Source organism: Tamandua tetradactyla, chromosome 16, assembly GCF_023851605.1.
Source record: "Tamandua tetradactyla isolate mTamTet1 chromosome 16, mTamTet1.pri, whole genome shotgun sequence".
Classification (NCBI taxonomy): Eukaryota; Metazoa; Chordata; class Mammalia; order Pilosa; family Myrmecophagidae; genus Tamandua; species Tamandua tetradactyla.
Window position 1 is genome coordinate 4,796,840 of NC_135342.1, and position 142,707 is coordinate 4,939,546.

At 43.4% G+C, this 142,707-nt stretch overlaps 5 protein-coding genes across 10 annotated transcripts; 1 reads left to right on the forward strand and 4 right to left on the reverse strand.

The window, feature by feature from the left end:
- Nucleotides 1-17,456: 17,456 nt before the first annotated feature.
- NLRP2 (NLR family pyrin domain containing 2) lies at nt 17,457-39,878 on the reverse strand. Its single transcript, XM_077130433.1, has 9 exons — nt 39,602-39,878; nt 32,927-34,520; nt 29,558-29,731; nt 28,127-28,291; nt 26,259-26,429; nt 25,748-25,918; nt 23,344-23,514; nt 21,270-21,440; nt 17,457-17,627 (listed from the first exon to the last, which is right to left on the reverse strand). The coding sequence occupies exons 1-9, from the start codon at nt 39,876-39,878 to the stop codon at nt 17,489-17,491; spliced, it is 3,033 nt and encodes a 1,010-aa protein (XP_076986548.1). The 3' UTR covers nt 17,457-17,488.
- On the forward strand, nt 20,343-82,739 carry LOC143658633 (NACHT, LRR and PYD domains-containing protein 7-like). 4 transcript variants are annotated; one of them, XM_077130771.1, is made up of 15 exons: nt 20,343-20,475; nt 30,836-31,002; nt 31,586-31,642; nt 41,522-41,687; nt 64,080-64,393; nt 67,419-67,493; nt 69,371-69,445; nt 69,616-71,215; nt 71,553-71,723; nt 73,704-73,868; nt 75,538-75,708; nt 76,050-76,220; nt 77,038-77,205; nt 80,715-80,885; nt 82,393-82,739. In XM_077130771.1, exons 5-15 carry the CDS (start codon nt 64,123-64,125, stop codon nt 82,523-82,525), a joined length of 3,171 nt encoding a protein of 1,056 aa, XP_076986886.1. In that variant the 5' UTR covers nt 20,343-20,475; nt 30,836-31,002; nt 31,586-31,642; nt 41,522-41,687; nt 64,080-64,122; the 3' UTR covers nt 82,526-82,739. The 4 variants fall into 4 exon arrangements, with proteins under 4 accessions (XP_076986886.1, XP_076986887.1, XP_076986888.1 ...); XM_077130772.1 differs by lacking the exon at nt 31,586-31,642; XM_077130773.1 differs by lacking the exons at nt 30,836-31,002; nt 31,586-31,642.
- A 12,120-nt stretch (nt 82,740-94,859) lies between these two features.
- Nucleotides 94,860-99,954, reverse strand: NCR1 (natural cytotoxicity triggering receptor 1). The gene is made up of 7 exons (XM_077130777.1): nt 99,870-99,954; nt 99,753-99,788; nt 99,296-99,580; nt 97,281-97,562; nt 96,972-97,022; nt 95,283-95,333; nt 94,860-95,156 (listed from the first exon to the last, which is right to left on the reverse strand). The coding sequence occupies exons 1-7, from the start codon at nt 99,901-99,903 to the stop codon at nt 94,963-94,965; spliced, it is 933 nt and encodes a 310-aa protein (XP_076986892.1). The 5' UTR covers nt 99,904-99,954; the 3' UTR covers nt 94,860-94,962.
- Nucleotides 99,955-119,323: 19,369 nt separating this feature from the next.
- LOC143658636 (leukocyte immunoglobulin-like receptor subfamily A member 5) lies at nt 119,324-120,659 on the reverse strand. 2 transcript variants are annotated; one of them, XM_077130778.1, is made up of 3 exons: nt 120,018-120,659; nt 119,545-119,749; nt 119,324-119,413 (listed from the first exon to the last, which is right to left on the reverse strand). In XM_077130778.1, exons 1-3 carry the CDS (start codon nt 120,159-120,161, stop codon nt 119,352-119,354), a joined length of 411 nt encoding a protein of 136 aa, XP_076986893.1. In that variant the 5' UTR covers nt 120,162-120,659; the 3' UTR covers nt 119,324-119,351. The 2 variants fall into 2 exon arrangements, with proteins under 2 accessions (XP_076986893.1, XP_076986895.1); XM_077130780.1 differs by having other exon boundaries at nt 119,545-119,829.
- A 4,993-nt stretch (nt 120,660-125,652) lies between these two features.
- On the reverse strand, nt 125,653-135,702 carry LOC143658634 (leukocyte immunoglobulin-like receptor subfamily A member 6). Of its 2 annotated transcripts, XM_077130776.1 has the most exons (12): nt 135,554-135,700; nt 135,364-135,399; nt 134,952-135,239; nt 134,518-134,811; nt 133,967-134,263; nt 133,406-133,708; nt 133,044-133,094; nt 131,371-131,481; nt 129,063-129,105; nt 128,941-128,978; nt 128,673-128,725; nt 125,653-127,069 (listed from the first exon to the last, which is right to left on the reverse strand). In XM_077130776.1, the coding sequence occupies exons 1-12, from the start codon at nt 135,585-135,587 to the stop codon at nt 126,923-126,925; spliced, it is 1,695 nt and encodes a 564-aa protein (XP_076986891.1). In that variant the 5' UTR covers nt 135,588-135,700; the 3' UTR covers nt 125,653-126,922. The 2 variants fall into 2 exon arrangements, with proteins under 2 accessions (XP_076986891.1, XP_076986890.1); XM_077130775.1 differs by lacking the exon at nt 125,653-127,069 and having other exon boundaries at nt 127,081-128,725; nt 135,554-135,702.
- Between the last annotated feature and the right edge of the window lie 7,005 nt (nt 135,703-142,707).

Below are 142,707 nucleotides of genomic sequence, written 5' to 3' on the forward strand. Positions count from 1 at the left end.
ATTTTCTTAGCAGTGATAGTGGTATATATATGTACACTATTTAGAAGAATGCTGAAGTATTTATTAGTCAGATGTCATAATTTCTGGAACATCGGATACTTAAGATTTCTGAAATGCAGTATGAAATGAATGAACTTACATTTGAGGAAACCTCTGAAAAATAGAATCAGTGAAGGAACTTGAGGGGAAAAATACCAGCTGCGAGTGGAAGAGGACGGTGTCACAGTGCAGTGGAATGGTGGCTATTCTGAAAGTATATTTATGGAAGTACATAAATGGAGGACCTTGGCTTGCAGTGCAACTCAGTGGCCTTCTCCTAACACAGGAGGAGCGCATTTCACTTAAGCATGATTTTTAGAAAGGATTAAGTTCAAATTCCATGGTAAAAATATGCTGGGGATTAGAATAATATATTATTAGAAGGAAAAAACCATACATACACTGCTATAAATAGAGACAGGCTGATAATGTTATAATATCAGGTATATGGAATTAGAACATAGAAGCTATGAAAAATACTATAACTGTGATTGGAGAAGCTCAGATCTGAGATAGGTGCAAAACAAACAGGATATGAAAAGTGAACAGAGAATTGTAGTAGACCAAGAACCAAATGACAAGTCCTGTTACAATTCATGCTCCAGGGCTCCTTGTGGATTCAGGCTGGTGCTCCGCTCCAGCTGAGCACACATTCTAGCTTGGTTTATATCCCCTGCCCTGCCCTGTTTCCCATACTTCCTTGTCCTCATAGAACTCCCTCAATACATCACTTGCAAAAGTCCTCTTCTAGTGAATTTATCTAAGACAGCTGTGCCAGGAATGGTCCTACGGAGCATTATCTAAAAATCAATGCTTAGATGAAGTGCTTCATGGTCGGACATCAACAGAGACCCATCCCTGGTGATAGGTGGAATCTTAACCGTCTCCATCCAGCTCAGTGAGGGAGAGTTTGAAGACATTCAAATGTGATGAGCTGATGTTGGACACAGGAACAAGAGTATGAACTAGCTGATACGATATCTCTCGTCTTTGGGAGATAAGTGGAAAGAGTATTTAAAGGGAATTTGGAACTAGGTGGTCTGCTGCTGAGGTCCACTGATAAACGACCTGTGCACCCTATATTAGGAAATGCACTAGTCAAAATATAAATTTTGAACCAATAAACATTTTTTGCTTTAGTCTCACACAGAAGTTGAAGTTTGAAAATATGAATGACCATCTATTTTCAACACCCTGCAATATTGACATTCCTTTGTTCTTCCTCATACAAAAAACATTTTTTAATTTGTACATTTAGTCACTATCGTTGTACACTCCAGGCATTCCTAGATTACACCATCTCAGTCTTTATCGTCTGTCTTTCCTTCTGGTTTCATATGTGTCCCCAGCCCTCCTCCCTCTATCCTTCTCACATTCAGCTTCATTCAGTGTACTAGCATTATTGTGCTACAATCAGGTAGTATTGTGCTATCCACTTCTGAATTTTTACAATCGGTCCTGCTACACAATCTGTATCTTTTCAACTCCAATAACCCAATATCTACCCTATTTCTTTATAAATAAATTAGCTTCTGGCTAATCCCACTTAGCATAATGTCCTCAAGGTCCATCCATGTTGTTACCTTCTTCATAACTTTATTCTGTCTTATAGCTGTGTAATACTCCATCACATGTATATACTATAGCTTGTCTAGCCACTTGTCTGTTGATGGACATTTGGGCTGTTTCCATCTCCTGGCAATTGTAAATAATGCTGCTATAAACATTGGTGTGCAAATGTCCATTTGTGTCCTTGCCCTCATGTCCTCTGAATGGATTCCTAACAATGTTATTGCCGGATCGTATGGCAATTCTATATTTACCTTCCTGAGGAACCGCCAAACTTCCTTCCACAGTTGTACCATCTTACATTCCCACCAACAGTAAATAAGTGTGCCTCTTTCTCCACATCCTCTCCAGCACTTGTTGTTTTCTGTTTTATTTATTTATTTTTTTATTAATTAAAAAAAATTAACTAACACAACATTTAGAAATCATTCCATTCTACATATGCAATCAGTAATTCTTAATATCATCACATAGATGTATGATCATCATTTCTTAGTACATATGCATCGATTTAGAAAAAGAAATAGCAAGACAACAGAAAAAGAAATAAAATGATAATATAGAGAAAAAATAAAAATAAAAATAAAAAATACAAAAATATATAAGAAAAAAAAAACAACTATAGCTCAGATGCAGCTTCATTCAGTGTTTTAACATAATTACATTACAATTAGGTAGTATTGTGCTGTCCATTTTTTTTTTTTTTTTTTAGAAATCATACATATGCAATCAGTAATTCTTGACATCATCACATAGATGCATGATCATCGTTTCTTAGTACATTTGCATCGGTTTAGAAGAACTAGCAATATAACCGAAAAAGATATAGAATGTTAATATAGAGAAAAAAAATAAAAGTAATAATAGTAAGAACAAAACAAAACAAAACAAAACAAAACAAAACAAAAACCTATAGCTCGGATGTAGCTTCATTCAGTGTTTTAACATGATTACTTTACAATTAGGTATTATTCTGCTGTCCATTTTTGAGTTTTTGTATCTAGTCCATTGCACAGTCTGTATCCCATCAGCTCCAATTACCCATTATCTTACCCTGTTTCTAACTCCTGCTGAACTCTGTTACCAATGACATATTCCAAGTTTATTCTCGAGTGTCGATTCACATCATTGGGACCATACAGTATTTGTCTTTTAGTTTTTGGCTAGACTCACTCAGCATAATGTTCTCTAGGTCCATCCATGTTATTACATGCTTCATAAGTTTATCCTGCCTTAAAGCTGCATAATATTCCATCGTATGTATATACCACAGTTTGTTTAGCCACTCGTCTGTTGATGGACATTTTGGCTGTTTCCATCTCTTTGCAATTGTAAATAACACTGCTATAAACACTGGTGTGCAAATGTCCGTTTGAGTTTTTGCCCTTAATTCCTTTGAGTAGATTCCCAGGAATGGTATTGCTGGGTCGTATGGCAATTCTATATTCAGCTTTTTGAGGAACCGCCAAACTGCCTTCCACAGTGGTTGCACCATTTGACATTCCCACCAACAGTGGATAAGTGTGCCTCTTTCTCCGCATCCTCTCCAGCACTTGTCATTTTCTGTTTTGTTGATAATGGCCATTCTGGTGGGTGTGAGATGATATCTCATTGTGGTTTTGATTTGCATTTCTCTAATGGCCAGGGACATTGAGCATCTCTTCATGTGCCTTTTGGCCATTTGTATTTCCTCCTCTGAGAGGTGTCTATTCAAGTCTTTTTCCCATTTTGTAATTGGGTTGGCTGTCTTTTTGTTGTTGAGTTGAACAATCTCATTATAAATTCTGGATACTAGACCTTTATCTGATATGTCGTTTCCAAATATTGATTCCCATTGTGTAGGCTGTCTTTCTACTTTCTTGATGAAGTTCTTTGATGCACAAAAGTGTTTAATTTTGAGGAGTTCCCATTTATTTATTTCCTTCTTCAGTGCTCTTGCTTTAGGTTTAAGGTCCATAAAACTGCCTCCAATTGTAAGATTCATAAGATATCTCCCTACATTTTCCTCTAACTGTTTTATGGTCTTAGACCTAATGTTTAGATCTTTGATCCATTTTGAGTTAACTTTTGTGTAGGGTGTGAGATATGGGTCTTCTTTCATTCTTTTGCATATGGATATCCAGTTCTCTAGGCACCATTTGTTGAAGAGACTGTTCTGTCCCAGGTGAGTTGGCTTGACTGCCTTATCAAAGATCAAATGTCCATAGATGAGAGGGTCTATATCTGAGCACTCTATTCAATTCCATTGGTCGATATATCTATCTTTATGCCAATACCATGCTGTTTTGACCACTGTGGCTTCATAATATGCCTTAAAGTCAGGCAGTGCAAGACCTCCAGCTTCGTTTTTTTTCCTCAAGATGTTTTTAGCAATTCGGGGCACCCTGCCCTTCCAGATAAATTTGCTTATTGGTTTTTCTATTTCTGAAAAATAAGTTGTTGGGATTTTGATTGGTATTGCATTGAATCTGTAAATCAATTTAGGTAGGATTGACATCTTAATTATATTTAGTCTTCCAATCCATGAACACGGTATGCCCTTCCATCTATTTAGGTCTTCTGTGATTTCTTTTAGCAGTTTTTTGTAGTTTTCTTTATATAGGTTTTTTGTCTCTTTAGTTAAATTTATTCCTAGGTATTTTATTCTTTTAGCTGCAATTGTAAATGGGATTCGTTTCTTGATTTCCCCCTCTACTTGTTCATTGCTAGTGTATAGAAATGCTACAGATTTTTGAATGTTGATCTTGTAACCTGCTACTTTGCTGTACTCATTTATTAGATCTAGTAGTTTTGTTGTGGATTTTTCCGAGTTTTCGACGTATAGTATCATATCGTCTGCAAACAGTGATAGTTTTACTTCTTCCTTTCCTATTTTGATGCCTTGTATTTCTTTTTCTTGTCTAATTGCTCTGGCTAGAACCTCCAACACAATGTTGAATAATAGTGGTGATAGTGGACATCCTTGTCTTGTTCCTGATCTTAGGGGGAAAGTTTTCAATTTTTCCCCATTGAGGATGATATTAGCTGTGGGTTTTTCATATATTCCCTCTATCATTTTAAGGAAGTTCCCTTGTATTCCTATCCTTTGAAGTGTTTTCAACAGGAAAGGATGTTGAATCTTGTCAAATGCCTTCTCTGCATCAATTGAGATGATCATGTGATTTTTCTGCTTTGATTTGTTGATATGGTGTATTACATTAATTGATTTTCTTATGTTGAACCATCCTTGCATACCTGGGATGAATCCTACTTGGTCATGATGTATAATTCTTTTAATGTGTTGTTGGATACGATTTGCTAGAATTTTATTGAGGATTTTTGCATCTATATTCATTAGAGAGATTGGCCTGTAGTTTTCTTTTTTTGTAATATCTTTGCCTGGTTTTGGTAGGAGGGTGATGTTGGCTTCATAGAATGAATTAGGTAGTTTTCCCTCCGCTTCGATTTTTTTGAAGAGTTTGAGGAGAGTTGGTACTAATTCTTTCTGGAATGTTGGATAGAATTCAGATGTGAAGCCATCTGGTCCTGGACTTTTCTTTTTAGGAAGCTTTTGAATGACTGATTCAATTTCTTTACTTGTGATTGGTTTGTTGAGGTCATCTATGTCTTCTTGAGTCAAAGTTGGTTGTTCATGTCTTTCCAGGAACCCGTCCATTTCCTCTAAATTGTTGTATTTATTAGCATAAAGTTGTTCATAGTATCCTGTTATTACCTCCTTTATTTCTGTGAGGTCAGTAGTTATGTCTCCTCTTCCATTTCTGATCTTATTTATTTGCATCCTCTCTCTTCTTCTTTTTGTCAATCTTGCTAAGGGCCCATCAATCTTATTGATTTTCTCATAGAACCAACTTCTGGTCTTATTGATTTTCTCTATTGTTTTCATGTTTTCAATTTCATTTATTTCTGCTCTAATCTTTGTTATTTCTTTCCTTTTGCTTGCTTTGGGATTAGTTTGCTGTTCTTTCTCCAGTTCTTCCAAATGGATAGTTAATTCCTGAATTTTTGCCTTTTCTTCTTTTCTGATATAGGCATTTAGGGCAATAAATTTCCCTCTTAGCACTGCCTTTGCTGCGTCCCATAAGTTTTGATATGTTGTGTTCTCATTTTCATTCACCTCGAGGTATTTGCTAATTTCTCTAGCAATTTCGTCTTTGACCCACTCGTTGTTTAGGAGTGTGTTGTTGAGCCTCCACGTATTTGTGAATTTTCTGGCACTCCGCCTATTATTGATTTCCAACTTCATTCCTTTATGATCCGAGAAAGTGTTGTGTATGATTTCAATCTTTTTAAATTTGTTAAGACTTGCTTTGTGACCCAGCATATGGTCTATCTTTGAGAATGATCCATGAGCACTTGAGAAAAAGGTGTATCCTGCTGTTGTGGGATGTAATGTCCTATAAATGTCTGTTAAGTCTAGCTCATTTATAGTAATATTCAGATTCTCTATTTCTTTGTTGATCCTCTGTCTAGATGTTCTGTCCATTGATGAGAGTGGTGAATTGAAGTCTCCAACTATTATGGTATATGAGTCTATTTCCCTTTTCAGTGTTCGCAGTGTATTCCTCACGTATTTTGGGGCATTCTGGTTCGGTGCGTAAATATTTATGATTGTTATGTCTTCTTGTTTAATTGTTCCTTTTATTAGTATATAGTGTCCTTCTTTGTCTCTTTTAACTGCTTTATATTTGAAGTCTAATTTGTTGGATATTAGTGTAGCCACTCCTGCTCTTTTCTGGTTGTTATTTGCATGAAATATCTTTTCCCAACCTTTCACTTTCAACCTTTGTTTATCTTTGGGTCTAAGATGTGTTTCCTGTAGACAGCATATAGAAGGATCCTGTTTTTTAATCCATTCTGCCAATCTGTGTCTTTTGATTGGGGAATTCAGTCCATTGACATTTAGTGTTATTACTGTTTGGATAATATTTTCCTCTACCATTTTGCCTTTTGTATTATATATATCATATCTGATTTTCCTTCTTTCTACACTCTTCTCCATATCTCTCTCTTCTGTCTTTTTGTATCTGACTCTAGTGCTCCCTTTAGTATTTCTTGCAGAGCTGGTCTCTTGGTCACAAATTCTCTCAGTGACTTTTTGTCTGAGAATGTTTTAATTTCTCCCTCATTTTTGAAGGATAATTTTGCTGGATATAGGAGTCTCGGTTGGCAGTTTTTCTCTTTTAGTAATTTAAATATATCATCCCACTGTCTTCTAGCTTCCATGGTTTCTGCTGAGAAATCTACACATAGTCTTATTGGGTTTCCCTTGTATGTGATGGATTGTTTTTCTCTTGCTGCTTTCAAGATCCTCTCTTTCTCTTTGACCTCTGACATTCTAACTAGTAAGTGTCTTGGAGAACGCCTATTTGGGTCTAATCTCTTTGGGGTGCACTGCACTTCTTGGATCTGTAATTTTAGGTCTTTCATAAGAGTTGGGAAATTTTCAGTGATAATTTCTTCCATTAGTTTTTCTCCTCCTTTTCCCTTCTCTTCTTCTGGGACACCCACAACATGTATATTTGTGCGGTTCGTATTGTCCTTGAGTTCCCTGATACCCTGTTCAAATTTTTCCATTCTTTTCCTGATATTTTCTGTTTCTTTTTGGAATTCAGATGTTCCATCCTCCAAATCACTAATTCTATCTTCTGTCTCTTTAAATCTATCATTGTAGGTATCCATTGTTTTTTCCATCTTTTCTACTTTGTCCTTCACTTCCATAAGTTCTGTGATTTGTTTTTTCAGTTTTTCTATTTCTTCTTTATGTTCAGCCCATGTCCTCTTCATGTCCTCCCTCAATTTATCGATTTCATTTTTGAAGAGGTTTTCCATTTCTGTACGTATATTCAGCATTAGTTGTCTCAGCTCTTGTATCTCATTTGAACTATTGGTTTGTTCCTTTGACTGGGCCATATTTTCAATTATTTGAGCGTGATCCGTTATCTTCTGTTGGCGTCTGCGCATTTAGACAGATTTCCCTGGGTGTTGGATCCAAAAGTTTGGAAGATTTTTCTGTGAAATCTCTGGGTTCTGTTTTTCTTATCCTGCCCACTAGGTGATGCTCGTGGCACACGTTTGTCTGCGGGTCCCACCAGTAAAAGGTGCTGTGAGTCCTTTAACTTTGGAAAACTCTCGCCGTCCGGGAGGTTCGCTAGCCGAAGCGGCTTGGAAGAGTGCCAGCCGGCCCGGGGTCCGAACGCGGGGAGGGTCGCTGGCCGCTGCAGCCCGGGAAAGTGCCCGTCCGAATTTCCTAGTCGGCCCGGGGCGCCAAGCGTGACGGGAGGGCGCCAGCCACAGCAGCCTGCCCAGGAGAGTGCACCATTCCTGGGGAGTCACGGGTTTGGACGGGCCCCCCCCGTCACCGTTCTCCGCGGCCTGGGGATTTCTGATCCAATTCTCTCAGTTGGTCCGGGGGGCTGTGCATGGTGTGGGCACCAGCCGCCGCGGTTTGAGGGGACCACCTGTCCAATTCTCCCAGCCGGCCCGGGAAGGGGGAAGGGAGTGACTCCGGCCGCTTGCCGCCCCGCCCGGTGAAGCCTGCGCCCCTCGGCCATCTCACCAGAGCAGGTTCTCACAGCCAGCCAGCCATTCCAGGATGGGGTACGCTGTCTTTTTTTTATCTCTGTCATGGCTTTGGGAGCTGTTCTGTATCGTTTCTACTCCCCTAGTAGCTGTCCTGGAGGAGAAACTAAGATCCGCGCATCTTACTAAGCCGCCATCTTCCCTGGTTTCCTCTGTTTTCTGTTTTATTGATAATGGCCATTCTGGTAGGTGTGAGATGATATCTCATTGTGGTTTTGATTTGCATTTCCCTAACAGCCAGTGAAGTTGAGCATCTTTTCATGTGCCTTTTAGCCATTTGTATTTCCTCTTCTGAGAAGTGTCTGTTCATGTCTTTTGCCCATTTTGTAATTGGGTTGTTTGTCTTTTTGTTGTTGAGGTGAACCATCTCTCTGTATATTCTGGATACTAGATCCTTGTCTGAGATGTTATTTCCAATTATTATCTTCCATTGTGTAGGCTGTCTTTTTACTTTCTTGACAAAGTTCTTTGATGTACAAAAGTGTTTTAATTTTGAAGAGTTCCCATTTATCTATTTCTTTCTTCAGTGCTCATGCTTTGGGTATAAGACCTGGAAAACTGCCTCTTTTTACAAGTTTTATAAGATATTTCCCTACATTCTCTTCTAAAACTTTTATGGTCTTAGATCTAATGTTTAGGTCTTTGATCCATTTTGAGTTAATTTTTGTATAGATGTGAGATATGGATCCCCTTTCATTCTTTTGCATGTGGATATCCAGTTCTCCAAGCACCATTTATATAGATGGTAACTTTTGATTAGACGGTTTCCGTGCAGATGTGTCTCCAAGCATTCAAGGTGGGGTTTGCTTACTGGAGCCTTTTAAAAGGGAACCATTTTGGAAAAAGCTTTAGAGCCAGAGACCTCTGGAGATGCAGGAAAATGCCCCCAGGGCAGCTTCATGAAACAAGAAGCCTGGAGAGAAAGCTAGCAGATAGCACCATGTTCACCATGTGCTTTTCCAGTTAAGAGAGAAAACTTGAAATTCTTTGGTCTTTCTTGAGTGAAGGTAACCTCTTGTTGGTGCCTTAATTTGGACATTTTCACAGCCTTTCCATAATTTGGGCATTTTCGTGAACTTAGAACTGTAAATTTGCAACTTAACAAATTCCCCTTTTAAAAAGCCATTCTGTTTCTGGTATATCACGTTCTGGCAGCTAGAAACTAGAACATATGTCTTGCCTCTTGAACTGGGAAACAATTAATTTCTATTGTTTTAATCACTTGGTTGGTTTGTGGCATTTTATTACAGCTTCCCTAGGAATCTCAGACAGGTTCTATCTCCCATTAGGGACAACCTTAAACCCTGAGGTGATACCTAACCCTGGAAGGTAACTACCCCCTGTGGCCACTATAGGCTTGGCCATGGAATCTGCTAGAAGAAAAGAAACACTAGCGGTTAAAATGGCATCTTCACTTCTCACCACCAAACTCTTTGTTTGCGCCTGATGCTGGGGGAGAGGTCTAGGGGCAATGGGAAGGTAGCTTCAAGAACCTCTGAAATGTGGAAATGGATATAGTTCAAATTGCCTTAACATAGTGGACAGTTGTTCTAAGAATCTGTCAGATGATGGAGGAAAAACAATTATAGAGAAAAAGCAAATTTAATAGGTGGAAAAAAGGCAAATATTAATTTCTAGGGGAAGAAAACTGAATATAGGAAAAAGTTATATTATCCAAGAAGTTTCAGCTATGAATAATATCTGTGTGGGGGTAATGCTGGAAATATCGAATATCACCATGGAGATGCGGATGTAGATGTTAGAGGAAAAGTATTAAGTACAGCAGCATGAAAGAACCAAATCCTCATCTTTCATGATAAGATGCCAGTAGTTAACATCTAAGCTCATTATTCTCATGGTGACACTTTTTAAAAGAAATCCACTAATGTGGGAAGGTCCTAAAAACCAGCTAAAAGTGCCCATCACATAGGCAGAGGACAAAGAAAGAGGCAATGGTGGGGGTGGTTAACAATTGCATTTTATAAACATCCTTTTGGTGCTATTGGAAAATTTAAAAATAGCAACATGTATATTTTTGTAATAAAATGATGAAATAAATAAAATAAAGGCAGTATATATTTTTTGGGGGTGAAGATTTATATTGACAGAATTAAGGACAGAAAGTCTCAAAATCGTTTCCCTCAGGGGAGAGAGCTTATTCAGGGAGCGAGAGTTCTGAAATATGTATTTGCTTTACATTATGCACCATCCTGTAGTAAAAAAATTAAAAAAAAGCATTTTCTCTCTAAATATCCCAATAATAGCACAAGGAAAAATGTATGTAGTCCAGAAGGGAATTGCAAAGCAATGCTTGTAGCATGGCTAACGCTCAATTAGTCACAATAGCAAAGAACAATTTAAAGACAAGGTAGCTGAGACCTTCCAGGGTAATTCAGCCATTTAAGCTGGAATTCCGACTCTGAAAATGAAGGAAAAGAACCAAAGAGGAAAGTTGAGATGTTTCAAGAGGAGGAGGTAGAGGGAGAGGTGGGTGCTGAGCTGCGCCCCATGGCTCGAGTGACCCACCTGACGTTCCAAGTCCCATTAGGGGAAGGGAGGGGAGGGGAGGAACGGAGGGAAGTGGCTCCCACCACCAAGGCCTGACAGCGCTTGCGCAATAGCGGCCCCGAGCTCAGCGTCGGCTCGCGGCGTGCGCTGACCTTCACGCTGTCCACTCTGCTCTGCCTTGGCGGGTCCTGGGAGTGGGTGGGGAGGGGCTGGGGGCTCTGGACAAGACAGGGAGGGGTGAATTTAGCACAGAAGCTTGTTCTGGGGCCCTGAGTCTTGTCTGGGTTTGGGATTCAGACACACTCACCTAGGTCTCTCTTCCAGGGCCGTGGCTAGACCAGAGGATTCTGGTGGGAGAGGGTGAGCCCTTCTGGAAGCTTTGTCCTGGGGGCAGCAGGGCAGTGGGGAAAGCGTGCCTTAGCCTTTGGGAGGCACAAAGGAGGGGCTTGCAGGTGAGTTCGGAGGGACAGGGAGGGTGTTGGCATCATGCTCTCAGGACCTCTGGTTTTTACTTCCGTCTTTGAAGACTTCCCATGCCCACTATCTGGGCTAATCCAGGCCCGTGATCCCCTGGGGAGCTAAAGTGGCTCTCTATTGAAGTATCAGGGAGTGGGCAAACTGAATTGAAAGTGTACCTATGCTAAGGTTCAGTGGACAGCTACTAGCCACGCCATCCCTAGTTTTCCACTTCTTCTGTGCAGAGCTTTCTGTAGAACCACGAATATAACTTCTAACAGAGCCAGGGGAAAGAGTGGTTGTGGATGGGTTTGGCGGTATAGATAGGACCAAATCCTACAAATTCTGGAGTGTTTATTTCTTAGAGCTGCCGTAACAAATTACTACACCCTGGGTGGTTGAAAACAACAGACATTTAGTATGTCACAGTACTGGAAACTAGGAATCCAAAATCAAGATGTTGGCAGGGTTGGTTCCTTCTGGAGGCTTAGAGTGAGAATCTGTTCCATGCCTCTCTCCTAGCTTCTGGGGATTGCTGGCAATCCTTGGCATTCCTTGGCTTGTAGATACAATGCTCCAACAGCTGCCTCCATTGTCACAAGGCCTTTTTCTCTGTGTGTCTTCACATGGCCACTGTATAAGGACACTGGTCATTGAATTTAAGGCCCACCTCAATCCAGGATTATGTCATCTTAACTAGTCACATAATGCAAAGGTCCTATTGCCAAATAAAGTCACATTTTGAGGGCCTGGGTAGACATAAACTTTGGGGGTGGGGCACTATTCACCCCTATGCACCTAGGATTGCAGTTGAGTAACTCAAGTGTTTGGGACTGGGGTTAGACTTCTCCCCCTATGAACCCAGATCCAGCCACATAGATGGAGGGGTGCAAAGAGGACATTCTCATCCTAAGGTTTACTTTTCCCCACCCAGATTTCATGTTCAAGCCCACCCTCTCAGTCTTGTCCAGCTGGGTGATGGCTCCAGGTGGGAATGTGACCTTGGCGTGCAGGGAGCATCTCAGAGCTCCAGGTCTTCTCTGATGAAGGTGGGCGGGCCTGTGGCTGAAAGGAGGAGAACCTACCAAGGAACAAGGCTTCTTCCTGGGCAATGTAAATGCCAGTGATGGTGGGAACTACAGCTCTGTTTATGAGGTGAGCCCAGGGCTGCTCCTGGCTACAGATAAGGACTTGACCCTTATATTTTCACAGATAAGGAGTTGACCCTTATATTTTCAGAGTAACCTCACATGGCTTCTAGGATGAGGGCCCCACCCAGAGATGGGGATGCATCCACTAAACAGGTTTTGATCTCAGAAGACAGAGAAATAGTCAATTCTGTGTTCTGGAAATTCTCTGAATCTTTGCCTTCCATGAAGCCAGTTGCTGAATACTCTTCCTACTGCCCTGCCTGCTCCTTCTCAATCTCTTTTCCATACCATATTTGGCCTTTAAGTCCTATACTGTGCCTATCTTAGTTGTATGTCCATCCGAGGTTCAGCAATGTCAAATGCCAGCCTGGCATTAGTCCATGGTGTGCCTTTGTGAGGGTTAAAAATAAAGCCACCCATCCCTCAAAAACCCTTACTGCCATGTGATAGAAAAATTAGTAAACACATAAATGTTCCATGATTGCGATTATGACTGTGAATGACTGTAGTTGTTCGTCATGTCACCTGTATAATGTGACATTTAATAAATGTTTGATGAACAAATAAATGATAAATGAGTTAATCTAAAAAATACGTGTCTCAGCAGGTCCAGGGGCTGGAAGTGCTTTTCTGGGTTTGCCTCCCCGGTCCTACAACCCTTGACTCTAGACACTATTTGTGTTGTCTTTTGGGGGCCTCCTTCCATCTGGCCATCTGGTTATATTATTCATATTGTCCTCAGTGCTGTTCTAGAAAGTTCTCTATTCTGTATTGCATAAGAGGCTGGCTTCCCTTCTAGTTTTGGGTAACACAGTGGCCATAGAACTGCCCTCCATTGAGAGTACCTGTGAATATTCTGACGTTAGGGATGGAAACAGCTTTGTTGGATTCTCTTATTCTGCCCATGAGGCTAAGAGAGCGACTCTGAGTATGAGGAGGGGATAAGTCAATGCCCTGTGATATCAAGTGTCCCTACTTCTTGCCCATGACCTGAGCTAGAGCAAAGGAAATGAAATGAGGCAGGTATAGTTTGACCTTAAGGCCATTAAAGGAAATGAAGAGCAGAAATGTTAAATCACCCACCCATGGTTTGTTGGAGTCTTTACCGACAAACCTACAGCATTCAAAATGCAGAAGAGAGAACAGTCCTCTCCTGCTGGGACCTCTGAGTGTGGATGGGAGTTTAACTGAAGACCTTTGCTGGGGAAGACCCAATAGGCAGGCTCTGGGATGACCTCAGGTGGGAATGTGACACTTCTCTGTCAGACACACACTCTGGGGTGGGGTTTGCTCTGCACAAGGACAGAGAGCTGGCACCTGTGAAGATCAGGGCATCTCCTCTAGATGTGGCTGAATTCCACCTCAACGTGAGAATCAGATACCCTGGAAGTAGGGCTGTCGTGACTACCCTGGGACAGACAGCTGTCCAAACACAGCCCAGAAACTCCCTGAGGCTGGTGGTAATGGTAAGAGGGAAACCCTCAAGGGAGAAAGTCTCTATTTTCTTTTTGGTGAACCAATCCTCAGGAGAGCCTTAGATACAACCATCATCGGGGACATTGATAAGGACAACAACATCTCTCAGCTCACTGGTCTAAAAGGGGAACACTGCAATTTGGGGTGGGCGGAGACAGTGGAAGCCCCTTTGACAACAACGCCCTTCCTAAAAACACATGTTTATTTCCCATTGTGGTTATTTGTAAATCCTAGATGGGTAATGGTCAGTGCTGGTTTGAATCTATTCTGTATTCCAGAAAAGCCATGTTTTAATCCTGATCCAATCTTGTAGGAACAGGTGTTTCTTTTAATCCTGATCAATACTGTAGGTTGGAATTTTGTATTAGATTTTCTCCAGGGAGATGTGACACACCCAACTGTGGGTATTAACTTTGATGAGATGTGACTCCACCCATTCCAGGTGGGTCTTGATAAATTTACTGGAATTTTTTAAAAGAGGAAACATTTTGAAGGGGAGCCAGAAACAACAGAACCTTGAGAAATGACAGAAGCCTTAGAGCTGACAGAAACATCACAGCAGAGCTGACATGGATGTGGACACGTGGAGAACAGAGACAGTGACGTTTGGAGATGCTTGGAGCCCAGCGGACATCACCATGAAATGTTAAGCAAGCCAGAAGAACCAGGAGAGAGCCAAGGGAGGCCAAGAAATGAAAGCCAGCCCTGGAGAAGCAAAGTGAGGAATCCCACAGGAACAGAGGCTGAAAGCAACGGAGCCGAGGAGCCAGGGACCAGCAGATGCCAGCCATGTGACTATCCAGCTGACAGAGGTGTTTCAGACCAATTGGCCCTCCTTGAGTGAAGATAATCTCTTGTTGGTGCCTGAATTTGGATACTTTCACTTCCTTAGAACTGCAAACTTGTAACTTATTAAATTCCCCCTTTTAAAAGCCATTCTAGTTCTGGCGCATTGCACTCTGGCAGCTTACAAACTAACACATGGTCCATGTCATCTAAATCCTTATAGTTTTCCCCATTCCCACAACCCTTTCAGACATGAATCAGACTTGGTATCTCAGTTTGATGCAACTCCAAAGTACGTAACTCAATACTGCAGACTTGGAAGGCACTAAATTCAGAGATACTTCTGGGTGAGGTTAATGCTAGGAAAAAGAAGAAGAGAGAAGGAGGAATAAGAAGAGGGAATCATGGGGACAGTGATTGTGTTCATTTCCCCCAGCTCAAAATACAGGGACAGCCTGACCATCATCTCCCTCTTTGTTCTCTTGGTCTTGCTACCAACACGTCCAAGACAGTGAGTTTAGGAGGGCATAGGAACTGGTGGGAAAAAGCATACAGGATGAGGACTCACTTTGGGGCCGATTCACTCTCATATGTCTATCTTTGCCGAAGCACCACCTGGACGGGCTGCTAAAAGTCATGGAGATTCAGTTCATGGTCCCAGCTTCTGCCTTTCTCTCTTGGCTGTACATGCTATGTCTCAATCATGCATGTGGTGGTCAACAGACCCCAAAGCTAATCTGATCAATTCATACTGACACACCAGAGGACCTTCAAGCCTCATCCACTCTCTATTTCACTTAGAGTTTGCTATGCTTCTGTGTCCACATTGCAGAACCAGCAGCTCTGGAGAGAGCCCTGAAGATAATATGTGTGAGTAATTTGGGCATCCAGGATGTGCTGGGGAGATGGACATTCAGCCCATAGGGTGGGGGATGCTGACAGAGTTCATCTTTTCTTCCTCTCCATCCTCCAAACGCAGTCATGGGTAACCAGAAACCTTTGGTACATACAAGAGTTCTTATGGCCTTCCCCACCACAAGGATTTCCCACTCCTGATTCTTTAATGTAAACATCTTTCCTCCAAGATCCGGAGTCTGATTTCATTAGTTCATGCTCGTATTTTTCTTCTAACTTGTTCCCTCATTTTAAAACATACTCACAGAGCCTCTAACTTGTTGATGTGGTTGGGTGATAATCCCCTAAATTGATGTGCACAAGTCATTTGATCTTTTTGAAGCCAACATATCCTACCTCTTAAAGAGGTATCACTATAGTGATACTCAACTTGGAGATAATTTTTCTCTCCTAGGAAACATCTAGAAATATCTGGAGGCATTTTTGTTGTTACAACTGGGCAGGGGCCTGCTCCGAGCTTCTAGAAGGTAAAGGCCAGTGATGCTGCTAAAGGCCTCACAGTATGCAGGACAAACACCCTCCCCCACCAACCACAGAGAATTATCCAGCTCCAAATGTCAACAGTGCCAAGGCTGAGAAACCCTGGGCTAGGATACATCTAATTTTGTGTCTATATTTCTTCTGCTACCAACCCCACCCACTTCCCAAAGGCACCTGCCTCCCAGGAAACTGAGAATGAAAAACACGCAGCTCAACAAGGAAGCTTGAGCCAGGAACAGAAGGAAACTTCCTGGAAACCCCAGGAGCCCACACCATATGCAGTGATGTCACCAAAACAATGGCATACGCGGGAAGGTAGTATAAAGGTAACAACGTCTGGAAACTTGGTCCAGGGGGTAGGAAAGAAAAACGTACAGACCCTGTATTAGGTTTCCCTGGAGAAACAGAACAGAGAACATATATTTATATATGTCTATCTCAAGAGATCTATTCTAGGGATTGGTTCACACAGCATCTTCAGACTCTCCTTACCTCTTGCCATAAAGCCTTCTCACCAGCCAGTTGTCAAATCCTCTTCTCCCTCCATCTCATCAGGACCCATGTGGTTAAGCTCATAGGGTCCAGTCAGAGAGTGCAGGATGATCTCCTTCTCCTAAGGTGGAGAATGAGCTTGATCACATTTGCAAAGACTCCTTCTCCACATAAGGTGAGGTTCACAGGTTCCAGGGAACAGGACCTGGGTATTTGGGGGACGTTTTCTCAGCCTACCATATATCTGTCACACTAGACATTCGTCAGCTTCTAAGCAGTGTTTTCACACTTCACATCTACCCCACTGGGCTGTTGGAAGAGGGGAGTGTGTGTGTGTGTGAAAGAATAAGCATATGCATATTCACAGGTATGCCATGCATTTTGGTCATTGACTTAGTGCTAGAGGCACAATACTGTGAAAATAATATCACTGAAGTTTATAGACAAACAAGGTTAAAATGGGTTTTTAAGTTAGAGTCATTCTTGCTGATGCTGTTTTAAGGAGTTTTAGGATGCTGTATGTCACATGGAAAGACTGCAGACTACATGGAGAAGGGCTATGCATACCATGAAGTTACACTTTTCAGTCAAGTTGGAATCATTAAAAACTTAATCAGATGTTGACCTACAGATGGGTGCTTCATTGAAGTCTAAAATATTTCAGGGTTAGGAGGTGAAAAACTGATGAGCTATACTCCTCAGGCAGGTCAAGAAATAACAGAACGGGGAAGAGATTGGAAAGGCAAAGATCAATCAATGTGATCAGACTCTTAACTGAAGCATTCCAAAAATAAGCTTTATGAGTTGTCCCCATCCACTGAGATACACAGAGCTTCATTCATGAATGCTTTCACCTTTATTTTTCTTTATATGCACATGATACAGAAGGTTCCCATATAACACGGTTGAGTGACTTGTGTTTTGTATACAGAGGCAGAGTCAAGGTAGCTCAGTAACTAACTTCTGTTGTGGGAACTCATGAAATTCATCATCGCCTTGAAGACCCATACTTTGTGGGAGAGTGACTCCAGGGAGATTCAGAAAAGGAAGTCCAGAGAAGAACGGCGGTATTTCCTGGGATCCGGACTTCCACTTTCAATAGTCAGTTGCGGATTGCTTTCTCTGATCTCCTTCAGCAGCTTTTGGGTTTCAGTATCAGATTCGTCTATATTCAACCTGGGGTGCAAATAAATAAAAATAAAGTTTCTCATGTCTCTGTTGTTTTCAGGGACTTCATTTCAAACTTCAAGTATATGTAATTCTCACGTTTTCATGTTTTAGGGCTTCACAGAGCAGGGCCACTTTTGATTATGCTGTAAAGTAGAGTTCCACATTGATTTGATAGAGGAGCTAAGATAACAGTGGTTAACCCCAAGACAGTTTAGGTGTATTATGTGGCTTTGACTGCTCGGATGATTACTATATTATATGTGGAATGAAAGTTGAAATTGCTGAATCCATCAATACCAGGTAGTTCTAATGTGTACCTAGCTCATAGCTGTTTTAGTCAGCACGGCTGCCTAAAATCCAGAACGCCATTGGCTTTTTTTTTTGGTGTGTGTGCATGGTCTGGAAATGGAACTGGGGTCTCCTGCATGGAAAGCAGGCATTCTAACCACTGAAATACCCGTGCACCCTTTGCAATCGGTTGGCTTTTACAATGGGGATCTATTAACTTAAGCTTACAGTTTTGAGGCCATGAAAATGTCCAAATCAAGGATCAATAGGCAATGCTTTTTTCCTGAAGACTGGCTACTGGTCATCTGGTCTCCTCTGTCACATGGCAAGGCACATGAAGGCATCTGCAGGGTTCTTTGCTTTCAGCTTCTGGTGCTCTGTGGTTCTCTCTGAATTTCATCCTCTTATGAGGACTCTGATAGGATTAGGACCATGTGGGATATGCCTCAACGGAAATAATCTAATCAAAAGGGCCCACCCACAGTAAGTCTACACCCACAGGAGTGGATTAGCTTTAACAACAATCTTCTGAGGTCCATAAAGCCTCCAAACCATCACGTTAATACGATGATGGTTTAAGTTTACTATGTGGCTTTGACTGCTTGAATGATTATTGTACTATATTTGGAAGGAAAGATAAAATTGCTGAATTTATTGATACCAGGTACTTCTAATGCATACCTATGTCATAATTCATGTTGACAATTTCTACTCAGGTGGACCAGGGATACCAACTAAATAGACGAGACATATACACTTGAATCAAGTCAGTCAGGTCAGCTTTTCCTCCCTTGGGCAAGAGATATTGTCCACCTACCACCATTTATCTGGCCTGGGCCAACAGCAACCTCAGTTGTAGGGATCCCTTTGTGGTAGCTATATTCAACTGTGAATATGGGAAGATAGGGTTGGGGGAGAGGGAAAGAGTAATTATAGCAAAATATTCATTAAAAACAAGAGCAAGGAAATTAGTGGCCACATATTTTGGCAATATTGAAGACCTCGTCATTAGCACATTAACTGTAGTTTTTTTTATTTATTTTTTTTGAGATTTACAATACACCCATGCAACCTTAAGGTAGCTTGAGTAGGTACCTTGTTGGCAACCAAAATAACTTTGTCTAAAATAAGGGCCAGATAACTTCAAGACATCTTAAACATGATCCTTAAGAGACAAATGCAATTGTTCCTATTCATGGTCGTTAGAGGTTTGCCGTGGTTGGTGGTAAGGGAGAAAAAAGAAACAGCTCACCCAGGGTGATCTATGTTCCATCAGAAGTCTTGAAGGAATTATAAATGAAGCCCAAAGGGCCACATCAGAAGACTTAAGCATGTGGTTCTAAGAATGGAGGTAAAATCTTTCAGTTGCAAGTAAGAGAAAACAGAGTTGATTTAAAGGGTATGCTAGAAGGATATGGGAGAGACAGAATCAAAGTGTTCAATACTGAGTTCAGGAAGGCAAGGCCAGGGCATCTCTGCATTTCTAGGATCCATGAGGTCCAAAGACCCAGAAAGAGTATCTGATGGCTGGTCTGAGGAAACAGTCCCATTGTTATCTTTGTGAGGAGAGTATACCACGATCAAAACTCACACACACAAAAAATGGGAGAACTAGCTTACAAAGATGATAGGAAAGAAAAAGTATCAAAACCTCTAGTGTTGGGCTGGCCACAGTGGCTCAGCAGGCAGAGTCCTTGCCTGTCGCGCCAGAGACCCAGGCTTGATCCCTGGTGCCTGCCCAAGCAAAAAATAAAATAAAATAAAAACCAAATAAACAAAGAACAAAACCTCTAGTGCTAGTGTCTACATGTGTCTTGACTAGCAAGGTAACAGCATCTGACATTCATGTTAGATATATATATGAGCTATGTTTCTTCTGCATGATGGTGATTATTTTAAGCCATTGATAGTATGTCCCATCTGAGGATTTTAAAAGGTGTAAACAGAAATGGATAAACAAAATGTGATATATCCATAGAATGGATTATTCAGCTGTAAAAGGCATAGAAGTTCTGAAATATGCCACATCATGGACGAATCTTGAAGACATCATGATGAATGAAATGAACCAGTCACAAAAGGACAAACTTTATGATTTAACTTATGAAATACCTAAAATAAGCAAATTCAGAGATAGAAAGCAGATTAGAGTTTACCAGGGGATGTGATGAATGAAGGGGGAAAGGGAGTTTTTGATTATTAGGTATAGACTTTGTTTGGGGTCCTGAAAGTTTAGGTAATGGAAGGAGGTGATGGTGGCACAACATTATCAACATAGTTACAGCCACTGCATTGTACACTTAATGGTTAAGATGACAAGCTACGTTCTATTTGTTACCACAGTAAAGAAGCCCCCCCCCCCCACCAGGAAGGCTCACAGTTCCATGTATCTGTGGTAACAAGGAAATAGAACTCAATGACAACTTGCTCCAGTGAGCAAGTAGATGAGAGCCAGTGATAGCTTCACATCTTGAGATCATGGTGCTAAGCCGCGTGTCGATCTGCCAGGCCTCTGGGACCAACACGGCTCAAGAACAAACTCTTCTGCCCCAGAGCACCATTTGAGGTCAGCAATTTCAGTTTCCTACAGAGAAGATGGCTGACCACTGAGCTCTCCTTCACTTAACAGGCCATCAATCCAGCGTCTTGGTTTTAGATTGCATGTTGGTCCCATCCTTTGACTTATGTAACCCACCAAAGCAACAGAGGGAATTGATAGAATTATCTGATGCCCAAGATTGGTGGATAAAAGCCAGATGCTGTTGGAGACATAATCATGCCACCCACAAAAATATGTTCACGTCTTGATGTGCATTCCTCAGGGGTCACCCCCAGCTCCTCCTGGGTCTCTCCATGATCCTGCAAGTGAAAGGGCTGGTGCCTGGTGTTGAGTGCGGCATCCTCAAATCTTAATCCCTGTTCCTATGGGTGTGAGCCCTTTGTACATAGGCCCTTTGGAAGATGTTATTAGTTAAGGTGTGGCCACATTGAATCAGGGTGGCCTGATTCAATTTTTAATCCACATGACTTAAAGATTTATAGAGAGTAGAAATTTAGACACAGAGAAACCAGAAGTCAGAGAAGGCCACAGGAGGAGACCAGGGCTTTGCCATGAGATGGAGACAGCCACCACCAAACACTGGGGTCCCTGAAGAAGCCTGGTCTTACTCACACCTTGGCTTGGGACTTGTGGCCACTGAAACCATGAGCCAGTAAGTTCTTGTGGTTTACGCCAACACATGGCGTGGTGTTTATCACAGCAGCCTGGAAATTATGAAAGGTGCCTACAACAAATTCTTGTGATTTGTATTCCCCCAAGCCTATCATGGAGAAAGTGGTTGGGGACCAGAAAGGACATACCTGAGGGTTTGGAGGGAGCAGGTTTGAAGTCTCAAGGTCTCGCCCAGCACCTTTATTCCACCACATGCCAAGGTGTTCTGGCTCAGATCTAGAGCAACCAGGCTCTTGTTGGTGCTGAGAGCAGAGGAGAGTTCCATGCACCCGGAAGGAGTGAGGGCACATGCCCACAGCCTGTTGATGAAACAAATTAATTCATTAATTTGACAAATCCTTGATAACATTCTATATGCAAAACATGCTCTTGGGTGTTGGGGAATCCAGCAGTGAGCAAAGTTCTCAGAGCCTATGTTCTCCGAGCTCATTCTACTAATAGGAAAGAGTAGCACATGTAGTATTCCAGGTAGAAAGAAGGGGAAGAGCAAGGGAAGAAGGAAATAGTAATGGTGCTGGTTATGACTGTTGAAGAAGACATGAGGGGGTGAAGGGAATGAACTATAGACATCTGACATAAGAATTATCCAGGTAGAGAAAGAGTCTGTGCAAAGGCCCTGAGGTTACATAGGATCCACTTAAAACAGATGCTCAAGATACTGAGACACTGAGCCAAAGAAGGTGGTCAGAGATGAGGTCATGGGTAAGAAGGGGCCAGATCACACAAGGTCCTCGGGCCATTGCAAATTTAGGATTTTCCTTGGAGTGAGGTGGGGAATTACTGAAGGGTTTGAGCAGAGAGAGGTGACATCGGTTGACTTACATCTTAGAAGTTATTCTTTGAAAAATGGTAGGGGCACAAAGAAGGTAGGACCACAGAACATTTGAAGTCCATACAACAACCCAGAAGTTACCAGTGGAGGGGCTATGAGAAAAATCTAGATATGCAGGACTTTGAGATGAATTTGACTTGAGGTTTGAAAGGAAAAGGCAGCAAAGATGACACATCAAGGATTTTGTTCTGAGTAAACAAGACCATCTTTGAGGTGCAACAGGAGCAGTTTTAGATGGGGAAAAGATCAATTCAGTTTTGGGCAAGCATGTGTGAGATGCTCATCAGAATTCCAAGGAGAAGAGTTGTATTGGATGCTGGATAGTACAGGACAGAGGAGAAAGCTTTCTTCCATCTGGAGTAGGTGAAAGCACAGAAGACAGAGAAGCAAAAGGTGGTAAAAATTCTCAAGGGGGTGTGGATAGTATATATGAGATAAAGGAATAGGTTATGTCTTCAAATTTGTTCTAGGACCTAGAATAGAATAAATCTATCAAACATTTAGAATAGTGCCTGGCACAGAGCTTGACATTAGTATAACATTAGTATATATTTTGTCATCATAGTCACCCTTGGAGATGGATGCAATTGAACTATTTCCTAGATTGTACAATGAGATTATAGTCCTAGAAGGTTACAGCTGACTAGATAGAGGTGAGCCATCTTTCCCCAGGCCAGTAGAGCTTATGAATCAGACATCCTTTCTCCCCATCAACATCCCTGCTTTTCTGAAAACAGGTACATACTATGAGTTGTTGGAACCAGTGGTTCCCTTCCTCACCACCTCTCAGTGTGCTGCAAGTTGCAATTACTGAGCTTTAAAAATACTGATGCCTGGGTTTTACCTCTGGAGATTCTGACTTGGTTCGTCTGGGATTTTCAATGAGACAAACATTTCTACTATGCAGTGTTGGTTGAGAACTAAAATTCCACTGTACTGTCTTGTACCACAAGGATTGGGAAGTGGGCTATCTTGAGAGTCCTTTGCAGGTAAGTTTCCAGGTTCAAGAGCAGCTGATCGATGGTCCCTAACTCACATACGATTTGAAAGGCAGAACCGAGTCAGAGAGCATTTTCCTGCTCACAGAGGTGCAGCCTTTTGGTGCAGCATCTAATTCCTGCCACTCTGAGTGTGGGGAGCTCGGGTAGTAGTGGCCACTTCTTGATGGTCATGTCCTTGAAGCATTATAGCCTTAAAATTTTTCACTGGTGGCCTTTCAATAACCCAGGCTAGAGCCTATTCCTTCAGCCATCCTAATTGGGTTAAGGACCCAGCTGGCTACTCAAGTTCTTTCTGAGTTACTGTTGGAAGGGTCTTCTACACTGACATATCATTTTAGATCCAGATTAGAGTTTAAGGGAGTAACTTACATTAGATATTTCAGGTCACACACTGGTTCCTTCAGAGCCTCACACAGATACATCAGTCCTGTGACTCCAATGGGATTCAGGCCCAGATCCAAGTGAGTTAGACTTGACTTCTGTTGGAGAAGCTTTGAGAGATGGTTGCAGCCAACTTCTGTTACACTGCAGCACGACAGCCTGGAAGATATTTACACGGAAAGAAAAATCTGTCACGTTCCTCCCAGCTTGATTCTTTAATGCCAAGATCTTCCAACCTCAAGCTAAGAACTTCAAACAAGTTTAGAAATGGAGACAGGGAAATAAAGTCACGGGGTGGAGCGGAACAAGATAATGGACTCATCCAAAGATGCCCATCTCCTGATTGACAGAACCGTGGATGTTACCTCAAACGGCAAAAGGGATTTTGCAGATGGCCAAGTTAAACATCTTGAGAAGAAGAGATTATCCTGGATTATCTGGGTAGACCCAATGTCATTACAAGTGTCCTTATAAAAGAGACAGGGGATCAGAGCCAGGGAAGGTGTGATGGTGGATGAAGAAGCCAGAGAGGGATCGGAAGATGCTACACTGCTGCCTTTGAAGATGGAGGCAGGGGCTGCGGACCAAGGAATGAAGATGGTCTCTAGAGGTGGGAAAAGGCAAGGAAACGTCTCTTCTAGAGCCTCCAGGCTGAATGTGGTCATGCCGGTACAGATTTTAACCCTGTGACACCCGTTTTGGACTTCTGCCCTCTAACTATAAGAGGATACATTTGAGTCATTTTAAGTCACTACATTTATGGTGCTTTGTTACCATAGCAATAGGTAACTAATAGAGGAGGCATGTAGGGCTCCTACCCTAATTATGGGATAGAGGATTTTAAGCTCACCTGCTGTCTTCCATTAAGAAAGGTGACCAGTTACCTCAGCCCCTAAGTCCATAAGTCCAACTGATGGAAGCGTGGAGGGCACGGCTCTGATTCAGACAAACCTGGGACTGGATTCTAGATATCCATTATCCAAACACACAGGATGTAAGCGATATTCCCGCCTTTCTAGCCTTCCTACTAGAGTTCTAATAAAGTTAAGTTCAGAAAACCAATGATGCCTGGAGGTATCAGTGGCTGCAGGGGCAGGCAGAGTAACAGTCCCCTGAAGAAGTTCATGCCCTGCTCCCTATAGACCATGGGGGTTAAGGATTAGCCCCATCATGGCACGGCAGCTGCGGCCACAGGCTCAGAAGGGACACGAGGCATAGACAGCTGGCTGGTGGCAGACCTCTATTACAAGGGAAACAGCCAGTACCCTCCCTCGCAGGGCTTGGTCACTTCTAAAAACTCGAAGTCACTTGGTCACTTCTGGAAAAACACTTACAGAAACTTGAGGCTGTTGTTTTAGAGGATGACCCAGGTGAGACTTCAGTCATGCTTTGAGAATTGAGTGAACTGGGGAGACTGGATTAAAGATTGAATTGCGGTTTTGAAAGAGAAGGGTTTGATCTAAATTTCCTGAGAGTCATACCTTGTAAAGAGATGGAAACTTGGTGAGGTTTACTAAGACCCAGTTTTCTCAGCTGAAATCAGGGGCGTGCGTATCAACAGCAAGGATTAAATGAAATCATCTTTGGCAAACCTTAGCATGATGCCTGGCACATATTAGGTACTTAATCAGTACCAACATCATTATTTTGATTTTGTTTAGATGCTTTAGATGCAACAACTAAAATGATTCAAGTTTAATTTGAATATAGGGTTAGCAGGTGATATTCCCTATAGAAGTTTTACATTGTTTTAATTTGGGGGGCTTTAATAGGAAGTCGGAATCAATTCTTTCCCTCTATTTCCTACTGTAAACTGAATATTCTAAATTTTAAGTGGGAAAATAACTTCCAGACACTGACGCATTAAGGTACATCTTAGATTAAACTAGTTTCTAGGAAAAGTGGTTAAAAGGTTAAATTTCAGGAGGTGATTTTTACAAGTGGTAAGTGCCTAGGAAGCGCCAATAGTAAATAGAGTTTCTGAATAGAAATAATTAGTGCAGTACCATTCTTTTTATTGTTATCTTAACTACGACTCAAGTATTAACAAGAGGATTATGATAAACTTGCTGCCAATGAATGCCATTTACTCTCAACCTCAAGGCAGAATTTACATGACAGTGGCAAGGACACAGTCAAAATCAGATCTGGAAAACAGCTATACTCCCCAAATCCTTAAAGAGCATTAACACTGCTTCCTTTGATTTTTTTCTCTTTCCTCGCCCCAGGTCTTTTGAGTCTGAATTACTTACCTGCCTCACATCTCGGGGGTATTTAGAGGAATTGAGTGTTCCCATATCTGCCCTACTTGGATCCAGGCTGCTGTACATGTGTGTGAATGCACACGATTGAGTGTCTGCACACACACACTGAGGCAGCCGGGGGCACTTACACCAGGGTCTGTAGCTTGCAGTCGGGGTAGCTCAAGCCCTCGCATAGCAGTCTCACCCCGCTGTCCCCAAGCTTGTTCTTGGCCAAGCTCAGGTACATCAGCCTCTGGTTGACAATCAGAGCAGAAGAGAGATCCTTGCAGCAGGCTTCCGTGAGGTGACAGTTTTCCAACCTGCAGAAGCATCACACACAGGGTAAGGTGGTGAGAGTGTTTCCAAAGTCCAGACCTCTGGGCTGACCCCAAATGCTAGGGAGTCCTCAGCTTCTGCCCTTCCTGTTCATTTCCTTCTTTCTCGAGTGCTAGTGAACTTAGTCATGCAGGAACTACAAGAAAAGGGCAGGGTGCACGAGCTATCTGCCCGGTACTAAACATGCGAACCATGCCTTTATCAGTAGGCGGCTCCTTCTGGCTGGCCACATATACTGCCAGGCCCTTGTGCTCCCACTGCCCCTGGCTCTGCAGCCCCAGACCTAAAATGGACATGCTCCACGGGAAGAGAGAAGAGACTTACAACAAGCGCTGCAGGGAACATTTTGGGTCGGTCAAAGTCGTGCACAGAAACTTCACACCCTCATCTAAGATCTCATTGGATGTGAGGTTCAGGCATGTCAAGGACTCATTGATTTGGAGGGTCAAGGAGAGATGAGCCCACTGCTGAGTGGTGGCTGAACAAGATTCCAACCTGCAGGAGACATGGGAACAAGCCAATCTCAAGAATCCAGACACTGTAGAACACCTCCTAGTTTTACATCTTGCTTATGCCATCATCTGTTACACCTTGACTGGAATTATTTTCAGCCACGGTTCTCAAAGTGTGGTCCTTAGATCAAATGCATAAGCATCACCTGGAATCCAGGTTAAAATACCAATTCTCAGCTCTCATCTTAAACATATTGACTCAAACTCTGGATGTAGAATCCAGTGACCTATGTTTTATGATGCCCTACTTTCATCTGTAAGACATGTATAAAAGATTCCTAGGTTGTACTCCAATAATTTGATTCAGAGGATCTGGGGTTGGGGCTCAAGATTTGCTTTAGCACAAGCTCCCAGATGAATCTGCTGCTCATCTGGAGGCTACAAATTGAGAACCACCTCAAAGTTCACTAAGTATAATATGCCACATGACACACGTTTTATTCCTGGAGACACCATGTGCTAATGAAACGTCATTGGAACATTGTAGATGTAATCATGGCTGTTAGAGTGAGGGTTGCTCTTAAAAATTTGTTTTCTTGGGCGGGCCATGGTGGCTCAGCAGGCAGAGTTCTCACCTGCCTTGCCAGAAACCCAGGTTCGATTCCTGATGCCTGCCTATGCAAAAACAAACAACCTTTGTTTTCTTATTACTGGCTCTGCTCTTTGCTCTGTGTGAAATCCTGGCCAAGTTAGTTAACTCCATTCAAGCCTCAATTTCTCCAAATTTAAGTTGGGAATAAGAGTTGTGCCCTCGTGTTTGGTGTTTAAATTTCACGACTCACATCAAGCTTTAACTGGAGTAACTGTACATGGATCACATCCACTAAAATGTCACTAAAAACACTTAGACCCTAAATTATAATAGGGGAAGCAAGTCTAACTAAGGCATCTTATTGCAAGGTAAGTGTTAGCTGCTTCAAATAAAATAAGCATGAAATGAAATGGAAGGAGACTCCATAAGTTAAGTCTCAATTTACTCATTGAGGAACACATGAGTGATCAAAATTTTAAAGTCACAGAACTGTTTTTTCCTGTGTGGTTAATCCTCACAGGAAAAGGGAAAGAGTCATTGATAGTGGTTGATAAGGAAGGAAGCACATGTGTTTGGACCCCGTTTCATTCAATCTTTGAGTCCTTGTGAGGGGTGCATTATACCTTTTAACTGATGAAGAAAAGGCCTGTTAAGTAGCCAAAGGTGATATCAGTAGAGGCAGAGCTACAATTTGAGACCAATTTTAGGGTTAACTGAGTCAAAGGAACCCCATGACTCATCATCTCCAAGCAACCAAGTGGAGACCTTTCCTGGGAGATCTCTGGAACCCCAAGATTACTGGGGAACTGGGGAACCGTGCTCTTGAAGGGTTCTTTCCTGGAAGGAGGAGATCAGGGGCAGCTGTTCTGGATCACGACATAGGAAATATGAGCTATGAATAAATTCTCTCTGATAGAAGATGACACTCAGACTCTGGGAGTTTCTTTGGACTCAGGGATGTTGTCTCTAATAGTCAGGGTTGTTTCCGCTCACAGCAAGTGGAGACTAAACTCCAGTTTTTATTCTATACTGGGCAGTACGGTGTCCAATTGGAAAAAGGAATCCTTTTTCTAATACACACAGGAGTACTATATAGGCTTGTGGCAGGTCTGTTTGGAAGATGAGGTTTTGGTGATGGCAAGATATACCTGAGACACTGAAGGTTACAGTTTGGGTGTTTCAAGACCTCACACAATGAGAGAAGCATATCATCCTGGGTGCTTCCCTGAATGGTCAGATGCGTCAGAGTCTCTTGGCCACTGAAAGCGAGGCAGAAGTTCCGAAAAGCATCCGCAGGGAAGATATTTTTGAGGCTAGGGAAAGGAAAACAGATGAGATCTTGAGCTTTTGTATCTATACTGTGTACAATCGAGACAAAGGGCTGCAATATTTAGTCTTTAAAAGATATCAGAAGCTCTAGAGTTTTTAATCTTCTCAAACTTTTGCAAAAGGAAAATAAGTCACAAGCAGTCGTTTTAAACAAAAGCTGATCTTCCATCTGTTTTTGAAAAAGTCAAGGAATGGAATCTTTCTTTTCCCTGAAGTCTTATCAATGGGCCCGTTTTATGAACTGTTTTCTGCTGAATGTTTTATGATGCCGAGGAATTCTCTTGCTCTTAAAATCAGGACCACGTGGGTAACATAACCCTAAGTAAACAAGAGCTTGTACTTCTCTACATTGAGGAAGGAAAAATACAAAATGATACCTGCAGCTGGAGAAGGTCTCAGCTAAAGTGAATTTCCTTGATCTCTAAGCTAACCTAGCTGGATCAGTTGTGTCTAGTTCCTTCCCTCCCACCAATATAAGCTCAAAGACCTCTCCCAGCACATTACCTACACAAAGATTAGGAACCCAGAGACCCCGCAAAATGTTGGCTTATGAGGATAAAAACCACTTTGCTTTGAATGTAAATATTTAAGCTTGTAATTTCCTTTTACTGGTTCTTCTCAGACCCACCCTTCCCTGACAAAGTCAACTATTTATTTCCGCGTGTGGTCATCTTCAGACACACACATACCCAACTCAAGTGAAAGTCTATTACTACCCAGTCCCTCTAGCATGTCTGGCATCACTACCTCCACCTCTTCACATCCATGCTTCTCAACTAGATGTGAATTTGCACTCCATGGATATTAGACGATGAGCGGAGACATTTCTTGGTTGTCACAACTGAGGATGAGGAGGAGGTATTGCTACTGATATCTAGTGGGCAGAGTCTGGGGACACCAGTAAAACATCTTACAGTGCATGGGACGGCTCCAGCCATGAACTGCTATCCAGACCAAAATGTCAATAGAGGTTGAGATACGCTACCTTACATACACTCCTATAGTTGTCATTGTATGATTAAAACTGCCCCCAGAGTTTCAATGACCTTTGTGGTGTTTTGTGGACGAATCACATTTCATATTGCATTCCTTTAAATAATTCTCCCACTAGATAAAATTAAGGATGGGAACCACCTCAATTCCTTGTGTCCCAAGTATCTGGAGGGAGTCTAGACAAGGGATTCAAATATTGCTCCAATATTAAAAATGCAAGAAGCTTGACCACGCGTTAGGGATTAGCGAATACTTACACCACCTTCTGGAGACTACAGTTGGCAGAGTTTATTTTTTCACAAAGAATTCTCACTGATGAGTTACTAAGGAAGCTTTCAGTGATGTCCAGAAATACCAGATTACTGTTTGTACCAAATATGGAGCACAAATCCATCCAGAAAGGAAGGATGTGTTGATCGTCACTCTGGGACCTGCAGGGAAGAGATGACATGGAAAACTTACAAGTATCGCAGGAGAGAAAGCCAATATTAGTCCATTATGGTGAAGGCATTTAGGGTTGCTCCATACATATACCCCTAATAAATAGGTATAACTCTAAAAGTTGGATGATTTACTCATTTAGCACCAGTATGGGAAAAATCATTGTGCTTATATCACTGGAGAAAGAAGGTATGTATCATGCAACAGACTGAGGTCAGAATAAGTTAAAATTCTAAGCACATCACTGATAAAAGATTAGATCAATAAACATACTAGTAGGGGATATTTGAATACCTAATCGTACGCCCATACAGATTATATCTGGCTATTTTTCAAGCTAGTTTACAACTATGTTTGTTGACCTACAATGATAGCTATTAAAACTTGATAAAATATAAAGTCATTATATATTCATATACTTGGACCTCTCAAACAATATTTGCTTTCTTCTGGTGTTTAGTTCTGGATGGTAGGAATTGCATGGGTGACCCATAATTTCTTTATATTTATCAGTCTTGCCTTAGTTTTCTGTATATTTATTACCTTCATAATCAGGAAAAAATTTTGATTTTCAGGAAAATGGTAAGGGCACTTGAAACTGTAATGTGTCAGAAAGTTAAAACAGACTTTAAATGTTGACTATAGAGCATTATCTGAAGGTTTTTCATGGAGGAAAAAATATAAAAGTGTCGAAGGAAAAGTTAGATATGGTAAACTAATATAATGATAAAGAGTAAAAGGTAATTGAAAGAAGCTAATATTCAAGCTTTTGTATGCTAAGCACTTTGAACAATTTGAGGATTATAAGTACGTTTATAACATACAAGTCTGAAGTAGGCATCACTACCACTAGGAGATGATGAAGTAGAGGTACAGAAAGTGACTCAACACACACCTAGTAGCAGAGACAGGTTGTCAGAGACTCTGATTCCAATATCTATGCTCATTTCCCACCATTTTCTACCTCTCAGCTTGGCACTAAGTTAAGCCTATTTCAATCAAAGTAGTCAGTTTCCAGAACCTGAGATTTTTATCTTAACCAATAATCCAGCCCTGCCTCTAACTCTTTCTATCCTTTGACATTGGCCATTCAGCTGCTCTAACTTCTGATGAACAGCCCCTCCTGCAAATTGGCAAGAAGATTATACAAAACCATGTTTGGGAAACTCTTGGGAAGGCACTAAATGCAAGGGCAATTTTGAGCCCCTGAATCTCTCTCACACCTAGAAGAGCCCAGAGAACTAACGAAACATCTCTAAAGGTAAGGAGCTTCATTAGCAGAGCTGCTTGAACAGCAAGACTATACAAACTAGGAATTTCATGATGTGAGCTAGGAAAAGAAAGTCAGATGTTACTCAGATTTGCTTAGTTACAGAGTCCCTTGGGGTCTTGAAACTAGGCTTTACCTTTGGTTCTCTTAGTGGGGCCTGGCTCAGTCAAAGACACACATTCAAGAAAAATTATCTTACTGTAAACCCTTAGGCAACATGAGGGGAGAAGGGCTGTTAATCCAGAATTTGTGACTTTTCAAGGAGCATGGTTCAGGAGCTTTGAGGAGTAAAGCTATCAGAGACTGTTTAGGTCTGGTGTTAGCAAAGTCAGGAAGCCACTAACCCAGTACACTGCTCCCAACTTTACCAGTGAATGAAGTGATTTAGCAGGAAAACTTCATGATTTAACCATCTTGGCAGTGATAATCAAGCAAGGCTATGGGCTTGCTGAAAAAGGGTAGAAGAGAAGGGAAAGTACAAGGCATACAAAGGACACTTTCATGAAAAGTGGGCACTTGCATTGCAGAACCTAATTACCATAAAGACATCCATGCTATTCATTCTCTTTCCCAGGCAGGAACTGAGAACCAGGCAACCAAAGTATGGTTAATTAACTGGCATTCAACACAGGTACCTTCATAAGAGAGGGAGAGAGAGGGGGAGAGAGGGGGAGAGAGGGGGAGAGAGGGGGAGAGAGGGGGAGAGAGGGGGAGAGAGGGGGAGAGAGGGGGAGAGAGGGGGAGAGAGGGGGAGAGAGGGGGAGAGAGGGGGAGAGAGGGGGAGAGAGGGGGAGAGAGGGGGAGAGAGGGGGAGAGAGGGGGAGAGAGGGGGAGAGAGGGGGAGAGAGGGGGAGAGAGGGGGAGAGAGAGGGAGAGAGAGGGAGAGAGAGGGAGAGAGAGGGAGAGAGAGGGAGAGAGAGGGAGAGAGAGGGAGAGAGAGGGAGAGAGAGGGAGAGAGATATTTAGATCAAGTAGTTTGTCTGAATGTTTGGGTAAGAGAATTAAAAAAACAACAAGCAGTATATGCAAGAAAGGACAAAGTCTTTGGATTGCTGGTAATCCTGAAAGAAGAGAAACGTTTACAGCAAAGTAAGATGGACCTGACACTCCCTGAGGGTAACTCAAGTTAGTGGTTCATTTGTGAGCCATAGGACTTTGAGGGGTTCTTAATGGAAAATGAAAAAAGAGACCACTACAGGAAAGGAGAGGGTATTTTATTCTGGCCCAATAAATATGCATAAGGATTTCAGGTAACAAGAACCTTGAGGAAAAAGTGAGTTGATACCATTTGTCAGTATGACGATATATTCTATATATTCACAGAACAATTTTGAAGTGTGACCACAGGACTTTAAAAGCTAATAGACCTGACTTCTTATACCAGAAGAACATTTTCCTGAAGCCATACCTTCACCTGATCATGGGAAAGCATAAGTTCCTAGTAGCTACCAGGTTAGAAATAGTATGTGGAAACTGCATGAGTTTAGTGGATGTTTCTTGAACATAGATCAAGTGCCCCAAAGACTCACAAGTGCCTCAGGCCATCTCCTTTTCCAACCTGCAGGGTGAGGACTCTCATTTGAAGAGAATCTCCACTCTCACAGGTGAGGGTGTAGCTTTCAGAAACTTTCACAACCAACATGCTGAATGAAACAGTTTGAGGCACTTGTAAAAATGGCTCAGCTCAAAAGAAAAAAAAAAAAAGGAGATAGTTCTCACAGCAAGGTCTGGTTCCAAACCTCCACTCCTACTCCTGACATCTTGACTCATGGTTGAGGGTTAAGCGGGCAAGAAGTCCAGCAGGAGGGAGATTCTGACCTCCGTGCACAGCGTACAGAAACCTCTGGCCTCTATCTCCTGAGCGGTGGCAGGAGGCCGATGATGGGAGAACGGGAAGAGTAAACAGAGTTCTTACCTCTTAACTTCAGAGTCTGATTCTGATGTAGCATCATTCTCCAGAAATACTCCTTTTTCCACATGCAGCAAAAGCTTCTGCAAATTTTGACAATGCTTGAGGCAGAAAGAAGAGTGTAAGACATCCGTTTTATCTTTCAAATACAGGCATATTTCCTTAAAGTGGCCCACTGCATCCTCCACAAATTCTTCCTCTTGAGATTCATAAAGACAGTAAAAGAGTTCCTTTATGCTCGTCGCTGAAGACAAGGGTTTATCCTTATTAGATTTTATTTTGCATTTCAGCACTTTTCGTTTGGCCTCCACTGACATCTGGCAGCCAAAAGTTGTCTCCAACTCCTTGACTCTCTTTTTGTTCAAGAGACCAAACAAGAAATATCCCACTTGAATCAGGCTGGGGTTCTTTAATCTTTCTTCCTTGGAGAGCAGCTTCTCCACACCCCCAATATCCCATTGGCAGCTCCCCCCATCTTCTTCCTCTTTGCTCCCCAGAATATAGAACATGGCGGCAAGAAACTGCTGGACACTCAGGTGGATGAAGCAGTAGCAGCCTTCACAGTCCTTGTCCCTCTGAAAAATGTTCTTGTCCAGGAAGAGACAAACATCCTCCTCCTCCACCCCAAGTCTTCTGAGGTCTTCTTCGTCAAACACTAACGTCTGTGTCCACACGCCCTGGGCAGCCAGGAGGCAGAGAGCCTTCAGTGGGGCCTGGAGGTACCGACGGGGGCAGGGGACAGGGGCAGGGGTGAACTGGCTGCAGAGGAAACGCAGAAACAGCGATGTGGTGGTCTGGCAGGTCAGGGTGGGGTCCTCCCCCCTCTCCATCTGCAGGCCCAGACACGAGCAGACAATCCAGCACACCAGGGGAGCCGAGCCCATGCTGAACAAGACCACATTACTCCTCATCAGGTCGAAAGCTCGCAGGGCTTGGCCCTCATCTTTGAAGTGTTTCAAGAAATACTCCTTCCTGTCCAGCTCCAAGAACCCATCCACTTCTACGATGAGCGGCTGCTCCACCAGAAGCCGGAGCTCTCTCAGAGCCCAGGGCCGCGTGGTGATCAGTAGAGTCGCCTCGGGGAGCATTTTTCTCTTTAGCAGACTACCCAAGAGGACGGGCACTGGTTTCTCTTTCTTCCAGTCACCACATATATCACGAATAAGGGCCCCAGAGGGGACCCTCAGCTCATCAAAGCCATCAATGATGAACAGGACTTTCTGTGGTTGGGCTAGGACCTCTGGAATGGCGTCTTGCAGTTCAGGCCAGTCCTTGGAAATCAGCTCTGCAAATGTGCACGTCCCCACCTGGTTGAGTTCTTTGCAGCAGAGATAGAAAGTATATTTGAACGTCTGGGTGAGAGTGTCCTCTGTCCAGTCCAGCATCAACTTCTTGGCCAGTGTGGTTTTCCCAACACCAGCAGCCCCTTGTAGCACCACGGTGTGTGGAAAAGGCCCGGCAAGCATTTTAGGATTACAGAACGGGATCAGCTGTGCATATCTCTGGGTGACAACAGGGAAGTTCTCGCTGGCTCCAGGCCAAAAATTCCATATTCGCCAGAACTTCTTCTTCAATATACTTCTATATTTATCTTCTTTACCTTCAGTGAGAAGGGGCAGGAGGTAGGGTATAGTCAGTTATTCATTAGGAAAAAAAGATACTTTGTGTTAGGTAATAAAGGGAAAAAACAAACTATTTGCATCAAGCTCACTTCAGGAAGACACGATACAGACCTGGCTTTTGTCTTTCCAAACTCTCTCTTGCTTCTCCCTGCATCTGTGAAAGCTCTGCAAAATACCACATTCAGTGAGTGCAATGTGAAAATACAACATTCAGTGAATTCAATGCAAAATACAACATTCAGTGAGTTCAATGTAAAAACAGTTGTCCTCCTATTATCAGGAGCCTAATAAGTCAGGTCCCCCAAGGAATCCAGAGTGTAATCTGAATTATTTGTTTAGAATATGTGCTGGAAAATGCAATGGCTGAGTTCATAGAAATGAAGAGGACAGATGAAACCCTAGATCAACTCACATGCCTTAGAGCCATGAGAACTGCTTTATCAAAACTCAACATTTTTCATAACTACTTATCCGTCTTTCAACTGGCTTTGGACAAATACCAGGAGAGCAGGAAATTGATCACTTACAATAACAACAATTATTTCTGCTCAAATACTTGAGTAAACCGATATTGTCGGTCTAAAATACTATATAATTCCAAGGTATTTACCCAAGAGAAATGAGAACATGTCTAAAAAATGGCTTGCCCTTGAGTGTTCAGAGAGACTTTGTTCAAATAGATAAAAAGTGGAAACAGTCCAAGTGTCCATATGGTGAATGGACAAATCAAATGTGTTATTATATCCATACAATGTGATATGATTTAGGAATAAATCAGATACATGAACAACCAGGATGAGCTTTAGGAAAATTATGCTAAGTGAAAGAAGCCAGAGACCAGATCCTAAATCTGCAGAGATAAAGTAGTTTACTGATGGCCTGGGGGCTGCAGGTTGAAGACAGGGAGTGACTGCAAGTGGGAACAATGGGTCTTTTCAGGTGATGGAAGTGTTGTAAAATTGGATAGTGTTTGTACAACAAGGTTTACTAAACCGAGAGTAATATATGGCATGTAAATTGTACTTCAATAAAGCTATTTTAAAAATACTAGACTATTGCTTTTATCTTTCTTTGCTTTGTATATATGTTATAAAGTTAAAAAAAATACTAGATTATGTATCTATATTGGCCACTCAGTCAGCTCAGACAAGTCACCTATCTGTAGCAGGTTTCAGGTTTGTTGTGAGTTGATATTAAACTTGTCTGAATATCTGAAATTGCAAAAGTCTAAGAAGCTTTATAAAACAGACTCCTAGGAACTCAAATTCTGATGCTGTCTAATGTCCAGTTTGCTTTCTATTCATGTGGGATGGAGGTATTCTTCATGAGATAATGGTGTAGTATAAGTAGTGGAGAAAATGAGGTTGGAGAGAAAGAATTTCCAAAAGGAGTGGGAGAGGAAAGCTAGAATGAGTTTGCTTCACTTAGAACATCTGATGTTGGAATAAACTAAGACCAACCTGACTTTTCTTTTTCTAAATGCAGTTGAATTTCTTCCATGTTTGAATCTTTCGGTTCTGAAGTCCATGTTTTCCCTGAAAAGAAAGAGGGGTTATTATGGGCGTGCCACAACGGTAATACTGAAACGTCTGCCCAAGAGACAGAAGGGCTCTAAGATGGCTCAAGTTCAACTACTGGGTCTCCATATTTAAGCCAAGATTGTGTGAAACATTAGAGGCACTGGAGATAAAAATAAAAGCGTGTCAGGCCGTGACCTCAGGTTTGCATGCCTTTTTTTGAGAAGTGGAAGCTCTATGCAGTTCCTAATACATGGTGTGAGAAATGGGCACACTCTAATATGCATACAATCATTCTTTCCTAAGGGCATCAGAAGAGCTTCATGGATTAACGCCCCTGATTTCTGACAAGGCATATCAAGTCCATTATACTGAGAAGGAACATAGGTACAGATGGGATCATGATGGGAACAGTCCTTGGATAAGGAAGAGAATAAGTCTATCTTTTGAAGAAGTTCCAGGGAGCAATTGGATATAAGCATCCAAAGTTCATGAAACATGCTGGTCCTAAGATATCCTTTAGGAAGGCTTCAGAATGTATGTAAAGACTCCAAGTGATATCTTCCAGTTGTCCATTTTGAAGATTAGAAAGGAAAAGAAATCCAAACAAATGGGGGAAGAAATCATCTACAAGTGACAGAACCGGGAGAGCAGAGTCTGGAAGCCGAGGGTGGGATTTTAAGTGAAAAACTATCCAATGCTAGTTTACCGAGAATATTTATTGAATACCCACTTGGTGGCAGGCACCGTTTCCCTAGAACATTGCCAAGTCTCAAATCAAATTGATGGCAAATTTACATTTGACATTTAGTTCATCATAGGACCTTTATTTCTGTGGGGTCAGTGGTTATGTCTCCTCTTCCATTTCTGATCTTATTCATTTGGAACCTCTCTCTTCTTTTCGTCAGTCTTCCTAAGGGTCCATCAATCTTATTGATTTTCTCATAGAACCAGCTTCTGGTTTTGTTGATTTTCTCAATTGTTTTCATATTCTCAATTTCATTTATTTCTGCTCTCATCTTCATTATTTCTTTCCTTATGCTTGCTTTGGGGGTTAGTTTGCTGTTCTTTCTCTACTTTTTCCAAGTAGACAGTTAATTCCATCATAGGACCTTGGACATGTTTTATGCATGGGTGGAAGTAATCAGATCAAATGGGATTAATATATAAAGGGTAATAATTGGGAGTGGGTTTTTCAAATCACCCTGAATTTACTATCGCCTGAAGTCCAAGACATGTTTTCCAAGTACAGTGGTGATGTCAAGAATGTTGACAGTCACTGACCCAAAAATCCTTCTGGCCACGGGTTGAGGGGTTGGTAAATTTTCTCTGCAAAGGGCCAGATAGAAAATATCTTCAGCTTTGCAGGCCACACTGTGTTGTAACAGTTCAACTCTGCCATTGTAATACAGAAGCAGCCAAAGGCAGTATGTGAGCAAGTGAGCGTGGCTATGCTAAAATAATTTATGGTTGCTGATATTTGAATTCCATGTAAATTGCATAGGTGTAGAATATTCTTTTTAGCCATTTAAGAACATAAAAAGGACTCAAAGCATGGGAGGTAGAAAACAGGTGGCAGATCAGATTTGGCTTATGAGCTGTAATTTGTTGATCAATGTGAAATCCAGCCTATTCAGATTCAAAAGGCAAGGCTCACTTTTCCCCACTTGAGTGTGCTTAATGATTTCTTATATAAATACTGCCTTAGTTTAGCTTTTCATGTCTTACCACTACCCAGCTTGACAACAGTCTCCTCCTATTTAGGAATTAGGGCGAGTATTTATTTGCATTCCAAATAAGTTAGTTTTCCAGAGCTGCCATGACAAATACCACTCAATGGGTACAAGAATTTACTGGCTTACAACTTTAGAGGCCAGAAGTCCCATGTCTAGGCATCAGCAAGGTCATGCTTTCTCCCTGAAGTCTTCAGAGCCCTGGTGCTGGCTTGCTACAGCCCCTGGGGTTCCCTGGCTTGCTCCCCTGCTGTCGCGTAGTGGCAGCTCGGCATTCCTTCTTGGCTGCTCTTCCGGTTTCTGCTGACCTTTGGCTTCTTCCTGTGGCCCTCTCTTTATAAACCCTCCAGTGATGGGGAGGGGTTAAGACATACCCTGATTCAGCTGTCACCCCTTAACCAATACCATCTTCAAAAGGTCCTGTGTGCAAATGGAGTCACACCACAGGCGCATGTATTAAGATTTAAGGCTGTCTCTTATTGGGGTGCATGATTTACTCTACCACAGCGTCTTTGCATTAAAAGTCCCTGAATTCTAAATTATCACAAAAAACAGAAAAAAAAAAAAAAAAGAGAGAACTTACCTAGTGATAAAGGCTTGATTACACGAAGTGAATTCAAAGCTGCTTCTGAAAAAGGGAGAGGTGGAAGAAGTTTTTAATCAGCCCTGGTAAATGTCCAACTCTGGGCATTTCCACATTTGCATCTTGAGATGCCAACTAGAGTCTAGACCCCTCTCTTTAAAGGACAGGTGAGGGAAATTAAGCGAAGAATTGATCCCTAGCTGGTATAAAATGGGGGTAGAGAGGGGGAAAAAGAGATAGGAAAGGAAGCAGAGCTGCTTTAAATATCCTTGTGAAGAACATGACGAAAAAACTCCCTAGAGCAGTGCCATCCAAGAGAAATCTAATGCCAGCTGCAAAAGTAAGCTGCCTATGTAATTTTAAGCATCCACACATAAGGTGAAATTAACTTTAATTATATGTAACCAACTTTAAAATATTATCCACCTTGTAATAGAGTTAATGACCTAGTATAGAAAACAGCATAGTCAAGAGCATATCTTGGCCTCCCAGCACTCCTCATTCTAACTAGCCACATTTAGTGCTCGATAGCCACTGGGATTAGTGGCTACCACAGTAGATGACACAGCCCTGGAGTGTGTCTCTCATCCGTATACCACGGTAGCATCACCAATGGAGCCTTTAGAAGTCTCGTGCCTGGGTGGAAACCTGGACCCAATTGAGTTAAGTTGGTACGTCTGGTGACAGGTTCAGGACACAAGTCTATTTAAAGCTCCCCTGAAGATTCCAGAGCACAGCCAAGGTGAGACCAGTGAGAGAAAGCAGTCGTCCTCAGTCGGGACAGGGGTAGGGTGCTCTTGACCCCTAGGGCACATGCCAATGTCTAGTGACATTTTTGGTTGTGGGCTTAGGGGATCTCCTGGCATCTAGTGGTAGAGGTCAGGGATGCTGTTGAACACCCCCCCCCCCCCACCTAAATGATAGGTGTTTGAATTTCTCTGTGTTAAAGAGAAGTAGGAATTAAAAACAGAGGGTCTGATAACATCTTGGAGGACATATGAAAGAATAGGATGACGAGTTCATGCCACACAAATAGTCTTGAACAGGAGAAGGAGTTTAAGTAAAATATAAGAGCCAGAACAGATACCACCAGAATCCATGAAGGTCTAGCACCTGTCTTCAGAACAGGTCAGCTCTGCAAGACCCAGTGTTGTTGTTTGTATCTCTAGAATCCTGGAGACTACTATTCCTTCTCCTGGTGTCTGGTATGGACAGTTTCTACTTACTCCTGAGCTCATCCTTTGCCCTCTCAGCAAGATCCCATCGGCCCATCTTGTCAAAGGCCTGGATGGTCACCAGCTCCACCCAGTAGCCAGGGCAGTTGTCAATGAGGATCTCTGCCAGCTGCTTCCCATCGGCCACTTCCACCTTCTGTGGGATGTGTTGGAGCTCACTTGGCAGGGGCAGGGCCTTCAGTAGAGATTTGAATTTGCCCAACTCATCCTGGTCAAGCTGTTCCAGAAGCAGCTGCAGGTTAAAATCGAGCTGCATAGAAGAGGCCATCTTGTCTCAGCTGTGAGCACTCAGGTTTCAGCATCAAGGAAGTGAAGAAATGGAGAAGGTCCGTCAGTACCTTTAGGTCACACTGGCTGCAAGTGTAGCCAGAAACGGGGTTTTTCTCACCACCTTACCTGCTCTTTTAAGGTCAAGCTCTGCAATAGACATGGAGTTCTACGTGAACTTTATGCTTCTGCTTGACTTAAGCAATTCACTTTTTTTTTATTTAATGTTTTACTGTGACATATTCAGCCCACGGTTTTCTATTTTAAATACTTTCAAGTGTATAATTCAATGGCATTGGTTAGACTAACAATATTATGCTACTACTGCCACCATCTATTACCAGAACTTTATCAGCTCAAATGGAAAATCTGAGTCCATTAAGCAATAACACCCCATTCCACAACCCCAGTAACCATAACCGATTTTCTGCCTCTGAGTTTGCTTATTCTTGGTGTCCTGTAAGTGAGCTCAGATCTTGAGAGTCCTGAACCCTTCTGAGAACAGGCAAGCCCATGAAGCCTGGAGCGCGTTGCCTCTGCTGGATCTCCTAAATCTAGCGGATCTGTTAGGCTTCAGACCTCAGGCACAAGTGAGCTAATGAAACGTACCGACTTCAGTTCAAGACAATAGCGTGTCATTTAGTTATTTTACGAAGTTAAAGAGTTTGATACCAATCAAGCATCTTGAGTTGGAAAATAAAGACACCAACAGTGCAATTAAATAATTTACTGATGCTTAAAAGAGACATTTCCTGATCAAGAAAATAAAGTCTTACTGATAATAGATGTATACTTAAATCTCAATTAATAGCTGAGTGTATGAGACAAATGTCCTTAGTCTGATTTCCCGGTTGTAAGACAAGTATACCACCCAATTGTTAAGGGCTCTGAGTACTCATTTATGAAAATAAAAGGGCCCATCACATGCCAGGAAGAACTTCAGAAATGATGTTATAGTTGCAAAGATGGGTAAGAGCATAACCCCCCAAGAGTTGATGTTCAGTTTAGGCATGCACATGGTGGGGGGTGGGCAGGGAGGAAGAAATAGGCATTTCACAAAAACTTCAGACAGGAAAATAAGAAGACAGAACGATATGCTAGAGGAGAAGGAGGATTGTTCGGATCACAAGATCAGGGCCCTCATCTCAGAGGGGATGCCATTTGATCAGGGACCTTAAGAGTGAGGAGAAATTAGGCCTGGGAACTCATGGGGGATAAGAATTCTAAGCAGAGTAAGCAACCAGTATCGAGGCCCCAAGGCTGAAGACAGTTCCACACATTTGTGGCAAAGAATAAAGTCGGCGTTGGTTGATGCAGATGAACGTAGGATCAGAGATTAGATCATGGAGGCTAGGATTTGATTTTATCCCAAATATATCAAGAAGCTGCTCCAAGGCTTCCAGTGGGGGTACTTCGTGATCTGATTTATATTTAGAAGCATGCATTTTCTTGAGGTTCTGGGAGAGATGAGCACGGGAGAGCCCAGCCAGGGGCCCCGTTGGAAACCTGAATCCATCCGAATGAGAATGACACCAGCCAAACGCTCTTATATAGCCCCTGCTGCGTCCCAGGTACCGCAACGAGCCCCTTTATGCTTCCCCCATTTGATATGATCACATGCCCAAGTGCTTTGTTCTATTTCAGATATTCACACTGAGGCATCACAGAAGTTAAAGAAGCTGTCCAAGGCCACATGGCCCGAGAACATCAGAACCAGGCTTGAGAGCTCCAGAGTTGATGTTTCACTCATTCTGTCAGAGGCCAATTTGAGTGTAGCAGTGGAGAAAGAATTGACTTCAATTCAACAGTGGTGAGAGAAGTCAGTGGTTTTTCTGGTTGACTGAATATGGGGTGGAAGGAAGCAAAGGGAAGGCATGTGAGAACATGCACAGGTGTTGATGACCCAGCACCCATCTGACATTTGATGTGGGTTCTTACCTCTGTTAGTCTCATGGGCTTCTCGTGTGTCCTTCACAGTGAGAAGTGTTGGGTGCAGGATTAAGGCCAAGAACTACCCTCCAGTGTGTTCCTCGGGCACTTTCCCACCCTACTTCTTAATCTTCATCAAACTCCATTCACAAAGCTTTCTCCCTAGCTGTGTTCCAAGGTCGTCACAGGATATTGCTGGCCAATGAAGTGAACCAAAGCCTTCTTGGTGGGGCTTCTGATAATAAAGGGGTGAGACTGCAGAATGCCCTCTGGCCCTTGCCCCCTCACCTTGCCAGGCATGTGGCAGCAATCCTGGAGAGAGTAACCTACTTGGGGCCTGACATGTAAGGTCACCTGCTAAGGGCAACAGGGTAGCAAGACACTGGGTCCTGCAACACCCAAGTATATCTAGACTTTGAGATGACACCTGGGATTTACCTGATGACCCCGGCTGAAGCTACCCCACATCTGGAGTCTCAGTGGTGAGTGTCCTACTCTAAAAACCAACTGTCATCCCAACCCCCACACACACCAAGCCTGCCCTACAACACACCTAAAACTCTACGACTGTGCTTTTTAAATAAGTCCCATTGAGCTCTCAAGAGATATGCAAGCTTTTTATTTATTTTTAAGGTAAAATTCATTACAAAATTAACTGCTAACCATTTTATAGTGCATGATTATGTGGCATTTAATTCATTTCAAGTGTTGTACAACCAATCTAGTTCCAGAGCATTTTCATTACCCCCAAAGCAGACCCCACCTCCGTTAAGTGGTCATTTCACACTCTCATTTCCCCAGCCCCTAGCAACCACCAGTCTGCTTCGTCTCTATGGAATTGCCTCTTCTGGAAGCTTCACATAAATGAACTCACACGATATAGAAAAGTTAATTCAATAAAAAATAACAGGGAAGGATAAGGCATTAAAAAAGTTTGGTGGATTGCAATACTAGTGTCAATGAGAGGGAGGGTTAAGGGACGTATGAGTTTTTCTTTTTATTTCTTTTCCTGGAGTGATACAAATGTTCTAAAAATGATCATGGTGATGAAAATACAACTATATGATTATATTGGGGCCACTGATTGTATGGACTACACCTCGATAAAATATTTTTTAGAAAAGTACATATGGCATAAATAATCTGGTATTCAGAGGTAAGAATGAAAGTGATCAGGTCAGGATTAAGGTAATTCAGAACACAGTGAATAAGCAAGACAGTATCTATAGTTTAGAACCTTACCTACTCAATGAGACCAAAGGAAGAAAGATAATTTTGTCCAAAATCTAAATTTTCTGTAGTACATAATCTAACTCAACCTGTATAGATAGGTCATTTAAACAACCCAAATACAAGTCGCCCATAATAAGAATGAGGGCCTTTAATCCTGTATAGCTTAATGTAATGCCTGGATACATCCCAGAATATATTAAGCAGATAACCAAAAAGTATTGGCAAAGTTCCTTGAGGGAGGGGAGGAAAAAAATAAGAAACTATTAAACTTTACCACCAGGGAAACCCTGATGCTGTGTCAAACATTATGGACACCCAAATCAATAGGCCAAGCCCTTGATCTTGAGGTTTGCTCTTGGGATGCTTACATACATAGCTGAGAAGCTTAGTCTACCTATAGACATGCCTAAGTTACTTCTGGAGGACCTCTGTTGCTCAGATGTGGCCTCACTCTCTCTACACCCAACTCTGCAATGCAATTGTTGCCCTTTTTCCTACTTGGGGCATGAAATCCAGGGGTGAACATCTTCCTGGCAGCGTGGGAGATGACTCCCAGGGATGAATCTGGCCCTGGCACTGTGGGATCAACAATTCCATCCTGACCAAAAGGGGGAAAAGAAGTGTAACCAATAAAGTATCGGTGACAGAGAGAGTTCAAATAGAGTCAAGAGGCTACTCTGGAGGTTGCGTTTACCCAGACTTCAATTAGACATTGCTACCTGTCATAACTTGTCAAACCCCAATCCAAATCATTCCAGCCAATCTTAAAGAATACCTAGGGCAAAATATAAGGGTATACAAAGGTTCCATGCACTAGGATAACTTTCTAGCAACCTAGAACCTCCAGATGGGTCCCTGGACCAGATAAGTCCTGAAACATAGAGGGCTCAGCCTCTCCAGAACATCAGCTAGTTCCATCCCCCTATCCCATACTGTATTAGTGAGGGCTCTGTAGAGAAACAGAATCCACAGGAGATATATGTAAATATAAAATTTATAAAAGTATCTCATGTAACCATGGGAATGCAGAGTCCAAAATCTGCAGGGCAGGCTGTGAAGCTGACGATTCAACAGAGGGTCTGGATGAACTCCACAGGAGAGGTTCTCTGGATAAAGCAGGAAGAGAGCCTGTCTCTTCTGAATCCTCCTTAAAAGGCTTCCAGTGAATAGATTAAGCATCACTCATTGCAGAAGACACTCCCCTTGGCTAATTACAAATGGAATCAGCTGTGGATGCAGCTATCGTGATCATGATCTAATTCTATGAAATGTCCTCATCGCAACAGACAGGCCAGCACTTGCCCAACCAGACAAACAGGCACCACCACTTGGCCAAGTTGGCACATGAACCTGACCATGACACATATTACTGACAGACCCTTCCAACATGAAAAAGTTAGAACGGCCATAGCCCAAATAGTGGGCTATCCCCTAAAGAGTGGGATGGAAATATCAATGGTGATAGAGTTAAACAGAGGAGGTAAAGCTTAACAAATAAGTATGATTGCTGAATCATTATATTGATGTTTCTTTTAGTTTCCAGTGTCTTGGAGCAGCTAGTAGTAAAAACCTAAAATTGTGGAATTGTAACTCATACCAAACTCTGAAACCTGTCCTATAACCAATTGTGGTGCTATGCTTTAAAATTTATTGCTTTTTTGTACATATGTTATTTTTCACAAAAAAGAAAAAGTTGATTGTGATAAAAAAATGTTTATTTCTTCTAGCCTCCTATTTTCTGGAGTGGCTAAAAGGAAGATCTGAGAGCATGATACAGTAACCCATGACAATCTCTGGCATCTGTCCTGTAACTACTTATTGCAAAGTGCTTTGAAACTATTGCTCTTTTCTTTCTTTGTTTTGTATATATGTTATATTATACAGTAAAAAAGTGGAAAAAAGAAAAGAAGGTACTATTAATGAGTAGATTACCACTATATTCAGGGTTAATAGACTCAGGAACCAAAAGTTTTAGCAATGCAATAAATAAGTACATTTCAATTTGCATGCGAGGAAACGATCCACATTTAATTTGGCCATTTGTAATCCATGTTTGCTTGTTTCACATACACACTGGGTGGACTAATTTCCAGTTATATCCAATAGCAGTTTAAGAAATGAAGATGTTCTGGCTATGGATGAGAGTGTTAGAGTACAACTTTGTAAGACTATGCAATGCCAATGAATTATATATTTGAAAGTGGATACAATGGAATTTTTATATTGTATGTAAGTTACCAGAAACAATACAAAACTGTACAACACCAAGAGTGAACTCTAATATAAACTATGGGCTAAAGGTAATAAAATTATTATGATAAAATTTCATCATTGTAACAAAGGTACCATACATGAATAAACTATGTATATGTAGGGAGGGAAAGTACATATGCAAACATGCCAAGAAAAAAAGTAAACTCAAAATGGGTCAGAGACCCCCCATAAAAACTACACACAGGAAAGTATACGGATAAACTGGAATCCTCATACCATCTGACGGGCACATGGAATGGTGCAGCTGGTTCAGAGAATAGTTTTGTAATCCCTCAGTTAAACAAAGAGCCCGATAAAGCTGTTAAAGAAACCACAGCACGATGCCATTTCTCACTTCTATTAGCAGATTCCTAAAAGTGTGACATTGAGTTCTGTTAGCAAGGCGGGAAGGGAACTGGTACTTCTACGTGTTGCTGGGATGAATACGAAATGATACAACCCCTGTGAAAAGGAATGTGGCAGAGTTGACACAATTACAAATAACTTTTGTTTTGGGAATCCCACTTCTGTGAATTAATCCCCAAAACACACACTCAAAAAATACCAAAACTGTGTTCATGGAATACAAGTTTTTACAGTAAAAGATGAAAAAGAACCCAGTTTTCCATCACTGGGTCTCGGTATAGCCGCATCATAGTGTGCCCCGCAGCTTTATAAAATTATGTCTGCACCATTGTGGAGTGCCATTAGATACATTGGTGGACAAAAGTATCACAGTTATGGTCTATTTACGTGAGGAAGGAGAGGAGGTATGTGTAAGTATTTGTTTTCCTTTTTAAGAAGGGGCAAGAAAAAATACCTAGTTACAAGATAGAGAAGGAATAGAAGTCAGATTTCTTTGAATGCAATATATTGCGGTTTTAACTTTGGCATATATATTTTATGTAAATATTGGTTATAAAAATATAAGTGCTTGATTTATAAACAATAAAATTATAAAAAATGCTTAAAAATTGAGAACAAATTTATAGAATACCAAAGCAGCACTTTTCAGTTGGTGAGATAACCATGCAAGGGGACCACGCCAAACAGTCTTCAAACACAGTGATTCAACTATGGGGTAAAGCCTACCAAAAGGCGAACTTGCCAAAAGGTTATTTCAAACTGTTTTAGGTAATAAAATACATGTTGATCTTTTAGAGTGTTGCGTGTATAATGTGTGATAAATAAAATAAATATATAATATACTATGCACAACTCTGATTATAATGAAAGCCACTGATTCTACACTGCGAATGGAATGTATGGTGAGAGTAAAATAAATGTTTTAAAAAAGAAAAAAAAATGGATCAGACACCTAAATATAAGAGCTAAAACCACCTAACATTTTACAGTCCCCATGAGCCTCAAAAAATTTTATGCAGCATAGTAGAAAGGGATACTCATTTTCTCATGAGTGTTTCTCCCTCAGATTAACAGAGATAAACGTGACTCTCTTCCTATTTTTCTCTCTTCTCAGGGGGCAAAGAACCTCCGCTCAGAGGTCCCCAGTAGCCTGGGTTTTGTTCTGGTTTGTAGAATTCTTCTACAATCTCCTTAAAGTTGGGTTTAGATTGCATTTACCAACATCTTTCTGGGCTCCTTATGTTTTTTATTTCTTTGCACGGGCAGGCACTAGGATTCGAACCCAGGTCTCTGGTATGGCAGGCAGGAACTCTGCCACTGAGCCACCATGGCCCACTCATGCTCCTTAAGTTTTTAGCCTAGGTTTCTTAGCAATCTGTCCAGAGTGCCAAGAGGTCCTCAACCAAGGCTGCATGTGAGAATCTGGGGGGAGCCTATGGAAGTGCTGATGCCCAGGTAGGGTGTCCAAGCTCAGGAAGCCGCCCCCCTCCCAGGGAGACGCCATGGTAGTAATCTTATGCCCAGACCAGTTCCATCGAGGTCCCCCAGGGTGGGGAGCAGACACGGGAGTCTAAGCATCCCAGCTGATTCCAATGTGCCATCAAGCTTGAGAATCAACCATAGCTACTTTTAAGATAAGATCTCTGAAAAAAAGGTAAATTACTTGGGTTAATTTGATTTTCAGAACTCAGTTTACCCTTGTGTCCCAAGATGTTACAAAGGGAAAGGCACTTAGAGTCATCATACTAAAAAGAAAAATTCCATTTATATGAAATGTCCAGGATAAGCAAGTCCATAGAGACAGGGATGGAGTCTGACTGTTTAATGTTACAGGGTTTCCTTTTGGGGTGATGAAAATGCGCTGGAACTCGATACAGATGCTGGCTGCACAATGTCGTGACTGTATTAAATGCCACCAAGTGGTACTATTTAAAATAGTTCATGGTTACCTTTATGTTATGTGAGTCTCAGTTCACAAGTGTAAGAAGAGAAGCAGTACCTACAAACAGTGGTGTGTACAGAAAGATGATACAACTGGGAAAGTTTGCGTAAAGATGACTGTTTTTAAAATGCTGTTGGTAACCCTCATTAGTTTTCAGCCTCAAGTACTGAAGGGACATGACTGTTACTCAAACTCCACAAGCTTTATAGACCTCAGCTTGAGCATGGCGCCAGCACATTTCTCCCCCAGGGTTGCGTTTTGATATTTGAATTATAGAACATTTAAGGCACTGAGCACAATGCCTAACCTCCCCCCTCCCAATAATGCCAGCATTAGATCTTCAAAGTAAAACATGTTCATTTTGATCGATTCTAACCCAACTTGCCTTCAGACTGCACTTCTGCAGCTCACTGAGTAACTCTGAGAAAGCTGTTCAGTGTGATACACGACATGGTTGGAGAGAAAGGAGGGGGAAAAGACAAACTAAGGAAAGGATGGTGGCATAACATTGTGATGGTACTTAATACCACTGAATTGTGCACATCAGTGGTCAAAATGGCAAATTTCATGCTATTTATGTTTTACCCACAAAGTTCCAACTGAGAGGACAGAATGCCAATATTTAGATTCATATGAGAAACAAAAACCTGCAAACCAGGACGTGAAGCTACTTTATAAAAGAATCTTCTTCCCAGATTAGCAGCTGGTCCTAATACAGGGGCCGGCAAAACCCTGATGGTTACGATAACTTAGCAAACAACCCTAAGTCTGGGAAATTGGAAACGGTTGGATTAAAAATATGAATGGGAGGCGGTTGACCTATTCCTGGCACAACCAGATGTATAAGAATGCCTTAAGAAATAAAACAGAGAACCCTTCTGTATAAAAATATCGATGGCACAAATCCTGAACAGATTTTGTTTATAGAGCGTACAACATGAGCTCTGATAAAATGTGAATTAGTCCCTCAGTTCTAGACAGTTCACCCAAGACAAGGGAGATATTTAGACGTCAACCTCACAATATAAGCCTGTACATTTCGGATCAACACCAAGTAAGAAAAACATCCATCAGAAGTCATAGCAAAGACTATTTAAAAGTGACAAGTCGAGGCAAAGAGATAAATGAATCAAGTGTGCACATCATGAACTTACAAAAACGGTTTTTCTCCGTAAATAGCTTCCTCCAGATTTCATCTCTTCTCATTTTAAAAGAAATCGTTTAAGATGGCAGCTTTCCCTTGCCCCCCCCAACCTACTGCTTTTATGCGAGTCAGGTTTTCAGCATTTAATTAAGTCCTTGTAAGGGTTAAAATGAGGTACATAATGAACCTTGTTTTATGTGACCAATATGTCCCAAGGCCCTTCAGGAAAACTGAGAAAAAAAAATTAAGACTAGCAAACCCCATTATTTAGTAATTTCTTATATGAATATACCTAAGGCAAACACTCTAGTAACAAAATATAAACAAAAATTAGAAAGTTTAAAAAAATCCTAATTCTTCCTCTTTTGAATGACAAAGGCATATGTCTACATCCATGTGTATCAAGTTTGTGTAAAACAAGGTCCTAACGTTATCACATAAGGATGATTCCTCTTAAAAGATGGAGAAAGGGAGGTTTATTTAACCACCCCTGTCATATAGCTGCCAAGCATTGAAGCCAAGACTTGAATTAACGCAGTATTATTCTAAAACCTGCAATCCTAGGCCCTTTGCTAATTGATTCAAGAGTAATCATGAAAACTTTGGACAATTTTAAGTTGAAAAGCCAACTGGTCAAAGTTTTCTGCCAAACGAGGGGAAAGATTAAAATGTGTCAAGATCTGATGGGTTTTTAAGTCTGGTAATGGTTGCACAAGACCCACTTGTACAAGCAACATGATTACAATTGCAGCAGGGAAAATCTCTTATGTGGAAAGAGTGCAATTCAAACAGACAACAATGAGTCTAGCTCTCCATGTAGTGAGAAATCCATTACTAGTCTTCACCTTTCTGTCTTTAACTAGCATGCATTTTATTTGTATAAGAAAATATTTGAGGGAAGAATGTTTCAATCACATTATGGGGGCCTGTCAGGAGAGGACAAAAAAAGATATCCTTTGTATTTAGTAGACAACATACTAAGAAGAATGATTTTGGGAAAATGGTGGGCCTAAAAACCAGACCACAATGGATTAAAACCCGAGATACACTGACTTCGAGTGAAGAGCACAGCGTGCTATTTCTAGGAACGCAATTGAGAAGAGAAGAAGGATAGATGCCAGTTCAGGTGGCAACACATTATCCCTTCAACTGTGAAGGGTCTCCCCTCCACTAACGCTTCGTGGGTAGTGTGAGATGTCACCACGGAGCGCTGTTCTCAGTAGGTAAAGCTGGTCCAACTCAGGTTCCAGTGATGTAGAAGGTCACTGGGTCTGTTCCAGTGTCCTCCAGTGTGAATTGACGTGGACATCAAATGGCGGTGGGAAGGGGGGACAAGGGAGAGAGAAAGATTAAAGGAGAGTGAGGGGAGTTTGTGGGGGTGGTATGAGGAGAGCGTCCTTAAAAGATCCTGTTGGGAAGCTAAGGGAAACTTACATAGAGGCCTAACAACCTTTTCAAGAGTGAGCAAGCTTGGGGAGAAAGGACAAGCCCAGTGAAACACATGATAATACAGAACAGGAAGCCAATACCTGGTTCTTTACATAGATTTGGTTATAGCTAGAGAACGCGGCTCATGTGACTGCAACATGACCAGCAAGCATTAGGGTTTCCCCAAGGAAGCTCTGCTGAGATTTTAAAGGCCAAGACACTCTCCATGCTATAACAAAGTGGTAAAACAGAAAGAGGAATATGAAAGTGTAGACTGGACATGGAAGCTGACAGCTCTGTGCCCAGGAGATAATGCAATTTATCTTCAAGATGCTCGGTGAGAACCTGGGTGAAATGAATGGAGGCTACGAGGAGAGGAGTTTGCTTCCATGTAGAAAGGAAAATGCAAGCACAGGCCTTTGAAACCTTCCAGTCATGTAACAAGACCTTTGGCTACCCCCCCTCCCCATTGGTCATACTGGCGAAACCCCCACCTCTCACCTGCGTAACGGGGTGAGGTTACCAGATGCATGGGGCTGTGGAAGGGGTGCTGAGGAGGCTCACTGCACCAGCACCCCAAAGACCTGTCCTGGATATGGTGATCTATACCACCACATGCTCAGATTCCTCCCAGGTAGAGTAAGAGGAGAAAGTGAAAATGGAGTCGTGCATTGAGGATGCTTAAAGAGAGCAAATGGCGAGCTTAGAGAGGAGCCTGGTCTCAGAACACAGGTGATGGGCTCTGGACTTAGAGAGTGTAGGACATGTCTCTGTAAGACAGTGTGGATGATGCAGCGATGACAACTGCTGCAGGTAAGTGCACGAGGCTCAAGCCCAGACACGGAACTAGGCGGGTTCCAAGGGTCTCTATACGCCAATGATCAAGGGGAAGAGTCAGAGCAGGTGTGTATTGGAGTCAGAAGTCATAAAGCTGTTCGTAAGTCCACATAGTTTCAGTGTCCTGTCTTTTCGGTTTTCCTTGGGATTCCTTATGTACTCCACGCATGTCTAAATCCCCCAAGGAAAGGGAAATAAAGACCTACGAATGCTAGCCTCATTTTATGAGTCAACATAACTCTCTCTGAGCCTCTAGGTCCAGGAACTTGCAACCTTTCATCGTGGAACCACTGCTGATTAAGAAGGCAATCAGCCCCTCCTTATACACAAAAAGACCGGAGGTTCCACAAGAGAAAAAGAGCTGTTCAAAGTTACCTAAGGAATCGTCATCAGAGGCTCCCCTCCAAGTCTGTGTCAACCTTTGCACAAAGAGTTGAAATCTCAATACTCTCTTAAGGCTTTATATACAAACTTTCAAAGAAAGAAGAGGATTTCTGTTGAAGACACTCAATGAACAGCTGAGCAAAGAGAACAGAGAAATGAAGCAGGAAAGCAGGGCTGCTACTCACCTCCCCAGGCCTGGTCCCACGTCCCAGCTACGAGGGCCACCCGCACAGAAAAGCGCCGATAAGAGGGCTTCTCCTCCTGCCAAGCTCCGTGATTGGCTCTCGGGTCCCAACCCTTTTGCTTAGAACTTTTTCACCCACCAGGTTTACTGACAGGTGGAGATGATTTCCTCAACCTGATTTCCCCGTACTCCCTGACAAGTGAGTGTTGACCTTGCTGCATATTTAACTCACCTGTGACATCATTTACATAACGCTCACCTGTGCCTCCTCCCCAGAGATTCTGGTTTATGGGTCATATCAGGCCTGCCCAGACACCAAGCCTCTTCAAAGCTTCCCAAATGATGGCAATTCCAGCTGAGTTTGAGAACCCTTTATTGGAGGTCTTTATTTCTTTATGGTGTTTTGAACCACTGTCTAGGGTCCTTTCCTTTCAGTCTGAAGAACTCCCTTTAGTATTGCTTACAGGGCAGGTCTGGTGGTGAGACTCCCTCCGCTTTTGTTTATTTGGGAATGTCTTTTTTAAAAGAAGATCTCATCAGATAGAAAATTCTTGACAGCTGTTTTCTTTCAGCACCTCAGGTATTTCAACTCACTGCCTTTTTGTCTCCATGGTTTCTCTCTCCATGTCTTCTGCATTGGATGGTTTGATCAGTATGCAATAGGCACAGATTCCTTCAAGTTCATCTCTTTGGTGTTCTCTGGGCTTCCTGGAAATGTGTATTCATGACTTTTTCTAAGTTTGGGAAGTTTTCTGTAATTATTTCTTTGAATAGCTCACCTGCTTCTTTTTTTCTTCTCCTTATGGAACCCCAAAAGCATATATTGGTACACTGGGTGGTCTCTTTTTTTTCAATTCTTTTTCCTTTCTGCTCCTCAGCCTGACTCATTTCAAGTGTTTTGTCTTTGAGTTCGCTGTTTCTTTCTTCTGCCAGCTCCAATCTGCCGTTGAAAGTACGGTCTTCAACTTCAGTAGTTCCTTTTAAAATTCTTCTTAATTGAGATTCTCACATGGTTCATTCATTGTTTTCCTGATATCCTTTGGCTCTTTCTCTGTATTTTCCTTCATCTCCTTGAGCATATTGGAGATCCTTTTTTTTTAAAAAAAGCATCTTTATCTGTCCACAGTCAGGTTTTCTTCATTGATGTTTTCTGAACTTTTATCCTCTTCCTGTTTATTTATCTTGTATTCTTCTGTCACACAGTACACAAGTTAATATTTTAAAATGTTAACCCTGGGATTTACTCCCCGAGATGTCTGTTTGAGTTTGTAACCTGATGATATGGCAGAGATGTTGAGTGTCAGCCTCCGGTCAGAAAGGTCCACCTAAGGTGAATGAAGAGTTCAGGATTCTCCCTGTTCTTTTCTGGTCTTGTGTCTTGTCTCGGGCTTGGGCTGGCTAGTGGCCAAAGGACTTGCCCTCTTTACAGGAGTTTTTGTTTTAATGCTCTTTTTTTTTTTAATTAGTTAAAAAAAATTTTTTTAAAACAACAAACAAACGCAACATTCCTACCATATGATCATTCCATTCTACATATATAATCAGGAATTCACAATATATAATCAGTAATTCACAACATCATCACATAGTTGTATATTCATCACCATGATCATTTCTTAGAACATTTCTTTACAGGAGTTTTAATGCCCCCTGTACTTCCCAGGAAACAGATCTTTCCTGGGTGTTCCACTGCTGACTTGCAGCTGGGGAGGCTTCCCCCCAGCCCGTGCCCGTCTACTGCTTCTCACATGGCTTTCTGGTTTTGAGCTGCTTTTTTGCCTGGAGGGCAAATTTGGGAGGGGGAGAGTTACTTTCCCAACTCAGTCCTTCCCAGCCGGTGTCCAGCCAGGGGCCCACAACGGAGCAGCTGCCAGACCAGACCGTGCTGGAGAGGGGGTGAGGGAGGGCCGGGAAGGGCGCCTGGGGCTTCTTCTATGCTCCCCGAGCTGTGCTTTCTCCACCTGCCGGACAAATGCAGCCGGTCTGCTGTGCTGGGCAGCTCTGAGGACCCGCACCCTTCGTCCAAGTCTCCTCCACCAGCTTCGTCCAGGGTGGGCTGGAACAGTGGCTGCCCTCCAAGCAGGGCCCCCAGCGGCCTGACCGAGCTGAGCTGGGGTCAGGCCATCCCCCCTCCGAGCCCCGCAGGCCGAGTGTCCGAGTGGCCGCGCGGTGACCGGCACTCCTGCAGCCCCCTCTGCTCTCACTGCGGAAATTCACAGGTAAACGTGAATGCGTTACAGTGGTGGGAACCAGCAGCTTTGCACAGGAAGCTTTGGGAGATGTCACTTACTGTATTCTCCCCGAGGTCTGGATGAAACTGAACAAACAGGAGGCGTTGGGTGATTTGGAAAGTGTGAAGGCTGCGTGTGACCCTCATTCTCCTCTGTCAGGAGGAGTAACAGGAAGCAATGACGCTCTGGCAGAAACCCAGGACTTGTCAAGGAAAGAAATCTCGTTATGAAGACGGTTGGCTGATCAAGTTGGTACTGATAACCCTTCAGAACTTGATGAGTTAAGTGAAGGAGCACATGAGAAATACACAAAATCTACTGAAGAACGAAAATGGAACCCCTGAATAAATTAGTCTCAAACAAATTATCCAGCAATATTCATATTACTGCTGGATGGAAATTTATAATAGCAACTTTTAGCGGTACCCATAGGAAAGCAGAAACTACCCGTTCCAGCTGTGCTATTGAAAGAAAATAGTCTTTAACTTTCTAATGATTTCTAATGCACAATTTGCATCTTTTCTCACACACCCCATGATTTAGACGAGGATTTAGATGTTATATGCAGAATTCATGAATTTATCCGAGGTAAAAACTACTTGTAAAAATTATGTAATTCCCAGATAACATTGAGATCTGAACCCTTGCATGCTATTGTAACTTGCTTACATCAATCTCCAGATTTGGGACAAAATGCTTTTGTATGTTCATTGGATATAACCGGGAGTGGAGATTAGTTTTTGTTAGTTGTGCGTTATCATGTGAGGAACAGTCCTATACCACATTTGCTGGGGCTATTTTCATCCAGTGAAGCAACAGCCTTGCAGCAAAAGAAGATGCCCTTTCATAACATTCAACTTGTCCATTGAAAAAAAAAGAGCTGGGGGTCAGCGATGGGCTGTGCCTACCCCTCTCCTTGGGGGAGTGGATTTTATGTCCTTTGCGGCACCAGCAAGCTCAGACCCCACTGCTGCCTGCTGCCGGAGTCGAGGCTGGGCGATATTGTGCAATTCTCTGCAATTTACCAGCTTCTCCCTCCAGCTCTTCCCCGGATACTGTACAGTGTACTCCCGGGCTCTGAAATAATTGATTCAGAGAGTTCCTGCTTGCTTAATCGTCACTCTGGTGGAGGGACTGATTCCTGGAGCTTCCTGCTCCTTTATCTTCCCACCATCCTCTTAAAAGAGGTTGTAACATCTGAGTTTTTTCTGGGTTCTGCTGGCCGTGACAGTTCTGGAACTTTTGTCCAGTTCTGCAATCTCTTTGAACTTCAGTTACTCAACCATACGTTGGAAATATTGTCCTCACACATGTTGTGGAGATTTCAGTTTGTTTATTAAAAAATAAAGTCCACTGGAATATGTTCCAGCTATGCTATTGAAAGAAAATACTCTTTAACTTTCACTCTTTAACTGAGCAGAAAATGCTCTTGAAATATTTAAATTCTCATTCTCTCTCTATTTCCCCAATTTATAATAGAAAATATGGAATAACAGTTGAGAGCAGGGGTCAGCAAACAATGACCAGTGGTCAAATCCTGCCCACCACTTGTTTTTATAAATAAAGCTTTACCGGAAATGTAGATGATTCAGTTGTTATGTATGGTCTGGGACTGCTTTCCTGCTACAATGGCAGAATTGAGGAGTTGTGACAGAGACTTGGATGGCTCGCAAAACAGAAAATATTGATTTTCTGGCCCTTTAGAGAAAAAGTTTACCAGCCCCTGGATAAGAATAGGACATCTAAAACCTGGCTGCCTTTCACACTCGACATATTTCAGACTTACCATGTGCAAAATATTTACATCAGTTATATGGTATATATAATAGTATATATATAATTCAGTAGTAATGCTTGGCTCGTATTATTGTTCTGAGGGTTGAATGAGTTAATATAGGCAATGGGCTTACAAAGTACATGAGACATAATCATCACTAATTTCTTTCTTAACAATTATAGCTTTTATTATTATAATTGACAAACTCATCCTAACCTCAGTGCTTTAGCTCCTTACCCCTTCACTTTTCTTTTTTCTCCCAAGTGTCTGAGTTAAATACATTTAAAATTATGTTTCCTTCTCTCTCTCTCTTATCTGGGACCCATAATACTGGAGATAAGTGACAAAATTCCAAGTTCCAAACAAAAACAAAACAAAACCCCAAAGCCCTAATTTGTTGAATTCTTTCATCCCACTGCAGTAGCCGCTGGTTATTTTCAAGTCCTGAGCCTAGAAAGGCTTCAGGTGTGGTTCCTGGGTTAAAAGTGGCTCCTAAGAAGGCACAATCAGATAAATCCCCTTATTTGAGTGTCAACTGTAAAACAAATGACTGACCTTCAGGATATGTACATTTTATTTAATGTGGAGTATGGATGCCCTTCAGTAGACTTAATATGATGGAAGGGGTAACATCTGTCCTGTAGCTACTTGTGGAAGAGTGTTTTGAAAACTACTGCTTTTTTAATTGCACCCTAGATCCGTGGTTCTCAATCCAGTTAATTTTTGGTCCCCTTGAGGGACATTTGGCCATATTTAGAGACATTAAAAATTTTTTTTTATTGTAGTAGTGTTTATGCAAAACTTCCCGTCTTAACCATTTTCCAGGGAGTAATTCAGGAGTATTAACAACGTTTTTGGTTGCCATGGCAGGGGTGGGTTGTACTGGTCCCTCGAGGTAGAGGCCAGGGATGCTGCAAAACACCTCACACTGCACAGGATGGCCCCAGACAAAGCATCATCCTCCCCAAGACGTCAATGGTGCCAAGGCCAGGAACTCATCTACTTGGTCTAGGAAAGGCATTCTCAACCAGAATTGCACATTTGAATCACCTGGGGGAGCTTTTCATTATATTGAGGCAATTATATATATATATTTATACATACATATATTAAAATTTTCCATTTTAATATGCACAGGTCAGTGGCATTAATTACTTTTACAATTGTGCTACTATCACTACTTTGCATTATAAAAATGTTTTCATTATCCCAAACAGAAACCCTTTACCCTTTAAGTTATAACTCCCCATGCTCCTTCCCCCAGCTCCTGGTAACTCAAATCAACTTTCTGACTTTGTGAATTTGCTTATTCCAGATATTTCATGTCAGTGGGAGCATATGGTAGTTGTCCTTTGGTGTCTGGGTTATTTTATGTTGCATAATGTTTTCAAGGATCATTCATTTTATTTTGTGATTCAGAATTTCATTTCTCTTTGGAGCTAAATAGCGTTCCTTTGTACGGCTATAACACATTTTGTTTATCCACTCATCTGCCAATGGACAGTTGGTTGTTTCCACCTTTTGGCTATTGTGAATAATGCTGCTCTGAGCATTGATGTATGGGAATCTAGTTGAGTTCCTGCTTTCAATTCTTTTGGGTGTATACATAGAAGTGGAATTGCTGGGTCATACAATTCAATACCAAGAAGACAAACAACCTGATTGAAAAAGGGTGAAGGAATTAAATAGACATTTATCCAAAGAAGATAAACAAATAGCCAATAAGCACATGAAAGATGTTCAACATCATTAGATGTTAGGGAAATAAAGTAAGATACCACTTCACACTCACTAGGGGGTCTATTATTTGAAAAAAAAAAGGAAAATAATCAGAAGGAAAGATAGACAATAAAGACTGAGATGGTATAATCTAGGAATGCCTAGAGTATATAATGATAGTGACTAAATGTACAAATTTAATAATGTTTTTGCATGAGGAAGAACAAAGGAATGTCATTATTGCAGGGTGTGGAGAATAGATGGTAAATTGTATTTTAAAACTTTAACTTATGTGTGAGACTAAAGCAAAAAATGTTTATTTGGTGCAAAATTTATATTTTGACTAGTGCATTTCCTAATATAACTTATGTGAACAGTTTAACTGAACACCATAAGTACACGGAACTTTGAGTAGGGCATGAGATTTTTTAGGTCTGTCCAGAGTGATGCCCCGATAAATCCCAGAGTGATTGGAACAATAAATAAAAAAGTATTTGCAATGTCCCCTTGGGGGAATGGTAAGAGAGGGGAAAAATTCAACTTCCCCACATGGAGAATTCCTGATATTCTCACAAGCAATGGGGACAACCAAAGTAATAGGCTGGGCCCTCAGTCTTGGGGTTTGTTCATATGAAACTTATCCCTGCAAAGGATAGGCTAAGCCTACTTAAAATTAGGCCTCAAAGTCACCCCCAGAGAACCTCTTTTGTTGCTCAGATGTGGCCTCTTTCTCAGCCAATACGACAAGCAAACTCACTACCCTTCCCCTCTCTACGTGGAACATGATTCCCTGGGGTGTGGACCTTCCTGACAATGTGGGACACAAATCCTAGAATGAGCTGGGACTCAGCATCAAGGGATTGAGAAAACCTTGACCAAAAGGGGGAGGAGAGAAATGTGACAAAATAAAGTGTCAATGGCTGAGAGATTTCAAACAGAGTTGAGAGGTTATCCTGGAGGTTATTCTTACATGTTATATAGATATCACCTTTTTAGTGAATGTATAATGGAGAGGTTGGAGGGAACTGCCTGAAAATGCAGAGCTGTGTTCCAATAGCCATTTTTTTTTTTAACATAGGCAGGCACTGGGAATTGAACCTGGGTCTCCAGCATGGCAGGTGAGAACTCTGCTAGTGAGACACCGTGGCCTGCCCCCAGTAGCCAAGTTTCTTGAAGATGATTGTATAATGATATAGCTTTCACAATGTGACTGTGTGATTGTGAAAACCTTGTGTCTGACGCCCCTTTTATCTACATTATGGATAGATGAGTAAAACATATGAATTAAAAATAAATAAATAATAGGGGGAACAAATGTTAAAATAAATTGAGTAGATTGGAATGCTAGTGATAATGAAAGGGAGGGGGTAAGGCGTATGGTATGCATGAATTTTTTTCTTTTTTCTTTTTATTTCTTTTTCTGAATTGATGCAAATGTTCTAAGAAATGATCATGATGATGAATATACAAATATGTGCTGATATTGTGAGTTATTGATTATATACCAAGAATGGAATGATCATATGGTAAGAACGTTCATATTTGTATGTTGTTATGTTTAAAAAAATTTAAAAATGGAAAATAGGTGTTGGAGAAGATATGGAGAAATTGAAACTCTTACTTTGCCAATGGGAAAATAAAATGGTGCAGCTGCTGTGGGAAACAGTGTTGGTTCCTCAAAAAGTTAAACCTGGGGAGCTTTCAAAGGTGTGAAAGGTCCACCACAGGCCAATTAAATTAGGATCACTTAGGACAGGCCCAGGAGATTTCAGTGGGAGTCCACAACCTTTTTGATAAACCTACAGGGGTAGGGGGAGGGGCCTTGCACCTGGATGAGGAAGGTGAGAGCAGTGGGGGGGGCGGGACCTGCCCACTCAGCGTCCCAAGGGCCAATCACAGAACTTAGGCCAACAGAAGACTCCTCTTATTGGAGCTCTCCCACGTCTGTAACATTCACAGGCAAGAAGTAAGTTCTACTTTACTGAGGTGAGTGAGGTGAGTTCCCTTCTTGTATCTTCATCTCTCCCTTTTTTTGTATGGGCAGGCACCGGGAATCAAACCTGGGTCTCCGGCATGGCACAGTTTGCCTGCTGAGCTGCTGTGACCCGCCCCTTCTGTCTCCACTTTTAAGTGAAAAACAAGTATTGGTTGAGTCTCCACTTATGTCTACTTTTGCAAACTTTAATCGTGGGAATGAGACTTAAAAGGTTGAGTTCTCACTCAGAGTTCTCCCTTTATAAATATGAAAAATGAGTTTGGAGGGGACAGTTGTTAGTGATTCTACATGCAGCTTTTTCCTTCCGATATTTCTTATTTTCAAGAACTTTATTAAAGAGTCACTTATGTGCCATAAACCACGCTATCTGAATCATATAATTCAGTAGCTTTTTTGGTAGACCTGAGGAATTGTGCAACCATCCCCCCAATCCAGTTTTAGAATACTTCCATCACCCCAAAAAGGATCCATCGTGCCAATATGCTGTCAGCCGCATTCGCGTTGTAACTTTCAGTGGTATACTACTCTATGCCTCCGTCTTTTCGTCTATAATTTGGACGGTTGTGACTATGTTTTCAAAAGATGAATGCAAATGCTGCAGGCCTGGAGGTTAAAGGAGAATATGTGCTTTCGGAGTTCAGTTGTGTAACTCCACACCCCCCCCCCCAACACCTGTGGTGACGGCGCTCCAAGGACAGGTGAAAAACCAGGGACTGCCGCTGATTGGGTGAGGAGTCTAACGGTTCTGTGGTTTTAGGTTATAGCGGATTCACTCCCCTTAGATGTCGTTGCCTTCGTTCTGCAGTGATGCTTCAGCCTCTCCGGCTCATTCTAGCTCAGCTTCTGTGCCCGTTAGCCCTGCGGTTGTCTATGACGTGGACCTCCCTGCTGGGGCTTGGCTCCATCCTTAGGTCACTCCGTTATTCGTTTTCCAAGGCTACCCCGAGCGACTCTTACCTGCCTGTGACTATAGCAGGTCACGGGCTCCCTGCTCTGCTCCCCGGCTCGTTCCGGGTGGAAACAACCCCTCTCGTAAGTAACGGCAAGCGCAGAGGATGACCTAAGCATCTCTCTTGCACCGCAACCCCTACGTGTGCGCTGGGAACGAGCCTGTCTGCTCCCTGCAGCGCGGGTTTCGTGCACAGCCGAGGGCCGCACAGGTGCGTCAAGGGAAACTACAGGGACTTGAGCAGCTCAGGCGGCGGAAGCAGCTGTAAGGTGTTCCCCACTCTGAGGATTCGCAAATGCAGATGCTTATTCTTCCTTACTTTTACTGAATCAGAAATCCCCATTTTCTTTCCTTCTCTGATGTACTTTGGGATTGCATCTGCCTTGTTGTTATGCACCATGCGGTGGGAAGAACTAACCACCTGCTGTCCCCACTTGGGCTTAGGCATTTGCCTTTTTGCTTTACCGTGTGGCTCCAATAAAACTTAAAATGTGGGAAAAGTGGTGGTGGGGAGTGCACACATGCAGGGTGGAAACTGGCCACTTGACGCATCTGAAAGTGTACAATTCCATGGTACTAGGTGCAGCCATGATATTGTGCAAACTTTTTGCTTTTCTGGGCAGCCTTGTTTAGCAACTGAGTTTGCTTACTCAGCGTCAACTCTAAACCTAGCTGACTTTCTTTATGTGGGGAGCATTTCTCAGTCTGAAACCAACACTGAGTAGGCCCAGGTCGCAGCTTTCGGCCAATCCTGGTGACCTGGTTCGTTTCGTTCTGTCTTTACATTTGCAGTCCCATCAGACTTCCCCTTTCCCTTACCATTGGTATGCTTTTCAGGAATTCCACCCTTCCCTTCACCTCAAGGGCATGTAAAGCTGGATTCTAACTCCTCACTTCCTCAATCAGGTTTCTATTAAAAGCTTCTGAGTCTCCAAGTCATCACGACTCCAATCGCCTCGGTCCAGTCAAGTAGGTATCTAACTCCATCATCCTGGTGAAACCGCTTTTCTAAAGACTTTTTTTAAAACACTTCTTCTGAAATATCATAAGTATGAGACAATGAATTTTGAAGTACATTGGAACAAGTAGTTACAAAACAGTTTTCAAAGTGTCAGTTTTTTCCTTCTAGCGGCCCCAAGACACTGGGACACAAATTATTATTGATATAATGATTTGGCTTTTATACCTGTTTCATAAATCCTGTCTTCTCTGTTGTATTCCCTGTTAAAGATCTTCACTAAGAAGACACAACAACACGTGTTCCTTGTCTTTCTCTGACCTGGTTAGCCCATTCTTTTGAGTGCCTTTTTTCTTTTTTTCCCTTACAAAATCAAATGTGCTGATCCCGGACAGCTTCGAGAAAAGACAACAAGAGGACAAAACCATCTGTGGCGCTGACACTCAAACACAACCACTGAATTTGGGGGCGTGTCTGCTTCTAGTACTTTCTATCAAAGATCATTGTTGCTTCAATTGAAGCATTGCGAGCATAGCTTTACTTCTTCCTGCTTAGCCTTTTGGCACCAACACCTTGTTAGGTATTTCTTAATGGTCGCCAGCCCATAGTCCATAGGGTTGAAACACTTTGCAAAATGGTTCTGATCGGCGTTCTCTCCCGCCCTCCCCGTACCTACTAAACAATCGATTCCATCTTTTGAGTGTCCCTAAGTCTTGCCCACTTATCACCTGAGGATGTAAGGAGTTTTATTTGCTTTTATCTGTAACTGTTGGGCTGAGGCTGTGCCAGCGATGGAGGGCGCGGCTCGTGGGATAAGCCTGACTTTGTTATGCCCTTGACCTCGACTTGAGTAGCATGTGACCGTGGCCTTCATTCCCCCAGCCGTGGGCCCCAGGCGTTAGCACAGATCACAGTCATCTGGAAGGGCTGTTTAGAGATTGCTGGGCCACCCCCAAAGGGCCTGAGCTGGTAGGTCTGAGAACCTGCATTTTTAGAAAGTTCCCAGGTGGCGCTGATGCTCAGGGGACCACATTTTGAGAATTACTGTACCAGATTTCTAGAGAGAGAACTGATAATCGCAACTCTTACCAAGTAAAATCCGTTATTTGCGGTCTATGGAAAGACGTCAGAATACTTCCCAGCACATAGAAATTATTCAGATGTTAATTGGCATAATATCTTCTCACGGACAGGGAATACAGGAAAAATGTGAAGGAAGTTATACAGAGGATGTCAGGCAGATAAAGGGTTTGTGTCTATAATATAGATACATTATACAGTCATTTTTTTCTGCCTTAACTCTGTCACTTCTAAGCAAAGGAAACCACTATTTTCCCTTAATTTCTTTTTTTTTTTTTTTTTTTTTTAAAGGAAAGACAGAGAGAAGGAAGGAAGGATAGAAGGATAGAAGGAAGGAAGGAAGGAAGAAAGGGAAACATTTCCAAACATTTTCTTGCTTTATTGTATTTTGTTTTTCCGTTTTTGTTACATGGGCTGGGGCCGGGAATCGAACCGAGGTCCTCCGGCATAGCAGGCAAGCACTTTGCCCGCTGAGCCACCGCGGCCCACCCCCTTAATTTCTTAACCTATTTATATTATGTGTGCATATGCAACTGCAGCCTTTATTTGGTATATTATCAATATGCCCCAACCTAGTATCACCTTATATGAATCTGATTAGTGATTAGCTGGGTATATCTTTGTATATAGTCACACACCCATGTAATCGCTAGTGAGATAAATATACATTTTCCAGCACCACAGATGCCCTCTCCTGGTTCCCAGTCTGGACACCCCCAGGACAATTGTTACTTTGACCACAAAATAATAAAAAATTAATCTTGTTTGCTGTGAACTACTGTAGGCCGACTCAATTCAATTACGGGATAGTTTTTGAATGGCTTTCTCTGAAATTCTTGTGAGCCTTCAACCTTGTTGTGAAAAATATTTATTGTTATGGTCTCCAGGTTGGAATAAGATGCGTAGAGGTGCATTTAAAAAAAAAAAGACTCGAACACTAATTTATTTGGTACCCTACATCTAGGAGTAAAACTGCTGGGTCACAGGGTCTGTGTGAATGCTTAACTTTGGTAGACTTGCTGAGGAATTTTATTAACGTAGTTTTAGCAGTTTCACTCCTGCAACAATGCCTGAACATCTTGGGGGTGTAGCCCTATCATGAGGCTAGCAACTTGCATATATCTCAGATGGTCTGAGTTGAGCGCCTTCCCCCATGCTTATGGCCATTTGGGCATTCTCTTTGGTGAAGCACCTGCTCTAACCTTTTATGTTCCATTGAAAACACCTACCTTGTTTTCATTTCTACTTGTTGGATTTCCTTATGTTGATCTTTCAGAAAAATGTACCTTATGTATATTCTCCCTGTTTGCAGCCTGCCTTTTTGGTCCCTTAATGGTAATTTTTCAATGGACCCAGGTTCCCACTTTTAAATCAAATATAGTTTGTCAGCCTTTACTTTTATGGCTAATATACTTTGTGTCCCATTTAAAGCCTCTTACTACAAGCACATGGTGCTATTCTTTTCTTTGAGATGGCTTCTTATCTGTCACAATTAGCATCATAATCTCAAATTAGCTTTCGTATGGCCTAAGGTATGGCTCAGGTTTTTAAATATTGGCATCTAACCGATGCAGCCTCATTTACTTATATAAACCATTTGTCAAACGGGAAAGTACAAGGAGCATTCCACATGACTTTTACTACTGTCGCATGGTGGGTGGATTCTCCCAAGTTTGTGGGTAAGAACAACCCCGTTCCTGGCCCCCAGAAAACTGAGCTTTCATATAAAGACACTGATTTGGTGATTTTTTTTTTCTTTCTTTCTCTCCACCTGCCCCCCCCCCCCCCCAAGTTATTCTTCAATCTGAAACCTAAGGTCTCACACCTGGGGTGAGATGACAGCGCCGCAGTCAGAGTCTCACCTGCGGCCCCTTCTGGAGCAGCTGAACACTGATGAACTCAGGAAGTTCAAGTCTCTCCTCAGAGTTCTTCCCCAGAGCAAGCTACAGCAGACCCCGTGGTCTGAGGTGGAAGAGGCTAATGGCAAACAGCTGGCAGAGATTCTGGTCAGTGATTCTCCAAGCAATTGGACAGTTGGGATCATGAATGCTTTGGAAAAGATGACCCTCACAGAACTGTCCAAGCCAGCAATGGCTCCTGAGCCAGGTAAGTAGAATTTAGCATGCGCTAGACACCTGTCGGGAAGAAGGAGTCTTCGGTATTTTAGAAACCTCAGGAATAGCATTGTAACTTGTAAGAATTGCCCTGAATATGAATGCTGGATATTCACACAGGTTAGTGGTGAGAACGGACCTTCCTTGAGTGTGGAATCTGCCTTGTTTCTGCCTTGTACTCTCTACCCACCCTAACCTCTCCTCTCCCCCTGCCTGCATGCTCTCGGCTAGTTTACCACCCACACTAGCATTTTGTGCATCCTCGTGACTTATTGGCTACCTTTCTTACCAGTTCCTTTCCCCTGTAGAATAAATTCACCCACATGTGATAAATTCTATCACATTAAAAGCTTCTCAAGTCAAGCTGGGCCACGGTGGCTCACCAGGCAGAGTTCTTGCCTGCCAGGCTGGAGACCCGGGTTCAATTCCTGGTGCCTGCCCTTGCCAAAAAAAAAAAAAATTCTCAAGTCAGCATTTCCTCCTATGCAGAAGTTAATAAACCTTCTCTGTAAAGGGCTAGGTATAAACATCTCAGGGTTTGCAGGCCACGCAGTGTTGTACCTGCTCACCTCTGCTGTTCTAGTGTGAAAGCACATTTATACAAGCAGGCAGTGGACTGGGTATGGCCTGTGAGCCGTGGTTTGCCAATCCCTGTTTGTGAGCAGCGAATTCCAAACTGGGCTGCTTATAAAGCTGCACAGAGAACTTTAAAAGCACTGCTTCTGTGCTCCCACCCATAGAGACATTCTGACTTAACGGGTGAGATAGATGCTAAATGGGAATCTTTAATTTCATGTTATTGTTGATGAATTTAGGATTTGAGAGCTTTTAAAATCCAGGAACCCACAACTTCTACTTATAGAAAAACAACATTGATTGCTTTGTTAATCCATGTACTATCAAAGTTGTTTAAATTTAAAATTGAAGTCTGTGTTCAGGTTTATGGTTTCATGACGGTCTTGCAGCAAACGAGCGTGGCTCATACATTCATTAGAGTAAACTTGTGAGGCTTTTCTTTGCAGTTTACTGACCATCAAGCTTTGGACTTCTTAAAAAGCATCCTTTTTTCTCTTCTCTAATTTTCCCATAGATATCTAAAACAGTTCTACATATCTTACTATCACTCTTAAATGTTTTTTAATTGTGAAATATAACATATAAACAAAGAAAAAAATAAAAGAGCAATTTCCAGAGTACCTTTTAAGTAGCTACAGACTTCAGAATTTGTCATGGGCTACGCTTCCACTATTTCAGATTTTCCTTCTAGCTGTTCCAAAACACTGGAGGTTAGAAGGGATATCAGTATAATGATTCAGCAGTCGTAATTGTTTGTTAAATCCTATTTCCTCTGCTATATCTCCTCCTCCTCTGCTGAGACCAGCTCAGCACAAGGGGCTGAGGAAGGCACCTTGATTCTGAAAAACAAAGACACTCACACAGAAGAGCCTTTTAAGATGAGAGCAGGGGACTCATGTCTCCGAGGACAAGAGCCCCGAACACTTGCTCAGCACAGTGTTTATTTTGTCAGTAGAGCAGAGAGTGCACAGAAATACTTTTTGTTTATGTTCGTTCTCTAACAGTACGTGCAGACAGAGAGAGAGCCTGTTCCTTCATTACTGGGGTAATGATGATGGGACAAAGAGCATGTTTTTGCTCTGTCTTTACTGGAATGACAAACAAGTGGATGCTTCTCAACTTTGGCTAATGTTAGTGTTCTCAAGTTAACATTCCATCATGACCCACAGGTCTCGGTGTTTTGAGTCTGCAGATGTTTTGCAAAGCTGTTGCTTTGACTTCTCTTATGTTCCCTTCACTTCTTCCAACCTAGAGGGATCTTGAGGCAATGCCCGTTCTGACTTGCACGTTGAGAAGGGGTGTTGGGGCTTTGCTATCACCTTAAAACCTAGCGTTATCAGACTATTGCTGACACGTTAAGTGTGCTCTAGCAGAAACCTCAAGGATCACCTGTTTTCATGAAACTGGAAAGTCTGAATTTCAGGGTCTAGAAGCCACTGTAGAATACAGATTTAGTATCACCTGGCCACTTCATAGTTTAATACCTTATTTCTGGTTTCCTTGTCAACTATGTTGTCTTCGTCCCCTTCCTTTCTGAAGGACTACTAATTCTTTAAGAGCTCATGTTCTTTTGCCCGCTCTTCTGATGAGGTGGGTCTCAGTGGGCTGACAAGTTGTCTGTACATTCTGCTTGTCCTGGTGGGTATCTCCTTAAACTTTGAGCTATGTGGACCCCCCCCACAGGGTATCGGGGGGTCTCCCAGCCTGCAGTGTTCCCTAGATGTCAGAATATTTTATCATTTCCCTTCTGTATATATACTCGGTCCCGTAGTGACTTCAACTCTTTCATCAGAAATTGACCATGTCATATCTCTCTGAAGTCCCTCTTACATTCTTTCTCAGTTCACGGTGTTACTCCCTGCCCAGTGAAGGCCAAACACTGCCTGATGCTTGTTATGAAATGTTTAAAATAAGCAATTAAGCAGATTCATAGAGGCACTACAGATCCGTGGTTACAGGGGTTGGGGGTCAGTGACGGGAAAGGGGGAGCTGCTGCTGAATAGGACCAATTCCCGCTGGGATGGTGGATGGGGGTAGTGACAGTGAAACTTTGCGAATGCAATGAATGCAACTGACTCTTAATGGTTAAAATAGGCTATCTTATGATGCCACAACAAGGCTTTTATAAAAACATAACTTAATCCATGGGGCTTCTTGCTCATTCCTTGGGTAGAAGCAGGGATGTGTGTATGAATTTCTGAAACAAGTTGTTTTGAATTGTTTGGGGGGACATGGGGGGGGGCGGTTAGAAGGAATACACAAAGTAGATGGCCCTGTAAGCCTGAAACTGCTTACCACATCGTTACTACCACCCTCGGGAGGTAGGAGCGTAACTTTTGGAATGCAAAGACTGATTTCAGGCCACCTTGAAGCCTCTTTTGGCATCCTGGTATGCATTTCAGTAATGCTGCTGTGACAAGCTCTATTCCATTCTTTTTCAGAGTACACATGGAACACAAAAGCAGAGGAAGCATACTTGCAGGAGACCGAAGATCATTCAGACAAAAGAGAACTGGGTTTGTGTCAATTTCATCAAATGCTGGAGTGAGATGAGTGACGAGCAACCTGCTTTGCCTCCCCGTCCCATGCTAAAGTTATTGCATTGTCTCTAGCAGTTCTTCCATTAATTATCGTATCTATCGTACATCATGAAGGGTGGTTTTTCTTAAACCTGGAGGTTTTATAAGCAAATCCAGTCTCCTGGAAGTATGAGTGTATATTATATCGAAGGTCTGCCTCATGTTGGAATCTCGCATGCCTAGGTGAAGCTGACCCCATTATTTCGCAGAACAAAGCATATATAACTATTAGCAGAAGTGAATAACTGGAGAGAACTCTGTTAGGTAATCTACACCAGGGTTTCTCAAACTTGGCACTATTGCCATTTTGGATTAGATGATTCTTTGTAGTGGGACATTGTCCTATAATTGTAGGATTTTAGCAGCATCCGCAGTCTCTACCCACTAGCAGGAAAATCCCTTCACAGTTATGTTGATCCAATGTCTCTAGGCACTGCCAAATGTGGCCCGCCCCTGGGGAGTGGGGAGCAAACTGCCTCCAGGTGAGAACCACTGGTCTGTTCAAAGTTCTTAAACCCTCTTCATCATCTGGTGCCATTTTAGTCCATTGGCTTATCCTCAAACACTTGAGCTTCTATGGGTGTAGCCTGTGGGCCATGGGCTAAAATTGGGCTCACTGCCTGTTTTTGTGAACAAAATTTTAGTGAAACATAGCATGTACACAAGCGTGTGACTATCTTTGGCTACTTGGAGGCTGCAGTGACAGTTGAGTAGTTGCAACAGACCCTTAAGACCTGCAGAGTCTAAACTATTATTTGGTTCTTTCCTACCAAGTTTGACCTGGTTATGGGGTTGAGGGAAAGGTTTTCTGCTCTACTGATGCTTATATTCTATCCCAGTGGTAGACACAGGCAGAGAGCAGACTAAGTAAACTGTGCCAAATTCTGATTTATCTGGTTTAGAGGTGGTTTTTCTGTATATATCTAGCATGTTATACTTCCTGACTCATAACAGAAACTTGAGGGTTTCCTACATTCAAGAATAGACTCAAGCTGCTCTTAAACAGCTTGGCAGTTTCTCTGACTTAAACATAGAACTGTCATATGACCTGGCAATTCCATTTGTAGGTATATACCTCATAGAATGGAAAATGAGCTTTCAGATAAGCTTGTAAACAAATGTTCATGGCAGTACTACTTATAACAGTCAAATGGTACAAATAACAGTCAAATGGTACAAATAATGCAACTGTTCATTATCTGAATAAACAAGATGTTATATCTGTATGATGGAATGCTATTCAGTCATAAAAAAATGAAGTTTTGGTCATACTACAATATGGATCAATCTCAAAATATTCTAAGTGAAAGAAGCCAGATATAAAATGTTATGTTGTATGATTCCATTTATATGAAATATCCGGAATAGGAAAATCCATAAAGACAATAGGTAACTATTTGTCACAAGGTGGGGAAGAAAGAAAATGGGGAGTGACTGCTTAATGCAGGGTTTCCTTTGTGGTGGCAAAAAGTTTTGGGGCGGGCCGGCCATGGTGGCTCAGCAGGCAAGAATGCTTGCCTGCCATGCCAGAGGACCCGGGTTCCATTCCTGGTGCCTGCCTATGTTAAAAAAAAAAAAAAAAAAAAAAGTTTTGGGGCTAGATAGTAGAATAGCTGCCCAATACTGTGCATATACTTCATGCCACTGAACTGTAGATGTTAAAATGGTAAGTTATAGCTCAACATAATACAAATAAATTAGATTCAAGTATATTAAAATCTTGCTTTTTCAGTAATGTCTGATTGAAGAAATATAAATAATGTAGGTCAAGCTTGTGTCCACATTTTCTTTTCTTCTTCTTTTTTTTTTTTTAGAGGGTGAACTGGTGGAAACAACAGATGATCCAAAGCAGGGAGAAGCAGAAGAGGGCTTGGAGGCAGAAGAGCCAGGTTGGTGAATATTATTTTACGGGCATAAGTTTGGTGTCTAAAAGTATGCAGGGAAAATCACCTCTTGGTGGTTTCTCACTCCTACTTCTTTAATTGGCGATTTTTCAATTGTGTGACTATTGGCATCCCTATTATGTATCACTGTGTATTTCTATTGTATATTACCATAGATGAAGAAGAGAGAGATAGAAACACGATGGAGGCTGTTTCTCCCCTCTGGAAGAACAAAATTTGGCCAGGAGACAGCGGCTATTTCCACTACAACATCATTCAGAGGAGCCGAAAACTCATACCGTTTCTTAATCCCAAAACGTCTATGGAGCCAACGCCACACACCGTGGTGCTACAAGGGGCTGCTGGTGTTGGGAAAACCACACTGGCCAAGAAGTTGATGCTGGACTGGACAGAGGACACTCTCACCCCGACATTCAAATGTACTTTCTATCTCTGCTGCAAAGAACTCAACCGTATGGGGCCATGCACGTTTGCAGAGCTGATTTCCAAGGACTGGCCTGAACTGCAAGACGCCATTCCAGAGGTCCTAGCCCAACCACAGAAAGTCCTGTTCATCATTGATGGCTTTGATGAGCTGAGGGTCCCCTCTGGGGCCCTTATTCATGATATATGTGGTGACTGGAAGAAAGAGAAACCAGTGCCCGTCCTCTTGGGTAGTCTGCTAAAGAGAAAAATGCTCCCTGAGGCAACTCTACTGATCACCACGCGGCCGTGGGCTCTGAGAGAGCTCCAGCTTCTGGTGGAGCAGCTGCTCATCGTAGAAGTGGATGGGTTCTTGGAGCTGGACAGGAAGGAGTATTTCTTGAAATACTTCAAAGATGAAGACCAAGCCCTGCGAGCTTTCGACCTGATGAGGAGTAATGTGGTCTTGTTCAGCATGGGCTCAGCTCCCCTGGTGTGCTGGATTGTCTGCTCGTGTCTGGGCCTGCAGATGGAGATGGGAGAGGACCCCACCCTGACCTGCCAGACCACTACGTCGCTGTTTCTGCATTTCCTCTGCAGCCAGTTCATCCCTGCCCCTGTCACCTGCTCCCATCGGTACCTCCAGGCCTCACTGAAAGCTATCTGCCTTCTGGCTGCCCAGGGCATGTGGACACAGATGTCAGTATTTGACGGAGAAGACCTCAGAAGACTTGGGGTGGAGGAGGAGGATGTTTGTCTCTTCCTGGACAAGAACATTTTTCAGAGGGACAAGGACTGTGAAGGCTGCTACCGCTTCATCCACCTCAGCGTCCAGCAGTTTCTTGCCGCCATATTCTATGTTCTGGTGAGCAAAGAGGAAGAAGATGGGGGGAGCTGCCAATGGGATATTGGGGGTGTGGAGAAGCTGCTCTCCAAGGAAGAAAGATTAAAGAACCCCAGCCTGATCCAAGTGGGATATTTCTTGTTTGGTCTCTTGAACGAAAAGAGAGTGAAGGAGTTGGAGACAATTTTTGACTGCCAGATGTCAATGGAGTTCAAACAGGAATTGCTGAGATGTAAAGCAAAGTCTGATGAGAATAAACCCTTCTCTTCAACGATGGGCTTGAAGGAACTCTTTTACTGTCTTTATGAATCTCAAGAGGAGGAGTTTGTGAAGGATGTAGTGGGCCACTTTAAGGAAATGTTTCTTCACTTGACAAACATATTTGAATTGATGTATTCTTCATTCTGCCTCAAGCACTGTCAAAATTTACAGAAAATCTCACTGCAAGTGGAAAAGGGGATATTTCTGGAGAATGATTCTGCGTCGGAATTATGCTCTCAGGGTGAGAGGTAAGAACTCATTTTTATTCTCCTGGTTCTCCCATCTTCAGTCTCATGTCACATCCTGTTAGGAAGAGTTCAGAATCCTTCCTGTTCTCTGTAGCTTAGTGTCAGAATTCTCCTTCTTGCTGGACTTTCTACCTGATGAACTTTCAGAGGTGGAGGCGTGATGTCATGACTAGGTAGGGGACTTTGGAACCAGCCCTTGTTTTAAAGTGGGTCGTGGGCCACCAGGCATCTGTAGACATGGTCACCATCTCAGCTCTTTCCTCCCTGTGTCCCCATACTTGTTACAATTTCTGCATGAACACCTTTCAGTAGGTGACCTTCGCTGTCTTTCTCTCAGGTCCCAGAGTGATCATCTCTGCCTCAGTCTCTGGATGGACCTCTGCTCTGTGCTCCGTTCAAATGAGAACCTGAGCTTTCTGGAAATAAGTCAAAGCTTCCTCAGTGCCTCTTCAGTGAGGATACTTTGTGCACAAATCATCCGTGGCACCTGCAGCCTCCAGAAAGTGGTGTAAGTAGAAGCTAATCCTGGGCTGGGAAACCCTAGGCATGACCAAGCTTCTTGTGTGGATAACATAGGAACACTTCCTGAATGCTTGGACAGGCTACAACCAGCTACTCAGGATGAAAGGAAACAAAATGATTCCTGTCCTCAAATTTTATGGGAAGATTGTATTGTGTCTTATTTTTAATGAAGGGAATATTGATGTTCTTGGTCTGCTCTGGGTGTATTTGATTGGGTTAGGTCTTAGAAATGGATAGACTAAGTGGCAGGCTAAGGATTTTAGTAGGTGAATATACCGGGTTGGGTAGTAACTCCCCAAATTCATGTCTCCCTGTACCTGTAAGAGTGACTTTATTTGGAAATACAGGGTCTTTGTAGATATAGGCAAGTTAAGATAACCTAGGATTAGAGGGGCCCTGAATCTGTTGGCTGGTGGCCTTTTGGGCACATGCACTGGGAAAATGGCCAATGGTGGTAGAGACTGGAGTGATGCAGCTACAACCTAAGGACTGCTAAGGCTTGCTGTAGTCCAGAAGCTAGAAGAAGCAAGGAAGGGTTCTTCCCTAAATGCTTCAAAGGGAACATGACCCTGCTGACACCTTTATTTTTAATTTCTAGCCCCTAGAACTGTGAGAATGAATTTCTATGGTTTAAACCAAAACGTTTGTGGTAACTTGATACAGCAGCCCTAGGAAGCTAATATGAACAAGTTGGCAGTACCATCAGTGGGTAAATACGGGCTCTAACTTGTGCTTTATCAAGTACTTGAACCCAGGCTGCAGTCCAGATCCCAAGCTTAATAAATGCAGTGCTTATAAGAGGATGAGTGCTAGAAGTATATCTGTACCTAGTGATCACTGATCAAACACTGGATACTTAAATAACATCCTTTGTATGGGCCATTCTCTAGGAATAAATAAAGCTTGGTCCCTTCTTTGGGTAGGTGAACAATTTACAATCTGCCATACCATTGGGACACCGGGGACAGTTTTAGTCTGTTCCACAGCTGTAGGTCTGCAGAAGGAAGAGGGATGGAGATTGACGTGGAGGCTCACAACTGAGAACTGGGCATCAGAAAGACTATAGTTTGAACTGGAGGTCACAGGTCTGCCTGTAAAGACAAAGGTCAGAAGTGCACAGTTGGTGTATTCATTAGCTATTGCTGCGTAACAAATTTCCCCAAACTTAATGGCTTAGAACAATGTATGTTTATCTTATAGCGTGTAGGTCGGGAGCCTGGGCACAGCTCAGCTTCAAAGCCCTCTGCTCCAGGGTATCTCACTAAGCTGTATAATGAAACTGTTGGCCAGGGGTGGGGCCTGACTGGAGACTTGGTCCTCTTCCAAGTTCACATGGTGGCTGGCAGAACTCAGCTCACTGCACAGTCTGATCAAGGGTCCAAGTAGTTCCCGGTTTCCTGCTATGTGGGCCTCTCCATAGGGAAATGTAAATACCTAACACTTGAACTATCCTGTTCCTGGAACTCAATATAATTGGCCTGTATAAACTATGGTCTTTAAAAAAGCCTGTGAAGTGATTGGAAAACAAATACAATTTATCTAAGTTACTGCTTTGCTTCCCATTGAGGGCTCGGTGAAGCCCAGACCTACGCAAGCTGGAAATGTCTTTGTGGCTCTCCTCTCCCAGTGTAGTGAGAAGTCTCTTGTCAACCTCCCTCTTCATTAGCAGTGGGGCTCTAAAGCCGAGTGCAGGAGACTTCCTTGTGAATTCCTGTAAGATGTTCATTGTCAATCTAAGGAAAATGATAGTTACTTTTTTTCCCCTTTGTCTAAAAGCCATAGAGCAGAACTGCTTTGGAAGAAACACGGTTCACTATTTCCCTTTGGCAAATGGAGACAAGTGTTGAAATAAGTTTTTAATGGTTTCTAATCTGAAAGAAATTGCAGCATGGCTGTTCACATATGCCCAGCGTACAGTATAAGGATTAAACTCAACATGGAAATTCCTTCCTTTTATTGTCCCTAGGATTAAAAACGTCTCCCCCGCTGATGCGTATCGAGACTTGTGTCTGGCTTTTGTTGGCAAGAAAACCCTGACACACCTGATCCTGGGAGGGAATGCTCAGAGCGACATGCTGCCTCTGCTGTGTGAGATCCTCAAACACCCCAAGTGCAACCTGCAGCATCTGAGGTAGGCTTCAGTCCCTGGTGTTCTCAGCATCCAAAGAAAGTTGCTTGAGCTACCCAGTGCCGCCGAGAGAATTACAAAACTGGAAGCTGCCTGACTCACACCTAGGTTTTGTTTCAGGTGTTATAGTTTCTAGCCTCTGCCATCTAGGTCTCTCATCCATTTTGAGTTTACTTTTCTAGATGGTGTGAAATAGGGGTCCAAGTGCATTCCTTTGCTGGTAGACAGCCAGTTGTACCCCCACCATTTATAGAAAAGATTTGATTCCCCATTGAATTCCGTTGATACCCTTGTCAAATCTATTGGCTGCAAATGTATGGGTTTATTTCGGGACTTTCAATTCTATTCCATCCGTCTTGATTACTGTATCTTTGCAGTAAACTTTGTAATTGGAAAATAGAGCCATGACACACAGAGGCACAAATCTGAAATGGGACCTGGATGGGGGCTCAACCTCTCCTCTTTCCCCCACACCAGACTTTTGTGTCCTCTTCTACAGCAGGGACAGGCTATTGCAGGCTGCAGGTTTTCTAACTTGTGATGCAGGGCAGGCGTCAACCTTGACTGACCACTCAAGTTCCCTGGCCTCTGGTAGCTCCCTGGCTTGAAAAGGTCTCTACCATCTTCATGCCCAGTTCACTTTCCTAGTACATTCAATGGTGGTGGTAGTTACTGCTTTCTGATGTACTTGTGCCTGGCCCCTATGTAAAGCAATTTACATCTCATGCATCATTCAATTCTTGAAACCCATCTTAAGGGTAAAAACATAGCTCAAAATCATATAATATCAGAGTGAGGATTTCAACTCATTTCCAATTCCCAAACACTGCAGCTAGCAGGTATCCTGTAGTTGCTACTAAACTGAGGGGGAATAAAAGGTACCCTAAGACCAGTGATAATAGAGTATTCATTAGGAAAGGGAATTAAGAAAGGTGCTGATTTTGAGTCCCAATCTTATCTATGTGAGAGAGACTCTACTAGGCACGATATGTGGCTAAGCCATGACTTGAGCAATAAGCCTGCCCCAGAGCTCTGTAACACGACCTGTAATGCACCTTTCACACCTTGTATCTGTGAGAATACCGGATTGTAGAGTCCAATATACTAGATTAACATTACGAATATTTTCCAAAATAGCTGTTCAAAATGGATATTCCCACTAACAGGCATAGCTCCCAGTTCTGTTTATCCTTGCAACATTTAACTCAAACTTCGGACCTGACTTTCCAGGTATTAAATCGCATGTTTTAATTTGAATATCCTTCATAACTTAGGAGGTTGAACCTTGTTGTGGTTACTGGGCAATTTTTTCCCTATAGAAACACTAAAATCTAAGAAGAATTATAGCAGACTCAGGCAGAGAAGGGGATTGCGATGGAAAGTGGTATTTGAGAGAATAGCAAGCTATATTGGTGAACTCAAACATAAGTATATCACAGATATATATATATAATATTGCCTCCTGGGAGATGAGGCTGGATGTTGGTCAAGTGTTAGTGAGGATTTCTGAAGATCAGAGACTATCAGATCTCTCATAATTCAGGCCAGAGTTCTATACAAATTGGAATAGAGTGAGATGAAAGCCAAGGAGATGATCTTCAAGGAAACATAAGAAGCTGACTTGGCACCTGTGTCCTTCCATAAGAATGGCTTGTTCCCATGTGTTCTGCAGGTTGGAATCTTGTTCGGCCACCACCCAGCAATGGGCTGATTTCGCCTCAACCCTCAGAATCAACCAGTCCCTGACATGCCTGAACCTTACATCCAATGAGCTCTTGGATGATGGTGTGAAGTTTCTGTGCACGACTTTGACCCACCCAAAGTGTTCCCTGCAGCGGTTGTCGTAAGTCTCTTCTCTCTTTCTGTGGAGTTTATCTATTCTAGGTCTGGGGCTGCAGAGAGAAGGGCAGTGGGAGCACGTGGACCTGGCAGTGGGCTCAGCCAGACAGAAGGAGCCACCTACTGATAAAGACACGTGGTTCCCGTGTTTGGTAGCAGGCAGAGGTTCATGCATCTTGCCGTCTTCTTGCTGCTCCTTTGTTGCTGGGTTAGCTAGCACTTGAGAAGCAGGGAAGTTAACAAGAAAGGTGGTAGGTGAGGTCTTGCTAGCATTTGGGGTCAGCCCAGAGGTCTGGACTTTGGAAACACTCTCACCACCTTACCCTGTGTGTGATGCTTCTGCAGGTTGGAAAACTGTCACCTCACGGAAGCCTGCTGCAAGGATCTCTCTTCTGCTCTGATTGTCAACCAGAGGCTGATGTACCTGAGCTTGGCCAAGAACAAGCTTGGGGACAGCGGGGTGAGACTGCTGTGCGAGGGCTTGAGCTACCCCGACTGCAAGCTACAGACCCTGGTGTAAGTGCCCCCGGCTGCCTCAGTGTGTGTGTGCAGACACTCAAGCATGTGTGTGCCCACACATGCACAACAGCCTGGATCCCAGCATTTCATTCTTCTAAATACCTCAAACTGAATGCAATTGGTAAGACCCTGGTGGGAATTAGGGAAAGAACAGGTAGAAACAAGGAGAGATGTTAATATCTGTATATCCAACAGAGCAGGGGGCTTTGCCTTCTAGTTTCTGTGGGGATTTGGAGTAGGTAATCAGTCTTTACCTGGACTTGGGTCTCAATCCCTTAGTTCCTGGATTGCAATATCTCTGTGACACCCTGGAGCAGCCACACTGCAACCTAAAGTCCCTGTGGTAGGTGTTCTATTTTTCTTAAAGCCATTTGAAAAGCACTAATTACTCTGAGACTCTTTGGAGTAGAGGATGCAGTAGAGTCACTTCTTTTACTTGGAGTGATGTCTTCATGACTCATCTCCTCTGTAGCATTGATCAGTAACTTGTTCCTTCTTATTGATGAAATTATTAGCAATAATAATTTAGGTTTTACGTATATTAATGTTCACATACCATACTTCTTCACATGTTTGGGAATAGATTGAGTTATGGTAAAGGCTGGCAATTTTTTTTTCCTATAAAATGCCAGATAATATTTTAGGTTTTTTATTTTTTTTAACTCTACCACCTAGGCAAGGAGGAGAAAACTCAGTCATGATTCTATTGGCATGCTTTACGTATAAGCCTACTGGAAATGTGTGCCATGAGGTTGAAGCCAGCACGGCTTCAGAGGGAGAAAGTCACAAAGAAGTAACAGACTTGTTCCTACAGGTTGTGGCAGTGCAGCATGACTAGATGTGGCTGCAAGCATCTCTCAAAGCTTCTCCAAGGAAATTCTAGCTTAACACACCTGGACTTGGGTCTCAATCCCTTAGTTCCTGGATTGCAATATCTCTGTGACACCCTGGAGCAGCCACACTGCAACCTAAAGTCCCTGTGGTAGGTGTTCTGTTTTTCTTAAAGCCATTTGAAAAGCACTAATTACTCTGAGACTCTTTGGAGTAGAGGATGCAGTAGAGTCACTTCCGGTCCGATTTTAGGAGCAAAGCCTTCCAGAACCCAATGTAGGTAACTGGGTGCTTACAAGGTTGTTTGGAAGGGCTGGTCTCCAGTGAAGTGGTGGATTTCAAGAGCGTTCTGCTTCCACGGGGCTTCTAGTGATCAGGAAGCAGCTCTGCCATCCCAGCCTGATACCCAGCGAGCTAAGGGCTGGACACTGTGCCAGGAAGCCAGTGGCTCCCTAAACAGGATAATGGACTCAATAGTCTTAGTCAGCTGTGTCTAGTGGATGCAAACTTCCTTGCAGTGGGAAACCTAAGAGAATGGGAGTCTGGGTTGTTAGCTCTTTAGCCTTACTGTGATTAAAAAAATAATAATAATAAATAAAAAACCCTATGTTCTGGTATATTTATTTTTTTCTCTTGGCAATCCCTGGGGGACTTCTAAAATCCCCGATGTTTAGATTTCCAATACAGATTAAATCTGGGAAGTGGAATCAGAAGCCATCACTCCTTGTTAGTTGTGACTTCTGATGAATTTTTTTTTCTTATGAAATAGACAGTTCTTCAGAGTTCTCCTCATGCCAGCATTGCTAATGCATCTGTTGAATTCCTTTTGTAAAGTTCTATATAAGTAGCACATAATACCATATTTGTAACTGAATCTAGATCAAGCCCCTCTTTGTCACTGTTTTCTTATGCTTTCTTCCTCATCTTGCTGCACACCGCTCAACCAGACTCTTTGAGTTCCTAGAACACATCCGATTCTTTCCCACTGCAAGGTGTTTTCTCTTGCCTGGGGCACTCAGCCCCTTCCATCTGCAGGGCTATCTGCAGACACTCCGTTTCTCACCTTAATTTCTATGAGAGGAAGTAAGCTATTTTTCTTCCTTTTTTTTCCTTTTTTGTAGTCTGAAGACCTCCTGAGTGTTTATCAGAATATCTTGTTCTCTGTAACGGTAACTATAAACTGATGGTAGTGTTTCCCCCTCCCTGCCCCCATCACTGGAACTACAGACTATTTTTGTTACTTAAACTTTTTTTAAATGCCTCAGTTTATCTTTGACATATATAACACAACTTTCCATTTTAATTTATTATATACATTCTTATGGTGGTAAAATATGACACAAATGTCACCATTTTGAACACTTTAAAACTCTTTTTGTTGTAAAAGATAACATACAAAGCAAAGAAAAAGAAAAGCAATTTTCAAAGCACATTTCAACAAGTAGCTCCAGAACAGGTCCCAGAATCTGCCATGTGCTACCTTTCCACTGTCTCAGACGTTTTCTTCTAGCTGCTCCAAAACACTTAAGACTAGAAGAAGTGTTAATATAGTGATTCAGCTGTCATGCTCGTTTGTTAAATCCCATTTTCTGTTTATACCTCCTTCTCCTTTAATCTTTCTCCCAAGCTATAGGGCTTTTTGGGCGATGCCTGTTCTGACTTTCATGTTGAGAAGGTGTGCCAACACCAAAGGATGGGGAGAGAGAATGAATTGATCTTGGAGAGGCTGGTCCCTGTGAGGTTTAGGATTTAGCTGACCTAGGGGCCCTCTGGGAATTCTAGGTTCCAGGAAGGCAAGCCTGGTGTGTGACACCTTTTGTAGAGTCTCAGTTCAGGCCTTAGGTGTTCCTAAGAGTCAAGAGGAGGGATGTTGGTTGGGGTTTAGCCAACCATGGCAGTTAGCACCATCTAACTGAAGCTTGTATGACAGTAGCCTCCAGAATAGCCTCTTGACTCAGTTTGATCTCTCTTGGCCACCGATGCCTTATTTTATCATGCTTTTCCCCTTTTGATTTAGAAAGCACTGCCATTCCCCAGTGCCAGGGCCAGACTTGTCCCTAGGAATCACACCCTGTGTTGTCAGGTAGATTTTCACCCCTGAATGGCTTGTACTATGTAGGAGGAGCTACAATCTTCTATAAATTTATTTTTGAGGTAAAATTCACATAATACTAATTTCGAAGTGTACCATTCCATGGCATTCAGTGGTTACAATGTCGTACAACCACCACTGTGTCTAGTTCCAAAGCCCTTTCGTCATCCTCATAACCTCTTCCTGTTAGGAAGTCGGGCCCCTTGTAACCAGGAGTCTGATCTGTTTCTGTAAATCTGCCTTCACTAGATACATGTAATTCCATTTATATGAAGTGGTTCTTTGTGTTGAGCTTCTTTTACTTGGAGTGATGCCTTCATGACTCATCTCCTCTGTAGCATTGATCAGTAACTTGTTCCTTCTTATTGCTGAAATTTTATATTCTACATATAGTTTATTTATATGAAGTTTTATACACAGAGGAAAATGATTTAGTTTGCACATTTACCTAAGGTTTATACTTGGAGGAACACTATACTCTCTGGATCTCTCTGTCATCATGCCTGAGGTGGCAGATGGCTGGTTAGAGATGCCACATGCAGATGGTACTCAAGGGAACATGGCTGAAGGGTTGGCTGGACTTGACTCGTTCATGAGCCTGTTTCCACCCTAAGGAAACACCTTCTCATGCCCTCTACTGGCAGAGGTGTCTTCAAGGCTAGAAGGGGTCATGGGAAACAAAGGTAAGGAATGGAGGCAATATGGCATCATTACTGAGTAGGATTAACTTGACTTTCTGAGATAAGGTCTACAAAGCAATGCAATCCTTCTATTTACTGACTCTAAAGATTCCTGGTCTGATCCTTTATCCCTTCGTTTCACACCTCATATTCAAGCCCTCAGTAAAGCTTGAGGTACCTCCTTCCACTCCTTCCCAACACTTACCATCTGACCACTTACCCATCCTCTGCTACAGCTTGATCTGAGCTCCACCCTCACATGGATTGTTGCACAGTCTCTGAACTATCTACAGGTTTCAGTCCTTGATTTCATGCAATTTGTTTTTTTTCTTAACCGTCAGCCAGGGGCATCTTTCAAGTTGCAAGTTAAACCATGGTGCCTTTAGTTCAAGAGTCAAAAGCTCCCAACTCACTGCAGATAAAATCTGAAGGGTTTAAGAACAGCATGCATGGTCAAGTATGACCCTCTTGTTGGTTATAAGCCAAACTCTTCCCACCTTCCCCCTTGGTTATTACTGCAGCTGCACTGGCTTCCTTGATGAGCACATCCTTTTGGAGGAAGTAATCTTTTTTTTTAATGCCTGAATAGCTCGCCTCTAATTATCATGATTGTTCCCAACGCCATTCTTTTTCCTAAACACTATAAATGTCCCTAGTACCTCTGAGGCTGACCTACCCTTACAGTATTTATTTTGTTCTGATATCATTGATCACTGAACTTAATACAATATATCTGTCACTGAAATGAATGTCATGAGAATAAATGTTTTTTTTTTCTCGACTTCATCTCTACTGGATCCCCAGCAAATAAGTACACCAGAAACATGGTAGGTTCTCGGTGAGAACTTGTTTAGTGACTGAGAAAACTTATCTGTCCTTCCTCGACAGGCTCTGGGGCTGCTCCATCACTCCTTCCTGTTGCCGGGATCTCGCATCTGTTCTTGTCAGCAATCAGAGCCTGGAAACTCTGGACCTGGGCCACAATGTCTTGGGGCAGAGTGGAGTAGTGATGCTGCTAGAAGCTTTGAAACGAAAGAATGGTCCTCTACAGACACTCAGGTATGGCTCTTTCCTCTATTACAGTGACTGCCCATGAAGGGAGCAGCTTCTTGCAGGAACCATGTCAGGGAACGCGTCAATAGCACCCTTCTCCTAGCTTAGGGACTGTTAGCTGCTTCTCCAAAAATGCTTCCTTATTTGTATATTCCCGCCCCATTCTCCAGAGCACCTGATAACCTGAGGCATATTTATAGACGAAACCATCCTGAAGTACAGGGTATCCATGCCTGTCTGTATCTGCATGCACTATCACATCCTAAAGAATACTTGGTTCCTATTTCTGAAATCTCCAGAGCTGCCTGAGGTCTTGGCTCTCAAAACCTGGTCCTTTAGACGTCTGCTTAATTGCCTGAACCATCCTATATCTTTTCAATAACACTTTAATCAAGCTATCATTAGGTTCCTCTTCTTTCTACCCAAAGAATACTGCCATCACTTTCTTTCCAGAAATACATATCTATTCTAGATCAGGAGAAGGCATCCCTTTCTGGAAAGACCAGATAAGTACTTTAGGTTTTACAGGCCACAGATTTCTATGGCAACTACTCAACTCTGTCACTGTAATGCAAAAGCAGTCATTGGGCTATTGGTAAATGAATGCCTAAGGCTGTTTCAACTACAACCCTGTTTACAGAAATGTGGACCATGGTTGGCCGAGCCCTGTTTTAGCGTCTTATACCCTGTTTCTGCTCTTATTTTGTTCCCTGATGAAACTAGGGTAGTGATTGGGTGGGGATATGGTCTGTTTTTTTTTCTCCCCACTCCCACCAAAAATTCTGACCAAATTTAAATATTCATGAAAAGGCCTACTGTCATATTTGTTCAAGGAATTCAATACTGTTTCTTGACTGAAACTTAGTCCAAGGGTATTTTAGGGTTATAAATATGATTCCCACAAACTGGTTTAAAACCCTAATTGTATATCACCATTTCAGGAAGAGACTTTTTTTAGTAGGATCAAGATGTACAAAGAAATAGTGACTGATCTCTGTCCTGTGGTCTCTTATCTCATGATGGATTTATACCCATAGTGTCTCCTCTCATCGATATCTGTCCCCCTCTCTACCCACCCTACTTCAGTCAGAGTTGGATGTCAAACTTTCTGTCATTAATCCTGGTGGCTAGCTAATGCCTCTAACCAAATGTTCCAAAGTGTGATCATCTGGTTGGCTTGGTGTAGACCCCTCGTGTCTTTAGCTGGTGGAAGCTGTGGTCTTTGGAAGCAAGTGTGGGCAGAAGTCATCAGGAAGAATCATAGCTGGAGAAACACCAGGACTCATGCTCCCTCCGATAAGGTGTGGTCATAGAAACGGCATTACAGTGATCTGTACCATTTTAATCTGACTTCTACTTCTTCTATTACACTTGCATGGATCTCTATTATCACTCCAAGTCATTAATTTTCTGCTCTAAGTGCCCTGAAACAGGAAATTTGGTCGGTTTAGCATGAATCACTTGGAACGGCAAACTAGATGCCCAGGATTCATTTCTTCTCTCTGATCTCTAGGTTGAAGATAGACGAATCTAGTGTGGAAATCCAGAAGCTGTTAAAGGAAGTAAAGGAAAGCAATCCAGGACTGACAATAGAATGGAATGATGCCAGAACAAACAGACCCTCATGTTGTGATTTCCTCTCTTGACTGCCTTGAGGACTTGAGTTGAGTGTCTATATGTAGGGGAAGACCTGACCTCTAAGACATCTCACAAGTGAGGATCGGAGAATTAGTCAATCATAGACTAGATGTCAGGGTAGAATTTAATATTGTTTGTTTTTCCCTCTTGGGTTTATAGAAAATTCTGCACATTTCCTATCAGTTTCTCTCACGAGGGTATCAAGGATAATAAAATGAATATTAACGCACTTTGAGTAAAGCTGTATTTATGTTGTACCATCATGAGCTAATTCAAAAGAACTTCATTCTTGGTGGATACACTCTAGGAAAATAACCCTTAAATAAGCTCAGATATTTCTTGGCCTAGTTTAATAATTACCTGATGAATCAGAGTTGGCAAACTTTTACTGAAAAGGGCCAGAGAGCAAATATTTTAGTCTTTTCGGTCTAGTAGTTTCCGTTGAAACTACTCAATTCTGCCATTGTAGCAAGAAAGTAGAATGGATACAGCTGACTTCCAGAAAAACCTCTATTTACTTACAGAAGCAGGAAACTAGAATATTTGACATGAAGGTGGTAGCTTTCGGAGTCCTGTTCTAATCTGACCTGTGATTTGAGAATCACATGGTAAGTTTGACCATGTCACAGTTTGAACTTTCATTGATTCTGTGTATATATAAAAATCCATTACCTGTAGCTGGTAACTGGCAGAAAAGCCAGCAAGGCTATTCTAGAACTTTATTTAAAATAATTCAAAACCCTATTCAGCAACTACTACCTAGGTACTGACAAAAGCAACTGATCCATAGACCCAATTTTCCCACTAAACTCGCCCTTCGTTTTCCAGGGCTCTGTAACAAAGAACTACAGACTTAGCTGGCTTAAACAGCAGGAACTTACTATCTCAGTTTGAGCTTAGAAGTACAAAATGAAGGTGTTGGTGGGGACGTAGAGTCTGTAGAGTCCTGGTGGTACTTGTCAGGCATCTAACTCCATCTCTACCTCCTTTGCGGTTGTGTCTCCTTTTGTCTCCTTGTTCTTCTTCACTGTGTCCAAACTTCCTCTGCTTTTAAGGATTACAGTCCAATTTTAAGGCCACTGTGATTCAGTTTGGCTTTGTCTTCATAGATCTTCAAAGGTCTTATTTAATGTGGTTTTGTACCTATAGGATTGGGGGATAAGTCTTCAGTGCATCCTGTGAGGAAAGGTGACCTGATCATTATGGTCGGTGATGTGACTATCTTAAAAAAAAACATCAATAGGTAGAAATTATAAAAGTCCCAGTTAAAAACCATGGTCAGACAATGATTTAGGTTGAGAGCTTCAATGATGGTTCTCTTTGACTCAAGTATGGAGGTGGCTGTGGCTGAGCTCGTTGGCTGATACCATGGAGGACACAGCTTCCTTTAGTAGCTTAGTGTGTCCATCTAAGGACGGTCCTTATCGAGCTGTGCTCAGAGGCTCAAGACTGCGATGCGCAGGGTTAAGCTCGTCTATAGTGTTCTCACACAATGACATGAGACGGCTCAACAGGAATGAACTTGAACCTGACTCTGAAACCGCGTTTGGTGGGATGCGCTTAGGCAAGGATTTCGGCTTGAGGCTACAGGGCCTGGATATTTTCAAGGGAAAAATGCAGTGTTGGATCTAGGACATAATCAAGTTATCAGAGGTGGAGCTGAATCAAAATTCAGGGCTATCTTTGGGTACAAAACACATGAATAGGATTTCAAACAAGGATACAATGGAAGATCGATTGAAAACAGACCCTTTGTTGGATATTTTAAAGGTACTTTCATTGAAAGCTTATAAAACTACCTATTTGTAAACAAGTAAACACGGCAAGAGGATTCAGTGGCCTGAAGTGGCACAACCTCTCAGGAGCAGACCAAGAAAGGGAACCAATTTCATCAGATTATAAAGCCTGTGGTTTGTCTAGATAGTTGTCTTTGTATAGACACTAAATTGTTGAATTTTGGGGAAAACAGCATAGAATGTAGAACACTATTAGTGGTCCTCCATCGGGGACTAGTTTGCCCCCTTGGGGATACTGGGCAGTGGCTGGAGATATTTTGTCACAACTCTAGTCCCAAGGATGCTGGTAAACATCTCACACTGCCTTGGGATGCCTCCCATAGCAGGATTATCCGACCCAACACATCTGTGCTGCCAAAATGACCAAGTCTGTCTCCTCGATACTGTAGAATGACACAGTGGTTCTCAGTCGGCAGTTTTGCCCCCAAGCAGGTGCTTGGCAATGTCTGAAGATATTTTTTCAATTAATGCAAAATACACATGACAAAAATGTTAATCGTTTTGAAGTGTACAATTCGGAAGCATTTACTACACTTACAAAGGTGTGCAACCATCACCAATATCTAATTCTAGAGTATTTCATCTGTAACAGAAACCAGGTCTGGGGAGTAAACAGTTACTCTGTGTCCCCCTTTCCTGTCACTCCTAGGAACCACTGATCTTTCTGTCAATGAGTTTGCTTCCTTTGGGGTTTTGGGTGTCCCAGTTGGGATGTGGACATGGCTTCTGGTGGGTAGGGTCCAGCGATGCTGCTAAGTGTCCTACAGGCACCAGGCAGCACCTGCCCCAGCCCCAGGACAGAATTTTCCAACCCAAAATGTCAATCAGGCCGAGGTTGAGAAACCCAGAGTAGATGGTGAGTGGGTGAGAGACTTCCTGTCTGGTCTGCAGTCTTTAGGATTTTGCACACTCCCTTAGTCTAATGCTGGCTGACTAAAGAAAACCTAGGAGAAGGAGACCAGCTTTTCCTTCCTTCCTCAGAGAGTGGGTGTGGGAAACCCCACCTCTTGGTGTCAGGTGGGCCTAACTCGCCACTTCCTGGTCTACTTGGGCTTCCAGCATCGGTCCCTTCCTGGAATCACCCCGCTGGGGTGAATGGCTGGAGAATCATGTGTCCTGCCCTCACCACCCTGCTGTGTCTTGGTGAGTCCCAGAGAGGAGGCGGGTGCTGTACAATACCCAGAAAGGGAAGGAAACTCCTGACATCTGGGCTGATATTGGGCTTCATCTTCCAGTGCTGTTTAGGGGGGCAGGAGATCCAGCCATAGGAAAGCAAGTCCTTTCCAACCTCAAAGTTATTGAGCCCTCTTCTCGGTTGATCACAAGGCAGCTCTGGAAGAAGGCCTAAGGGATGGGGGTGTTAAGCTTACTTTGCCCACAGAAGGCTCAGCGGTGAGGAGGGCACTGACACTCAGCATCTGGTCCTTCCTTCCAAGAATATATGATGAACATGTTATGAGTTGAATTGAGCCTTCAGCCACCCCCAAGTCATGTTGAAGTCCTGACCCCTGGCGTCTCAGAATGTGGTCTGATTTGAAGATGGGGCTTTTGCCCATAGAATTAAAATGAGGTCATACTGGAGGAGGGTGGGACCTAAGTCCAAAGACTTGTGCCTTTAAAGAGGAGGGAACATGGCCCCATGAAGGTACAGGCAGGACTGGGGAGGTGCTACTTGGAGCCACGGCATGCCTTGTACCGTGGCTGGAGAAATGCAACCTTTATGGGGGCGTACCATGTTGCTTTTCAGCATCTGGGAGAAGAGGTGAAACCATTTTCCAGGACAGAGGCATCAGTGAGACCAAAATGTGAGAGGTCAGGCATAGCTTGTGTAGGAGAGAGGAAAAGCAGACCCAATCTACCAGGTGACCCCATTCCCAATTACCAGGGGGCCCTTGAGAGGGCTAAACCCTTATCTGCCTTGCCAAATTTCCAGATGGCCAAATATTTCCTCTCGGCTCATGAGATGGCGTCAGGAATGGGTTTCTGTTTCAATTGTTTTAGTGTTTCTACCACTTGCATTTGGATGGGGTATATGAAACCAGGAAGAAACTCCAGGTTGACCCAGAGCCTTAAAGCCTGGTGAGCACTGAGTAGAAAATGAGAAGAGAAAGATGTCAGAGGAGGCCGGTGAGAGGATACCTCAAGGAGGATGTGGTCAGTGTTTCAGAGACAACCGACAGATGAGCAGAGACAAGGGCTGAGAAGTATCCACTGCAGCTTTCAGGAAGCACGTTCTTGTTTGTCACAGAAACAGCTTCTGGGTAGAGGTGGGGAGAGAAACCAGCTTCCAGTGGTTTGAGGGGGAAATGAAGGCTATGAGTGTGAAGGCTGCCAATTCAGGGAAGCCATGCCCAGCTCGACAGATCAGGCGTCTTTCCACCTCCTTGTGCCCATGTCCTGGCTTCTTCTCCTGTTTTCTACTCGGGGTTAGGAAATTAGGTTCCAGGGGTGGTGCCTGTGTGTGCAGCGGGTGACTGCAGACAACCCCTGGGGAGACACATCTTCATAACCAATGTCAAGAAGGAGACGTTCTCTCCTTTTGGCAAATGGAGGATGAAAATTGAGGGAAGGCACCTCGTCTCAAGACCACAACCACTCGCGGGACTGACTGTGTCCTTTCTCCCGATCCTGCAGCGGGCTTTTTTAGGTGAGATGGGGTGAAGGATGTATTCAGGGAGGACAGACGGGGGATCGAGTTTATTAGCGTAAATGGGAATGTGTGGAGAACATGGGTAAACCCAGAAGGAAGGGAGGCTGGGCTGAAGTGGGAAAAGGAGAAGCAGCCGTCTTCAGACGTCTCCTTTCCCAACACCCATGGCGGCATCTGCCTGCAGACGCGCTGCCCAGCAGGTGGGTACGTGGAGACAGGGAGAGGGACCGGGCCACTGCTGTGTGGAATGCGTGGTGATTGTGATTACAAACATATATATTAGTTTAAAAAACATATGTGCATATTTATCACAGAACTTCCCACTTAGACCGTTAAGTATACACTTCAGTGGTAGTCACTACAGTCACAAGGTTTTGCTGCCATTTGTAGCACACAATAGAATATTATTCAGCCGTAAAAAAGGAATGGAGCTCTGGCGTATGCTACGTCATGGATGAACCTTGGAGAAATCATTTTGGGTGAAGCAAACCAGACACATATTATTTCACTTAGATATCTAGACTAAGTGAACTCCCAGAGACTGAAACAACTAGAGATTTCCAGGAGTTGTGGATAGATGATTATTATTATTAATGGGTTATTAATGGGTACAGAATACCAGTATTATTCACAATCACAAAATAGTGTGCCTGGTTTAAAAAAGAACTTTTTGGCCTTAACTTCCCATGAAGGTGTAAAATGTACAGGGTTCCTATTTGGAATGATGGATATGTTTTGGAGATGGTAGCATAGCATTCATTGTGAACATAATAAGCAACACTGAAATACCCATATCTGGATGTGATTCAAGGGGAAATGTTAGATTGTATACATGGTAACAGAATAAAAATTTTAAAATCCATGGAACTGCACAACACCAAAAGTGAACCCACAGTTAAACCATGAATTATAGTTAAGAGTACAATTATAAAAATGTGCTTTTATCGATTGTAACAAATGTCCACAGCAACATGAGGTGTTAATAATAGGGTGGTAAATGAGCATCCTGTATTTTATGCATGATTGTTCCGTAAACCCACAACTTCTGTAATAAAGAAAAAAATACTTTTTGGTTTGGGAAGACGTTCCACTAATTTATATTTCCACCTCTTCAAAAAATGTATCCTCTTTTACCACAAGTATCGTGTTTTATTTATGATTTTAGCAGCAAGGAGTAGGAGTGGGGACAAATAATGATACCCTTCATTTAGCCAGTTGCCCAATTTTCAAACTTTGGATTCATTATTAACCTGCCACCGATTCAGCTATTGCTTCTGAACAATTTTTTTTTAAGTTTGGCTTTTTTGCCTAAAACAGATGAAAGTTCATTTTTCTCTGGGTTTATTACCGTTCACTAATATTAATGTAGACATCTCCTAACTGGTTTTACAACACTCCTCTCCCTATTTGTCTCCTGATTTTTCTTCTTGGAAAATTTTCTGGGACGGTGGAGGTGGGAACTTGGATGAATGGTAGAGGAGCTTAGGGCCCCAGGGGGCTTACAAGAGGGAAACGTTACAAATAAAATATGAGAACAGTCTGCCTCTGAGTGAGAGAGGGAGAGAGTCAACGTCCTTAATTCCTAGGAACAGCCGTGTCTCTTATTTCCCCTTTCTTGCTTTTCAGAGTGCTGTGAAGCAACTTCCGTCAATAGCCCCAACCCACAAAGCAGATACCAAGTTTGGTGTATAAACATGACAAAAAAGATCTCTTCAGACGTTCCCAAATGTCTGCTGGGGGCAGGGTTGCCAAATTTAACAAAAGCACAAGCATTGCACCCTATGTGCTTGCACTAGAAACTGATTCATTGTTTAATCTGAGGTTTAAATTTAATTGGGTATCCCGCTTTTGACTGAAAACCGTAATGGGTGGGGGGCAAATCGCTGCAGTTGGAGAACCGCGGACACTGAGATAGAGGAAGAGGGTCAATTTCATAGGCCAGGTGCTGCAGAGGGAATTTTTAAAGGGGAAGAAACACATCAGAGGAAATGCTGAAATGTTCGCGTGAGCAAGTTTACACGTGAGCAGATAGCAGATGGGTGAGGGAGGTGTGCAAGTGTTAGGGTCACTTCCTTTCCTTCAAATTCCAACATATTGTTCCTCATGGGTATTTTCTGCATACATTTTGAGTCCTTGAAAACCATTGCATTAAAGTATAATTTATCTTGGTGACTGAATTTCTTAAATATTAAAGCTGAGGAGAATATAATGCTCTCTCAGGCTGACTGTCCCTGCAGTTTAGGCATTCCTTCCTTCCATCCATTCCTCCATCCATCCATCCCTCCATGCATCCATCCAGCCATGCATCATCTCTCCATCTATAGATACGACATTAAATATCCAACCCAAGAAGGCGTATTGGGAAAGTATCCTAGATCCCAAACTCTCCATCCCTCAGTTCTTTATCAGAGTCCTGATAACAGAAGAGAGGGAGAGAGGGGTGAGAAGAGCCACCCACCAGGTAAAAGCCTCTGTCTAGAAACTCACTGAATCCTCCCAAGGATGGTAGTAGGAGGCACCATTACACTCATGTTAGAAATCAGGAAATCAAAACAGAGAGAGAATCGTCTCGCTCACGGCCACAGACCAACGTTGCATGGAGCCTCCGATGGAATCTGGCTGACCGTGACCTCAAAGCCCATCGTCTTTGACAATGACCCGTCCACCGTGAGATGGACCACACAGATGAGGTGACCGCTGGTTGGTGGGCTGGGAAGAGCGGGCGAGACCGTTAGGTAGATGGACATCCGTGAGAATGGGAGGCTGTGGGATGAGTGGGAATTAGGATGAGTGAGCTGGAGCTGAAGAACACAACGCTCGGCCGGGAGCAGAGTCCTACGCCCTTGTGAGGAGTGGTTAGCGGGCATGCGCCCACCGCCTGTGGCTGGCCCTCCCTCTGGGTTACCCGCCCTAGCTATGTTATCTTCCTGGTTGTCAACTCCGGAAATAAGCAAACAATTCTCAACTCTAGTCTCTCTTTTTTTCCAAACGTTTGCTTTCTTCCCTATGTTCTCTTTATTTTTACTATCATCAGAAGGATGTTTGTGCAGGGCACAGTTCATCATTCACCTCCATGATTATAATGCTTTAGTGAGCTCCCATTGCCCTAAGAATAAAATGTGCATTTAATAACGTGGGTTTCATGCTTGACCTGTCTCCTGCATTTCTCTAGCATCATCCAAGCCGCTCTTCTCTCCTGTTCAGAGCTCTAGTTATGCTGAGTACGTTTCACTCTCTGTCTTGCATGTAGGCATTTGCATGAATTGACCGAGATGCCTCCACCATCATCTGCTTTCTCTAACAGCACTCCTGCCTCCGTGTCCCTCTGTAATGGAATCTTGCATGGGATGTGGCTCCAGTGGTGTCCTGTATTTCTTCTTCCCCAAGACCTCCCACCTTCGGGTCTACTCACGTATTTAAGTTCTGTCCGCCGCCAAGTCTATGATGCCCATAGTGGGATGTACTTCCCCCAGGGCCTGACATGCAGGCCTTGAACAGACTGGGGTAGCTTGTTTCAACATTTATTATTCCTTGCTTCACTGGTGATAAAGATACTGTGTGTAGCTTAATACTTAGCCACTTGGAATTGAGTCTGTGTTTCCCAACCTCTTGCCTCTAAGATGTTATGGTCTAACCACCGAGAAATAAATGGATGTGCTGTGTGTCACCAAGAGACTTCATAACAAACAATTGGCCAGTAGAGTGATGCCTCGATAAATCCCAGAGTAATTTGATCAGTGAATAAAAAAGTATTTGCAAAGTCCCCTTCAGGGAATGATGAGAAGGGGGGAAAATTCAACCTCTCCAAGTTGAATTCTTGATATTCTCACAAGCGGTGGGGACAACCAAAGCTATAGGCTGAGCCCCCACTCTTGGGGTTTGTTCATATGAAACTTAACCCCACAAAGGATGGGTCAAGCCTACTTAAAATTAGGCCTAAGAGTCACCCCCAAGAGAACCTCTTTTGTTGTTCAGATGTGGCCTCTCTCTCCAGCCAACACAACAAGCAAACTCACCACCCTTCCCCTGTCCACGTGGGACATGACTCCCAGGGGGGTGGACCTTCCTGGCAACGCGGGACAGAAATCCTAGAATGAGCTGAGACTCAGCATCAAGGAATTGAGAAAACCTTCTCAACCAAAAGGAAGAAGAGTGAAATGAGACAAAGTGTCAATGGCTGAGACACTCCAGACAGAGTCGAGAAGTTATCCTGGAGGTTATTCTTGCGCATTAAATAGATACCACCTTGTTATTCAAGACGTAATGGAGAGGCTAGAGGGAACTGCCTGAAAATGTAGAGCTGTGTTCCAGTAGCCATGTTTCTTGAAGATGATTGTATAATGATATAGCATTCACAATATGACTGTGTGATTGTGAAAACCTTGTGTCTGATGCTCCTTTTATCTACCTTGTCAACAGATGAGTAGAACATATGGAATAAAAATAAATAATAGGGGAACAATTGTTAAAATAGATTTAGTTTGAAATGCTAGTGATAAATGAAAGGGAGGTGTAAAGGGTATGGTATATATAATTTTTTTTACTGTTTTCATTTTATTTCTTTTTCTGTTGTCTTTTTATTTCTTTTTCTGTATTGATGTAAATGTTCTAAGAAATGATCATGATGATGAATATGAAACTATGTGATGATATTGTGAATTACTGATTATATATGTAGAACGGAATGATCATATGTTAAGAATGGTTGTGTTTCTTTCTTGTCATATTTTTAAAGAAAATTTAAAAATTAATTTAAAAATTAAAAAAAAATAGTTACAAAAATAACCCAATTGGCCAGTAATTTCCCTTTCCCCATTCCTTTCTCCCTCCCTTCCCCACCCCCACTTCCCCCATCCCTCTCTCCCCCTCCTCCCTCTCTCTATCCCTCCCCTCCCCCTTTCCCTCTTACATTTAATCTCCATTTTGCTGTCTGGAACATATAGCCTAATGCACTATGTAACCACTGAGTCTTGCTCCTTCAACAGTTTTGGGGGATTCTGGCTTGAACTAGTGAAGAAGAGAGCAGAGATATGGCTGGAAAGGACTCCTGTTTGAGAAGGCTCATTGCCCAGCTCAAGCCCCTTCATGCATTACCCGGGACAGGAAATACTTTTTCCTTTCACATTTCCCCCCTGTGATTCTAGATTCCTTGCTATAAATTTAGAATGTCATAACCCACTCCAAAAGGCCCAACCCACATGGGGCTGGGTGGAGATGGGGCTGGAAAATTTTAATTCCACACAAATTCATACATGCATAAACCTTAGAACGCCTGATGGGTGAGGCATTGTGCTGGTTTGAAACTGTTGTGTGCCCCAGAAAAGCCATGTCCTTTAATCCTCATGCAATGCTGCTGGCTGGGATCTTTTTTATTGTTTCCATGGGGATGGGACCCACTGAACTGTGGGTGGTAACTTTTGATTAGGTTGTTTCCATGGAGATATGTCTCCATTCACTCAAGGTGGGGTTGCTTAATAGCTTCAAACCAGCATAGTTGCTCCTGGAGTCCTTAAAAATTCCCCTTTTAAAAAGCCATTCCATTTCTGGTATATTGTATTCTGGCAGCTTTTACAAACTAAAACAGGAGTAAGAGGGAGAGAAACCAATATTGGGGTCCTTGGTAATGAGGTGGTGATTGGTACAAATTTTCAGTTCTCTATAATACTAGGAAGAATAATAGCTCCCATGCACTGAGAAACACATGCCAGAACTTATGCTGGTGTCTAGATATTCCTTATCTTGTCAAATCTTCATGTCATCCCTTTGAGATAAGAATTATTATTCTGGGATATTTAACTGAAAACTCAGATTTAGAGAATGGATTTGACCTCCAAAAGCACCCCGGGGTGGAGCAGGGTCCCACAAAATGAGTATATTAATGGGCTGACCAAAGACAAGCTCCAAAGGAGAGAAGGACTGGTGGCACCCAGACGGCATTTCAAGACCCATGCTCAGGAGTCTCAGGCTCCAATTTGTGCTCCAGACCAATTTATCCATCCATTTATTCAACATATATTTCCCAAGAACCACCTGAGCAGTGAAAACTGTGAACACAACCCCTGAACTTTTCATAGGTTTAATTCATGTGAGTTCACAGTGTAGATGGGAAAATGGACATGTAGGGAGTATCAGGGCTCATGTGCTGTTACAGAGAGAGAGCAGGTGCTTTGGGAGTATAAAGGTGGGATCTGTACCAAGATGGGGGATTTTGGAATCTTTCTTGGAGGAGATGACACCTGTTCAGGCAGAGAGTGTGGATAAAGGAGAGAAGAACCCTTTGGTGGAAGGAACCTTCCCCGATAAATCAAAGCATGGCTGAGATTCAGCCAGGGCACACTTTTATAGCTATGCCACTTTTCTTACAACCTGCCTCTTCATTGACGTGTGGTTATTTCCCTGGCTCTCATTCCATTTAATAACCCACTATTCTGGATTGGTTGCTAAATATGTTGAAGGATTTTCTGCAGAGAAAGGAAAGAAGAAGTAGGGATCATGACCAAAGTCAAAAGGGAATATTTCCATAGCTATGCTATTGAAGAAGGAGGTATTTTTAGGAAAGACAGGGTGGCTAAAAGTTTCGGTTGGAGTAAGTGGCACAAGAATACCTGGAATCAATGGGACATTGGGTAAGCTAACTGCAGTCCGTCAGTTACCATGCAGTATTATTCAGCAATAAAAAGAAATGAGCTACGGAATTGTGAAAAGACATAGAGGAACTCTTAAATGCACATTGCTTTGTGAAAGAAGCTAGTATGTAATGACTATACACTGTATGATTACAGCTATATGATGTTCTGGAAAAGGCAAAAGGACAGTAAAAAGATAAGTGGCTTCTATGGTTTTGAGGGCATGGGGGAGGGATGAATAGGTGGCATTTTTAGGGGCATGACGTTTTCTGTGTGAAACTGTACTGGTGAACATAACATTACACACACATCACAGCCCAGAGCGCCGACCAAAAGGGGGAAGAGAGAAATGAGACAAAATAAAGTGGCTGTGGCTGTGACATTTCAAACAATTAAGAGGTTATCCTGGATGTTATTCTCATGAATTTTATAGCTATCCCCTTCTTAGTTTCAGGTTATCAGAGAGGCTGGAGGGAACTGCTGGAAACTGTAGAGCTGTGTCCAGTTGCAATATTTCTTGAAGATGATTGTTATGATATATCTTTCACAATGTGACTGTGTGATGGTGAAAACCTTGTGTCTGATGCTCCTTTTATCTATTACATTGACAGATGAGTAAAACATATGGATTAAAAATAAATCATAAGGGAAACAAATCTTAAAATGAGTAGATTGAAATACTAGTGAACATTGAAAGGGAGTGGTAAGGGGTATAGGAAAAAAATAGGGGGAACAAAGGTTAACATACATCGGGTAGATGGAAATACTAGCAGTCAACGAGAGGGAGAGGTAAGGGGTTTGGTGTGTGTGAGTTTTTTCTTTTTATTTCTTTTTCTGGAGTGATGCATATGTTCTAAGAATGACCATGGTGATGAATACACAATATGTGATGATATTGTGAACCATTGATTATATACCAAGAATGGAATGTTTGTATGTTAAGAATGTTAAGAATTTTGTAAATAAAAATTAAAAAAAACAAAACGAAACTCATAGCACTGTTATGAACCCTAATGTAGACTTGGACATTAATAACAATGTATCGATACCGGTTCATCAATTATAACAAATGTTCCACACTAATGCAAGATATTAATACTAGGGGAAATTGTGAGTTAGGGCTAGAGGGGGTTTATGGGAACTCTCTTTACTTTCTGCACAATGTTTCTATAAACCTAAAACTGCTCTAAAAATAAAGTCTACTAGAAAATACTTAGGACCTAGAAGAAACAATGGGATTAATCTACAGAAGAAATTTAACATCTTTTTCCCCCTCCATGATACTTAGCCAAATGCCATGCAGTCATCCCTTGTTTATTGCATGAGGTCAACCAGAGCTCCTACAGCCCAGGGTGAAGGATGAGGTTTCCTGGTCATATGTTGAAAGGTCTCTGTGTTCTGAACCTTCTCCATTCCCAACCTGAAGCCCTGCTGGCTCTCTCTCGTGTCTTCTTCCTTTTGAGCCAGACTTCCACCAGGAGCCACATGCCGGCCACCATGGCCACGACAGCCAGGCCAATCCGAATGAGGTTCTGTGAGGTGTGATCCCAGAGGGCAAGGTCTGGGGCTGAAGAACAGAGCGATCACTGGTAGAAACGTGCCTACATGACGTACTGCACCTGCTCCCCCTCCTCCCCAGCCCACAGGCCTTGTCCAGCTCCTCCCGTTGGAATGGACTTCCCTATGCACTTGCCTGGCTGGAATCCCATCTCCATGGTTGAAGGGCACAAGTCCCAGATATCTCCTGATGGTCAGGAAAGCAAAGAAATGAGGAAGAGAGGATGGTATCGGCTTCCTCCATCCCAGCCTCTCCTTCCTTCCCTTGCATTCTATTGTTTCTAAGGTTCCCACCCCAACTTCTGGCCCTACTGGTTTTGTCCAGCAGGTAGGGAGGGCAAGTCTGCTGTAGAATTCAACTCTAGGACCAGTAAGTTTTGTGTCCTCCTCACACATTGTACAATTCAAAGTCTTACCATGTTTTTCAAGGTCTTAAATGAGCTGCCTCACCCCTACAATAGCCATCGTGTTTCTGACACCATTTTCCATTCCCCCAGCCTCCATCTTCCTCCTCTTTGTTTTGTTTTAATGCAATTTCATTGAGATGTATTCATGTACCATGGAAACCATCTGATGTATATAGTTACTGGCTCCTGGTATCATCACATGGTTGTGTATACAGCCCCATGATCAAATTTGTAACATTTTCGCTACTCCAGAAAAGAAACAAAAATAAAAAAGAAAACCCTAATTCTCTCATGTGCCTTATCATCCCCATATTATTGATCCCGAGTATTGGTGCAGTATAACTGTTTCTGTTGATGAAAGACTATTAAAATATTACTGTTAACTACTGTCCATAGTTTGTAATAGGTGCATTTTCCCCACATTCCCCTCTATTAACTCCTTGAATTAAGGTCATACATCTGCTCTAGTTCATGAAAGAACCTTTTTTTTTTTTTTTGCATGGGCAGGCACCGGGAATTGAACCCAGGTCTCCAGCATGGCAGGTGAGAGCTCTGCCACTGAGCCACCGTCACACTGCCCGAAAGAACTTTTTATATTTGTGCATGGACATTGTCCAACATGACATTCACTGTGTTATACAATCCCATGTTTTTACCTCCAACTTTCCTTCTAGCGACATACATGACTCTAAATTTCCCCTTTCCACCACAACCACGTGCCATTCGGCACTGGTATTCTCCCAGTAACATGCTCCTGTCACAGTCACCCATTCCCAAACATTTACATTCATTCTAAACATTGTAAACATTTTGCACAAATTAAGCAACTGCTCCCCATTCTTTTTAGCCTTATTGTATATCCTGGTAACCTATAATCTCTATTCTATGTCTATGAGTCTACATATAATTTGTTCATATCAGTGAGATCATACAATCTCTGTCCTTTCGTGTGTGACATTTCACTTGATATAACATCTTGCTTTTTTATCACTCTGGGCATCTTCTTACCTGAGGTCATTTGCCGTGGCCATTCCCACTCTTTGGATAGCCACAGGACTAACTCTTCCAGTTCTTTCGAGTATCTGCTCAGATGCTTCCTTTTGCATGAGGCCAATCCTAACAATTCTTGATGCTGCCACCAGTCCCTGCCATGGACACTCCTAATTGTTCTTATCCTGTTCTTCTTTGTCTTTTCCCATAGCATCATCTCCTCCTTATGTGATACATAATTCATTTATCAATCCTGACTTTGACTCATGGTTTGTCTCATCCTGCTAGAGTACTGGTGCCTCAAGGCAGGGATATTCTTGTGGTTGGCTGGTAAAGCCGCATTAGCCACCCCAAAGACATGTTGAATGAATTCCATGTTTTAGTGAGGCTGAGACCCCTTCTTTGTACTAGAGGCACTGATTACTCACCAGGAGAAGGGGTTGGCTTCACAGGTGCAGGGCTTGTCTCCCCAGTTTCTCCTGGCAATGGGGAAAGGAGAAAGGTAAGAGTCTCAGGTTTCCTGTGGTCTACCCACCTATACTACACCCTCCCTCCCTGTGCTCTGGCGAGCTTGGTGACAAACAACCTACCTGGCCTCCAGGAAGCGGATGTGGGTGAGGGCTTTGGTGGGAGGCACCCTCTCTCTATCTCCCCAGTCTGTCCCTTCCTTCCCCATCACTGTCTGGGGTTCGCTTAGGGCCCCAAGGATAACATGGGAAGGTTGGGGTTCTCCTCACCTGTGACCAACAGCTTCACAGGCTCACTAGGGAAAGACCACACATAGCTGTTATAAGAGCCGAAGCATCTGTACGTCCCTTTGTGGGCTGTGGTCACGGGGCCCAGGGGGAACACCGCCTGGACATTCCCATATCTCTGCTCTGGGTGGCTGGGTCTTCCTTCCTTGAGTAGAAAGAATGTGTTTGTTTGTGTCTCTATCTGACAATGGAAGGTCACATTCGCGCCTAAGACCACCTCAGGCCCGGGGAGAACTGAGAGAGCAGGCGTGTCGTTATACATTCCTGTGGGAGAAAGTGGGTAGGTAGAAAGAGCATATTTATCCCACTTTTAAAAATGCCCCGTTGCCTTTGTCTTTAAGACCAGGACATAGATCCTCAGAATCGCTGTCCCTTCTTCTATGTCCTAGCTTTGGACGTATAACGGATGCACACTCCCTGTTGAGAATTGAATCCTGTCACCCCAAAAGACACTCAAGTCCTATCCCTCCTCCTGTGGATGTGAACCCATTGAAAGTTCCTGTTAAGATGAGGCCAAATCAAATCAGGGAGAGCCTTAATCCAACATGACTGGAGTCCTTAGAAGCAGAGGAAATTGGATGCAGGAGTAGAAACCAAGGAGGAGGTGAAGGAGACAGATTGCCCTGCAAGGCAGGCAGAGATTTATGATCAGCAGCCAGCGCCAGGACGTTACAGACTGGAGAAAGCGTGGCCAGCTGACACATTGATTTTGGATGTCTATCCTCAAAAGCATGAGACAAGTTTCTGCTGTTTAAGCCAACCAGGTTGTGGTACCTGCCCTGGAAGACGAAGATACTCCCCAATCTCTCCTTTAAATCAAAGGCACTCCCACCCCCACCTTCCAGGAGAACTAAGCCCTGAGAGCACACAGCTGAATCTCTCTTTGGGATTTGCCCCACACCAGCAGTTCTCAGAGTTTAGCCCCATTAGCAGCATTAGCATCACTAGCAAGCTTGCTAGGAATGCAAATACCCAGGCTCCACCCAGACTCATTGAGGTGGGGCAGCCACCTGTGCTTCTGAAGCTTAATGAGGTTGGAGAACTGTTGCCCTTGCTTGAAGACACTGCCTGACCCAAGGCTGCCTGCACTTCCTGGGAGTCATTCTCAGGCAATGAGAGGTTGATGTGGGGTATGCAAGAGCCCAAGGCCCCACCCTTGTTTTGAGACAACTCTGAAAGGCCGTCCAAGGTCTGGAGTTCCCCATTCGCTTGGCTGAGGTCTCTGTTGAAACTGTGCCACAGTTCAACGTCCTCTTCTGCCTCGTCTTGCTTCCTTCACACACCACAGGTCTTGACACCAAGGACACTGCCCAATATCCCTCATGCACACACATTCAACACAGGCTGTTGTCTTTGTGCTATGGCTTGAACTGTGTCCCCACAAAGGTTTGTTCAAGTTCTAACCCCTGGTGAGATTCTATTCGGAAAGAGAGTCTCTGACGATGCTATTAGTTAGGTTAGTTAGGGTGAGGGCAGACTAGATGAGGATGGGCCCTAATCCAATACGAATGGTGTTCTTACAAGAAGAGAAAGTTGGACGTGGACAAAGGGAGAAGGACATGCAACAGAGGAAGGGATGGAGCCATGCCACGAATCAACAAACACCATGGGTTTCCACCAGCCACCACCAGCACCCTACAGACCTCTAAGGAAGCATGGCCCTGCCGACATCTTGGCTTTGATCTTCTGGCCTCCAAAAGTGGGAGACAATGCTTTCCCGTTGCTTTAAGCCACCAAGTTTGTGGTCCTTTGCCACAGCAGCCCTCAGAAACTAAGACACTGGGGGATCTGGCCTAAAGTAGATGCACTCCTCTGATATACAGACAGCACTCTGAAAATATACCCTCTAGGAAGTGGCTGGTACCCACAAAGACAAAGTGTGTTAGAGCAGGGCTTGGAAAAGCTTAAAGGGGATTTTAAAATGATGGCCCTCCCAAGGATTCAGGCTGAGGAGACGAGCAAAGTTAGGGAAAGCAGCAAGGAGTCCATTGTTTTACCTGTCATGATGAGATCCAGGGGAGCACTGGGCTCTGACCATAGCCCCCCACTCTGATACAAGCAGACATATTGTCCCGCAGAGTGCAAGGTAATGGTCAGGGTGGGGAACGTGACTTTCTTCATTGATCTAGGCCGTTCCCATCTCCTCAAAGCAGAAATGCTCCCCTCAAAATACAGAGCATACTCAACAGCTTCATGAGTTCCCTGGCACCAGATGGTCACCAGTGTTCCCTTTGGAATTATGGAACTGGGCTTCGCCCAGATGGTGGGTTTTAAGAGAGTCTCTGGAAAAGAATCAGAAAGTCGAGTTCCAGGTGAATCTCTTTTATGCTTTCCATCCAGCTGCTGGCCCCCTAGCAGGCTAACACTTCAGCCCTCTCTCCCCTGTTATTCTAAAGTGAATAATCAGTTTGGACCCCAGAAGAGAGTCTCTGAGACTTTGGAGGAATGACTCACGCTTCTGGGTGCTGATCCTCTGGCTCAGACACAGCCCTGGAAGAGAGGGATCATGAGACGTGTTGCCTCACCCAACCTGCCCCCTGGATTCTATCTCCCTTCCACTGAAGAACTCACCAAAGCAGAGCAGGGCAGAGAGGATGGGAGACATAGCAGGGATTCTTCCAGGTTAACTTGAGCGTCTGGGTGATGACCGAGTCCAACAGGCCAGAGAGACACACAGGATGTGGTGGGTGAGGCCCAGAGCCAATTGCCATGGGACTTTCAAATTGACTTTCTTACAGGAAGGCTCAGAACTGTCCCCTTCTCTGACCATTGTGGCCTCAGGGAAGAACATGGCGCCCGTGCATCTGACCGCACCTGTGGGCTAACCAGATCCTCTGAAAACTGTCTGTCCAGCCTGCAGCTCATTCTGAGTCAACCTCTAATTCTTAAGTGTGAACTCTGTGCCCAGGGAAGGCATCTGGCAGCATACAGAATAAAGACCTGACAATCATAAACGCTGTGGGGTTTTGACCTTGCTCCCCAGTGTGCAGCATGCACACCTTGGATAAGTTAGTTTCATCAAATGGAATGATAACACTATCTTCAGAAGTTTATTATGTTTCAATAAAATACTATTTTATGTGTCCTATTTGTTATGCAAAAAACAGTCATCTGTTATAAGGTAAAAAATAAAATATTAAAATATCTTAAATATTTTAATTAGTTTAGCTCAAAATGTGTCTGTCTTTTTTCAAAGTGTCTAAACTACCTTTTATCAATTAAACTATTTTTTTAAATAAAATGCTATGCCTTTTTACATTCTGCTTCACATTCTATGAGGAAAATCTTTCCCCAGTCTATTACCATTTTGCTGTTTCTGTTATGGTGTCTCTTGTTGAGTTTGTTTCATTCACTATTATATTTACCTGCAGTAAAATCCATTCATTTTGGTGTTCATTCCATACATTTTGACAAATGTGTATAGTCATGTACCCACCACCCCAATCAAAATATAGAACAGTTCCATCCTCCCAAACAATGGAAAATTTGGGTGGAGATTTCGGTTCACTGAAAGGCATATATTGGGTGCTCACTTAATACATTTAGTATCACTTTTAAGCATTGGAATTGGCTTAAGAAATAGTGTAATCTCTGGGATGGTATAAGGATAGAGCTATAATCTGCAATTCTAGAACCATAGAATCCCTAGAGCATGGTGATAGGTGAGAGTTCCAGTAAATTGCTGGTGCTGACTTCATGTAGGAAGAGAAAAGAGAAGAAACACAGTGTTTCTATGTTCCTAATTTAGGTGCCATATGACCCACAGAGAAGTTTTAGTTGGAGACACTCATATTTCATCACACTTTCCTCACATAGGCAATATGGAACTGGTTCTATCTCCTTTGACAAAGGAATGTGCTAATTCAAGGCATTGAGCAACCTTGAGAAGATCTCAGGTGGGTCCAACAAAGAGACGAGCTGAGCAAAAAGGAAAAAAGGTTTCCTGTTCAGTCCTGGGAGATAAATAACCACAACAACGATAATGATAAAAGACAGTGTTAGAGCTCAACTCAGCAAGTGAAATCATTGCCCTCCCCCTCTACGTGGGACATGACATCCAGGAGTGAAAGTCTTCCTGGTGGCATGGGAGATGACTCCCAGGGATGAGTCTGGCCCTGGCACGGTGGGATCGATAATGCCTTCCTGACCAAAAGGGGGGATAAATTGTAACAAACAAGGTACAAGTGGCTGAGAGAGTTCAATTAGAGTCAAAAGGCTACTCTTACGCAAGCTTCAGTAAGATATTGCTACTTATCATGGTTTACCAAACCCCAACCAAAACCATTCCTTTTAACCCTAAGAGCATCTAGGGCTTTATATGAGATTCAAAAAGGTTCAAGCACTAGGATTACTTCCCAGAAACCTACAACCTCCAGACGGGTTCCTAGGCCAGATAAGTCCTGAAATTCAGAGGGCCCAGCCTCTCCAGAACATTAACTAGTTCCATTCCCCTATCCCATATTATCAACAGTCCTTTCCAACATGAATAAGTTAGAATGAGCATAGCTCAAATACCCCTAAAGTGTGGGAGAAAGATCAAAGGTGCATGTGGTGTTAACAGAGAAGGTAGGGTTTAACAAATGAGTGTGACTGCTGAGTCATTATACTGGTGTTCCCTTCGGTCTCCAGTATCTTGGTGGAGCTAGAAGGAAAAACCTAAAACTGTGGAATTGCAATCCATGTCAAACTCTAAAATACGTTCTACAACTCATTGTGGTATTGTGCTGTGCTTTGAAATTTATTACTTTTTTGTATATATGTTATTTTTCACAATTAAAAAATACATTTAAAAATAAGACTGTTAGAGAGGGGAGAATCACTGTCTGTTTTCACTGTTGAATGGCCCATCTCTGTGCTATGTGAGGAGAAAGAGGCAGAAGAGGCTTTTGCATTCCTTCACTGAGTCCTGAAAAATGCTCCTCGCTTGGCCCCTTGTCCCTTCTGATAGAAGACCTTGTGTGTTTCTTGCTTCCTGTGTTGACTTAGCTCTCACAGTGCAGAGTCAGCTTTCTAAAGGTGGCAGGGCAAGATGCCAGACAGAGTCAGTGTCCAAGGACCAAGTTTGAAAAGAGGACGTCCTTGAGGATGCTGGTGTCAGAGGTAGACCTGGAAATCCTTCGAGGACATTAAAGCAGCAGGATTGCCATAGACAGAGCCCTGTGTGGCTACTAGGGCAGAGCTTCTCAACCTCACAATATTAGCATTTTGTTTCGGATATTTGCTGCAGGGGGCTCTCCTGGGCATTGTAGAATGTTTAGCAGCATCCTTGACTTATACCCACAAGATACCGCTCCCCCCACCACATTATGACAACCAAAAATACCTATAGACTTTGTGAAATATTCCCTGAGAGGCGAAAAGAACCTCTCCTCAGTGTAGAACCACTGCTCTAAGATATGAGACTGAGGCTTAGCATCCTCGATATCTATTCTCAGCTCTCTTCTCCAGATCCAGGGAAACACTGCTTTGTGGCATCGCTGTAATAATATCAATGGTCATGACCCATGATCATTGCTGTCATGGGCCAAAAAAACTTGACTTTGTTCCCAGATACAAATTGAAATTAAATCCCAGAAATTAAATCAGAGTTTTCCTCTCTATCCAAAGGGACAGATCTTCCCCAAAGTCCTGGGATACAGACGGTTCCAGACATCTATTACAAATCACAGAGACAGGGTCACGTTCAGTGGAGAGTTTGGGCAAGTCCTAGAAAAGGAGCAGTATCTCCTTTCCAGTTTGTTTGTCATCCTCAACTTCAAATTTGCGAATTTCCTTCCTTCGATAAGCCAAACTCCCTCCATTCTACTTGTCGAGATAGTCTCTATAAAAATATGCTTATATAATTTTGAGGGAAGACAGCATCCTCATGTGTTTGACATCGCGCCCATAAGCTATCCTGCAAAAGAAAAGCTAACATAACACTTTCATTCTTGAAAATCTTGGAAAGTTCTCCCTGGGTGCCTGCTGCCTGGTGTAGAGGGCTGACACCTTGTACACCCAAATCCTAGGCAGATTCTGACATGAAATCGGTGCTCTACTCCCCGTGTGAAAAGGGTTACCTGTTGAATTGCTGTTGGGTTAGTCTCCCAGATTGGGGTATCTAATGTAGGATAAATGTAGGACTCACCGAGCTGCTTTGAACTATGTCTTCTATTCTGCGCGGTTTGGAGAACTTAGCCTTGTTAGACTTACAGGATAGCTGGGTGCAGAGGAAGTAGTAGATGGGGACATGGGTTTACCGATCAGTTTCCATGTTGACCACATACATGCTATAGAGAATGGACAGAGCCATGGAAATGAGAAGTCTGGTTTTGCACTATGTTTTCTTTTCTTTTTTTTTTTTTTTATCACACTTTGTCATTGGAGACATCCAGACACTGAAGAAGGCAGGAGTGGCTGCTCAGAAAGAGATGATCAGGTGAGCTTCCATGTAGAGGGAAAAGAAGGCTGGGGACCAACAGGGCTTCTTGCCCTACTTCCCTCAATGTATCTTCATTTACTCATCTTCATTAGCCCCAAATCCATCAGTATCATAAAGGTAATACTACTAGTGAGTGGGGATGTGAGTCAGGAGACAGCTAGTTGTCTCCTGGTGATATTGCCCAAGGACAGGGAAATAGTTCCCCTGCAATGGCGAGAAATTTCTGCAGTTCCTACTTTCCTCAGAAATTTGGGGATTCTATTTACATGGCTGGTTTCCTGGTAATTCGTTCCTGGGAATGGTTTATAAAGTAGGGAGGCAGTGCCCTAGAATTTGAGTCACTCCTCTGGCACCACCAAAGTTGTGCTCAATATCTCAAGGCATGGCTGTAGGTAGGGTAGCCTGGACTTTAGAGAATGGGTCTAGCTTCATTTCCTTGTGGTTTCCCTTCCTTTTTACTACTTTCATAGTTTACATATACATTTCAAGTTCTTGGGTAGTCTGACTAATAATTCTCCTGCATTCTTGGAGTGGTTTGTTTCCTCATACAGTTTGCAATTTTTTTTTGTATGTTTTATAGTGGGGGTCACATTTCATTCTTTTTTCCATGTGAGTATCCGGTTATTGCAGCACCATTTGTTGAATTTTTGTTTGTTTATTTGCTTGTTTTTTTTGGGGGGGAAGTGCATGGGCCTGGAATCAAACCTGGGTCTTCCGCATGGCAGGCAGAAATTCAACCACTGAACTACCTTTGCACCCCCCCAGTTTACAATTTTTATGGAAGGCTCATCTACAATGAATTTTATTACCTTGGGATTCCAATGTATACTATTGTGTATGCATGTGACTATGGCGTTGATTCTTCTGGAGCTCCCAAGTGTTTCACCAGACTAAAGCCAATTTTACATTTATTTATGGGTTTGGTGCTACCCACGCCACTCAGGAGTAAAATTTAGCCCAAACCCTTGCTGGGAGATAGCTGGGTCTCCGATTTTTCGCAGAGGGATTTTTCTCTCTCAAACTCACAGACACAGACAAGCTTTCTGGTGCTATTTCTGAGATGGTGACTGGATCAATTCTAGAGCTGGTCTTCCTGAGACAGCAGACCTTCTGGGGACTTGACTTTGCTCAAGTGGTCTTTCGTCACAATGCTAGCTATAGACAGAAGGCTCAGTTCAAATCGTGTCGGCTTATGACTTGGTCTGTGTGCTGGTTTGAGAGGATGTATGGACCCTAGAAAAGCCATGTTTTAATCCTAATCCCATTTTGTAAAAGCAGCTGTTTTTTCTAATCCCTATTCAGTATTGTAAATTTGGAACTGTGATTAGATCTCCCTGGAGATGTGATTTAATCAAGAGTGGTTGTTAAGCTGGATTAGGTGATGACATGTCTCCACCCATTTGGGTGGGTCTTGATAAATTTCTGGAGTCCTAGAAAAGAGGAGACATTTTGGAGAATGAAGGAGATTCGGAGAGAGCAGAGAATGCTGCAGCACCACAAAGCAGAGAGTCCACTAGCCAGCGACCTTTGGAGAGGAAGAAGGAAAATGCCTCCCAGGGAGCTTTCATGAAACCGGAAGCCAGGAAAGAAAGCTAGCAGATGACGCTGTGCTCACCATGTACCCTTCCAGCTGAGAGAGAAATCCTGACTGTGTTCGCCATATGCCTTCTCACTTGAGAGAAACCCTGAACTTCATCGGACTTCTTGAACCAAGGTACCTTTCCCTGGATGCCTTAGATGGGACATTTCTATAGACTTAATTGAGACATTTTCTTGGTCTTAGAACTGTAAACTAGCAACTCATTAAATTCCCCTTTTAAAGGTCATTCCATTTCTGGTATATTGCATTCTGGCAGCTAGCAAACTAGAACAGTCTGTTTTCTCCAGGAGGTATATAAACCACATCCCCAAGCATTTAGAGACAATATCCTGTCCAGTATCTTCCCAGAAACCAGGATTTCTGTTTACAAGTCAATCAAGAGGGCTTCCATAAGGTTTCCTGTTCTAGGAGTGGGTGATTTTCCAGTCAAGGCAGCCATACCTTGGATGCTTTATTTCTCACCGGGCCCCACTGGGCTTGGGATTCGAGCTGCTGAAAGAGCCCACGTTCATTGTTTCCCTGGAATTGTGTAGCTGCCCATAATTGTGTGCTCCAGTGGGAATAATTGGAAAGTGATAAGGAATCCTCAGACTTAAAAGTGAGAGTTGTGGAAGATAATGTACGAAGACAGAGCATAATTTAAGAAGTTGATCTTACTGTAGAGGCAAAACTATTTGGAACTTATTTGTTGCATCAACGAGCCTCATACCAAAGGATACCAAAAATGTTTCTGAGTTCAATATTCAAAATTTATTTTCTAAAATTGTTTTTATAATAAATTATCCATGTTGAAGAACCAGTTTCATGAAATTTGAATCTAATTGAACGATAAACTTTTGCTAAATTAATTTCAGAGCTTTATTACCACCTAAGGGCCTGCTGGAAAATCTCAAGCCCCAGAATGGTGAAATTATAAAAACATTTTGAAAACTGAATGAAAAAAATTAATAGACATCAGTGAAACATATGCCAGTGTTTAACTTTCCCTTGTATGCATGTTGCATAGAAATTGAGGAAAGGAAGAGTTCAAGGAAAAATCTCATAGGACTATGGCATTCAATTCTTTCAATGTATGGAAGAGTGAAACAGATATCTTAAGGATAAGGGGGTTCACTGAATATTTCAGGCATGCCTATACATTGCTTATATTTGGTGGAGACAATCATTTCGAAAAACTGTAAAAAAGAAGGAAAATTAGAAAGAAAGAGAAAAAAATATATGAAAAATCTGAAGACAGACAGATAAAGATGGAAAATTGCAAGCAACACCCAGAAAAGGGCCTTCGCTTAGGAAAGTGACATTTGCTGCGCTTGAAAATGGAGCCAAGTTTGTTAGAGCTTCCTTCTCCCTTGTGTTCTCTGAGTGGCTTTGCTGAACTCCACATGCCCTGACGGCCTCTGGGAGCTGGTCCAGAGCTTCATTCTACTGGACATTTCTGTCTGCTGCAGCTCGGTTTGGCCATGGCCTGCCAGCCTTCCTTGTGTGGTGGCACCCTGCAGCTGTGCCACTCCTCAGCCAATACTGCCACAAGCGCCATGAGGACCAGCCCTGCCACACCCATTTGGATCAAATTCTCTGCTGTGTCATCCTGGTCCAGTGAATCTAAAGACACAATTCAAAGAGATGATGGTTGCTGGTCCTGCCATCCCACCCCCAGGGCTCTGAAACGGAGGCTCATTTCCCCTATTTGCCCTGCTGCATTGTGCCCACTCCGATCCCTCCTTGGTGAGCTTATCCTCTGACCTCTCCTCCAGGAGAGCCGCATTCACTCGTCTGTAAGTCTGGAGGGCCTGGGTGGATCTGGGAACCGTGGAAGAAGGTGGTTACGAGGAGGTTGGATTTGCTTTCCATCACCTCCTACTTGGCAGCTTTACTGGATGCCTGTTCATATCCCTGCAACCCCACCATCTATCCAGCACCTTCAATCATCTCCTGTACCCCTGCTTCATCCGACCCAACCGCTTATGTTCCTCTCTCATGCATGGTAAAGGGTGCAGCTCGGTGAGTACCTGAGCAATATGCAGGCTGGAATTTCTGATAAACAGATAAAATCTATCTCCACTATTCTGTGACCTTTCTCGAGATACTGCTGCTATCTGAAACCCCTTTCCCCTTCATTAGTCATATGGGCTGCAGAAACCCCTGCCCTTCTCAAGGCTGTGACATGATGCAGTGAAATTGCAGTGCTGAGAATACCCTAGGCTTTCATTAAAAAAATAAGAAACATTATCCTAAATCAAAGAGATTCTTGAAACCCCTCCTTCCAAGATAAGAGGCTTGGATAAGTCAGCGGTGGAGGTACTGTCCTGTCCATCAGTCATTTGATAAAGTGAAATGGGGGGTGAGGCAAGCAGCTGTTGGCAGTAGCTTTGATGGAACCGCCTCCACCCTTCCTATGATGAGGGGCAGTTTTATCTCCCTGTCGTCCCCAAACAACCCACCTATTCCTGAGTTTCCAGGTACCTGGAAGCTCGTGGGAACCACGGAAAGAGAAAACGTGAAGACCTGGGGTTTCTTTCACTCTTTTCACCCACCATTACTCCCTGAGTACTGCCACATAAAATATGGAACTTCTTGTTTATGCATAAAAACATTTTTAAAAAGTTTAAATTTTTACACCTGCTCTCTGCTACATTCTCTGTGCTACAGCATGGAACGTAGCTTCCTTTCTTCTTTCCTTTTATCATTTATGCATCCTCTTAGCCTGCCTTGTGGTGAACAGTCTGCTCTTCAGTGGTAAATCCTGTGGCTCCAAGCTTGCAGCACTGATTGGGAAATGACACACATACCCCAACTACGAGGACGTGTCCTTTTTACTGTTTACTAATAACTTCAGGAATCTCGACTGAGTGTAGCTTCATCACCTAGAGTTAAGAATTCTTGCTTACTAGTCATTTAATCTGGGATCGGGGGTGATAATTTGGGATTCTCAGTGTTCCTAGAAGTCAGGGAAACAAGTGGGTAAGAGGGTGACAAATGGGTGCTAAGAGGGTGACGGTGCTTCAAGAGGGTGACGGTACTCCAAGAGGGTGATGGTGCCTCAAGGAACTGCATCCTGGTCTGCATCATACATTTTCTCCTCTCCTCTCACTGTTCATGTATAAAGTACAAAGTGTGGCTCTAGAAAGCATAGTGAGCAGGAAATCTCACACTCAGATCCCCGTGAAGCATATGGACAAGTTAATCAAAGTGCCCAAAGCAAGGGCTACCCACCTTAGAACCTGTGGCCCCAACTGATCATTCTACCCCTGTGAGGGTAGCTTATAAATGCCTGGCCTCAGGTTTGTTAAATCATACAAAATGCTACAATTCACCAGTCAGAGTATTAACATAATTCACGTGGAGCAAAAAATACCCTCAAGCACTGCTTGTGGGAGTGTAAGTTGGGACAGTCTCTTTGGAAGTCAGTTTGGCTCATCCGGTGCCAGAGGTCATGCACACGTCCTGTAGACCCACAGCACTGCTCGTGTAGGTTTAGGATGAGGCAGTGTTGAGCAAAGCGCGGCACCAGCCGGATCTCATCTGCTGCCTGTTTTTGTATGGTCCATGAGCTAATAATTTTTAAAACATTTTTAAACAGTTGAAAAAATCCAAAAGCAGAATAAATTTCGTGGCATGTGAAATGTATACGGCCTTCAAATTTCAGTGTCCAAAATAAAGTGTCATTGGAACCCCAACGCTCTCACGCATTTACATTTCGCTCATGTCTGCCTTAGCACTGCAACATCAGCACTGCATTCTAAATCGATGCAAATGTTCTAAGAAATGATGAACATGCAACTATGTGATGATATTAAGAATTACTGATTGTATATGTAGAATGGAATGATATTTTAATGTTTTGTTTGTTGTTAATTTTTTTTATTAATAATAATAATAAAAAGAAACAACAGGAAACCTGATGAGGCTTTCCATAGCAATATTGTCTGTGATAGCAAAAACACTGGAAACTGCAAACCTGCATCAGCATTGCTTTGGATAAAATGTTGTGCATTTCCACAACAGAATGCCTACTGCAGTGTAAATTAACACTGCAGGTGCAATAGTCAAAATGAATAATTTTTTTTCACGTAATGATGAGCAAAGCAAGTCAACTGAGTCACTATGCAGATATTTCTTTTTAGATTCTAATGTGTTAGAACAGCTAGAAGAAAATACCTGGAACTGTGGAATTGTAACACATGTTATACTTTGAAATTTGCTCTACAATACTTGTTAAACTGTTCTTTGAGATTTATCACTTTTCTGAATATATGTTATATTTCACAATAGAAAATGTTAAAAGAGCCAATCACAAAAGATACATACAGTCTAGATAAATTCTGAAAATACCCAAAGTAAACAATTCATTGACTAGGGATATGCAGATGCTAAAACAAATAAGAAAATCGTGGAACGATTTTGTTCTCCCCAGGGAAGTTGGCGGAGGATGGCATAGGGGTAGAGCATGCTTACGGCTTCTAAGGCCATGCAATACCCTATTTCTTTATTTGGGTGATGGTTACTTGAGTATTATTGATCTTTAAACCATACTCATGCATTTATAAACTCTGATGGATGCATAAATATTTACAATTATTGATAAAATAAAAGACAATCCCAGGGTTAATTCAGCCTCTATATTTATCAGCTCTGTAATCAGACCCTCCTTCTTAGCCCAAATTTCTGCCTTTAAATTTTAGCGCTTTTGTTGAAGTTCACTTTTCTTGATGATTCAATGAAAAAGAAAAAAAACATAAAACAAATAAAAACCAGACCTCTCCTTTCTTAGCTACCTCCAGAGAATGGAGGATCCAGAAGTCCATTTGGGACCCCTTTTGGATGATGTCATGTCTGACTTGAGTTGTCTATGTGAGTAAAAATCTTAGGCCCAATGCATGGGTGATGGAGACACACATGCTTTAAGAGAACAGGGAAAAGGATTGGAGAAGGGCAGTGACTACATTCCTTCCAAAGAGCAACCTGCCTTCTCTTTCTCCAGATTACCTAATGTCTCCCACATCTCTTTCTACTTTCTGAACCTTGGTTTCTTAGCTTGTGGAGTGACTGAAATGATGCTTTTTTGGGAGGCAGACATGAGGATGGATGAGGTTGTCATGCTCGGCAATTGTCAGCTACTTTCTTCTATTATAACTCTTGTCTTCTCTCTTTGGGCCCAGTGATGCATGTAAACAATCGAAAAAAAGGGTCCTATTACTGAGTTCTTGAGAGCTCTTTCTATAAGCCATAAACCTCAGTTGGTCACTTATAGTAGATTTTAGAATTACAGGTTAGTTTAAGGACTCCCAGATGCAAGTAAGCATGTAGAAGACAGAAGCAGGAGAATCTAGGTTATATATGATGAGCTACCATCTCAACTGGCCCTTTAACATGTAATTCTTACACTGGCCTCTTCTTTCTCAACAGACCACATGTGTTCAAATGGTGGGAAACTCATGCCGTGGGTGGGAAACTCTTCTCTCTTCCTAGTCCTCTGTGTAGGAGAGGTTTTATCCTTGAACACCATGGATATGGTGTTTAATTCTGAGAAAGGGCCAAGGACCTGAACCACTAGCCGGTGGCTCCAGGAAGGACAGAGGGCAGGGCTGGGCTGTGCCTACCTGTAACAACAATCTCCGGGGCATCACCTGGGGCTGACCATATATAGGGGCTGCCACTGACCCAACCCTAGCACAAAACTGAAGAGTGGCAGGGTCCAGTTTGGAAACCTGGAATATTTTACTCCAGGTTCTGAGTTCCCTCGTTGGCTCTCTGTCCTAGAGTGGTTCTCGAATGCAGTGAGAGGGAAACTAGCAAGAACATCAGATGGATATGATGTTTAATTCTGAGACAGGGCCAAAGGCTGGAGCCTGGAGAGCAGACAACTCTGGGAGCAGGATATAAGACAACAGATTTTGGGGGTCAAGGATAAAACCCTTTATTGGGGTCCAGAAGGTGTAGCTTAGCCTCTTGGCTCCAATTCCTTCATGCTGGCAGGGCTTCAACAGGGGGCTTTGCATTGGAAGACTCCTGTTCTCAGTTTTAACTCTGATGGAGAAGTTGGTGAAGAGGGGTTGGGACACTCAAAACCTGCTGGCTCATGGCCTCTTTGTTGCACCATTGAGTTTTCAGAGTTTATTTTAGGCCTGTTATCAAAGTATTCAACTGCAGCTCTGTGGAAGGGGATAAAAGGGGAGTTTGCCATTCCCCTCGAGGGTATCGTCAAGAAAGACAAATCTGATGTAACCGTTGGTGATTGAAGGGTTTAGCTGTTCTCACTTCAGCTTGCAGGGGTTTAGAACACATGATATCATTTGTGCCACAACACACCCACGCATTTTCACTCCACTATTACTACTGTCACACTGCTAATCATTAGGGCTACACGTTTGATGTAAATCAGTGGTTCTCAGCAGGGGGCAATCTTTTTTTAAACGAAACCCCACAATTTATTGAAAACAGGAACCCTTCAGTGGCTCCGACTAAAACCAGCTCTGACACTGCTGATTATGTTGAAGTTGTAGGAAGGCTCCTTCCCTGCAGGAGAGGGAACGTGGCACCAGGCTTCTGCTCCCACCCTGGAGAAACGGCCCAACGCTGCACCAAGCCCTTGAGGTTCTTTGCTTCCAGACTGGACCATTTGCCCACCATTCATCCTGCCTCTTGGGAAAAGTTCTAGTTCTTTTATGCACAGTTTAGGACAGTCTAAGTACAGTCAATCAAGGTTCTGACTTATCTCTTATCCCTCTTGTTATCTATGTGTGTGTGTGTGGGAAGAGAAGTAGATGAGAGTCTGCGTGTGTGTGTTCTAGTTTGCTAGCTGCCAGAATGCAACACACCAGAGACGGATTGGCTTTTAATAAAAGGGAATTTATTTCATTAGTTCTTCAGAGGAAAGGCAGCTAACTTTCATCTGAGGTTCTTTCTTACATGGGAAGGCACAGGATGGTCTCAGCTGGCCTTCTCTCCAGGCCTCTGGGTTCCAACAACTTTCCCTGGGGTCATTCCTCTCTGCATCTCCAAAAGCTTGGGCTGAGCTGTGAGTGCTGAGATGAGGGATGCTGAGCTGCTTGGGCTGTGCTATGTTGAGCTCTCTCATTTAAGCACCAGCCAATTAAATCAAACGTCATTCATCGCAGCAGGCACGCCTCCTAGCCGACTGTGGATGTAATCAGCAACAGATGAGGTTCACATACCATTGGCTCATGTCCACAGCAACAGAACTAGGTGCCTTCATCTGGTCAAGTTTTCAACTGAATCTAACTACCACGGTGTGTATGCAATTTTATACATCTGTATATTTTCTCAAGTACCTGTGCACACAGCAGAGTGCCTTACTGCCACCTGCTTTCCATAAGCCGTTTTCTCAGCTGTGGCTTCTACAAGTTTGCTAATTTAGACTCCTTATTGCCATATCATTAAACTAACAATAGATTATTTGGCAATATCTGGATTTTTTTTGTCATTACAATTAGGGGATGGGGAAGCATCTGTGGGTAGAAGCCAAGGATGCTTCTCAACATCCCGCAATGCAGAGGATAACCTCTGACAAGCAAGAAGTATCTGGCTTCAAACTGCAGTGGTGCCGAGGCTGATAGACCTCGACGGGAACAGACCTGGTCAATGCTTTTGAGGAAATGGCATGGGAAGTGTCAGATACTGCTAAAAGTATTCAGGTATAGAATTATAGCTCCTGATATTGGATCTGCTGTGTGAAGACAGCATTTGGAGGTCTGAGAATAGACATGATGCTTCAGCTGATACGTGAGAATGAGTGGGAATTAGGTGGGTGATGTGGCAGGCAGACCTGAAGGGTTGCAGAGAGAAGAGACGTCAGGGGAAGAGGCCCAGGGAAGAGCTGATAAAGTGCAGTGAATGAAGGAGAAACTGAATTAAGATCAATATAGGAATGAAGATCAAAGAGTCACAGGGAGGGTGTGGGAAGATGGGTTGGAGAAATGAACACGAGCCGAGGGGACAGGGACTGGTGGGCCCAGGGAAGTTGGTGGCTTTATCTGAAGAAGGACTTAGGAAGAATTTTAATAGGGTGATAAACATACTTGTATTTTAAAAACACAAATAATCCAGCTACACTGCTTTGAAAGACCTGGAAGATAAAAGGCTTGAATGGACATAGGATTCACATCTCTTAGGTCCTCAAAGCTGCAATTGAGGCAAAAGAATATTCAATAGTACCTTGAATTAAGGTGGCATCTCTTTCAATGAAGCGAAGTAAGCAGACTTGGGAGAATTAGGACGTGAAAACAAGCAATTCTGCATAGGGAAAGATAGGGGGCAATCAAAGAAGACTTCTGATTTTCTTACTCATGCAGTTGGGATAGTTAGTAAAAAAAAGAGACCCTTGATAGACAAATAGCCTGATGAGTTCCAGGGGTCTGGAGATACCAAGGTGAGATGGAAATTATGCAAGGGAAACAGGGTAGAGACAACTAGAATGGTGAATAAATTCAGAATTCGTTTGGATTTTAGAGTATCCTTCTAGTCTTTCTACCCCAGAGCTGCTCTGAGGTATAAGAGGGCTAGATCAGATTTGGGGCAACACTTGCCTTGTGCCTGAATCCTCTGCCCCAGACAGAACACTGCAAGGGAGAGATCCATGAACAATCAACCCTCCAGTTTCCATCCTCTATCACAAACCACCCCCAATAATGATGTACAGGGTTAAACAACCATTTTCTTCCACAGAAAACACAGCTTGAAGATCATCCATTGGCTTGGCTTGGACAACTGAGCCCTCAAAGCTATCTTGGACTTGGGAAGAGGCAGAGTTACAGATATCTTGGGCTAGTAAACCAGAATCCTTGGCAGCCCTGAAACCACTGAGTCCTCAAGGTAACAGAGACTCTAACTAGTTTGGGATTCTCCCATCCTCCCCTCTGAGCCACTTTCTTTCCCAGACTCACAGAGACAGAGGAGAGCCATGGATGGGATGTGGTCTTCAGTCCAGCTAGCCCACCACTGATCAACGACATCGTAAGATCTACAGGAAGTATGAGCTCAGATCCCCCTGGAGGATGATTTCTACAACGATTTCTTCACAGGAAAGGGAAACAGTGCCTTCCTGAAGAATTTAGTTCTGTGTTGCTCTTGAATGGAGTCCAAGAAAAGATCTGTCTTTGTATTTATGTTTCAGACCAAAAGTGAGTGTTTTCCTCAAACTGGCATCCAATGGGGATCAAATCCACACTCAGACCAGATTCCACATCCAATGGAGGGGCTCAGACAGTGGATGGCACACAGGCAGAAGATTTCTTCATTATACCACCGGTCAAAAGCCACATGACCTTGTCTCGCCTGCACTGGCCCCAAGTGGCCTTTCTGGGGCTCATGGGCTGACTGTCCACGTGGGCTACATCAGACAGTTGCCCTGTTACTCTGGGGCATCATTAAGACCAGGATGTACAGAATTTTTCTCAGAAGTTCAATATCTCTAAAGAAAGAGCTTCCCCTTTTTCTTTTGTTCGCAGACTTCTGGTTCCCACTAGTATGGTGTAGAAAGTCAAACATTCCAAATCAAACTTTCTATTAAGCATGCTATTTTTTTTTATTGCAATACATCACTCTTGCATTCCCACAAGTATTTTGAAGTCCTGAGTTTCTTCAGTCTTTTGGAAGGCAAAACAGCACCCACATTGGCTATTTAATTTTGTGCCAATTTAAGGTGTGTCTTCTTTCACCATAGTTCACCAATTTCCATGTATATGCTTATACATATATATTTATATGCGTGTATACAGATTTGCATATATATATATATATTTAGAGAGAGAGACAGAATAAGTGAGAGGTTTTGTTTTGTTTTGTTTTTGTTTACTTTTGGTCATCTGGAAATTCAGTGATGCACGTTGCATGAAATTGACCATATTTCAATATTCTTTTTTGTGGTTTGAACCTTACTTTACCTTTGTTCTCATTTGAATGGGGCTTGGGTGGAGCGAAAAATAATGGCTGAGTACTTAAAATGGATAGAGGAACAGTGGAAAATTCATGTACTCTAAAAGGCAGAATGACTTGATTACAAGTTCTGTCTTTATCGCTTAGAGACTATGTGCCTTTTTAGGGGGAAGGGACGCTTAACAATTGGTTGGCTTCCCGGAAACTGCCTGGGTAATGCCTACTAACACGCGAGGATCACAACCTTTGGGGTGAGTTTTGCTTTCTTTCTTCCTTTTGTAGAACACAGCTGGTAAAGTAGCCCAGACTTCTCCCACATCTTGTTCTCCTCTCTCTTTCAAACGTACTTTGCCCCATTAATTTTTATTTCATCAGATTCTGGCCATTCCGGAGACTAAATGAATAATGGTGAGAGCCTAAGTTTAGATCTAGATTTAGTGATATCAGAAAGCTTTCATGGACCTCTAGGCTCAGCCCCAAGGTCCAGCCCAGAGGTCAGCAAACTTTTTCTGCAGAGGGACAGAGATCTTAGGTTTTGAGGGCCACACGATCTCTGCTGCAATGATTCACCCCTGCTAGATAGTGTGTCATAGGTGACAGCAGCCGGAGACACACTATGAACGTGTGCCATTGTGTACCAATAAAACTTTATTTACAGAAATGGCTGGGGGGCCAGATTTAGCCGAGAGGCTGCAGATGGCAGACTCCATACTCTCAAACCCAGCTTGCGACACTTACATGTATTAGGTGGTTAGGGATCTTGCTGATAATAAAGTGGTAATTTGCTGTCCTTTGTTGTGGTGCTTAAATGAACACATCTCCATCTGCAGTCTCTTGGAGGCTACAGTGTTGATAAAAATCAGGTGTGCATGTGGACTGACTTCAGCAGCATTTTTATACCATTGGAGAGCTTTCTATGTGCTCTGACATTTCTCAATGCAACAAAGGGACAAAATAACAAGGTTTTTTCAAGTGACTTCCGCTTGCAATTTCCTTGTACAGGAGCCACGTTAGAAATATTCTTAGTTGTGATATGTATATTTTTTCAATTCATGTTTCTCTTGAGCAATCCAAATCAACAAGTGAGAGACTTCAAGAGAAGCCTCTGGAGTGAACTCAGGGGACTGTGACCCCAAGACTCTGCCCTTCAGTTACCCCACTCTGCCTCCTAGTAGAGGAAAAAACCCTAATTTAGCAGCAAGATCACCACCCACCCTCCTACCTGGCACTTTTCTCTTCTCTGCCAGCACCATCCACAGCCTGATTTTAAAGATCATGAAGATGAGTCCGTAAAAGAGATGGCTTTGCCAAAGTTCCTGCAGCTAAGAAGGGACAAAATGAGACTCTAATCTGGAACACATTTCCAGGAACAACTTCCAAACACTCCCTTGAAGCTGCTGTTCCCCAGTATTTTAACAACCAGGCCCCTCCCAGAATTAAAGCAATGCCCCTATTTGCCCTTTCCAGCTACCTTAAGAGAGCCTCTTACTGCCTTATAAAGGAGAAGGATATTGTAGTTTGGGTAAAGAATTCGTCTTCTCCTTCCAGACACATTGACATAACACTGTAAGAAAAGCAACGTGGAAATTTAGTTTCCCTCCAAAACACTTGCTTTAACTCTAACATCCAAGCTGAAATCATGTGCCCCCCAAGCTGCATTTAGGCTGAGGTCATGGGAAAGCTCATCGCCCACGGTAATCCCCACCGGTCAAGACCCTAATATCTGGGTGAAGTCTGCCTGCAATTCCAGATAATTCCATCATGCCGCCCCTTCCCTTTATTTCTTTTCCAAATCTTACTAAGACCTAAACAGCCTCTTTTCTTGTTTTTGATATTGCACACCTCTTCCAGACAGAAACCAATAGAACTGACCCACGCAGTGGATATGGTATATCAGGCCCCAGCACTGCTGTCTGGGTCCCTTCACAAACTGATGAGCACAGAGGAAGCCAAACAACTTCTTCCTTTTCCATGCAGAACTGTTTTTCCCATGATGAGGGCTAAACAAACACACTTGCCTTGCTGGAAAACAAAGTCCCACCTGGTCCCCAAGCCAGTGTCTCTCAAAACCCAAGTTTGGAGCAATTTCTTAAACTTACGGTGTGATATTTGTCCATAGGTAGCAGATGGACTCAGGAGTACAACATTTGGTGCCAGCAGAAGTCAACAAGTCCGCCATGCTGTGTGACCACGGATGAGACAATCTTCTTAAATGTTTTCTACTTTGCAAAATGGAAATAACTGTAGGAGCCAGGGTTAATGGAAAACCTGTGGAATTTGTTGGGAGCAACTGGCTTCAGAGTGGCATCGGCAGTAAACTGTGGAGACTGTTATCTACTTAACTGGAGGACAGCCCGAGAGGGAATGTTTGTTTTTTCTTAAGCCCCAAGGTCTTGTTAGCTATCTCTTGTATGTAGAGAGTAATATACTGATAAGTAGGCACTCTGTTTTTTCACGAAATGTATGCCTGCTTTTAGTCACCTAAACCCTGCAGTATATAAGCAGGAACTAGTTAAGAATAAAGTTGTCTGTTGTCTGTTATGGCTAAGCTTCAGAGCCCCTGAACCCGTCTGTCTCTTTCTTTCTTTCTCATCATTCCTTAATATCGTTCAAGCTCTGTTTCATAGGAAGCAACATATAACAATGAGCCTCATAGGTTTTACAAAAATATGCAGCAGGAAAATAAAATGTGAAACACATTTCATTGAGCAGGTGCTAAAGGTATGAGCTCCTATTCTTGCTGCACGTGAGCCTATCATGTTCATTGTCCATTAACAATGCTAATTTTGATGCTAACTCTGCATCCAGAGCATCTGTGTCCCTGTAGTTCTAGTGAGCTCCCCAGAATGGATAGGAGCCCCAGGACTGTTGAATTATGATGCCTCCTTTCCCAGGAAGCCACTGGCACAAAAGATCAGAACTGACTGGGCCATCTGAAATCCAGGGTAGGATTCTCCCCCTTTATAGACGGAATAATAAAATCTCAGCTTTAGATAGAATTTCATCAATGGTCTCCATCCCGAGAGTGACTAGAAAACTTGGCTTCAGATTATGACTCCCAGTCATCTCCCAACCATCTTTGCCTCATTTATTCTTTCTGTTCTGGAAATGACTCCATGGGTGGCTAGGATGACTCTTAGGGAACTATGGCAATCAGAACCATGGACAGGGCACGGGTCAGTTCTCCCTTCATCTCGTTTGAGCCTCTGGAGATGAGGACTTATGGAAAAAAACATGTGAGATGGCAATTGCTCTTCTCTCTGCAACTCATCTGGGCCTCTAGAAAACAGGACCACAGAGAAGAGCGAGGGATTGCCACCGCTACACGCCGCCTCCCCCCAGCTGGACCACAGAGAGAGGTGAAGCAGCCTGTCTGCTCTCTCTGTTTCCCCTTCGGCCAGGCCCATGGATAGCAGGGCCATGGAGAGGATCAAGGAACTAGGTCTACTCTTCTCTTCCCGCCCCAGCTGAGCTTCTTCTCCCTCAGCCTTTCTCCCCCACACTGACCACACCACAGGCACCACCACAGCACTCCGGAGCTCGAGGCTGCCTCTCGTATATCCAATTTTCTCCCTAGCTTCTGTGAATATTTGAAGAGGAGAAGGATTCACTGAGAAGCTGAACCCAGGGCTGGGAAACGGACTTTTCTGTTACTGAATAATCATTAACTTCTTCCAAGCTGCAGTCCTAAGTGTTGCCTAAAACGGTGACAGGAGATGGATGTGGGGCTGCCCTACCTTCGCCAGGCCCAGCTCTCACTGGACCCTCCCCAAGCCTCCCTTTCAGTGACCCTGGCCCTGGGAAGCCCATGTTACTGGCCACCTATCACCATCAAGGCTCCCCTGTGCACATGACTCAGATGTGCCATTTTAGGGTCTCAGGAAAGATGGGGCTGGGCAAGGGCTTCACGTCCTGTGATCTTGGTGTCTGGAGAGTCACTGGGAAACAAACACCCAGTAGTAGCTGAAAGAGCCATAGCACCTGTAGGTACCCCCGTGGGGGGCAGTTACGGGGCCCATAGGGAAGAGGGCCTGGTACCCCCCAGCAGAGAACTGTGACTTCACAGCACGGGCCGGGGAGGCTCCTCCCTCCTTAAGCAGATGGAAAGTGCCCATGAGGTTCTGAGCACAGGAGAGGGTCACGCTCCCTCCTGAAGCCACCACAGGGCTTGGCTGGGCTGAGAGGGTTTGCTGTAGGCTCCTGAGGGAGAGGAAGGCAGCTGCGTTAAAGGGGGGCTCCCATCACCCCAGTAGGTCCCCTGATGGCCAGGCCCCCTTCCCTCCTGCGTGAGGAGGGAATCATGGAGGAGGGGGCTGGCTCTTCCCTCTTACCTGTCACCACCAGGTGCAGGGGGTCACTGGGCTCTGACCAGCCCCCCGAGCTGTGATAGACACACCGGAACCGCCCTGCAGTGTATGCGCTCATGGATTCGATGGAGAATCCAACCGTATCCCTGGAGTCCAGTGGGGTCTGCGTATCCCAGGGTTTGGAGACTCCCTCCTTCCTTAGATGGTAGCTGTCAGCCTGCTGGGTCCCCTGACACCAGAGGGTCACAGGGCTCCCCAAGGGGATCATGGAGCCTGAGTCAGCCCAGAGAGAGGGTTTGGGGAGGGTCCCTGCAAAGGAGTCAGACCTGGAGCGTCAAGGGGTTCCCCTGCCCTCAGTTTCCCCAGCTGTCACCCGAAGGCCCCTCCCAGACTGGTCACCCTCAGCCCAGATCTGATGAGCCCCCACCCCAGTTGCCTACGGGGATTCATTGTGTTGAGCCAGGAGATGGGGGCTGGGAGGTCTGGGGAGGACTCACCCGCCTGGACATGCTCCCACTGGCCGCTGCACATCCCTGGAAGAGAGTCCCCATGAGGGGCTCATCCCTCCACCCACACAAGGAAGCTCCTTCCACGGTTTGAACACAGTCAGTCCAGTTCTGGAGCTGAGCACATTCTCTCATTCCGCGAGGGGCTCAGCCTCGCCTTAAGCTTCCTAATCCAGGGGTCTCCTGGTGTAGGGGACCCCAGTCCAGCATCAGGGAACTCTCTCTTTTTCTCTGAAACTCACAAGACAAAGAAGGGCAGTGAGGGCCTGGGTCGTGGCGCTGCCTCCCACTGTGCACCACGGGGAAGATGAGTGGACAGTGCTGCCTTCCTGGACAGACAGACACACAGGGTGGGAGAAGTCCTGCATCCCCCCTGTGGGGTGGTCATCGGCGGCCTCTCTGGGGGTGGACACATCCTGCCCTCAGGTCATGGCTCTCGCTTCCTGGAGTTGGGGCTGAGGGGAGAACCTGTCTTCATGGAACCTTTTCTGAGCATATTTGAAGTCACCCCAACATTCTGCCACTTTAGAGGTTGTACGACCTAGGATAACTCACTTCCCTTTTCTTGGCCTCCATAAATAGGAAGGGTCTTCTTTCTCGGATACCAACAATTAAGGCATTCTTATTGACCCTTTACAACGTGCCAAGGCCTTGGGAGGCATCAGTGAACCAGAAATATTCCCTGGAATACAGAGTTTATAAACAATTATATGATGAATACCAAAATTACTACTGTGAAAGGCTGTACAAAAGGAGAAGAACGAGGAACAAAGAGATGGTATAGAAGCAATCCACTGGAATTAAGGGAGAGAAGGAAGATCTTTTGGAGGAACTGGAGACCCAAAGCATGAGTAGAAGTTATCCGGGGAGAGACTGGAGGTGAGAGCTTCCAGTGAAAGAAGAAGCTTGGGCTGATCTAGAAATAACAAATCCAGAAGGGCTGAAGAGGAGGAAGCGAGGGGATTTTACCTTTAATGCAATGGGAAGGATTATTAACAACATTATTGAAGAATTAAGTGTGTATCATAAAATTAGTGTATTTCAAATGTACAATTCAGCAGAGTTACTGATTGGTACAAAGCAAAGGGAATATTTTTGAGCAAGGAGAGCCTTAGTACAGATTTATATTTTAATACGATCACTATGTGTAAAGAATGGAATGTAGAAGGGCTCTACTAATAATAAATAATAAGAAGAACCTGACGTTATCTGAACCCCTATATGATGCCAATCAGGGTCCTAAGTGGTTTATGTGGATTTCTCATATAACTCTCACATAAATCCTAAGATGTAAAAACAATTTCAATGAGGGAAACAAGATGGGGGTGATGCTCAGTGTTTAGATTGAAGGCTTTAAAGAATTTTCTAGGTCCAAACTGGCTGAGACAACAGCCTTGGGAAGGCATAAAAGAGCGATGGAGTGGAATAACTGTAACCAGTTTGTTTGAGGCAGGGAGATGAGGACTTGCTGTGAATGGAGAAGTTAACCTGGTCTTTCATCAACGGCCTTGAGTGTCAGAGGGAGGATTTTGGATCTTATTTTGAAGAGGATGGAAGCTGTTGGAAGAATTTTGAGTACCAAAGAGCTAAATCCAGTAGGGTGATTAGAAGACTTCCCTGGAGTTAATGAGAAGAATGAAATGGAACAAGCAGTAGAGGTGTAGGGGGGTGAGGAAGGAGGCTGTTGTGACAGCACGTACAATATGCCTTAAGCCTTCAATGGTGGGGACTGCGGTGACACAGAAGAGGGTTCAGGGGGTTCTAGAATATGGTTTGGTGACTAGATGTGAAGCTGAACAGCATGAATAATTGAGGACTTGGAGGAGCCAATGAAAGGAGATGGGAAGAGAGAGGAACGGAGAGATGTTTTTAAGACTCGTCACAGAATCTGAGAAGAAACCACAGCCTTCCTTCTTGACCTGGACTTTGGATTTTCTTCCTGTTTTTGCTGAAGCTGTCAGAATTGCAATATACCAGAAATGGAATGGCTTTTAAAAAGGGAATGTGTTAGTTACAAGTTTATAGTTCTAAGGCTTTGAAGGTGTCCAAATTAAGTCATCCAGGAAAAGATACCTTGGTTCAAGAAGGCTGATGATGTTCAGGGTTTCTCTCTCAGCTGGAAGGGCACATGGTGATGTCTTCTAGCTTTCTTTCCAGGAATCTTCAATGGCTTGAAGATTCTGTTGGTTCTGGTGGCTCTAAAGCTTTTTCCAAAATGGTTCCCTTCTAAAGGGCTCCACTAGCAACCCCACCTTGAGTGGGTGGAGACACATCTCCATGGAAACCATCTAATTAAAAGTTACCACCCACAGTTGGGTGGGTCACATCTCCATGGACACAATAAAAAAGCTCCCACCCAACAATACTGAATGAGGATTAAAATACTTGGCTTTTCTGGGGTACACAACAGATTCAAACTGGCATACTTCCTTTCAAATACGTCTTATAAGCAGTAGGATCCTTCCCTTTATCACTGAAGGTTGACTCCTGAGTTATTTCTGCCTCCTCATGCCGCTTCATCCACTGAGTTGAACTTTAACCCCATCCTATGGAATCTGTTGGGAAAGAGCACTGGTATGGGGGAATCCACCAATTTCTTATTAACCGACTGTGGGACCTTGCACAGGTCACTTACCACTCTGATTCTCATTTTCCTTGTTTGTCAAAAAACATGAATGACCCCTCCTTGCAGGGTTGTTGTGATGGTCAGAGGTGTCTGGGGCCCAGAAGGGCTCAATATCAGGTAATCTCTTGGATCAGCTTGAGACACACCGACGGAGTAACAGCGAGAAGTAGGATGGAAGGCTTCGTAATAAAGTTTGCAGAGTGAGCACATACTCAGGTTTCCAAACTAAGAAAAAGTTTGGATACAAATATCTTAAAATGCCCAGCCGCAGTCAAAAGAAAAAAAAAAAAAAAAAAAAGAAGGTGAAGGGAACTTTAGAAATTACAGTGAACCTGAAACAATAGACTGAATCTCAGCATCCTATGACTGTCTGGAACCCTCTTCGGGTCATAGCATTTGAGTTTCCCCATCTGTGCGGACACAGGAAATGGAGGTGCAGAGGTGACACTGGGCTCCTGGGGTGAAGCTGGAAGCTCTAAATCAGCTGCCTGCACATGAATGGAATTAGGGTCATGGTCAGAATTCAGGTCCCTTCCCCAGAGTGTGGATGCAAAGATTTTCTCCAGCAAAGGAAAGATGAGCGTCTGTCATCCATGTGGCGGGGTCTCCCAGCTGTCAGCAACCAACACAGTGCAAACCCCGGAGCAGCCTTTGGAGCTGTTACATTATGAGGCAACAGCCCCTGCTAAGCTACCATGGAGTAAGCACTTATCCCCAAGAACCCTATGGTAAAAAAATTCTATTGAAGATTATTGCAAAGGAAGAAAGGCAAAATATATATAAGGACAAACGATGCCATGAGAAACACCCTAAGTACACCATAATTATAGGAAATGAAACCCAAGGAAACAGAAAATTGCAAAATCAAGAAGTGACTTCAAAATTAGCATGTTCTAAATCCTCAAAAATTAAATATGTATGTTAATTAAAATAGTCTGTTTTGAAAATTAACTAGATATGTAGAAGAGGAAACATAAATGATTAGATTTAAAAGCCTTGAAAGATTCATTTCAAAATGAACATGGAGAAACTATGAGGAAATTGGAGAAGATAAAAGTGAAGAAATCTTCCTGAACTCTGAGAAGTCGGTCATGGATGTAGAAAATACAGAAGTCGGTCATGGATGTAGAAAAATAAACTGAGAGACATGCATAGTAGAATTTAAGTAAAAGGAAAATGTTTTATGAAATGACACTGGTCGAAGTGGTGAAGGCTGAGGCATTTCCAGAAAAGAAATAAGGAAGATTATGAAATGGAATACACATAATAAATCCCAAGGGGGTTATTTAAAAAAACAGAATCCATCCCTTGACACATCATAGCAATATAAATAGTGCAGAGTATCAAGGACAAAATGGAAAATTCTAAAACCTGACTTGAGGTAATGGCAAAGAACCTTTAAATGACAATATGCCTCGTCAGCATAGATTTCATCACCAATATTATGTGAATGCTTCAAACTGAATAACTGTCAGTCAGGAATTTTATACTCAGCCTAGTCATGATATGAAGCTCAGGGGAGAGGGTCAGCTGCCGGTTTGCCCCTGCGCTCAGGTGGTCTGGGTCCTCTCTGTTCTGTTCGGACTCCAGCCTCATGCGTCAATCCTGGAATCAGTGCATACCTTGTTTACCTTCTCGAGGGATGCAGAATTTAGAGGGGAACAGGTCCCATGTAGGGGCAAATATTTCATTGGTTCTAAATGTTAAGATGTTGCTCATTATCTCCAACAAAGAATGACTGGCTGCTCATATGCACCCTCCATAAAAATGGGGGAGGAAAATAAGTATCTTCAGAGATACAAGGTCTTAGAAATGGTCACCTTCAGCGAGTTAAATTTTGTCATTTGCAAGAGGAAGCAATTAATTATTTGCCTCAGGGCATTTTGTGTCCTGACTACAAAAGCTCTCTGGGTGATTTTAGTGACTAGAATTCAGGTCCATCTGAATTCAACTCTCACCCTGTTGGTGCTACTCCAGGCAGCCTTCCTAAGCATGGTGGTGAAGTAGAAGCGTTGAACCCTCAGAGGCTACATGACATTATTATTGAAACAACAGCAGAACTGGAAATGCAAACACTGGGTCCTGACCTGCTGGGACATATGATGAGAGCTGATGGCTCACGGTGTTCCCAAAGGTTGGTAGATGTCTAACAGTGGTATCAGAGAACTGGTTTTGTTTGTCAAGAGCAGATTACCTTAGTGAAACCACCCCAGTGAGAAATCACGATCAAGTTACCAACTTTACAGATGTCAGACTCAGACATGGGCGGTTGAAAGGAAGATCCATTTGCATGAGGAATCCTGCAACACCACAGCAAGTGCACACCACCCAAAGGCTTGTCTCCCAAAGCAACATATAGGTATTTATCTCAGTAAAGGGGGATAGTTACATCTCCCAGGCTGTTAATACAGAGTCGGAGCTGATTGTGTTGTCAGGGAACCCCGGTACCATTTGCACCTGTTGGTGAAGGGTCCTGTGGAATCCATTTAATAAATGGTGTCCTGGACTAAGCCCAGGTCTAGGGTGGTTGTGTCTGCATGTGTGAGTGATTAGTACTATGAAATTTTATCACTCTGCAGATTCCTAAATCCTTCACCACTGCCAAGGAACACAACAGTTCCATCATCACAAGACTCTGCTCTGTTGCCCTCTAAAACCCTCCCTTCTCCCCCCATCCCCATCCAGCCACCATTCCTAAACCCTGGCAACCACTCATCTGTTCTCCATTTCAAATGTTGTCATGTCAAACATGTCACATAAATGAAATCATAAAGTATGGAAGCTTTTAGAATTGGCTTTCTTTACGCAGCCTATTCCCTGGAGACTTATCCACGCGGTTCCATGGATCAAGAGTCTGTTCTTATTACACCAAGGTACTATTTCATGCATGCATGCAACACAGTTTGTCTCACCACCCACTTTTTGAAGGACATCTGGGTTGTTTCCAGCTCACGGTTATTACAAATAAAGCTGCTATGAATGTTCATATGCAACTATTAAAACAGTAACATTTTATTTTAAAAAACATAAAATAAAATTTTCAGGGAATACAGTTAGGCAAAGATTTCTTAGACCTCATAATGAAAGTATGGTCCATAAAAAGAAACAAATAAATCAAGCACCTTTATATTTTTGATAATTATTTGTATTCACAAATGGTACTACATTTTTTCAAAACTACTGTTGCATCTATTGAGATGATCATTCTTTCTCTATTAATTACATAAATATGATGAATCATGTTGATTGACTTTTGAGTGTTAAGCCATTTTATATTCCCAAAACGTAAGCAACTTGATCATAACAGGATATTTGGCCAGTGTTTTGTTAAGTTATTTTGCCTCTAAGTTTATGTGAGAGTGAAGTGTGATTTTCGTTTCCTGAAATATACTTGTCAGGATTTCATACTAGCCTACTAAATACATTAGGAAGTGCTAACTATTGAAAATGCATGTAAGAGTAATATTTTCTTAAGTGTTTGGAAGAACTCATCAGGGAAATGTGTACCTTGGGTTTTGTGGAATAAATTTAAGTTTCAGATTAATTGATAAATAGGTGTTGATTGAGATTTTCTAGTTATCCTTAAGACCATGTTGGAAAATTGCACTTTGGAAATGTTTGTTCATTTTGCCTAAATTGAATAAGCCTGTTCATAATGGCCATTTAGTAGTATCAAAGTCTGTAGGATCTGTAGTGATGCCTCATTTCACTTCTGATATTGGTCATTTGTGCCTTCTCTCTTTTATCTTGGTCAGTGTGACTCAGGCTTGATACATTTAAAGAGTATTCATTAAAATTTTTTTTGGCTTCATTGATTTTTCTCTCATATTTTTCTTATCATTTTGTTCTTATTATTATACCCTTTCTCTTAAAGGGAATAACTTGAAATTCTTTTCCTAACTTCTTGAGAGGGTAGCTTAGTCCATTGCTATTCAGACTTTCATTTTTTCTCCTAATATTTTCATATAGGCACATACTTTCCCTATTTCATGGTTTTTTTTGTGTGTAAGTTAGCTTCATCATTCAAGTAAAAATGAATCTGACTTTATTTGTGTTTTTCTCCTCTAACCCATTGGCTATTTAGACGTGATTGCCTTATTTACAAATATATAGGGGTATTACCCATGTTTGCAGATTAGGTAACTTCAAAAATCCCAAGATATCTTGCATGCTATAAAGTTCTCCAAGCTGGGCTTTATTGGCAGGTTTGTGGAGGCAGCTCCACCGCTGTCTCCCTCCTTGGAGTGTGGTGACTGGGTCTTGTCCTGGGCTATTTGTTGGCCAGGACAGCATACACGCTGGGCTCGGCCAGGGGGTCTCCTGCCTGGGAGGAAGGGGCTATGGATGTCTCCCCTCCAGGACTAAGGTTGTTCAGCTGGGCATAAATTACATCTTGGGGGTCTTCAGTAGCAGCATCCTGGGGAGTGGGCAGAGAGTGAGAAGACAGGTAAGAGGTCAGGGCAAGGAGACCCCTGGGATGCTGGAGAGGAAAGAACACACCTGACTCTCCTCCCTCCGCTCATCTGCTCTTCATTTCCAGCAGTTCCATTCCCCCAGTGGAGGGAAGGCGGGATGGGCATTCCCTGCCTAACTCTGGATTTGAGCTATGTTGGCTGGTATGTGTTACTCTCTGTGAGTCTTCAGTTTCAGGGCTCTGGTGGAGAAAGACAGTGAGAGTGAAACTGATTTCCCTCTTTCTACTTTTGTTTCTCTTCTTTTTATTTTTCACAAAGAAGCCAAAAAGCTTATCTTAAAACAGAAACTGGATCATGTGACTTCCTTGCTCAAAACCTTCCAGAGTTCCCATATGGTGTAAAAGGCGCTGCTTCCTGCTTTTCTGGTGACACAGCCTGATACTCTTACCCCTGCTCGTTTGTATCCAGACACACCACCCATTTTTCTATCTAAATGAGTTCCTGCTTCAAGGCTTTCACATTTACTATTTCTTCTGTCTGCATTCACTCATCTGTCAGGGATTCAGTTATTTTCTCCTCATTCATATCTCAGGGAGACTTTTCCCTCACAAACACACCCTATCCCTTTATCTTGCTTTATTTTTCTTCATAGAATTTATGCAAGTATATCGTATGTATTTGCTTATATTCCTCTTGTCCTGTAAAATACTCTAAATGAGGGGATAGTTGCTTTTATTTTTGGTTACATTTCTAGGGTTAAAACAGAGCCTAGCAAACAATAGATTCTGAATACATATTTGTCACCTTACTGAAGGAAGGAGACAGTCACTTGGAATCTTGAAAGATATTCAGTTAGTTTTTATTAATTTACTCTCTCTCTCTCCACTCAAGCTCACATACATGCCCATACAAATGCTCATAGATAGTTGACTGCTCGAGGCTGAGGGTAGGAAAGAGGTCAGGGCTGGAAATAATTTTGGATCATGCATATATAGATGGTTCAGAAAAGAAAGCCATTGTACTGCTGTGTCTGGAATTAAAGAACTTTGGCCCATAAAACAGTGTTGTTTCATGGCGAGGTTAATGAAATGGCTGAGGTGGACTTCTTGTGGAAGCAGAGACAATCACCAAGCGTAACTTAAAAGGCACATTATCCTGCATTTAAAGTTATGGAACTTGAGGAAAGAGAGTCAACAGGAGAGGGGAAGGAGCAGGGTCTAGTGCAGGGGTGAGCTTGTCTATAGAGTGCCTGCTCTAGTGCAAATATGGAGAAGGCGAACTTCAAACCCACCAGACCATCTTTCATTCCCCGTGGAGCTGTGCACACACCGTACAGCTGTACCTGCCAGTCCTGGTATTCTGAGACCCAGGATGCACCAACCATTGGCAGATCCCAGGTAAGGGGTCAGGAAGAATGGGTTAGGTGGTATCAGGAGCACCTGCTAAGAGTGAGCTCATAGCCACCAGGAGGGCAGCATGAGGCAAGGGGACAGGAAAGGACAGATGCTGCAGAGTGCAAACAGGCAGGAGGAAGGAGCAGTGTCCAGTGGATTTGCCTGTTGACAGGAGTGCTGTAGGCACCCTGGGCAGGCACGGGAGGCTCACCCGACTGTCCACCTCTCTGTCCTCCTCAGCTTTGTCGTCTCCAACAGCAGTATCTGCAGCGGGCAGAACAGGGAGGGTCTATTTCTTGGCAAGATTCCTGGCACACCCCTCTCATTACTAGGAGGGGGACTGAGGCCCGGCAAGGGCAGTGATGTGCCTGGGATCACAACGATTTAGACTGTCATGCCTCCTCACCCCCAAGCCCAGAACTCTTCCCAGCCAGTCCCCCGCCCCCATCTCGCTCCACCCGCTGGTCCTTTCCCCTTACACTGGTTCTCCTCTTGGAAGTCAGCTACACAGCTGGATCTGAGGAGAGGAAACAGGAGCATTGGCAATAGTGAAGGAACTACAGGCAGAGGTAGAAGGCCTGGGCCTCGGCGGAGGACTTACCTTCTCTGCACGCCTCTGGCTTTAGCATCTGGAACGGCAGCACCTGGAAAAAATCAGAAATATCCTTGAAACCTCCCCAGAACTCGGCCTCCCTGGCTGAAGTAAGAGCTACAGAGGACCCCCGCCCTGAGGGATTTATTCACATCTCTGTTTAGGATTGAAGATAAACAAGACTGAAATGTAATCTTCAAAACTTGCATATATAATTCAAATATACATATTTTTTGTATGCTGTGCAGTGGGGGTCACATTTCATGCTTTTCTATGTGACTATCCTGGTTATTGCAGCACCATCCAATATTTTTTAAAAGCTGGAAAAAATAAAAAATTCTAAGTCTGTTTATATTAAGTCTCTTCTTTCTAGATTATTTTATAATAATTTAAGCCTTTAGAAAAAAAATGCAAGAACTGTATAAAGCATCCTGGCCTTATCTCCAAGTAGATTTCTGAATTGTCAGTATTTTTTTCACGCATGGATATGTATACAGATGGATCCAGATGATAGTATGCATAGATTTATTATGTATTTATCTCTAAACATTTTGTATACATATAAATATAGATAGATAAATGAATGATAGATACACATACCAAAGGAGAGAGTTAAATTTTGATCTCCTTCACCGTCACCCCTAAATATGCTGGCATATGCCTCTCATCTATAACAACACCTGCCTACATAATTCCCACACCAGCCCACCCTTCAGGAAATAATCTACACTGATAACCCCGCTCATGAAATCACAATTCATTTTTCTCCATCCTTCCCAAATGTCTCTCTCTCTTTCTGGTCCTGGAATCTCTCCTGTAACATGTGTTGCATTTGGTTGTGATGTCTCATCTGTCTCCTTCAATCTGGAAGAGTTCCTCCATCTTTTGCTGTCCTGATATCCTTGCCATCTTAAAGAATACAGGCTTTGCATTCTGTAGGATGGCATCTATCCAATGTGGCCTTAACAGCAGACTTGGGTGACACATTTCTGGAGGAGCACCCCAGAAATGAGACCGAGGTCTTCTCTGTCAGCATTAGGGAACACACGACATCTTCCCGGCCTCTCCCTGCTGATGGGAACCCTGGTCAAGCGGATATTTGCTGGAGTTCTGGTTTGTGAGGTCAGTGATTTCCTCTTAGTATTTAACTAGTGTTGGGTGGGGTGTATTCAGGTATTAGTACAGTGTCTTGCCTTTCATCATAACTACAACTGCCAGTCTCAGTACCCATTGATAATCTGACCATATCACCCACTCTGGAGATAACTCCAAATCTTAACTATTTCCATAGCTCCTTCTACATTTATTAGTTGGTATTCTACTCTAAAGTTTTCCCATTTCTCCCATTTATTATTTATTTACTTGCTCATTTATTAACTCAAGTGTGAACGGATAGATTTCTGCTTTATTCAATGCAGTTGAACACTCATGATTTACTTTAATGTTGAGATTATTTGGCTCCTTCTTCTCATCATCCTTTGAGCATTTTTCTACTTTCAAACTCAATAGGATGTGCAAGGATCAACAGGAGCTTTGCCTATCCCAGCCCTGGAACTGAGAACTCTCAACAATATATAGCTGAGAGGGTATTTTTAAACAGAAACACAAAAACAAGCTCATGTGTTGATCGATTGATGACAACATTCAGACCAGAGGCTCCCAGGAACCTAACTCTGGGGACAATGATTCCGCATTCACTAATTCTGTGCTTGCGATGACAGTCTAGAGCACAAACTACCATAAATAACAAGAATCGCGTGTATATGAATATTAAAAATGAGGTCCTACTGATATTTACAAATCCAAGAGAGTTTTCTAGCCTTTCAGCTTTCCAAATTTTATAAATCCCTTCATAGACAGTGATCGAATTGTGTCCATTTATCCCCAATACGTTATGTATTTGCTCAAAACCACAAACATTCCAATCACCCTTAGAGCCTCTCCAACTTGTCTCCTCTGTGCACCCCTCCCACCTGCCTACCTTCCTGGGCAGCAGGTTGGCATGCCCTCTCCCAACACCAACCTGCTCCCCGAGACACTGGGCACATACAATGCACTTTCGTGTCCACCACCCCCCTTCCTAGAATGCCCGAATTCTGTCCTAGGAAGATTATGAAAAGGAAGTTGGGATAGAGGGCTTTCTAGATTTTGGGAGGAGGATACTTAGTTTGGAGACTTTTCAAAATTGGACAGTTTTTCATCTCTTTGGCACTGTTTTGTTTTGTTTTCCCGTCAGGGCCCTAAGAATACACCTCGCCTGCCGTTTGAGTAGGAACCCACCTCTCAGGTAGACCAGCTGTCCCCTTCTTCTACTCACCTGCCTTCCTGCATTTTCTCTGGTGCTGGTGTCGGATGAGGAGGAAGAGGAAGATGAATAGAGCAATGGCCAGTGAGATCCCAATCACGATGATCAGGTATGTTTGGAGACCTTTAGGGTAATAATACCATAAATTAGTAATGATGCCATTAAATTGAGCCCTACTCTTCCAGGCACATGCTGGGAACTTTGCATTGATTGCCCCCAACATTCACATAGTACTTCAACATGGGATGGCCACCCCTACCCCGCCCATTTTACACGTGAGGAAACTGAGGCTCAGAGATGTAAATCTCATGACCTCAGTTATCCTGCCAGGGACTGGCAGTGCTGGGACTTAAACCCAGGGCGGTGGGTTCCCTTGTGCTTCTCTCATTCTGTCCAACCACCAGGACCTGCTTCAAGCTTTGCGAGCTCCTTACCTGATCAAAAGGCCATGTGCTCCGAACCCCTGTGCCCTAATTCTCTCCTTTAGCTAAAGCTGATGGTACTTCCTCACAATAGACAGGGTCGGTCTATTTCTTGGCAAGATTCCTGGCACACCTCTCCCTCAATCCAACAGGGACTTAATGGGACTGCTCAAACATTGGGTCTGCACAGGGAGCCCTCTGTGTCCTTCCCCATCCCACAGCCCAGACAAACTCTGACATGCCCTCTGCCGAGCACTGACACTCCCACCCAGAGACTCTCTGGCCACTGGGGAATGTATTGACCTGGGAAGGGGCAGAAGGATGAATCTGCCATTTTCTGAGCTCCTTTGGGACAGGAGCTCATGGCGGTTGGGACAGATCCCATGCTGAGGGCTTTCATTTTGGGGGTCATACTTAAATCTCTGCAAACCTGTGAGGCAGACCGTAGGAGGCAAATTTTATAGACCATGAAATTTAGACTTAAAGAGGGAATATGACTTCTCCAAGGCCCAATACTGGGAAGCAGCAGAGCTGGGACTTACAATCAGGAGAGTCTGAACTTCAAGCCCTTGTTTATGGTTTGATTTTTTTTCCCACAAGAGCTGCTTGGATAAGAATGTGGCTAAAGAACACTGGGCTGAGAGAAAAGAGTTCAGATGCCTACTCAGTTATTGCTCGATTCTCCTCTGCTGCCTCCAACACCCCAACACTGCCTGCACTTAACTGCTGAAGACCCGGGGCAGCTTCTGTGTAGTCAGGACTGAGAGATCTTTTGATATCTGAGCTGGCCCCTCCTCTATAGCATGTGGAGGCACAGAGGTCTGGATAGGAAAGGGAGTTGTCCAACTTCACCATCTTTGGAAGTACTGTCCTCCCAATGGATTCCACTCCATCTTTCCTAATCCAAGTCCCTTCTTCACTGACCACTTGGACTTGGAGCAGGGGCCAGAAGAAATTATTTATGGTCTGTGGGCAATCAGGACCCAGATGAAGGGTTGAGGCTATTGTTCTCCCCATTTTATCCATGGCTTCTCCCCCAGGGAGGACATCCCCCATGTATCTCTCTGCCTTAACCACCTCACCCATCATCAGGTCATGACCTCGGAGCCCCTGGGTGCCCTGTGGTCCATAGCCTGAATTTTGGTCCCACCTCAGCTCCTGTGGGACACAAGTCATGTCTGAGAATTTGAACCAGGAGTTAGATTAACTGAGACTCTAGAGAAGGGAAATTGTAAACTCTGGACAAAAGCATCTTTGACTCACCTGGTGTTGAATTGAGCACTGCAGGTGGGGGGCTGGGGCTTCCAGGGGATCCTGGGAATCAGGAGAAGAGAAGGATGAGAAGCTGGAGCTGCCCCTAGAGACCCCATCTCAGGCTTTTCCTCCCATAATGGCCCTAGGAAGCCCCAGTGGCCTCCCACCTAACGCCCCCTGGTGATGGGAGGTGAGGTGAGCAGGGCTGGTTGGGGTGCTGTTGGGGTCCATCACCTTTAGGGGCTTATGTCTCTCTGGGTGACCCTTCCTGGGAGCCCCCTCTATTCGGTTCCTGCCCAGAGTCTTTCCTGGGGTTGGGGCCCTAAATTGACCATCAACATAGACAAGGGATATAGGTGGGGACCCCTCACCTGAGACCACGAGCTCCAGAGGGTCACTGGGCAAAGAGAACTGGTAAGAGTTGGAGCTGTAGGAGACGTAGCACCTGTAGGTGCCAGCCTGGGCTGGAGTCACAGGGCTCATGGTGAAGTTGGCCAGGTACATGAGGGCTTTCTTCCAGGGTCTAAGACGCAGAGGGGTATCAGCTCCCCCCTTCTTAGACAGAAGGAAAGTGGCCACCAGGCTAAATGTCTGACAACGAAGAGTCACATTCTCTCCTGGGGACACACTGCGGCCCGGCTGGGCAGAAAGGAAGAGTAGGGACTGGAATACTCCTAGAAAGAAGGATGGGTGAGGGGCTGCCACACTCCATCTCAGTTCTGGACTGAGACTTCTGCAGAGCCCTTCTCTGAGGACCTCTCAGTCTCTGCCTCTGTCTCTCTCCATCTCCCACCCTCTCTCTCTCTCTCTTTCTATCTCTCTGTTTCTCTGGTGACCCCATATCTCTAGACCTGCCCATGACCCCCTTGGTCCCCTGGCCGGTCCTGTGCAGAGTGAGGGTCCCTGGAAGGACCCGGCTGGGGTCCCCTCACCTGTGATGAGGACGTCCAGGGGCTCGCTGGGGGCTGACCACTCGGAGGAGAGGTTGTGTCCACCGTAGCATCTGTACCTGCCCCCGTGGGTGCTGCTCACAGGCACCAGGGGGAAGTTGGCCTGAGAGAGCCCAGCCCGGGGCTGCTGGCCGAGGCGCTGGATGAGATCACGTTCCCCCTCCTTGAACAGAGCGAACCTGTCATAGCTGATGTCAGAGCGACACTGGAGGGTCAGGCTCTGTCCCAAGGCCACGATGGGGCCCGGCTGGGCCAGGAGGGATGGCTTCCTGGACACACCTGGGGGAGAGATGAGTGTGGGCATGACGGGCTGGCTTCCCTAAAGGTAGCTTTGCCTTCCTCCTTGGTTTTGGGGCCACTGTGTGTCTGGGCACCCAGGATGCCTGTTTCTTAGTTGCTCACTTTCTGTTTCTTTGTCACAAGAGACTCTGCTCATCTTGTCCTTTCTTTCCAGGGGCTCCCCTGAGGACAAGGCTCCTCTAAACCTGTCTTAGCCCTTGAGGCTTTATGGGGTGGGGACAGGACTTCCTTACCTGAGACCAGGAGCTCCAGGGGGGCACTGGGTTCCGACCACACGTGGGATCTGTCCCTATAGCGGCCATAGCATCTGAACGTCCCCCCATGTCTGGGGCTCACAGGGAACTGGGCCTGGAACTGCCCAGTGGAGAGTCGTTGTGCGTCCAGGGGCCCGAAACGCTCGTGTTCTCCTTCCTCAGACAGAATGAACTCTCCAAATCCTGTCCATGAGCCACACTGGAGGGTCACAGTCCCTCCTGATGTCACCACAGGGCTTGGCAGGGCAGAGAGGGTGGGCTTGCCAGAGGACCCTAGGAGAGAAGGAGGGGCTGTGTAAATGGGGTCCAGATCACCCCCTTTCCCCAGGGTGGGCTGTGATGGTGCGGCATTGAGAACAGACCCCCTTCCGGAGGGTGGAGCCTGAGGCTGGGACCCCTGCATGTCCTCTCACCTACTGTCACCACCAGATCCAGGGGGTCACTGTGTGCTGACCAGTCAGCAGAGCTGTGATAGTAGCAGTGATACTGGCCTGCACAGTTCTCCGTCATGTATCGGATGGAGAACTTGGCCTTGCTCCTGGGCTCCAGGGGGCTCTGGCTGTAACAGGGTGCTGGGCTTCCCTGTTTGTCCAGAAGGTACTCCTCGGCCTCCAGGCTCCCCTGACACCAGATGGTCACGGGGCTCCCCCAGGTGATCACAGAGCCTGGCTCAGCCCAGAGGGTGGGCTTGGGGAGGGTCCCTGGAAGGGAATCAGAGGTTTAGTGAGCTGACCTCGGTTCCCCCACTCTCGGCTCCAAGGCCCCTCTCAGATTTATCACCATTAGCCCAGATCAAGGAGGATGGAAATTCTGGGGTCAGCTTACCTGCCTGCACTCGTGTTCTCCAGCCAAGACTCAGCCCTGGAAGAAAGTTTCATGTGAGAGATTTGTACCCTGAAGCCTGAGCAGAGCCTCTCCTCCCTTGAGCCTCCAAGCCCTGGGGTCTCCTGGTAGACCAGGGCCTGTTTGGGGCGGGACCCCTCGCAGACTGGGGCTTCCCCCTCTCAGATCTCACCGAGGCAGAGCAGGGCAGTGAGGGTGGGGGTCATGGCGTCCTCCCACTGGGCCCAGCTGTGCGGCTGGAGGAGACCACAGTGCCCGGCAGGATGGACGGACACACAGGATATGGCCAGTGGGAGGCTGGTCCTACCCGTCACAAGGTTGTCACAGTAGCTCCACAGGAAGAGGAACTGCCCCTCCCAAAGAGGCTGGTTCTCGTTTCTCCAGGGTGGGACTGAGAGCTCCAGGTGCTCTGGAGATGTTTCTGGACTCATGTGGGGCCTTATCTGACCCACAAGCTGCTGTCCTCCACTCTTGAGGTGCTTCTCCAAGCCAACCATCTGCACACAATGTCCGAGACCCGGAGGGGCATCACTGAGCAAGAGAGTCAAACCCTGAGGCTGCAGAGCTCGGTCAGCATAAACAGGAACCCAGTGGTTTGGTTTCCTATCGCTGCTGAAACAAATTACTACAGGGTTATTGGCTTAAAACAACACAAACATTATTATCTCATTATGAGTATCACAGGTATGGCAGTGACTCGTTGGGCTGAAATCAAGGTGGCCCTCCTGGACACTCAGGGGAGGTTCGTTTCCTTGTCTTTTCCAGCATCTAGAGGCTGCCTGCCTCAGTGGTTCTTGGCCCTTCCTGCATCTTCTGAACCAGGTACATTACACCTTCAGGTCTCTCTGCCCCCCACTCTCCTCTTTTCTTCCACTTAGAAGGATTCGTGTGATGACATTGGGCCAACCCAGATCATCCAGGATAGTCTCCCAATCTCAAGGTCAGCTGAATAATATCCATAGTTCCATCTGCAACTCGAATTCCCTCCTTTCTCTGTGGTATAACATATTCACAGAGGAAGAGGACATCGCTGGGGAACATTATTCTGCCTACCCCATCCAGTAACTCATAATACAAGTAAATATTTAGTTACAATTGTGTTAAGTTGAAAAAGGAGAAATACAGGGAAAGATGAAAATGTGCAACAGGGAGATCTGACCGAGCGTCACTTAGCTCGATGGGTCGCAGGTGTGCAGCAGTTTGCCCGGTGATGGGTGGAGGCGAAACCCGCTAGAGCAGGGAGAGTCTGAAGAGTTCTAAGAATGGGGAGAAGAGAAGAGGGCTGAAGGAAGGAAGAGAGGGGAGTGCAGGGGACTTACCAGGTACCAGCTCGAACATCATGAAAGGATCTGGTATTTCATCTTGAAGACAGTGGTTCTCACCAGGGGACACGTGGCCATGACTGAAGACATTTTGGCCACCTTGACCAGTGGGTGGGCTGTTGCTGGCATCAAGTGAGCAGAGGCTAGGGACGCTGCTAAGCATCCTACAGTGCGGCACAGATCCAATCCCTCCCCTGACCAGAAATGACCCAGCTCCAAATGTCAGTAGTGCCAAGGTCAAGATTCTCCTTTAAGGTCATGGGGTGATTTTTGGTCATGTTTTTTATTGTGAAATAGAGCATATATACAAAGCAAAGAAAGAAAAAACAGTAACAATGCACTTCAACAAGTAACTACAACACAGATTTCAGAGCTTCTTGTGGGTATCATTCCACTATTTAAGAGTTTTCCTGGCTCACAGTATCATCCCATAGTTGTGTATTCATCACCATGATAGAACATTTGTATAACTCCAGAAAAAGAAATAAAAAGGAAAAAGAAAAAAACCCTTCATTCCATACCCGTTACCCCTCCCTCTCAATAACCATTATTTCAATCTACCCAATATTTTACCCTTCATCTCCCCTGTGCTGGGTAGGTTCTGTGTCAACTTTGCCAAATGTTTATGCACAGCTGTTGGTCAGGCAAGCATCGGTCTGACTGTGGCTGCAAGGATATTTTGTGGCTGGTTGATAAACGGGAAGGCTTGTGTATTAAGTCATCAGTCAGTTGATTGCATCTGTGGTGGTTACATCTGTGGTCAACTAAGGTGTGTCTCCCACAATGAGATAATCCAATCAGTAGAAGCTTTTACAGGGGAAGAGAGACACTTCCACTGCTTCTTCAGCCAGTGAGCCTCTCCCGTGGGGTTCATCCAGACCTTTCATCAGAGCCGTCAGCTTCAAAGCACGCCCTGTGGATTTTGGGCTCTTCCATTCCCATGGTTGCGTGAGACACCTTTATAAATCTCATATGCACAGATCTCTCCTGCTGGTTCTGTTTCTCTAGAGAGCACTCACTAATGCCTCCCCATTATTTATTTATTTTTTATCCTCATTATTATGTTGTACGCAGGGGGTCACATTTCAACCTTTTTCCATGTGAATATCTGTTGATTGCAGCATCATTTGTTGAATGTCTGTTTGTTTCCTTTCTTTCTTTGCTTGTTTGTTTGTTTTGGGAAGTGCGTGGTCCAGGAGTCAAATCTGGGTCTCCCATACGGCAAGTGAGAATTCTACCACTGAACTACCCCTGCACCCTCACCCTTATCTTTTTTTAATCTTTCAATTTTTTTTCTGTCCTTATTTTTTTCCTCATCTGCTAACAGGACGATTTTTTTTTTCAGGATGATTTTTAAGGATTAAAAATTTAAGATCACTGGGTTTTTGTTTTAAATTTTGACATCATTCATATATATTTTCTTGCCGCTCATACCAAAAAGGAAAACAAACTGAAAATGACATAAAAACATTTCCACATGAGAAAAAAGGAGAGTGATAAGATAGCTAGGTCTTTATTTTTGTTTGGAATTTTGAGGAGAAGTTTGTTTCATACAAACGCAATTACAGCAACCTTTGGAAAGGCTCAAAATGCCAAAGAGCTGTGTGTGTGTGTGTGTGTGTGTGAGCACGTGTGTGTGTGTGTGTATCAACTTGGGGGTCAACTGCAACCATTTGGTGAGGACGGGGCAGCAGCGAGCGATGGTGCTGGACAGGGGAGCTCAGGCCGTTCCGTGGACATTCTTGCATGTTGGATGGCAGAGCCTGGACCCATTCCTGACAACGATGGGACCTGGGGATGCATTGTGAGTAAGTTAAAACAGAGATGCTATTGAGAACCCTTTGGGGCTACTGTTGAGCCTGTACTGGAGTTGGGATGCCTGTGGAGGTGATCTTACACACGGAGCTGCCCACTCAGACCAGGCCCTAGTCCAGATAGGGCTAAATACTTCATTTCAAAGTCTCCCCTTCCATTACTCTTAATATTCTTACAGTTGTGTTAAGTTGAAAAAGGAGAAATACAGGGAAAGATGAAAATGTGCAACAGGGAGATCTGACCGAGTGTCACTTAGCTCGATGGGTCGCAGGTGTACAGCAGTTTGCCTGGTGATGGGTGGAGGCGAAACCCGCTAGAGCTGGGAGAGGCTGAAGAGTTCTAAGAATGGGGAGAATTAGTCCTAATTTCCCAGCGTACTTCCCAATTTTCATCTCAGAATCCCCTACCTTCTTGCTTGTGCCCCTCAAATACCAGAACATGGTGGTGTGGGTATCGTGTTTCTACAAAGCTCTGTGGCGTCCAAGGGAAGAATGGACAGGCACAGCTAGGACACACACATGCACACACAGTATATGGTATTATTTCCAGCTGAGAATTTAAACACACTCTCCCCAAACATAACTCAGCGATCTGAACATTATCTTACCTCTGGAAAAATCCCCAGATCAAATTTTTGGGACTTTTTTGTTAATAGATGCAGGCTCAGCTCATAGATCTGAAAGGCAGGTCCCTGAGAAAATGGTAAGCACATGGGACTCAGACATAACCATTTATGGTCACCCATCACCTATCAGGGTCGCCTCTGGATCCAATGCCATGGCCAGAAAAGGACGCTCTGTTCTTTCCAGGGAAACTTCTTTTTTCACCTTCTCTTGACTCTTATGTCCTAAAGAAGACAGAGAAAATTAGAGATTGTATAAGGTATGGTTCCCTCTCGCTATGGACACTGTGCTGGTTTGAAAGAATGTATGTACCCTAGAAAAGCCATGCATTAATCCTAATTCCATTTTGTAAAGGCAGCCATTTCTTCTAATCCTTATTCAGTATTGTATGTTTGAAACTGTGATTCGATCATTTCCCTGGGGATGTGATTTAATCAAGAGTGCTTGTTAGACTGGATTAGCTGGAGGTGTGTCTCCACCCACTTGGGTGGGTCTTGATTAGTTTCTGAAGTCCTATAAAAGGAAACATTTTGGAGAATGAAAGCGATTCAGAGAGAGCAGAGAAGAACGACATAGTCATGAGAAGCAGAGTCCACCAGCCAGCGACCTTTGGAGACGAAGAAGGAAAATGCCTCCCTGGGAGCTTCATGAAGCAGGAAGCCAGGAGAAGAAGCTAGCAGATGATTCCGTGTCCTACATGTGCCCTTCTGAATAAGAGAGGAACCCAGACTGTGTTCACCATGTGCCTTTGCAGATGAGAGAGAAACTCTGACTGTGTTTACTATGTGCCTTCTCACTTGAGAGAGAAACCCTGAATTTCATCAGCCTTCTTGAACCAAAGTATCTTTCCCTGGATGCCTTAGATTGGACATTTCTATAGACTTGTTTAAAATGGGACATTTTCTCGGCCTTAGAACTATAAACTAGCAACTTATTAAATTTCCCTTTTAAAAGGTCATTCTGTTTCTGGTATGTTGCTTTCTGGCAGCTAGCAAACTAGAACAGCCACAGATGGAAGTGGAAATGAACTTGATAGCACAGACTTGGACGATATTCTCACTTGGAAATCATTGCAGTCACAATTAAAGCTTCACAAGGAAAGCAGTAATTGGCTCTCGTGCACATGGCTCATGACAATTACATGACCTGGTTCCGGACTCCAGCTGCTACCCCAGTGGTTGCCTGCATAGCCTGAAGCACGTAGGGCAAAACTCCATAAATCCAACTTTAGAAAAATCAACCAAATGAAAAATCAAGGTCTTGCCAGGATGGAATTCCTTCTGGAAAATCTTGGAGAAATGTGTTCCCTTCCTTTTCCAGCTTCTAGAGCTTACCTGCATTCCATGACTTATGATGTCTTCCACCCTCAAAGCCAGGTTTCTAATCCCTCTGACCTTTGCTTCTGTTGTCACATCTCCTTCTTTGAATCTAACGCTCCTGCCTCATTCTTTTGTCGGTGAGGACACTTGTGATTACATTGGACCCACCAGAATAATCCCAGATTATATGCATTGAATAGCATCCCCCAAGAAGTTATGTTCAAGTCCTAACCCCTGGTCCTGTTGATAAGAAACCATTTATAAGTAGGATCTTTGAAGATGTAATTTATTAATTTGAGGCCAAACTGAATCAGGGTGTGTCTTAATATAGTATGATTGGAGTTCTTATAAAGAAAGGAACTTTGGCTGTGAGAGTAGGAGTGAGGAAGAGACAGAGGGTCATGGTGTCAGAAGCAGAGGGTGAGTTCTGGATTGCTAGCAAGGACTACTACAATGCTACAGACTCCAGAGAAATTGTAGCCAGCTGACACCAAGATTTTGGACTTCTAGTCTCCAAATCTGCGGCCATCAAATTCATGCTATATAAGTGAAACAGTCTGTGATATTTGTTATAGTTGCCCAGGCAAACTAATACACAGCAAATCTCATTAATTCAAGACTCTGAACTTAAACACATACGCAAAGTCCCATTTTCCACATGAGGTAACTAAGAATTAGTCATGGGCATCTTTGGGAGGCTATTATTCAGCCTAATGCATGCCTTTGAGAACTTCTTTGGTCACATCTGATATAAGCCACTTCAGTTTGATGATGAAGTGTTTCTAAGCAGGTTCAACTTTATTGCATTGGTCAATTAGCCAGCTCCTCGTGCCTGGTGGACAGTTCAGACTGCATACTAACTTAGTGGCCCATAACCCATGTATTCGGTCTCTACTAGGGCAGGCCCTGGGGCAATCCAGCAGTTCACTGTTTCATAAAAGGAAAACAGACTTTGTAGTTTTCCCTATAAGAGTATGAGTTCCTACTCTATGACTCCCCATTTCAGAGCAGGCATGAACTTTGACTCTGCCCCTCATTTCAGATATCCTACCCACCACAGCTCTGACTGTTTCTTGAACACCTCTATCCAAGGCTCCCTTTCTCCTACAGACTCCAGCATAATATTCCTTCATGGCATCCAGAATCTTCGAGGATGAGGCTAAACCTAATTTCAAGTTGATTTTGTGCTACCAACATATTCAATGTCTCTCCATGCAAAAATAAATAAGTATCCCTGTGAAATTATGGAGTATGTTTCAGGATTTGCTTTCATGATTTCCTAGACAAGGAGAAGTTCAGCAAAGAAAATGTCCTATTGAGTTATAAACCCTGTCTGTTGAGTCTCCAGCACTTCTTCCATCATGTTGCAGCACAGAAAGGCAATAATGTAATGTTTACATGAGAAATGAATAAATACATAACTGAAACAAATAACTATCAATAATTTATTGATTAATAATAACTTAATTTAAAATATTTATTAATAAACATACCAAATAACATACCGAGAAGAAATACTAGGGAGAATTATAATGGTGAAATTCAAGGTTCATTCTAAAAGTGCAAATAGACAACAATAAAAGTATGACTCGTTTTCCTTCTCCTCAGAGGAAGGCAGGACAGGGTGGTGAGTTTCAGAACCTGCCCCTGGCTGTGGGGATGGATGAGAGGATGAGTCTAGAAAGATACACTTTAAGAGGATGTGATTGGAAGAAGTCTGTGTCTTAGTTTGTTAAGGCTGCCAGAATGCAATATACCAGAAATGGGTTGGCTTTTATAAAGGGAATTTGTTAAGTTACAAGTTTACAGTTTTAAGGCCATAAAAATGTCCAAACTAAGGCATCCAGAGACAGATATCTCGACTCAAGAAAGGGCCAATCACATTCATGGTTTCTCTGTCATCTTGGAAGGCACGTGGTGACATGTGCTAGCTTGCTGTCCTGGCTTCTCATTGCTAATGGATTCCCTGGGGGCATTTTCTCTCTGCGTCTCTGAAGGTCTCTCTATGTGAGCTCTGAAGCTCTTTCTAAAATGATTCCCTCTTAAAGGACTCCAGTAAGCAACCCCATCTTGAATGGGTAGAGACACATCTCCAAGGAAACCACCTACTCAAAAGGTCCCACCCACAATTGGGTGGGTCACATTTCCATGGAAAAAACTTAATAGAAAAGATCCCACTCAACAATATTGAATGAGGATTAAAGAACATGGCCTTTCCGGGGTACACTACAGTTTCAAACTGGCACA

What these genes read in the sequence shown, in the direction of transcription:
- NLRP2 (XM_077130433.1), bottom strand. Translation starts at nt 39,878, where the DNA reads ATGGCCTCTTCTATGCAGCTCGATTTTAACCTGCAGCTGCTTCTGGAA. An exon ending in TGCAAGCTACAGACCCTGGT is followed by an intron (nt 23,515 to 25,747) that starts GTAAGTGCCCCC and finishes AATATCTTCCAG; the next exon opens with GCTGTCGTGCTGCAGTGTAA. An exon ending in TGTGACCTGAAATATCTAAT is followed by an intron (nt 21,441 to 23,343) that starts GTAAGTTACTCC and finishes TTTCATCAACAG; the next exon opens with GCTGTGGGCATGTGCCCTCA.
- LOC143658634 (XM_077130775.1), bottom strand. Translation starts at nt 135,587, where the DNA reads ATGACCCCCACCCTCACTGCCCTGCTCTGCCTCG. An exon ending in CACTGCCCTGCTCTGCCTCG is followed by an intron (nt 135,400 to 135,553) that starts GTGAGATCTGAG and finishes ACTTTCTTCCAG; the next exon opens with GGCTGAGTCTTGGCTGGAGA. An exon ending in CCTGGACGTCCTCATCACAG is followed by an intron (nt 133,709 to 133,966) that starts GTGAGGGGACCC and finishes CCTTCTTTCTAG; the next exon opens with GAGTATTCCAGTCCCTACTC.
- NCR1 (XM_077130777.1), bottom strand. Translation starts at nt 99,903, where the DNA reads ATGTCTCCCATCCTCTCTGCCCTGCTCTGCTTTG. An exon ending in CTCTGCCCTGCTCTGCTTTG is followed by an intron (nt 99,789 to 99,869) that starts GTGAGTTCTTCA and finishes CCTCTCTTCCAG; the next exon opens with GGCTGTGTCTGAGCCAGAGG. An exon ending in CCTGGATCTCATCATGACAG is followed by an intron (nt 97,563 to 99,295) that starts GTAAAACAATGG and finishes TTTCTCCCACAG; the next exon opens with GAATGTATAACGACACGCCT.
- LOC143658633 (XM_077130771.1), top strand. Translation starts at nt 64,123, where the DNA reads ATGACAGCGCCGCAGTCAGAGTCTCACCTGCGGCCCCTTCTGGAGCAG. An exon ending in CTTGGAGGCAGAAGAGCCAG is followed by an intron (nt 69,446 to 69,615) that starts GTTGGTGAATAT and finishes ATATTACCATAG; the next exon opens with ATGAAGAAGAGAGAGATAGA. An exon ending in TTATGCTCTCAGGGTGAGAG is followed by an intron (nt 71,216 to 71,552) that starts GTAAGAACTCAT and finishes TCTTTCTCTCAG; the next exon opens with GTCCCAGAGTGATCATCTCT.
- LOC143658636 (XM_077130778.1), bottom strand. Translation starts at nt 120,161, where the DNA reads ATGAGAGAATGTGCTCAGCTCCAGAACTGGACTGACTGTGTTCAAACC. An exon ending in GTGGGAGCATGTCCAGGCGG is followed by an intron (nt 119,750 to 120,017) that starts GTGAGTCCTCCC and finishes CTCTGGTGTCAG; the next exon opens with GGGACCCAGCAGGCTGACAG. An exon ending in CCTGCACCTGGTGGTGACAG is followed by an intron (nt 119,414 to 119,544) that starts GTAAGAGGGAAG and finishes CCTCTCCCTCAG; the next exon opens with GAGCCTACAGCAAACCCTCT.